A 144179-nucleotide genomic window follows, 5' to 3' on the forward strand; every position below is an offset into this window, starting at 1 on the left:
CCCTCAGATGATTCATAGCAGCAGCAATCCAAGATGACAATCCCGTAGCCAGTCTAGCATCTGCACATGTGGAGTTCACGGTCATGATGGCTACACGTAGCTGATCCATTAAGAAATCGAAGTCTCCAGTCCAATTACCTAAAAAATAACTTGACAACTGTTTAGACAAATTAGAGGAGTGGGCTTAAAGGTCATGACGCATCGGCATGGGTCTCCGGAACACCGAAAATTGGCAGCAGCCTGTTCATTGGCATATTCAATTAGAAAAGCTCTCCAATCTAGATACTGCCCTGGGCTGAGGCACGCTCACACCAGGTTGGTCCAATCATTAGGAGTCATGCAAAATATGTGCAGAGCCTCTATCTGAGCTATGGTAAATGAGGCCGTAATGCCATATGTCCTGACTGATTCTGCCAGGGACTTGATCACCTTAAAGTCTAAAGACTCATGATACCTTTGTTGATTAGCATCCACATAAACAGGATAGGCCAGATGTAGTTCTGTGCGGACTGCCATCCACACTTCCGGATAGAATGTACTACTGGAAACTCTACTTCCTCCCTCTACAACATTGCAGGGAGGAGGAGCCAAGGGGAACTGCCCAGGAGGTTCCTCCACCATTTTAGGTTTTTTCCTATTCTTCTTCTGTCTATTCCTTAGAGACTGTTTCCGCATTTGATCTATCAACTCTTGTAACTCTTCTTCTGAATCTGTTTCGTCTGTTTCCTCCTCTGTACCTGTCTTTTCTGAGTCTGTCTCCTTTGAGCTTCCCTGCTTTTCTGACCTCTCCTCTTGAAGCATTTCTAGGGCAGCTTGCCCCTTCTCTATAGCTGCCTGACAACATTTCTGATCCTCAAAGCAGCTATGCACTAAGCACCAAACTGTACGGACCCCAGGTCTTAGAGTCCCCTGTTCCTGGGCAAAATCAAGGTCTTTCCCTAACTTGTCCCAGCTCGCCACCATGAGATTACCAGAAGCTGCGAACCAGGGTGCAATGGCATCACATTCGCTCAAAAATCTCTCTATGGTGCTTCTTTTTATTTTTAGTTTCTTTCGCTCAAAGAGCTCTTGAAGAGCCAGAAAAATTGGACGAGACTGTGAAGTCCCCATGACAAAAACTTTCTATGCTGCTACAGCTAAATTCACCGCTCGTCTTGCTACTTTCCGTTCGCTGTTACCTCGAACTTTGCTTTCGGTTCGCTGCTCCTGAATAAATTTTTCAGGCGGTCTACCTCTATCAAATATGATCAGTCTGACTCTGTGAGGTTTCCAGAGCCTAATCACACCTTTTAAAAGCACAAAGACAAAATCATTCTCCCAAAATACTGTGTTCCTTAGTATGAAACCGGAAAATCTTTTATCTTGTACTCTCTCCTAGAGTAATAATATAACCATAAAACTCAAAGTCACACCCATCATAATATCTGCTTGTTCCTGGAGCAAATAGACCCATTGAAACAGCAGCAAAATTTCCGCTTTTAACTATTAATATTACCCTGAACATCTAAAACTTCTGCAACACCTGCGGATAGATTACTTACAGCTGCGGATGAATTACTTACAGCTGCTGCAGTCTGTACTACGGAGGTATGGGATATCGCCGCAGCAATGGCTGCGGCGGCAGAAACTGCTATTAACAATAACAATGGCTGTAGTAATGCAGAAAACTCTCCAGATTTCCGGGTGTAAGCTACGTCCCTCTTAACTTGTCCCAAAACCGGGAACCTTATAGTCTCAATCCGAGAACGTAACCCTCGTCCCAAAACCTGGGAACCTTATTGTCTCAATCCGAGAACTTAACCCTCGTCCCAAAACCTGGGAACTTTATTGTCTCCTTTTGGTTCACTGTTACCGCGAACTTTACTTTTGGTTTGCTATTACTGCAAACTTTACTTGCTCACTACCCTGAGACTTTATTGCCGCTTATTTCCCGCGGTACTTATTGTCCCACCTTACCTTGGGAACTTTTCAGCGCTGCCCTGACTGCAAGAAGTTCTGATCTCAGAGAGAGTTGAATCCCTTTAAGGTGGATTCGAGGATTCCCCGTTAGGGCCACCACTTGCTGTGCCCAACCTAGACCAGCAAGGAAGACACGACCACAGGAGATCTTCTTCAAGCAGTTTTACTCAGGAACCTTGGTACAATCTTCTGACTCTCTCTCTCTCTGACTCTCTCTCTTCTGACTCTCTCCCTTCTGACTCTCTCTCTCCTGACTCTCTCTCTGTTCTGACTCTCTCTGTCTTGGGAACGCCCTGCACCACACTTAAATAGCTAGCACTGGCCAGTCCTAGCAAGCCACATGGGTCATGTAGATAGGCTGTCACCATGCAGAAGCTAGCGGGCCAGGCAGACATATCCAAATAAGGACTTGTTTACTGCAAGGAGCACTCACCGTTGGGAGGGTGGAAGGCAGAAACCAGAGCCATCTTTGAGGCGTGGCAAGTCGCAGCTCTCTACAATGCTCCATGGTCTACATGATAATTAGTAAATCATGCCATATTATGCAAGTTTCTGGCCCCTCAAGGATAGATATAATCAGCATCTTGGTTGCTCAGCTTTTCAGTTTAGGCACATAATTAATTCAGATATCAACTCTGCCTTTGTTTTTTTCTTAGATATGCTCATTTATTCTTTGTGTCTATGCTCCATAATCTCTTAGAGTTGGAACCCTTGCGTCAAATTCTTCAAGACATTTCAGAAAGCAGAAATTGTGTAGCCAATTCATTTTGTTAAGAGACACTACTTCATTTGAGGTACTTAGAGGTTAAGAATAAGGCTGGTTTACAATAACCATGTGCTCGAAGTACAAGTACTGCTTCTAGGTAGCAAGGCACACATTTGAGTCACTAAACCTGCTGACTATTTCAGTTAAAATTACCATGTAAAAACACAGTAACTCAAAGTACATTCACATCTAAACCACATGTACACACACCCACATTTCCTGGATTAAAGGAAAGTTGGGGTTTAACTGATTTTCATCCCTGACAAATGAAGTAGATTAAAGTCCAAGCAGTTCAGATGAGTAACAGAGAATGCAAATGAAAAGAACAGCATGCCAATGACTCCATAAATCTCAGTTTGGAAGTATAGTTTGAATAAGAAAATATTTGAAATAACTATATCATTGTAAGCTGACTCTCCAAAATGAGTAATAAAGAAATTAATAAGGTACAAAATTCCCATTAATGTTATTTTTAATTTACTTTTATTTTTATAACCTTTTTATTGAAAATAATTATTTTCCTTATATAATATATCCTGATTAAGGTTGCCTTTCCTCTATTCTTCCCAGTTCATTCTCACCTTACTTCCGATCTAGAAACACATCCTTTCTGTCACAAATTATAAAACAAGCATTCTCCTATGGAATAATAATAGACAGATCAAATAGAGTAAGTTAAAACAGAAAGCAAATGTAAGACATCAGAATTAGACAAAATAAACAAAGGGAACATATAACAAGTAACAGATACCCACTCATTCACACACACAGGAGTGTCATAATGTCTTTCATTTTTAATGTGTGTTTCAATGTGTGATTTAAGTTTTAGTAATGTTTCTTTTATTAATGTAGGTGCCCTCGCATTTGGTACATAGATGTTAAGAGTTGAGAAGTCATTTTTTTTAAAGATTTATTTATTTATTATATATAAGTACACTGTAGCTGTCTTCAGATACACCAGAAGAGGGCATCAGATCTCTTTACAGATGGTTGTGAGCCACCATGTGGTTGCTGGGAATTGAACTCATGACCTCTGGAAGAGCAGTCGGGTGCTCTTAACCGCTGAGCCATCTCTCCAGCCCGAGAAGTCATTTTAGTAGACTTATTTGTGCTGTTGCTATTAGAATGGCTACACCAGCTTGTTTCCTGGATCCATTTGCTTAGTAAATATTTTTGCCTCTTTAATTTGAGATAGTACCTATCTTTGTTACTGAGATGTGTTTAAACATTGGACACAAATTTGTGCTGTCTACAAAAGATGCAAGGACAAGGATGGAAGAGAGACTTAGGAAATAACCAATTAATAACTCTCCTAATTTGAGACCCATCCCAAGGGCAAGAACCAATCCCTGAGAAGAGCCTAGCATTACTGTCCTCTGAGAGTCTCTACCCAATAGCTGACTGAAACAGATGCAGGGACCAACAGCCAAATATTGTACTGTGTTCAGGGAGCCTTATGGAAAAATTGTGAGAAGGATCAAGGGCCCCAGTGAGGATAGGAGCTCCATAGGCAGACCAACAGAGTCAGATAAGCTGGACCCTTGAGGACTCTCAGAGACTGAACCATCAACCAAGAAGCATACAGGGGCTGGACCTCAGCCATTACACATATGTAGTAGATGTGCATTTCTGTCTTCAAATGTGTCCCCCAATGACTGGAATAGGAGCTATCTCTAAAGCTTTTACCTGTCTGTTGATCCCATTCACCTAACTGGGCTGTTTTGTCTAGTCCTAATCTGAAAATATGTGTTTAGCTCTTCAGAGATTTTTATGCACCAGGGGTTGGGGGAAACAGAGGAGTAGGAGGGGACTTCACCCTCTCAGAGAAGAAAGGGTGAGAGTATAGGAAAGTATAGAGAGTAAATGGGGGGACTGGGAATATGGAAGGCAGTGATCAGGATGTAAATTGAATAAATACATTAATGGGAAAAATATAAAGAGTTCATTTTACATTGGCCATCTACTGCTTAACATGCATCCTATCATTAAGAACAACTTGTTTCCATAGTGAGATCCCCTTGGAGGAAACTAAATTTTCATTTGCAAAATAACCTTGTTCTAATGTTGCTCAAAATGGCCCGTTTCCAATATTTGGTCTATTTTAATGAGCAACATCTTATTTTACTTCAAGTATTTTAAAATTCCTATGTTTTGCCCTTATTTGTATGAGAATTTGGTACAATAGTGTACAACTTCTTTGTTATCCACAAGTTAAAACCAAGAATATTTTTTTAATTTCTTCTTTTATAAGTTTTAGAGGAAGCAGTCCAACCTCATGTGAAAATCTATATATAAGTGCTGATGATTACTACCACAAATATCCAAGCTTCATTGTTAAACCTCCATTTTAATTTTAAATTAATTTTGCACTTAACATATAATTGAGAATACTTTCTAGAAACATCAATGCTAAATAAAGTCTATTCTTTAATATGATAATTTTTCCAGCTCCTTACCAAATTTTAACTGCTCTGATATGTTTTATTTTATAAATTCTCATTTTGCAACAGAAATAAAACATTTGCTAACACACATAATTATTTCTACAATAACATAAAAAGCTGTGCCTTGTCAATATTTTATATTCTTCTCTTTTGACCTTGGTTGTTATAATACACACGACAAACCACTCAACATCTTTAAAGTCTTATTTTTAAAAGAGTTAATTGAAATAACACCACTTTGTAAATTTGTTGGCATATTGTTGAACTACTTTTATCTTCTGTCTAAGAAGAATATGCATACTATGGCTGATATTTATCTACAGATTTTGCCATCTTTATTAAATTGGGTATTTTTTATTTACATTTCAAATGTTATTCATTTTCCCGGTTTCCAGGTCAACATCCCCCTTACCCCTACACCTCCCCTTCTATATGGGTGTTCCCCTCCCAACCCTCCCCTCAAATGCTGTCCCAACCCATGAATCCCTTTCACAGGTACTTCTTAGAGAGTGGAATACAATACTGGGAGGAAAAAATACTGTAGGAATAAATGAATAAGTAAGTAAATAAATAAATTTTGATCAACTACATATGTAACATACCTGTGAAGTATACAAGTGTCAAAATAGTCTGATCTCCAACTCTTATGTGTGGTATGATTGTAAACAAATATTGGCATGAGCCAATGGTTTTAATTTATTTATATAAATGAAATAACATTCTTAGGAAATCTACCCATGTATAAATTTATAATATACAGTTCCTGATAGTTTATTTGTAAACACAAATGTGAATGCTGAAGATTTTGCATTTCAGATTTCTTAAGTGGCACCATTAATCATTATCATAAACTTGACATATTCAAGATAATTTTCAAGTCCATATTTCTTTTAATCATGAAAAGAAACAATTACTAGGAATGAAACTTAGGATTTTTCCATCTAGGACTACTCATTAGGTTTTGCTGAATAAATATATAACTTATTTGAAAATATTTGATGTAGAAGAAATTAAAAAATAATTAAATAATGTGTAAAATGAATCATTGTCAATCTGGACACTATAACAAAGACAAATCTCAAACATGCATGTGCACAAACACGTAGACACACAAACACACACACACACACACATGCACAAACACAATACTCACAACCTTAAGTTTACGAAGAAGTATGGTCTCCAAATTACCCAGTAAATTAGAAAAATATTTAGTCAGAAAAATCATAAGCTTGAATATTCATTTTCCTTATTTTTCACCTTCTTTCTAAAGGCATAGAAAAAATTTTCCATGTAAAGAGTTAAATATTTATAATCACAAAACTTAAAAATTATTTGATTAGACCCTGAATTCAATTAACAATGTTAATATTAAAAAATTTAAGTATGTGAGTTGTCAGGAGCTACATATTGTTTATATTATGAAAGCTCCTGTTCATCTGCTTTTAGTTTTGTGCAGCGATAGATTAGGATCTTTTTTTATTTCTCCATACATTGAAATATAGTTGTTTCAGCACCATTTTTCTTAAGATGCTGTCATTTTCCCAATGTGTATGCTTGGTATCTTTGACAAAAGGGACAGAACTGTAGGTATGTAGACTCATATCTCTGTGCACAATTTACTTCCATTAATCCATGTTTATGTGTGTTGTTTGCTTGTTTTTGACAGTACCAACCTGTTTTTATTACCAAGTTTCTTGTGCTTGTTTGAATGGGAATGGAAGCTATAGGCTCCTATGCTTGAATGCTTGGTCCCAGTTATTAGAGCTCTTTGGAAAAAATTAGTAGGTGTGGTCTTGCAGAAGTAGTTATGGCATTGTTGGAGGAAGTGAGGTCATTGAGGAAGGGGAGCAGACTTTGAGTTTTCAAAAAGCACATGATAAGCCCAGGCTCTCTTTCTCTGTCTGCTTTGTACTTAGAAGGATATAAAGCTCTCAGCTTCTTCTTTGTTGCCATGTCTATCTACACTATGTCCTAATGACCATGAACCAACCTTCTGAAACTGTAATCAAGCTTCTAATTAATGCCTGTTTTATATATTATCTTTGTTATGGTAAATGGCACTATATATATATATATATATATATATATATATATATATATACATATATATACACAGAAAAACACAAGAAGAAACTTTCAAATTATTCTTTAGAGTGTCTGTGAAATCCTTTGATTTAAATATGCCATTCTCCATCTAGTATTGCTTTGTTTACTTTTCATGATATATCTATTTGAGGCATTGAAGTCTTTGTCACTGAACTATTCATACAATTGTGTTAGATCCAAGTGGATTAAGGATCATCAAAATAAGACCTGATACTGTGAAACTGCTAGAAGAAAATAAATGAAGGAGCACATTTCATCCTATAAGCAAAAGCAAGGACTTTGTGAATAAAATTCAGGGAAAACAGGGAAGAACACCAACAACCAACAAATGGTGCTCATGAAACTAAAGGTTTCTAGAAACAACTCCCGTCACATAATTGTCAAAACACCAAACGCACAAAATAAAGAATATTAAAAGCAGTAAGGGAAAAAGGTCAAGTAACATATAAAGGGAGACCTATCAGAATCACACCAGACTTCTCGCCAGAAACTATGAAGGCCAGAAGATCCTGGACTGATGTCATACAGACCCTAAGAGAACACAAATGCCAGCCCAGGTTACTGTATCCAGCAAAACTCTCAATTAACATTGATGGAGAAACCAAGATATTCCATGACAAAACCAAATTTACACAATATCTTTCTACAAATCCAGCACTACAAAGGATAATAAATGGTAAAGCCCAACATAAGGAGGCAAGCTATACCCTAGAAGAAGCAAGAAACTAATCGTCTTGGCAACAAAACAAAGAGAATGAAAGCACACAAACATAACCTCACATCCAAATATGAATATAACGGGAAGCAATAATCACTATTCCTTAATATCTCTCAATATCAATGGCCTCAACTCCCCAATAAAAAGACATAGATTAACAAACTGGATACGCAACGAGGACCCTGCATTCTGCTGCCTACAGGAAACACACCTCAGAGACAAAGACAGACACTACCTCAGAGTGAAAGGCTGGAAAACAACTTTCCAAACAAATGGTCAGAAGAAGCAAGCTGGAGTAGCCATTCTAATATCAAATAAAATCAATTTCCAACTAAAAGTCATCAAAAAAGATAAGGAAGGACACTTCATATTCATCAAAGGAAAAATCCACCAAGATGAACTCTCAATCCTAAATATCTATGCCCCAAATACAAGGGCACCTACATACGTAAAAGAAACCTTACTAAAGCTCAAAACACACATTGCACCTCACACAATAATAGTGGGAGATTTCAACACCCCACTCTCATCAATGGACAGATCATGGAAACAGAAATTAAACAGTGATGTCGACAGACTAAGAAAAGTCATGAGCCAAATGGACTTAACGGATATTTATAGAACATTATATCCTAAAGCAAAAGGATATACCTTCTTCTCAGCTCCTCATGGTACTTTCTCCAAAATTGACCATATAATTGGTCAAAAAACGGGCCTCAACAGGTACAGAAAGATAGAAATAATCCCATGCGTGCTATCGGACCACCACGGTCTAAAACTGGTTTTCAATAACTATAAGGGAAGAATGCCCACATATACGTGGAAATTGAACAATGCTCTACTCAATGATAACCTGGTCAAGGAAGAAATAAAGAAAGAAATTAAAAACTTTTTAGAATTTAATGAAAATGAAGATACAACATACTCAAACTTATGGGACACAATGAAAGCTGTGCTAAGAGGAAAACTCATAGCGCTGAGTGCCTGCAGAAAGAAACAGGAAAGAGCATATGTCAGCAGCTTGACAGCACACCTAAAAGCTCTAGAACAAAAAGAAGCAAATACACCCAGGAGGAGTAGAAGGCAGGAAATAATCAAACTCAGAGCTGAAATCAACCAAGTAGAAACAAAAAGGACCATAGAAAGAATCAACAGAACCAAAAGTTGGTTCTTTGAGAAAATCAACAAGATAGATAAACCCTTAGCCAGACTAACGAGAGGACACAGAGAGTGCATCCAAATTAACAAAATCAGAAATGAAAAGGGAGACATAACTACAGATTCAGAGGAAATTCAAAAAATCATCAGATCTTACTATAAAAACCTATATTCAACAAAATTTGAAAATCTTCAGGAAATGGACAATTTCCTAGACAGATACCAGGTATCGAAGTTAAATCAGGAAAAGATAAACCTGTTAAACAACCCCATAACTCCTAAGGAAATAGAAGCAGTCATTAAAGGTCTCCCAACCAAAAAGAGCCCAGGTCCAGACGGGTTTAGTGCAGAATTCTATCAAACCTTCACAGAAGACCTCATACCAATATTATCCAAACTATTCCACAAAATTGAAACAGATGGAGCCCTACCGAATTCCTTCTACGAAGCCACAATTACTCTTATACCTAAACCACACAAAGACACAACAAAGAAAGAGAACTTCAGACCAATTTCCCTTATGAATATCGACGCAAAAATACTCAATAAAATTCTGGCAAACTGAATCCAAGAACACATCAAAACAATCATCCACCATGATCAAGTAGGCTTCATCCCAGGCATGCAGGGATGGTTTAATATATGGAAAACCATCAACGTGATCCATTATATAAACAAACTGAAAGAACAGAACCACATGATCATATCATTAGATGCTGAGAAAGCATTTGACAAAATTCAACACCCCTTCATGATAAAAGTCCTGGAAAGAATAGGAATTCAAGACCCATACATAAACATAGTAAAAGCCATATACAGCAAACCAGTTGCTAACATTAAACTAAATGGAGAGAAACTTGAAGCAATCCCACTAAAATCAGGGACTAGACAAGGCTGCCCACTCTCTCCCTACTTATTCAATATAGTTCTTGAAGTTCTAGCCAGAGCAATCAGACAACAAAAAAAGATCAAAGGGATACAGATCGGAAAAGAAGAGGTCAAAATATCACTATTTGCAGATGACATGATAGTATATTTAAGTGATCCCAAAAGTTCCACCAGAGAACTACTAAAGCTGATAAACAACTTCATCAAAGTGGCTGGGTATAAAATTAACTCAAATAAATCAGTTGCCTTCCTCTATACAAAAGAGAAACAAGCCGAGAAAGAAATTAGGGAAACGACACCCTTCATAATAGACCCAAATAATATAAAGTGCCTCGGTGTGACTTTAACCAAGCAAGTAAAAGATCTGTACAATAAGAACTTCAAGACACTGAGGAAAGAAATTGAAGAAGACCTCAGAAGATGGAAAGATCGCCCATGCTCATGGATTGGCAGGATTAATATAGTAAAAATGGCCATTTTACCAAAAGCAATCTACAGATTCAATGCAATCCCCGTCAAAATACCAATCCAATTCTTCAAAGAGTTAGAAAGAACAATTTGCAAATTCATCTGGAATAACAAAAAACCCAGGATAGCTAAAGCTATCCTCAACAATAAAAGGACTTCAGGGGGAATCACTATCCCTGAACTCAAGCAGTATTACAGAGCAATAGTGATAAAAACTGCATGGTATTGGTACAGAGACAGACAGATAGACCAATGGAATAGAATTGAAGATCCAGAAATGAACCCACACACCTATGGGCACTTGATTTTTGACAAAGGAGCCAAAACCATCCAATGGAAAAAAGATAGCATTTTCAGCAAATGGTGCTGGTTCATCTGGAGGGCAACATGTAGAAGAATGCAGATCGATCCATGCTTATCACCCTGTACAAAGCTTAAGTCCAAGTGGATCAAGGACCTCCACATCAAACCAGACACACTCAAACTAATAGAATAAAAACTAGGGAAGCATCTGGAACACATGGGCACTGAAAAAAATTTCCTGAACAAAACACCAATGGCTTATGCTCTAAGATCAAGAATCGACAAATGGGATCTCATAAAACTGCAAAGCTTCTGTAAGGCAAAGGACACTGTGGTTAGGACAAAACGGCAACCAACAGATTGGGAAAAGATCTTTACCAATCCTACAACAGATAGAGGCCTTATATCCAAAATATACAAAGAACTCAAGAAGTGAGACCGCAGGGAAACAAATAACCCTATTAAAAAATGGGGTTCAGAGCTAAACAAAGAATTCACAGCTGAGGAATGCCGAATGGCTGAGAAACACCTAAAGAAATGTTCAACATCTTTAGTCATAAGGGAAATGCAAATCAAAACAACCCTGAGATTTCACTTCACACCAGTGCGATTGGCTAAGATCAAAAACTCAGGTGACAGCAGATGCTGGCGAGGATGTGGAGAAAGAGGAACACTCCTCATTGTTGGTGGGATTGCAGACTGGTAAAACCATTCTGGAAATCAGTCTGGAGGTTCCTCAGAAAATTGGACATTGAACTGCCAGAGGATCCAGCTATACCTCTCTTGAGCATATACCCAAAAGATGCCTCAACATATAAAAGAGACACGTGCTCCACTATGTTCATCGCAGCCTTATTTATAATAGCCAGAAGCTGGAAAGAACCCAGATGCCCTTCAACAGAGGAATGGATACAGAAAATGTGGTACATCTACACAATGGAATATTACTCAGCTATCAAAAACAACGAGTTTATGAAATTCGTAGGCAAATGGTTGGAACTGGAAAATATCATCCTGAGTGAGCTAACCCAATCACAGAAAGACATACATGGTATGCACTCATTGATAAGTGGCTATTAACCCAAATGCTTGAATTACCCTAGATCCCTAGAACAAACGAATCTCAAGACGGATGATCAAAATGTGAATGCTTCACTCCTTCTTTAAATGAGGAAAAAGAATACCCTTGGCAGGGAAGGGAGAGGCAAAGATTAAAACAGAGACTGAAGGAACACCCATTCAGAGCCTGCCCCACATGTGGCCCATACATATACAGCCACCCAATTAGACAAGATGGATGAAGCAAAGAAGTGCAGACCGACAGGAGCCGGATGTAGATTGCTCCTGAGAGACACAGCCAGAATACAGCAAATACAGAGGCGAATGCCAGCAGCAAACCACTGAACTGAGAATAGGTCCCCTATTGAAGGAATCAGAGAAAGAACTGGAAGAGCTTGAAGGGGCTCGAGACCCCAAAAGTACAACAATGCCAAGCAACCAGAGCTTCCAGGGACTAAGCCACTACCTAAAGACTATACATGGACTGACCCTGGACTCTGACCCCATAGGTAGCAATGAATATCCTAGTAAGAGCACCAGTGGAAGGGGAAGCCCTGGGTCCTGCTAAGACTGAACCCCCAGTGAACTAGTCTATGGGGGAGGGCGGCAATGGGGGGAGGGTTGGGAGGGGAACACCCATAAGGAAGGGGAGGAGGGAGGGGGATATTTGCCCGGAAACCGGGAAAGGGAATAACACTCGAAATGTATATAAGAAATACTCAAGTTAATAAAAAAAAAAAAAAGAAACTAAAGGTTTCTGTCCAGAAAAGGAAACTGAAGTAAATGGGTGGGCTACATGCAGAATGGGAGAAAAAATGCCAGTTATTAATTTAACAACTCTTAGAATCTAGATCATAAAAAAATCTAAAACTCCCAAAGCATTAAGTAACTCAATTAAAATTGACCAAGAAAGGAAATCAGCTTAGATACTAATCTAGTGATAAATGAGGGAAAGTGTGGTACATGCTTACGATAAAATATTATCTACAAAGGAAAAGTGAAATTATGAAACATCTATAAACTGATTATACTGAAAAAATATTCTAAGTCATAAATTGTCTTTGTTTAACTTATAACACAGGTAGAAGCAAGAAAATTATCAACTCTCCATGGAATAGTATGTTAAGATAAAGAGCATAGTAAGGTAGAATGCAGGGAGTAAAATTTCTTAGGCAAGGAAGGGAGTTCAGATATGGTAGAGACTAGCAGGTGAAAGGGAAGCTAACTATATGGAAAGAATGGACTATGGGGACCATATGCATGCTATCTTGTAAACCAACTTAAATAGCAATAATTAAAAGAGTCCTAGAATACATGTGAAATAAAAAATAAATATTCAGGAATACTAAATTTAAATGACTAAGTGAATATGGATCAGGAAAATAGATAAAATTAGAAAATAGTGGGTATTAACCAATAGTTAAAATCCATGGGAAAGCCTTATGGAAACTAACTAGTTTGAAGCTAATTTCAAAATATTTTTAAAATGAGCTCAAATATAATTTCTCTACATGGGCAGATATTACTGTTCCAAGACAACATGGACTATTAAAGGGATTTGCGGTATAAGATAAAAACTGCATTTGTGTGACTTATGGGTCAGGTAGTTTCTTGAGTTATCCATAACAACACATGCTTTTGCAATTTCTTTGGTGACATACAATAATTACATGGTATAAAACTAATTTTGAAGGTACTACATACTTTGGATAAAGGGCATAGAAAAAATAAAAATGACACAAAATTGAATGGGTATGAGAGTTGGTGGATCAGAAACATAATTTTCCAAAGGATGTATTTACTTCAGATTTAGGGTCGTTTCTTTGTAACAGAATCAAATCTTATACCAATACAGATTTGAGTAATAAATCTGAAAGCACACACAAAAAGATGAATAAATATAATCAAAACACATTGTAAAAATTCTTTCAAAGAACTAATGACAAACTTAATTTTTAAAGGTAGAAATGAATCTTAAACTGACCAAAAATTCTCCCAGTTGGCTACTTTTTATACTGCTGGGTAGTGCTAAGTAGGCTGTGTGGTGAGAAATGATAGCAGCGCTCTACCCAGAGCTAGAAACTGCATGCTGAAAATCAAACATGACATGCAAAATCTGCTTTCTGATGCAATAGTGGTCCAATCATTATGGGACAGTAATCTTTTACCAACTGAATGTGAGGACTGATTTACAGGAGAAAGTTTCATGGTTTGTAGTATAACTGGTCAAAATTTCATGACTTTGGATGGTATAAATCCCAAGGAATAGCTTGTTATTTTTATCTTGCCACACAGTCTTACTGAAAAATTACCTTCTAGATATTTATACAGATATTCGTAGAACCAGGCATAGTAGGAGTAACTTCCTTCCGAAGAAGGCAGCAGTCAATGGAGAGATCCATAATTTGTCAGTGTGCTGAAGAAAATAAGGGAGTGAATGCTAATTCCTACGTGGACTGCTTATATTAACCAACCACCAAAAAGCTTAGAGGACATCAAGAATAAGACAGAATATAAGAGCAGGGATTTGGGGAGAAATAATAAAGATGTTCTTTTTTTGGACATGACATGCTTCTGCAAATAACCTCATAGCAGGAAGGGTTGCCTTCCCAAGACCTGTACAACATGAAGCCAGCCAAAATTCCAACATAGATGATATAAATGATCTCCAGGTCCTACTTTGTACTGTGAAGCTATTGGGAGTAGCTAACACTAGGGAAAGGAAGCATCATATTTTTTGAGGCCATTTATTGATTTCATATGCTCCAGTGAATTGACCCACATTTATGTACTTATAGGCAGCATTTCTGAACTTAGTAGTTGTCAACAGAGTAGGATAAAAAGAACATGATGCTCAAAGGAGAGTGTATTAGGAGAACTCAGTAAAGTTAATATCAAGAAATGGGAATAGTTGTGGTTATATTTCATTATATAGAAGTATAAAATTCTTATAAAAATTAATTACTATCTTGTTATAAGAAAGAATACTTGAAATTACTTGTCATATCTCCCACAAATCACCATTTTATAACTAGGCTTTCAAATCTTTCTTAAAGTTACCTTCATTGAAAATCCCGTTTCTTTACCATAAGCAGAGTACAGCTCATGTTTTTGTCCTTTTGGTTTTCATATAGCCCTGTAATTATTCATTCACTATAGATAATCCTCTTGGGTAAAATAATTATGAAAAATTATTAGCTTGTCAACACTGAAATATATTGCTAAAACACAGAACACATATTCCCCCAGTGAACACAGTTCTAATTAAAAAAAATAATCTTTGTTTCATAATGTATAAAGCATGAATATGTATATGCAAATAAAAACAATTTAAATATTTAAATTACTCAAAAAATAGAATCAGGAAATATATACTTGTGTTTTGGCTCCCCTCATCATCTCCACAACAATATGTGAAAACCCTGATAGGAGTGCATTGCCTACTAAGAGTGACTCCATGTTTGAAAATTTCAGAGTGCTTAGAGATAATCTCTTTCTCCAAATAAGAAGTCAATCAAAATTGAAATGACTGCAATGAAGTGTTCTTCTGCATTTATTAGTATGCATGGCACCCCATGTTTAATTCCTGGTTAGTGTGTGTGTGTGTGTGTGTGTGTGTGTGTGTGTGTGTGTGTATCTACCTGAAGAAAGCTGAATTTTTTGTCCTATCTCAGATTAATATTTACTTCTTTGTGTTACTAGTGTTTATTTGGAGTAATCATAGAAATTTATCATAGTTATAAGTTTAGATAACTCTTATAACAATTCTGTAGTTTGGATTCTAGAATACTTTTATACTAATTAATTTTCATGTACACTCACAGAGCTTCCAGTGAGGTTGTTAAATTTTTATAATTATGCTTAGTAGCTATAATTTAGAATATATACATCATTTATTATCCATAGTTATTTCACCTATTTTTTCATCAAAAAGGACTACGATGAAGTTGATGACAATATTATTTCATAGAAAGAGAATTAGTGTGTCAAAAGAAAGAGAAGTTTTACTTCTGTTAAAACCACAGATAAGGTACACTCTTTAAAATTTATATAGTCACAATGGTAAATATACTTTTCATTGCATAATTACCAATAACGTCTCTAATTCCATTATAATATTTTCTGTCTTTGTAGATTAAAAACAGCAATAGTTGCAGTTATGCCAAAATAATGGGAATTGAGTTATTATTCATGTATTCCAAACATAGGGACTGCACTTGTGTGACAGAAGAGATAACTTTACTCTTATGTCATCATGGCCAAGTAATATTGGTTTCAGAAGTAGGGGGAAGCACTTGAACAAAGAGAATTAAAGCACTTTGACAAATCATAGTAGTCTTAGTATAACAAATATACCTAAGTAAAATTCTTAATTCATAATATATGGTTATAGAGAAGTGGCATAGAAAAAAGAATGCTTGTTGTGGATGCATATAACCATTATGAACAGCCATTCATGGCCAAACCCACTTTCTACACTAAGAATGAAGTGGAAACTAACAATAAAATTAGTTTTATTGTTTAAATACTATTATTTTAATTTTTAATTAATTAATCATATATGTATATATATATATATATATATCTGGTTTGTAGTTTATGTATGTCTGCTTACATGCCTGTGTTCATGTATATGATTGTGTGTGTGTTTGTTTGTGTGTGTGTAAGGGAGACCAGTAAAATATGTCAAGTATCCTGATCTATCACTATTTTACATCCTTGAGACAGGATTTTTGGAGATAATCTGAAAGCCAGAAAATTCCAGTAACTTTCTGCTCTGATCAGATTTCTGTTTCCTTCAACTCACCACTAGGTAATAAGAATGACCTTACCACATCTTGTTTAGAATAAATACAAAATTTTCTATCAGTGGCCATCAAACATGGAAGTATATTAACATAATTTTCATGGCAGTGTAGGGCTGCTTACTATGTATGACATTCTGTCCTTTTGTATGAGCTTGTGAAGCCAGGGGCAGAGAGTGGAGGGAGCCCAACCTGCAGCCAGAGTGGGGAGTAGGCAAGTGCAAACCCTGGCAATCTTGACAGTAGTAGTATTGCTCCATCCAAACCCTAGGCCTGTGTGCCTAGCACATGTAGCCCCGCATCCCTACTTTGTCCCCTTAGAGTAGGTCATGTCCAGTAGCCATTCTAAACTTCCTCTTCCCTTTTAAGATCCTGCCAGGCAGCACCTGGAAGTCCTCCATATGTAAATGAGGTACCTTCTTTATGCAAATGAGGCAGCCCCAATGCCCGATTAGCCTGAAAACCTGTACCTCCTTCCCAATGGTTTAAGTAGCCTTTGTCATGTGCACTACCTCCTCCAATAAATAAGCTGACCCACTGAAGCTGTCGCCTGTCCATCCAACCAGGCACATGATTGTGGGTCCATCTCACTGTAACAATGGACACTGAAGCTAAACCTGAATGGCAATATAACAAAGAGTAAAATAATAATAATAATAATAATAATAATAATAATAATAATAATAATAATAATTAATGTTTCTACACGCAAGACTGGGATCAGAGTAACTGCAATTCACTTGGAATCTTAGCGAAAGCATATAGTGTTGGGTGTCATTTATTTTTAGAGATGATTTCCATTTGGCTATCTTATTTAAATCATCTTTAACTTTTTTGAGATACAGATCATTTAATTACTGCTGTTTGATACAAAACATGCAATCTTCCTATTGGTAAGAAGAAACGTGTTTCATCCCTCCTCAGACTTACTAATTTCTCTTATCACTGCAGCTTAAAGAGCAAAGAATGTTTTGTTTTTATTTTATCTCAGACAGGACTAATGGCTAGCTGAACAGAGTATTGCAAGGCTGGGATAGTTTGAATATTCTTCTTGACAGATGACCTGCTTTCTTGGAGAAATATTCTTGGGTTTTACCAATGGTCAAACATTATGTTGTCATCTAGAAACTAAGGTTTAGAAAAGTGAGTGACCATATACATGTTATGATATTTTGCAAACCCACTATCCTCCCAATATTAGATAACATTTCATCATGCTGCAAAAATAATGAAAAATATCAACCTGTATAATGATGTAAGAAAAAAAGAATAGATAGCATTGTTTTAAAGTCCACACATATGATTTTTTAAAAATATATTTTAGTTAATCTTTTTCTTAGGAAATTGAGAGTTGAACTACTATGTAAATAGCTATTGCTGTTGTGTATATTTTAAAAAGAAACACAGGCTTCAGATAATAAAGATAGCTTATAGCCAGGGGACAGTGTTTAAAATTTCTAAGGCATGGAGTTAGCTTACATGGCACTTAATGTTGGAAAGGTAACAGAAATGGTATAGTTCAGTCAGTAAGATGTTGCTTTCCAAGTCTTAAGACCCAAGTCTGATATTCTGGCACACACACACACACACACACACACACACACACACACACACAGAGGCACACAATGGTGCAGGGTAGGTAGAGGCTGACTGGCTATACTAGCCTAATTTGTGAGTGTCAGGTGCAGTGAGAGATTCCATCTAAAATCAATGTAGTGGGTATTGTTCTTCCTATGGGGTTGCAAACCCCTTGAGCTCCTTCAATCCTTCCCCTAAATCTTCTATTGTGATCCCTGTGCTCAGTCCTCCCAGAGTTCACAAGGACTAAACCATCAACCAAAGAGTACACATGAAGGGACCCATAGCTCCAGCTGCATATCTAGAATAGGATGGCCTTTTCTGGCATCAGTGAGATGGGTGGCCCTTGGTACTGTGGAGGCTTGATGCCCTTGCATAGGTGAATTCTATGGCAGTGAGGCAGGACTGGGAGTCTAGGTGGATGGGAAAGCACCCTATAGAAGCAAAGAGGATAGGGAATAGGATGGGGGTTTTGCAGAAGGAAAACTGAGAAGGTTTATTTACATTTGAAAAGTAAATAAATAAAATAACCAATAAAAATATTTTTTAAAAAATCAATATGGTAAACTCTTGAAGAATAAAAACTGAGTTTGACCACTTATGCGCACACACACACACACACACACACACGCGCGCGCGCGCGCGCACGCACGCACATATCCATACATTATGCATATACATGTAAAAGTTTGTTGGTCTACTCTTCTGATCCTTTTTCATTTCTTAAGGAGTTGCCCCTTTCAGAGTTGATGTGCAGGTTAGGGCCAGAGTCTTATTGTAACTTTTTTTGCCACATTCAGTTGATGTCCCTGGGAAGCCTTGTCGTTTCTGATGTGAAATAAGAAGTAGATTTGAAGAAGAGTGGAACTGTGGATGGGAATAGGAAAAGGCCGATGAAAGAGAAAGTGCAGTTAGGATGTAATTCATGCTAGGAGAGAATAAATTAAAAATAAACAGTTCTGTGTTGTTTTGAACAATTTATAGTATTTCCACCTACATACTACTTAATGTTTGGATCCCTAATTCATGTGCTAAGTAATAAATGTTTGATAATGAAACCACTGCAATGTTTTGAAATAAAATATTGGTTCCAATTCATTACAAACTGAGCTAACCAGACAACCAACAAAAGAAAATAGCAAAATATGTTTCTGTGCATCTTGATAGTGGCACCTGTCATACATACTGATAATGAGGCCCACATAATTGTTCCTTATATTATACTCAATATTTTTCACAGCTACATGAGAAAAAACATTGTTCGTGATTCTGTGTTTGAAAGAAATCATAATTTCTCCCATTCTATATTTTTTGCTTCTCATAATAGAACATTAATATTTCCTATTTCTGATCACTAATAAATTGTGTGCTTAAACCAGTTTTCTAGATCTATTTATGCACTGAGATGTGAAACTTTTTTGTTCTCCAGTGCTTAGTTTGATAATTTTATGTAATGATAACAAAGTCTTCTTTCTATATAGAGCGTCTCCTGTATTACCTCTTAATAGTGTGTATGGCACGTAAGTTGTTTTCCTAGAATCCTACTATATAATACAGAGAATTCTATTGAATACCATATTCCTGTTACATCTTCCACCACTCGATATCTTCCTTGTACTTTCGTCATCGTACTAAAATATTTTATCGTGTCATTTCTTTGTTTTGAAAAACTATGTCCATGACTATAATAATTTTATGAAAATAAGAAGTAATTATGGAACTAACTTTGACCATGGCCTAGGGACACACTTACATTATATGAAATTCCATGTACCAAAATAGTTTTATGAATCTTTATAGTTTTACAGAAGAAAGTCTTAAATCAAGTCAAGTATAAATGTACTGTAGGGTCATTCATGGTGGTGAAGCATTTTCGTAGTCTCAAGCTATTGTTAAATGACATTCTTAGGTTTTGATTTTGTGGAAGCAAATGGTTTGCTTGGTAGGTTCTAAAAGGTTTTAGTCTATTCATCAAAAGGTATTATTAGTTCAGGCATGGATGCTGGCAAGGAATGGCTGCTCTTGAGGGATAAAGCCATGTCAAAATAAGTTAATTAGATTCTGGACCTGATTCGTTCTAAGAGCACCAGAAGTACTGAAGTTCTAATTAGTCAATCAGTCTCTGTAAACAAAAAATCTTTCTAGGAATCATGCATTTTTTTGGCATGGGAGGCATATATTTTTTAATCAAGTTTTATAAGTTCACTTATAATTAAGTTATTCATTTCTATGATTTAATATTTATGAGGCTGAATACTGGGCAGGACAGTGGTCTTATTGTAGGAGTAATAGCTTAAAAGTCACTAAGGAAAATTACACTTGGAACATCTCAACACCTATTTTCCAATATCATACAGACCTGTATTTCTTTTTTCTTAAATTTTATTTAATCGGATTTTTGTTGTTTGTTTGTTTTTGTTTTTTTTTTTTTCACTTTAGATTTTATTCCCTTCCTGGTCCACCCGCTGACTGTTCCACATCTCATACCTCCTCCTTCCTGTCCATGAGGATGTCCCCACTCCCCTACCTCCACTCCCTGGGGCCTCCAGTCTCTTGAGAGTTAGGTGACATTCCTTACTGAGTTCAGACCCAGCAAGTCCTCTGCTGTATATGGTTTAGGTGCCTCATATCGACTGGTGTATACTACCCGGTTGGTGCCTCACAGTCTGAGAGATCTCAGGGGTCCAGGTTTGTTGAAACTGTTGGTCTTCTTACAGGGTCACCCCCTTCTCAGCTTCTTTCAGATTTTCCCTTATTCATACACAGAGCTCACCAGCTTCTGTAAATTGCTCCATTTTTCAAAACAAAATAATCTTACCATTATTATTGTCAATACAAAGTCAAAAAACAGTTTTCATGAGGTAATTTCAAATAAATCTTCATCTGGCTATAGCAAAAATATGATACCTTAGATATGTCACAGTTATAAATACCTGTAAAAGTACCTTTACATTTTTGTTTTCTAAATAAACTTTAAGTTAAATATTTGCTAAATAATAATAAATGCTTTAAAATGTCTTTTGTTTTAAAAAATATTCAGTTACTACTGTTTATGAGATGTTAAAAGTAGAATAAGAAGCGCGGAAAAGAATACACACGCAATTATAACTTAACCAAAAATGGATAAGACATTTAAAAATAAATTATTATGGTGTAAAAGATTATGACAATCCATTACTCAAAAATGTCTCTATAGGACTAGAAATATGTTTTAAAATTATAATTTAGTGTATCTCTTACATATGCCTGGCTAAAATAAATATCTTGAAAAATTCTGCCTCAAAATCTATCAATAACATACTTGAGCATTTACCCAAAGTGAGTGTACATTTCATTACAAAGGCAAGTAGTAATACATCTTCATTGTTCCTCTATTCAGCTAATTTTAAAGAATGCAAGTCATAACTGTTGAGACTTGACCCCAACCCCCAGCAAAACCATAGTTATTTTGTTCCAGGACTGTCAGCTATTTCATATTGTTGTTCTAACACGGCTGCCAGTCATTGGCACATAAAAATTACTTGGTTTGGAACTATGTCATGTTGATCACATATCCTGATATATTTTGCATTAGACTTGGTAATATTAATAAATTAACAAACCTTTATGTGGAACCTATTGAATTAATGGTCAATATGAACTGTTAGATATAAAACGGCTTGAGTCAGAGTCAACAACCAGGCAGCATTTCCAGCACCTGCAAATGAGCACACTGTGGTTTTTGTGGTTTTAGCTTTTTCAAACTGAAAGGAGAAGATGTTGGTTGTCTTAGTTCAGCCCTCTGTACCCTATGCTCCGAAATGACCTGGTCTCAGTGAGAGAATGTGCTCCTACTCCTGCAGTGGTTTGACTTGCAGGGTCATATGTAGTTGGGGGACTACACACACCCCATATGAAAGATAACACTTTGTAATGGTCAAGTGAAGGGTGGAATGGAAGGAGGCTATGTATAAGGATGTTAACATTAGAAGGGGATGTATAGGGATATAAAGTGAATAAATACAAAATTTAATAAAAAAGTCTGAAACTATGTTATATAAACAAAGTACCTATAAAGCCACAAATATAAAAATACAATAAAATGATAAAACAAAAATACTCTAAAAATAATATTAAGTTTGTTTTCTGTTGACCATTTACTGCTGGGCTTGGCCCTGTCCTTAAATGAAATAGGAATACCTAGTGAGACTACTTTAGAAAAAAAATAATTTGTCCTTTGTGACTGGTTTCCAGTTGGAAATAGATTCAGTGATAGCAATGGGTCTCCGGTCTACTTCCCTTCTCTTCTCTGGGTCCTTATTTGACTTGGAGCTATGCAGGACATGGACATTATTGGTTGCTTGTTGAGCAAATTCTTTTTAGCCTAATAGAACCACGTTGATCCCCCTTTTTAAAATTCATTTCTGTTAGTGCTAAAATTAGATTTGTCTTACTGAATTAAAATTCATATGCACTTTTACAAATTGAAATAGTGTGATTTTATATTAAGGTCAGATATATGCATATTACTTTATAAATTCGTGTGCTACGAACATCTTAAAACCTATTAAAATAAATTCTCTTGGAATAATAAATATTTCATAAACTTTAGTATTATAAACATAGATCATAATAAAAATTTCCTTTGAAACTACATTCTAAATATAGACTTATATAATGTTTTCATGATTTAATAGTTAACATAAAATTCAGTGTTTCTATCAGCACCCAGAGATAACGCTGTCCCGTAGCCCTAGAGATCCAAAGCTTGCCTGGAATGGACTGTTCTTCCAGGAGTGCTCTCACTCCTAAGATCACAGGCTTATAGGCCAACAGACGGACAGCAAGCCTAGCAAATATCAAAGGTAAAGAGATGGCAAGAGGTAAGCACAAGAATCTAAGCAACACAAGCCAAGGTTATTTGACATCATCAGAACACAGTTCTCCTACCACAGCAAGTTCTGGATAGCCCAACACACCTGAAAAGCAAGATTTGGATTTGAAATAATATCTCATGATGATGATAGAGGACTTAAAAAGGACATAAATAACTCTCTAAAAGAAATACAGGAAGACATAGGTAAACAAGGAGAAGCCCTGAAAGAAGAAACACAAAAATCCCTTAAAGAATTACAGGAAAACACAACCAGAAAGGAGAAGGGATTGAATAAAACCATACAGTTTCTAAACATGGAAATAGAAAAAAAAAAAAAAAAAACAAAGCCCAAAGAGAGACAGCCCTGGAGATAGAAAACCTAGGAAAGAGACCAGGAGTCATAGATGCAAGCATCACCAACAAAATACAAGAAATTGAAGAGAGAATCTCAGAGGCAGAAGATGCCATAGAAAACATTGATGCAATAGTCAAAAAATGCAAAATGCAAAAATCTCCTAACGCAAAATGTCCAGGAGGTATAGTACACAATGAGAAGACCAAAGTTAAGGATAATAGGTATAGAAGAGAGCAAAGATTCACAACTTGAAGGGGCAGTGAATATCTTCAACAAAACTATAGAAGAAAACTTTCCTAACCTAAAGAAAGAGATGCCCATGAACATACAAGAAGTCTACAGAACTCCAAACAGATGGGGCCAGAAAAATATTCTTCCTGTCACATAATAATCAAAACACCAAAGCACAAAACAAAGAAAGAATATTAAAAGCAATAAGGGGAAAATGTCAAGTAACATATAAAGACAGACCTTTCTGAATGATACAGACTTCTCAACAGAGACTATGAAACCTAGAAGATCCTGGGCAGAGTTCATACAGACCATAAGAGAACACAAATGACAGCCCAGGCAAATATATCCAGCAAAAGTCTCAATTAACATAGATGGAAAACCAAGATATTCCATGACAAAACCAAACTGGCACAATAACTTTAAACATATCCAGCCCTACAAAGAAAAATAGATGGAAAACACCAAAAACAGGAAAGAAACTACACACTAGAAAAGGCAAGAAAATAATCTTCTTTCAACAAACACAAACAAAGATAACCACACATAATTCTGCCTCTAACAAAAAAAGAAAGAACAATCACTTTCTTAATATCTTTTAACATAAATAGACTCGATTCCCTAATAAAAAGACACAGACTAACACTTGTAAACTTAAACAGAACCCAGAATATTGCTTCATACTTGAAACGTACCTCAGTGACAAATTCAGACAGTACCTTGGAATAAAGTCTGGAAAAAAATTTCCAAAATAATGCTCCCAAGAAACAAACTGGAGTAGCCATTCTAATATTCAATGAAAGCAACTTTCAACCAAAAGCTATCAAAAATATGAGAAAGAAGACTTCATACATGTCAAAGGAAAAATTTACCAAAATGAACTCTCAAGTCTGAACACCTATACTTCAAATGTAAGGGCATCCACATTCATAAAGAAACTTTCCTAAAACTCAAACTATATATTTTACTTTACTCAGTAATAGTGGGAGACTTCAACATTGCATTCTCATCAATGGACAGAATATGGAAACAGAAAATAAAAACATGATACAGTAAAACTAACACAAGTTATGAACCAAATGCATTTAACAGATATCTATAGAACATTTCATTCTAAAAAAATAAAATATACCTTCTTCTTAGTATCTCATGGAATCTCCCCGAAAATTGACTATATCACAAAACAGGCCTCAACAGAGAGAAGAAGAGAAGACTGAAATAATCTATAATCATATCAGATTACCACAGACTGAGGCTGGTCTTCAATAACAACAAAAAAACAATAAAAAGCCCACATACACATTCAAGCTGAACAAGGCTCCCCTCAATGATAACTTGGTCAAGGAAGAAGGAGTGAAAGAAATAAGATACTTTTTAAATTTTAATGAAAAGGAGGCACAACATACCCAAACATATGGGACACAATGAAAGCAGTGCTAAGATGAAAACTCATAGTTCTGAGTGCCTGTGAAAAGAAACAGGACAGAGCATACACTAACTGCTTGAGAGCACACCTAAAAGCTGTAGAACAAAAGGAAGCAAATACACCTAAAAGGAGTAGACTGCAGGAAACAATCAAACCTAGGGCTGAAATCAACCAAGTACAAACAAAAAGAACTATACAAAGAATCAATAAATTCAGGAGCTGGTTCTTTGAGAAAATCAACAAGATAGATAAACCCTTAGTCAGATTAACCAGAGAGCCCAGAGAGTGTATTCAAATTAACAACATCAGAAATGAAAAGAGAGACATAACAGAATCTGAGGAAATTCAAAAAATGAACAGATCCTACTACAAAAGCCTATATTCAACAAAACTGGAAAATCTGGATGAAATGAACAATTTTCTAGAGAGATACCAGTTATCAAATTTAAAGTAGGATCAATAAAACCATCCAAGCAATATCCCATAATCCCTAAAGAAATAGAAGTCATTAAAACTCTCCCAATCAGCAAAAGCACAGGACCAGATGTGCTTAGTGCAGAATTCTATCAGAACTTCAAAGATGACCTAATACCAATACTCTTCAAACATCTCCACAAAATGGAAACAGAAGGAACACAACCGAAATTGCTCTTTGAAGTCACAAATAAGCTTATACCTAAAACAAACATGGACCCTTAAAGAAAGAAATATTGAGACCAATTTCCCTTATGAATATTGGTCCAAAAATACTCAAGTTTTTGCAAACTGAATCTGAGAAAACATCAAAATGATCATTCTCCATGATCAAGTAGGCTTCATCCCAAGGATGCAGGGATGTTTCAATATCTGAAAATCTGTCAACATAATCCACTATACAAACAAACTCAAAGTAAAAAGAAAATGATTATCTCATCAGATGCTGAAAAAGCATTTGACAAAATTTAATGCCCCTTCATGATAAAACTCTCAGAAAGATCATGAATTCAAGGCACATTCCTTAACACAGTAAAAGCAATACACAGCAAACAAGTAGCCAACACCAATCTAAATGGAGAGTAACTTGAAGCAATCACACTAAAATCAAAGGCTACACAGGGCTGCCCACTCTCTCCGTACCTTTTCAAAATAGTCCTTGAAGTCTTAGTCATAACAAATAGACAACAAGGAGAGGTTAAAGGGATACAAACTGGAAATGAAAATGTCAAAATAGCACTATTTGCAGATGATATGATAGTATACTTAAGTGACCCCAAAAATTCCACCAAAGAACTCCTAATCCTAAAAACAACTTCAGCAAAGTGGATGGATATAAAATTAACTCAAACGCATTAGTAGCCTTCCTTTACTGAGAAAGAAATTGCAGAAACAACACCCTTCATAATAGTAATAAATAATTTAAAATACCTTGGTGTAACTCTATCCAAGCTTGTGAAAGATCTGTATGAGAAGTACTTCAAGTCTCTGAAGAAAGAAATCCAACAAGATCTCAGAAAAAGGAAAGTTTTCTCATGCTCATGGATTGGCAGAATTAATATAATAAAAATGGCCATCTTGCAAACAATACAAAGAACAAGATATCAACTATCCAGAATCTAACAGAACTCCCAGTTATAAGAATGGCCATCTTGACAAAAGCAATGTAAATATTCAAAGCAATCCCCATCAAAATTCCAACTCAGTTGTTCATGAATTAGAAAGAGAAATTTGCAAATTCATTTGGAACAACAAAATTCCTGGGTAGGGAAAACCATTCTCCACAATAAAACAACTTTTGGGAGAATCATCATCCCTAACCTTAATCTGTATTAGATAAAAATAGTGATAAAAGAACTGTAAGGTTTTGGTACAGAGACAGACAGGTAGGTAGAGAAATGGAATAAAATTGAAGTTCCAGAAATGAACCTAGGAACCAACAGTGACTTGATCATTGACAAAGTGTCCAGTGAAAAAAAGATAGCATTTTCAACAAATGATGGTAGTTGTAAACTGGAGGTCAGCACTTAGAAAAATGAGTATTGTTCCTTTTTATCATATATATATATATATATATATATATATATATATATATATATATATATATATTCTTTACTTATATTTCAAATAGTATTCCCTTTCCTGGTTTCCTGTTCATAAGCTCCCATGCCCGCCCCCTCCCCCATATGGGTGTTCCCTTCATCCACCCCCTTACTGCCCCAGACATTCCCCTGGACTGGGGGTCCAACCTTGGCAAGACCAAGGACTTCCCCTTCCATTGGTTCCCCAACAATGCTATTCTCTGCTACATATGCAGTTGGAGCCCTGGGTCAGTCCATGTTTAGTCTTTCAGTAGTTGTTTAGTCCCTGGAAGTTCTGGTTGGTTGGCATTGTTTTTCTTATGGGGTTGTAAGCTCCTTGAGCTCTTTCAATCCTTCCTCTAATTCCTCCAAAGGGGTTGCTGTTCTGAGTTCAGTGGTTTGCTGCTAGCATTGACCTCTGTACTGGACATGCTCTGGATGTGTCTCTTAGGAGAGATTAGTATCTGGTGCCTTTGAGCATGCACTTTTTAGCATCATCAATCTTATCTCGTTTTGGTGACTGTATACATATGGACCAGATGTGAGGCAGGCTCTGAGTGGACATTCCTTCAGTCACTTCTCTAAACTTTGCTTCCCTATCCCCTCCTATGGATATTTCCCCCTTTTAAGAAGGAGTGGAAACATCCACATTTTGGTCATCCTTCTTGTGCTTCCTGTGGTTTGTTGATTGCATCTTGGGTAATTCGATCTTTTGGGCTAATATCCACTTATCAATGAGTGCATACCAAGAATGTTTTTCTGTGTTTCGGTTACCTCACTCAGGATGATATTTTCTAGTTCATTCCATTTGCCTATGAATTTCATGAAGTGATTGTTTTTGATATCTGAGTAGTACTCCATTGTGTAGATGTACCACATTTTTTGAAATCATTCCTCTGTTGAAGGGCATCTGAGTTCTTTCCAGCTTCTGGCTATTATAAATACGGCTGCTATGAACATAGTGGAGCGTGCGTCTTTGTTATATGTATGAACATCTTTTGGTTGTATGCCCAGGAGCGTATAGCTAGGTCCTCGGATAGTAAATTGTTCAATTTTTATTTCCTTGGCCCCAGGTCACATCCAAGTGGATTAATGATCTCCATGTAAAACCAGATATACTGAACCTAAGAGAAGAGAAAGTGATGAAGAACCTGGAACACATGGGCATAAAGGGAAATTTCATGAGAGGAACACCAATTGCTTATGCTCTAAGATCAAGAATCGACAAATAGGAGCTTGTAAAATTGTAAAGCTTCTGTAAGGCAAAGGACACGTTCCATAGGACAAAACTGCAACCAAGAGATTGGGAAAAGATCTTCCTAATCCTATATCAGATAGAGGGCTAATTTCTAATATATACAGAATTTAGACTCCAGAGAACCAAATAACTTTATTAAAAATTGGGGTACAGAGCTAAAAAAAAGAAATCTCAACTAAGGAATAGAGAATGTTTTAGAAGCTCCTAAAGAAATATTCAATATCCATAGTCATCAGGGAAATGCAAATCAAAATAACCCTGAAATTCTACTTCATACCAGTCCTAATGGCTAAAATAAAAAACTCAGGTGACAGCAGATACTGGCAAGAATCTAGAGATAGAAGGACACTTCTCTATTTTTGGTGAGATTGCAAGCTGGTACAACCACTCTGGAAAACGATCTAAAAGTTCCTCAGAGAACTGGACATATTACTTACTACTTGAGGACCCAACTACACTACTCCTGGGTGTATAGCCAGAAGATGCTCCAACATAAACCAAAGACACATACTCCACTATGTTCATAACAGCCTTAACATAACACCAGAAGCTTGAAAGAACCCAGATGTCCTTCTATAGAGGAATGGTTTCCGAAAATGTGGTACATTTACGAAATGGAGTAGTAACCTCTCAGCTATTTTTTTTTTATTAACTTGAGTATTTCTTATATACATTTCGAGTGTTATTCCCTTTCCCGGTTTCCGGGCAAACATCCCCCTACCCTCTCCCCTTATTTATGGGTGTTCCCCTCCCCATCCTCCCCCTTGCCCCCTCCCCCCAACAATCTAGTTCACTGGGGGTTCAGTCTGAGCAGGACCCAGGGCTTCCCCTTCCACTGGTGCTCTTACTAGGATATTCATTGCTACCTATGAGGTCAGAGTCCAGGGTCAGTCCATGTATAGTCTTTAGGTAGTGGCTTAGTCCCTGGAAGCTCTGGTTGCTTGGCATTGTTGTACATATGGGGTCTCGAGCCCCTTCAAGCTCTTCCAGTTCTTTCTCTGATTCCTTCAACGGGGGTCCTATTCTCAATTCAGTGGTTTGCTGCTGGCATACGCCTCTGTGTTTGCTGTATTCTGGCTGTGTCTCTCGGGAGAGATCTACATCCGGCTCCTGTCGGCCTGCACTTCTTTGCTTCATCCATCTTGTCTAATTGGATGACTGTATATGCATGGGCCACATGTGGGGCAGGCTCTGAATGGGTGTTCCTTTTGTGTCTGTTTTAATCTTTGCCTCTCTATTCCCTGCCAAGGGTATTCTTGTTCCCCTTTTAAAGAAGGAGTGAAGCATTCACATTTTGATCATCCGTCTTGAGTCTCAGCTATTAAAAACAGTGACTACAAGACAATCTTAGGAAAATGGATAGATCTAGAAAATATTCTGAATGAGGAAACACAGCACAAAAGAACACACATGGTACACACTCACTGGTAAGTGTATATTAGCACAAAAGTTCACAATACCCAAGACAATTCACAGACCATATAAAGCTCAAGAAGAAGAAAGACCAAAATGTGACACTTCAGTCCTTTGAAGGGGGAACAAAACACTCATGGGAGGAAATACAGGAACAAAAAAATTCAGGGACTTATGGAAATGTCATCTAGAGACTGCCTTACTTTGTGATCCATCCCATATACAGGCTCCAAACACAGTCATATTGCTGACATAAAGAAGTGCTTGCTGACAGGAGCCTGATATGGATGTCCCCTGAGAGGCTCTGCCAGGCCTTACTGACATAGATGAGTATGCTTTCAGCCAACCATTGCACTGAGCACAGAGACTCCAATGGAGAATCTAGAAAAAGGAGTGAAGGAGGTGAAGTGGTTTACAACCCCATAGGAAGAACAAAAAAAAAAAATCAACCAACCAGCCCCACTACCTGCCCGGGGCTACCAGGAACTAAACACCAACCACAAAATACTCATGGAGAGACCCATGGTTGTAGTTGCATATGTATCAGAGGATGGCATTGTCTGGCATCAATAGATTAGAAACCCTAGGTCTTGTGAAGGCTCATTTCCACAGAGTATTTGAATGCCAGTGTGTTGATTTGGGATTGTGTCAGTAGGAGTGGGAGTATCTTCAAAGAAGCAGCAGAATGGGAGGTGGGAAGACAATGGGAGAGGGGGAGAAAGGGGATAACATTTGAAATTTATATATATGAAATATCCAATAAAAATAATATGAGTTATTGAAAAGGAATGTAATATAAAATTGTTAAATCTAAGATATTTTTAAGTTTGGACTATATATAAATTATATATATGATATAATATATAGCATATATATATTTTATATATACTGTAATAGTATATAATTTAAATATATTACATATAAATTAATTTTTATATCTGTTTAGGGAGATTCTATATGTTTTCTCTTCATAATGAGGATTAGAGACAATATAATCCTCCAAAATAACAATGTTCAAAATTTCATTTTACTAAAATGCATCTTCTACAGATTTATTTATATATACACTATATGTGTACAATTATGTACAGTTGTGTCCTATTATGTCAAAACACAATTTTTACAAAATATATTTATTTTGGAATTAAGTTGGAAATAAATATTCATGTAAACAAAGGTTATCAACTTGGCCCAGGTACATTTATTCATAATAAACCTAAAATTATATGAAATAAAATAATTATAAGACACAAAGGTCTACATGTCCATCAATGGAAGAATGGACAAAAAAAATATGGTCCATTCACATAATGAACTATTACTCAGCTATTAATACAATAAAATCATGAAATTTGGAGGAAAATAGATGAAACTTGAAAACATCATTCTGAGAAATGTACCCTAGACACACATCCACCAACATGGTATCTACTCACTTATTTGTGAATATTAGCCATAAAGTAAAGACAGCCATGTTACATCCACAGACCCAAAGAAGTTCGGTAAAAAAGTATGAACCAAGGGAGTATGCCTGAATCTGTTTGAGAAGGAAAAATAACAGACATATGGAGTGGATAGAGGGAGTGAAATGGATGAGAGAGGGGCTGGGAGGGGAACAAGAGTGTTGAAGTGTGGAGAGGATAGGAAAGAGTACTAGAATCAGTAGTGGAGGTTTCTCTTGGACAAGCTAGAAATCTAGGACAATGGAGATTCCCAGGAATTTATGAGAGTCACCCTAGCTAAGATTCCTAGCAATAGAAGACTGGAACATGAAGCTGTCACCTCTTCTAACCAGTAAAGAACTCCAATGGAAGGATGCCAATACCAATTGTGCCACAACAATTTGTACCCACAATTTTTTCTGCTTATAAGATGTTTGGGTATAAAGAAGGAACAGAAAGTGAAGCAGTGGCCAGTGAATGAATGGCCCAAAATTGAGTGCATTGTCATCAATAGGAGCCCATCTCTGACACTATAAACAAATAATATTCCACTATACTTTCAGATGGGAGGCATAACACTCATCTAAGTGTATTCACTCAGATGCTGAAGAAAACAGATTCAGAGACCCTTAGCCAAACATTAAATGGAGCTTGGAAAATTTGTGGAAACGAGGGAGGAAAGATTGAAAAAGTCAGAGAAGTCAAGGACATTACAAGAAAACCTACAGAATCAAATAACCTAGATGCATAGGGGCTCAAAGACTGAAGCTCTGATCAGGATGAATAATTAAATTAATTAATCAAAAAAGTAAAACAGAGAGAGATGGTTAATGGCTCTAAATTTACCTTTATTAATATGAGCTTTTAAATATAAACTTTTAAAGTCTTGTCAAGATATTATCTCTTCGATCTTTAGCTCAATTTTGGTTCTACAACATGATACCTATTTGATGATATATATTCACTTCAAGAAATGATTGAGTAGGGGTTGGAGATTTAGCTCAGTGGTAGAGTGCTTGCCTAGCAAGCGCAAGGCCCTGGGTTTGGTCCCCAGCTCCAAAAAAAAGAAAAAAAAAGAAATGATTGAGTATATACAGAATATATTCTTCTGATTGGACAAAACTTCTCTGAATTCCATGACTGTCAGGTTACCTCCCCCAACATCTTCACTGCAAAGATCAGCTATATCACATCTTACTCCTTCACTGTCAAAAATCATGGGCATCTTTCCCCTTTGTATATACACTGATTCATAAGACAGAGATCAGCTTTATACCTCATCTCATCAATTGAAAATGATGTGAGAAGTTTGTATTTAACTCTTGTTCTTTGTATTATTTGTTAGGCAAGTATTATTTGGCAAGTAAAGTAATATCAGAAAAAAGAAAAGTGATTGTTTCTTAATCATGGAGAGAAGGAATAGGGGTTAGAATAATAACAGTAATTGCAATCACCAACATGTAACACAAGCAATAAAATATCTGAGTACTACGAGTCAATTCAAGCATCACTCATTGTAGATTGTTGTTCATTGAAGATATTGTAAACCACAAGGATTTTCTTTTCCACTTGTTCATATATTTGTGTGATATCCTGTACATTGTGCAAAATGGACCACAATTCTAATGAATAGAAACCATCAAAGGAAATAAAATACCACTCCCATGATTTCTGTCTTAATAGATGAGTAAAAAATTATTCCCTAACCAACTATAATAAAGGACTCTTGGAAGCTAATTTGTAGCTGATGCTTTCACAATTGAGTCTGTTCGGGAACACACATACCTTAACTATATAAATGTAAGATTCTGAGCATGTGCTCCAAATCTAGGCAGGTGTGGTGACACTTGCTTTTAATTCTAGCACTTGAGAGACAGAGGCAGAGACAGACTTCTGATTTCAGTCCTACACACTGAGTTCTATGACAACCATGGCTACACAGAGAAATCAAGTATTAACAAAAATAATGTGTGTGTGTGTGTGTGTGTGTGTGTGTGTGTGTGTATGAGAGAGAGAGAAAGAGAGAGAGACATTTTGTTTGCACCATTTTGTTTGTTTTTACAATAAACTTTAGTTTAAAAAAAAGAGCTAATAGCAGGATAAATAAGCTACCTAATAGGTAAAGAATATATATATATATATATATATATATATACTTATCAATGCATGGGATGGTCTTTAAAATAGACAATATTATAAATCTGGGTTTTTTTTTGTATTTTTTCATAACTTGTCTAAAACATGATGCCCACTCCTACCGGAAGGAATGAGAATACATACATACTTCTATATAACCCTAGGAAGGACCAACTTAAGCAGCATGACACTGCATTAATAGTTAAGGAGAAATCTTGTACACTGAGAGAGAGAGAGAGAGAGAGAGAGAGAGAGAGGGGGGGGGGGGAGTGCATGTCTTTCCTTTTTTGTTATATTTACATTAGATCAGAAACTTTATTGGAAGAAATGTGAAGTACACTTTCTTCAAGTATATTTAAGACTTGCTCAAAAGGACACTAGGGTTAAATGAGATAAATAGTAGGGATCTGTGACTTATAATCAATAGAACATTACTACATTCACTGACATGCTTAATAATGATGTACAGGTAGAATTTTCCTATAGTTTTCTAATATAAACATGGCAGAAACTTATTGGCTATTTGGAAAATGTTATATTTCCTAATAAATAAATGTCTAATCTAGTAATGAGTACAAAGAATGACTGATGGCCATTGGGTTTGGTTTATTTTTTCCATATAATCTCTATACTAGAAGCAAAAACTGCTATGAATAGCTATCAAAGTAATTATGATTGATGTCTGAGTTAAAGGCAGAAGTTACAAAAAATACATAATGCAATTTTCCTTAAAAGAAAAAACTGGATGGTCATGGAAAATGGAAATGCATAAGAATTTTAAGTATTTTTGTGTCAATATTCATAAGGGAAATTGGTCTGAAGTTCTTTTTCTTTATTGGGTCTTTGTGGGGTTTAGGCATAAGTGAAATAGTGGCTTCATAGCAGGAATTGGGAAAAATTTCTTCTGTTTCTATACTGTGGAATAGTTTCTATAATGCACACAACATTGGTATTAGGTCTTCCTTGAAGATCTATGGATTCTGCACTAAACCCATCTGGTCTTGGGCTTTCGTTGATTGAGATAATTTTAATGACTACTTCTATTTCTTTAGGAGTTAAGGGACTACTTAGATGGTTTATCTGACCCTGATTTAACTTTGATACCTGATATCTCTCTAGAAAATTTTCCATTTCCTACAGATTGTCCAGCTTTCTTGAGTACAGGATTTTGTAGTACGATCTGATCATTCTTTGAATTTCCTCAGTTTCTGCTATTATGTCTCCCTTTTAATTTCCAATTCTGTAAATTTGGATAATCACTCTGTGCCCTCTGGTTAGTCTGGCTAAGGGCTTATCTATATATCATTGATTTTCTCAAAGAACCAGCTCCTTGTTTTATTGACTTTTTTTGAATAGTTATTTTTGTTTGTACTTTGTTGATTTCAGCCCTGAGTTTGATTATTTTCTGTAGTCTACTCCTATTGGGTGTATTTACTTCTTTTTGTTCTAGATCTTTTAGGTGTCGTGTCAAGTTGATAGTGTATGCTATCTACGGTTTCTTTTTGGAGACACTCACAGCTATTAGATTCCCCATCAGCACTGATTTCATTGTGTCCTATAAGTTTGGGTATATTGTGCCTTCCTTTTCATTAAATACTAAAAAGTCTTTAATTTCTTTTATTATTTCTTCCTTGGCCATGTGATCATTGAGTAGATCCTTGTTCAGCTTCCATGTATATGTGGTCTTTCTGTCTTTTTTGCTTGTTTGTTTTGTTTTGTTTTTGTTTTTGTTTTTCCTTTTTTATTGAAGAACAGTCTTAGTCCGTGGTTATCTGACAGAATGCATGGGACTATTTCAATATTCCTGTATCTGTTGACTCTTTTTCTGTGACCAATTATATGGTTAATGTTGGAGAAGATACCCTGAGGTACTGAGAAGAAGGTCTATTCTTTTTATTTTAGGATGAAATTCTCACAAACAGAATCTAAGAACACATCAAAATGTTCATCCAACATGATCAAATGTGCTTCATCCCAGAGATTCAAGGATGGTCCATTATATGGAGATTTATCAATGTAATACACTATATAAACAAAGGAAAAGAAACGCATGATCATCTCATTAGATGCTGAAAAAGCATTGACAAAATCCAACATCCCTTGATTTTAAAAGTGTTGGAAAGATCAGGAATTCAAGGTACATACCTAAACTTAGTAAAAGCACTATACAGCAAACAGGTAGCCAACATCAATCTAAATGTAGAGAAACTGGAAGCATTCCCACTAAAGTCAGGGACAAGAAAAGGCTGCTCAATCTTTCCCAACATATTCAGTATAGTACTAGAAGTCCTAGCCAGAGCAATCAAACAACAAAAGGTCTAATTTGAAAGGAAGAAGTCAAAATATCACTGTACAAATGACATGATAGTATACTTAAGTGACCCCAAACTATTCACAAATGGAATCCTAAGCCTGATTAACAGCATTAGCAAAGGGTCTGGATATAAAATTATCTCAAACAAATCAGTAGCCTTTCTTTACACAAGAATAAACAGAATGAGAACGAAATTAGGGAAATGACACCATTTACACTAGTGACTACAAATAATATAAAATACCTCAGTGCGACTCTAACCAAGCAAGTGAAAGATTTGTATAAAAACTTCAAGTCTCTGAAGAAAAAAAATTAAGAAGATATCATAAAACTGAAAGATTCCCCATGCTCAAGGATTGGCAGGATTAATATTGCAAAAATAAGCATATTGCCCAAAGTAATCTACAGATTCAATGCAATCCCCATCAAAATTCCAACTCAATTCTTCACAGAGTTAGAAAGAGCAATTTGCAAATTCATTTGTAATAATACAAATCCCAGGATACCCAAAACTATCCTCAACAATTAGAGAACTGGGAAAAGCTCCTTCCCTGAACTCAAGCTGCATTATAAAACAATAATGAAAAAAAAAACTGTATGGTATTGGTATAGAGACAGGCAGGTAGATCAATAAAATAGAATCAAAGGCCCAGAAATGAAACTCCATACCTATGGTCACTAGATCTTTGACAGAGGAGCTAAAACCATCCAATGGAATAAAAATAGCATTTTCAACATTGGTGCTTGTTCAACAGGCAGTCAGCACATAGCAGAATACAAATTGATCATTCTTATCTCCCTGTACAAAGCTCAAGTACAAGTGGATCAAGGACCTCCACATAAAACAAGATACATTCAAAATAATAGAAGAAAAAGTGGGGAAGAGACTCAAACACATGGGTACTGGGGAAAATTTCCAGAACAGAATACCAATGGCCTATGCTCTATGATCAAGAATCAACAAATGGGAGTTCATAAAATTGCAAAGCTATTTTTACAATTGCAAAAATTGTAAAGTACACTGTCATGAGGACAAATGGAAACAACATATTGAGAAAAGATCTTTACCAATCCTATATCCAATAGAGGGCTAATATTCAATATATACAAAGAAGTAAAAAAGCTAGACTCCAGTGAACCAAATAACCCTATTAAAAATGGGATACAGAGCTAAACAAAACACTGTCAGCTGAGGAATACTGAATGGCTAAAAAGCACCTAAAGAAATGTTCAACATCCTTGGTCATCAGGGAAATGCAAATTAAAACAACCCTGAGATTCCACTTCACACCAGTCAGAATGGCCAAGATAAAAACTCAGGTGACAACAGATGCTGGCAAGGATGTGGAGAAAGAGGAGCACTCCTCCATTGTTGGTGGTATAGCAAACTGGTAAAACCACTCTGGAAATCAGTCTGGAGGTTCCTCAGAAAATTGGACATTCCACTCCCTGAGGACCGAGCATACACCCAAAAGATGCTCCAACATACAACAAAGACACATGCCCCATTATGTTCATAGCATCCTTTTTTATAATAGTCAGAAGCTGGAAAGAACCCAGATGCCCTTCAATAGAGGAATGGATGAAAAAATATGATACATCTACATAATGGAGTACTACTCAGCCATCAAAAACAATGACTCTATGAAATTCATAGGCAAAAGGAATGAACTAGAAAATATCGTCCTGAGTGAGGTAACCCAATCACAGAAAAACACACTTGGTATATATACATTGATAAGTGGATATTAGCCCAAAATCTCAAATTACCCAAGATGCAATCTACAGACCACAGGAAGCACAAGAAGAAGGATGACCAAAATGAGGATGCTCCCACTCCTTCTTGAAATGGAAAAAAAATCCATACGAAGAGTTATGGAAGCAAAGTTTAGAGCAGCGACTGAAGGAATGGACATTCAGAGACTGCCCGACATGTGGCCCATATATATACAGCCACCAAAACTAGATAAGATTGATGAAGCTAAAAAGTCCATGCTGAAAGGGACCAGATATAGATCTCTCCTGAGAGACACATCCAGAGCATGTCCAATACAGAGGTCAATGCTAGCAGCAAATCACTGAACTGAGAAGAGTATCCCATTTAGATGAATTAGAGGAAGGATTGAAAGAGCTGAAGGGGCTTTCAACCCCATTAGAACAACAATTCTAACCAACCAAAGCTTCCAGGGACTAAACAATTACCGAAAAACTATGCATGGAATGACTCAGTGCTCCAATTTTATATGTAGCAGAGATTAGCCTTGTTGCGGCACTAGTGGAAGGGGAAGCCCTTGGTCCTGCCAAGTTTGGATACACAGTGCAGTTCAGGGGAATGTTGGTGGGGAAGGTAAGGGAGGTGGATGGGGGGAACACCTGTATGGGGGAGAGGGTGGGGGTGCAGGCTTATGGACAGGAAACCAGGAAAGAGAATACCATTTGAAATGCAAGTAAAAATATATATCTAATAAAAAAAGTGGAGTACAGAGTTAAACCAAGAATTCTCAACTGAGGAATATCAAATGGCTGAGAAGTACAAAAAGAAATGTTCAACATTTTTAGTCATCATGGAACTACAAATCAAAACACCACTGTGATTCCACCTCACACCAGACAGAATGGCTAAGATCAAAACTCAGGTGACAACAGAAGGTGGTGAGGATGTGGAGAAAGAGGAACACTCCTCCATTTTTGGTGGGATTGAAAGTTGGTATAACCTTTCTTGAGATCAGTCTAGCAGTTCCTTAGAAATGTGAACATAGTCCTACCTGAGAAACCAGCTGTATCACTCCTGGGAATATACTCAAAAGATGCTCCAACATATAACAAGAATACACGCTCCACTATGTTCATAAGCCTTATTTATAATAAAAAGAAGCTAGAAAGTGCCCAGATGTTCTTCAACAGAGAAATGGATACAAAGAATGAGGTACATTTACACTTTGGAATCCTATTTAGCTATTAAAAACAATGACTACATGTCATTCTTAGGCAAATGGATGGAACTAGAAAATATCATCCTTCGTTAGTAACTTAATCACAAATAAACATGCATGGTAGGCACTCACTGATTAGTGAATATTACCTCAAAGGTTTGGATTACCCAGTGATACGATCCACAGACCACATTACACTCAAGAAGGAGGATGACTAAATTGAGGATGCTTCAGTCCTTCTTAGAAGTGGGAACAAAAATATTAATATGAGGAAATATAGAGACAAAGTTTAGAACAGAGACTGAACGAAAGGACATCCAGAGACTGCCCCACCTGGGGATCGACCCCATACACATACAGCCACCAAACCCAGGCAACATTGCTAATGCAAATAAGTACTTGCTGTCAGCAGCCAGATATAAGTGTCTCCTGAGAGGATCTGCCTTATCATGACAAATACAGAGGCAGATGCTTGCAGCCAACCATTGAACTTAGAATAGGGTCCCCATTGGAGGAGTTAGAAAAAGGATTGAAGGAGCTGAATGGTTTAAAACCCCATAAGAAATACAGAACTAGGGTTGGGGATTTAGCTCGGTGATAGTGCGCTTGCCTAGCAAGCGCAAGGCCCTGGGTTCGGTCCCCAGCTCCGAAAAAAAGAAAAAAAAAAAAAAAGAAATACAGAACTAAACAACCCAGTCTTCCAGGGAGGATTGCAAGATGTTATCATTTATGTATAATACATATAAATATTTGTATTTATGGTATATTTTAATATTATGCTAATTGAAACAATTTATTGCATTTTAAAAGGCCTTTAGTGTTAATTATTCCTCCCTATTTTCTTGCCTATACACTGTCCTTCCATTTACTACTCCACTTAACCTTCCTGACAGATTAGTCTCCTTTTCCTATCCATAATATATGTGTTTTACATTTTATAATAGGATATAGTAACAAACTAAGAAAAAATGGCCTGAACAATAAAGGTTAGAACTAATTTATAATGATCACAAAATAAAATTGCAAAGAAACACTACAAAATCCCAAATATGATTATACTTTTTATGATTATAATACTTAATATTTCATGTTATACTCTTAAGAACAACACTTTGAAGGTAATTTATCTTCATTGCAAAGTTATTCCACTTCCATTGTTACTAAATAGAGAACTGAAGTGAATTTTACAAAGCTGAGTAGAAAACATTTTGCTTGTATCGGAAGATTTAAGGTCTCAAAAGAGTCTACCACTTTTTAAAAACTTTGGAAAGCTCCTTAATATTATGAAAGCTAAAAATTAAATAACTATAATAAAAATATTTAACACTAAATATTTGTATTCATTATTTTTGTTCTTGTATGATTTTTGTTTCTTTTTGCTTGAGACATATTTTTACTTGTAGTCCCAAGTAGTCTAGAACTTTCTTCACACTCTCAGCTGACCTTGAATTTGAGACAATTTTTTGGTGACAGCTGTTTTCACATACATTTTATTTTCTCCCATATATTTTCATTTTATTCACAAAATATTTAGAACTAATAAAGAAGAAAACCTTACTTTTTTATTTATCAAATGAATTCTATATCCAAATATCTTGATATAGGTTTGTTATCCTATCACTTGTAATGTGTTGACAGTAAAAGAAGATTGAAATTCAAGGCTATCCTTGGCAACATGAAACCTTGACTCAAATCAATGATGAGATATATGGAATCAGTTTCCATTTACAGTAATAATTAAAATGCATTATATATTCACAAGTATATGCATTTTTGAACCAAATATTTTCAAAATATTTTAAGTTTTTGTTTAAGAGTAAACAAAAATGTATAGTACTCTATGCTACAAATATATACCAGAGTAGAACTTTTGCTATGATTCATTACCATTTTAATAGTTATAGGTAGTCTAATTCTGTTTGAGGCTGTTTGGGTTAGCCAATGCACCACCTCTGAGTTTGAGAGATTCTGATCCATTGAACCATCTCTGCATCCCACTACAACCCCATAGGAAGAACAATATCAACCAATTAGACTACCCAGAGCTCTCAGGGACTAATCCATCAACCAAAGAGTACACATGGAGCAACCCATGGCTCCAGCAACATATGTAATAGAAAATGGCCTTGTTGGGTATCAGTGGGAGGAAAGGCCCTTGGTTCTGTGAAGGCCAGATCCCCCATGGTAGGGGCATGCCAGGATACAGAATGGGGAGTAGGTGGGGTTTTAGGGGATCACCCTCATAGAAGTAGGGGGATGGAGGATGGGACAGTGGGTTTACAGAGGAGGAAGTGGAAAATGGCTCCAGCCACATATGTAATAGAAACATTTGAAATGTAAATAAAATATCCAATAAATACATTATGAATAAAAGCTCAATAAGTAACAACATGCAAAATTTCTGTTTGCAGAAATGTTTCCAGCCAGAAAATTGCTGGGTTGGGTAAAGTTTTTTAGTACTTAGGATGTTATGGAAGGAAGTTATCATTGAATATGAGTCCACCTTAAGTTGTATAGTGAGTTCCAGATTGGCTTTAGCAACAGACTGAAGCACTGTCTAAAAATACATAATAGCTTTTAACATAGATTAGTACGCACCAGCAGTAATAATTTCTGAAAAGTAAATGCTATTTTAGAAGGTAGAAATGATGCAATTTAATGTATTATGCATTTTCAGGATATAATTTATGGATTTGTAAACTTGCAATTGGTATTAATTTACTTTTATTGATTCTTGAAAAATGTTTAATATATAAAAATTATCTTTATCATATCCATCCCTTAGTTTCCTCCTCCAATACTCTTTAAGCTCCTAACTTCATATCCTTTTGTTCATTCTTTCTTAACCATATCCTACTGTGTACTGTTTGTACTACCCACATGTACATGTTCATGATATATACCACACGGAAAACACTCAAAATAAAAAGTGTCTTTCCCTATCCAAAAAGTCTTCATTTACCAAGGATTCTCCAGCAAGGGATGAGGACTTGGGGAACTCAGCCATATTCATACTGTAATTTTAATCTGCTTGATCTTATGCAAGTAACTCCAGCTGCTATGAGTTCTTGTGTACAGCAAACATGACATATTTAAAAAATAGCATTTCAAAGTACTCCTTCACACCTTCCATCTCTTAGATATATTTTGTTCTCTTTTATTTTCTGAGCCACGGCATGGAGGAATTTGTCACAGATGTGCCAGCCAAGAATTAGTACTCATAGTCATTGAGTATCAGCACTTTGACCAGAAAAGACTTTCTGCATGTATAATTACCCAATGGAAAAAGAACCTCCTCTGACTAAGTTTGAAAGCAGTATAAATATACGACTATGAAAATAAATGTTTAGAAAGCATAAAATGGTATTTATAACACATAGGCAAAGTAGTAAATACTGATAATAGAAACATGAAGAGGCACATATTAATAGTTTCTGATCCAATTGCAAGAGTTCTATATATGTTTTCTCAAAATAGAGATAGGTAATATTTCTCATCAAAGCTCAGAAGAAAAGAAATCCAAAAGTATACTAGAGGCTTTCACAGAAAGTCAAAACATCCATGAGAATAAAGGAAATAAACTATATTTTGATAAATAAAATTAACCAATACAAATGCAGTAGAGAAACCTAATACCAAAGGATTAACAAGGAAACGAATTGTGAAAGAATAGCCTACAGTTAGTGATAGGATAATCATGCTCCGTAGCTGATAATAAAGTGAGCACAAAGATGCGAATTTAAAAGGGCTAGAAAGTCAAGAAAATTTCTATGATGAGTATGTTTCACAATGTTTACACCAACTAAACCATTAAGTATATGTTAATCCAGACTCTATTATCTTGTTGGCATGCTCAGAGTATTGCGTGTAATCCTCCAGACAAAAATAAAATCGCATCGAATCTTGAAATTTACCAAGCAAGTAAGAGATTTGTAGGACAAGATCTTCAAACTTCCAGTCTTCTTCCCCACCAAGATCAGAACAATAGCCTGATACTCTTCTATACCCTATAGCCTGTCTCTCTCCTAAGAGGTCTGCAATAACCAGGGACACAGGATGCCTACTCTACAATAGAAACAGGAGGCATGCCCTAATAAGAGATACAGGAGGCACACACTAACCAGAGATAGCACTGCTTGCCTTCGAGAAGACTGTCTCTAACACAGGTCACAGAGTTCTACCTACCGCCAAGGAGGCCAGTTCAAGTCAGAGAATCCCAGACCAGTTAAAACCAGAGATAACCACATGGCAAGAGGCAAGCTCAAGACCATAAGCAACAGAACCCAATGCAGTTCAGCACCACCAGAACCCAATTCTCCCACCAGGGTACCTCACAGTCCATGGATGCCCTAACAAGCCTTACTTGTAAATAAAGTAAAAAAATGCAATCAATCAGGTGAAGGAAATTAGCAAAACTGTCCAAGAACTAAAAATGGAAATATAAGCAATAAAGAAAACACAAATGGAGGCAACCCTGGAAATTGACTATTTAGGAAAGAGATCAGAATCTACAAATACAAGCATCAAAAGCAGAATGCAAGAGATAGAAAACTTACTACAATTGCCTATATTCAACAGAAGTGGAAAATCTAGATGAAATGCTTGGTTTTCTAGACAGATATCACTTATCAAATTTAAATCAAAAGCATGTAAACTATATAAATAGGTCCACTTCCCATAAGGAAATAGAAGAAGCCATTAAGAACCTCTGAACAAACAAACACCAAAAAAGAAACTGTCTGGGGCCAAACAAAGTGCTGAATTCTACTAGACCTTCAGAAAAAGAACTACTACCAATATTTCTCAAACTATTCCATAAAATAGGAACAGAAGGATTGTTTGAAATACTATTTCATTCTATAAAGCCACAATTACTATAGTACCTAAACCGTACAAGAACCCAACCAAAAAAGAGAACTTGTGATTAATATCACTTGTGAATATTGAAGCAACAATACTCAATAAAATTATTGGAAATCGAATCCAAGATCACATCACAGTAGCCTTCATCACAGGGATGCAAGTTTGGTTCAATATATGAAAACCCATTAACTTAATCTACTCTATAAACAAACTCAAAGAAAAAGTTACATGAGCATCTCCTGAGATGAAGAAAACACATTTGACAAAATACAAAACCCCTTCATGTTAAAAGGATTGGAGAGATCAGGAATTCAAGACCCATACCTAAACAAAATAAAAATCATTTTACTGCAAACCAACAGCCAATATCAAATTAAATGGAGAGATAGCAAACTAATCTCATGAAAATCTCATGAGACTAGACAAGAATGTATACTTTCCCCATATTTAATACAGTACTCCCAGTGTTAGCAAGAACAATAAGACAACCAAAAGAGATCAAGGGGATACAAATTGGCAAAGAAGAAATAAAGGTATCCCTATTTGGAGATGATATGATAGTATACATAAGCAACTTCAAAAATTCTGCCAAAGAACTTCTCCAGCTGATAAACAACATCAACAAAGTGGCTGGATATACTGTTAACTCAAATACATCAGTAGTTTTCCTTTATACAAAAAAAAAAAAAAACAGGCTGAGAAGGAAATTAGGGAAACAACTTCACAATGCCATAGATAATACAAAATATTTTGGGGTAACTCTGAAAACAATGGAAAGCTCTGTATGACAATAAATTCAAGTCTCTCAAGAAAGAAATCAAAGATCTTAGAAAGTGGGGAGATCTCATAGATTGGCAGAATTAACATAGTAAAAATAGCCATTCAATCAAAAACTATCTACAGATTGAATGTAATCCCCATCAAAAACCCAGTAGAATTCTTCAAAAACCTGGAGAGAATAATTCTCAAATATATCTAGAAGGCCAAAAAAGCAAAGAAAGAAACAAACAAACAAAAACAAAAACAAAAAACCCAGAATAGTGATAATAATTTGTAACAGTAAAAGAACTGCTGGGGGAAAACACCATCCCTGACCTCAAACTATACTATAGAGCAATAGCGATGAAAACTGCATGGTATTGGTACAGAGACAGGAATGTTGATCAATGCAATAGAATTGAAGACCCAGAAATAAAGATATATACTTACACACACTTGACCTTTGACAAAGAAGCCCCAAAATATAGAATGCAAAAAAAAAAACTCCAATAAATGGTGCTTCCAATAGAGGGTTAATATCCAAACTATAGAAGCTAACCACCAAAAGAAAGAAAGAAAGAAAGAAAGAGAGAGAGAGAGAGAGAGAGAGAAAGAAAGAAAGAAAGAAAGAGAAAGAAAGAAAGAAAAAGAAAGAAAGAAAGAGAGAAATCAAATTTGGAGTATAGAAATAAACAGGGAGACTTCACAACAGATGAATCTCAGATGGCTGCGAAGCACCTAAAGAAAGGTTCATTGTAATCAGAGAAATGCAAATCAAAACGACCCAGAGATTATATCTTACACAATCAGAATAGCTAGGATCAAAACTTCTGGTGAGAACTGGAGAAAGAGGACCACTCTTCCATTACTGGTAAGATGGCAAACGGGTACAACCATTCTGGAAATCATTCTGGAGTTGCCTCCGAAAATTGAAAATAGATCTACCTGAAGACCCAACAATACCACTCTTGGGCATATTCCCAAAAGATGCCCCACTGTCCCACAGGACCATGTGTTCCACTATGTCCATAATGGTCTTGTTTCTGATAGCCAGAGGTAGAAAAAAACCCAGGTGGCCCATGACAGAATAATGGTTAAACAAACTATAGTTCAGTTACACAATGGAATACTACTCAGATATTAAGAATGAGGACATCCTGAGTTTTGCAGACAAATTGATGGAAATAAAAAAAAAATCCCGAGTAAGGTAACTCATACCCAAAATGACATGCATGGTACGTACTCTCTAATAATTAGCACCTCTACGCCCTAACAGAATACCCAAAATACAGTCCACAGAACACTAAAAGTTCAACAAGCTGATGGGTCCAAATAAGGAAGCCTCAATCCTACTTGGGGTAAGAAGAAAGTAATCTCAAAGGGGAGGTAGGGAGGGTTTTGGGTAGGAAAAAGAAAGGGGAGAAAGAGCAGATCAGGACCTGGTATTGGGTGGCAGGGGAAGGACTGAAGCCCAAAAGCCAGCAGAAGAAATGGAAACTGGCAACCTCTGTATGTAGGACATAGGAGGACCCTCCACAATGCACCAGAGAAATTGGAGATAAGAAGACTTTCAGTATTCAAAGGGAGGGACCACAGATGAAATGCCCTACAATGGGGACAGGGGAATTGAAGTGCCCACCTCCAGCAGAAAGCGAGGGAACCAAGTGAGGGATGGGATTGCCGTACCACAAACTCTGAGCAATAATTGCTCCCGTCTGAAAGAACTGCAGAGACAGAAATGAAGAGAAGCCTGAGGAAAAGAAAGATCAGCAATAGGCCCAAAGTGGGATCCAACTCAAGGGGAGGCCCGAAGGTCTGAACCCATTACTGAGGCTCAGTCAGGGGTGCTCACAAAAAGAGACCTATCATGACTGTCTGCCAAAAGACCCAACAAGCAGATGAGTCTGATGCAGATATTTGCACCCAAACAGGGGACAGCAGTTGCTGACCCCTGTGGTTGACTTAGGGAAAAGCTGGAAGAGGTTGAATAGGAGGATGACCCTGTATTAATACCAGAAATCTCAATTAACCTGGACCTCTAAGACCTCTCAGACACTAGACCACCAACCCGGAAGTCTATACCAACTGATATGAAGCTCCCAACACATATAAAGCAGAGTACAATAGTATCTGGTGTCACGCAGAGAAGATGAACCTAACCCTCAAGAGACTGGAGGTCTCAGTGAGTTTAAAGGTCCCTGACGGTTTGCGGGAGGGGAACAACCTTGTGCTGACAGGTCGTTGGAGAGGAGGTATGGGATGGGGAACAGCCAGAGGGTGTACCAGGATGGGAATAAAATCTGGAGTGAAAATAAAAGATGAAAGAAAGAAAGAAAGAAGAAAGAAAGAAAGAAAGAAAGAAAGAAAGAAAGAAAGAAAGACAGAGAGAGAGAGAGAGAGAGGCAGGCAGAGGGAGGGAGGGAGGAAGGGAGGGAGGGGGGGAAGGAGGGAGGGAGGGGGAGGGAGGGAGAGGGAGGGAGGAAGAAAGAAAGAAAGGAAGGAAGGAAGGAAGGAAGGAAGGAAGGAAGGAAAGAATAGAGAATCTCAGGCATAGTAAATACCGTAGAAGATATTGACACATTAGTCTAAATAAATAGAGTGTGAATGCTCCTAACCCAAAATAACCACAAAATTTAGGACACAATGAAAATAGCAAACCTGTAAACATAGTAGAATATGAAGAATCCCAGCTCAAGGACTATAAAACATCTTCAAAAAAAAATCACAGAATGCTTCCCTAACCTTAATAGTTAGCCATAAATGTAGAAGAAGCCTAAAGAATAGCAAATAGATTGAACCAAAAAAGAAAATCCTCTTGTCATGTAACAGTCAAAATAATAAATGCACAGTACAAACAAATAATATTAAAAGCTGAAGGGAAAAGGCCAAGTAGCATATGAAGGCGGACCTTTCAGAATTATACCAGACTTCTCAAAAGAGACTCTAAAACCCAGAAGATCCTGAACAGATGTCACTCAGACCATAAGAAAATAAAACTGCAGTTCAGGATACTATACTCAACAAAACATTCAATCACCAGAGATAGACAAATCAAGATATTACATGAAAAACTAATTTACATGATATCTTTCTACTAATAAATCCCTCTATAGGATGCCAGAAGAAAATCTCCCATAGAAGGATGATATCTACATCCAAGAAAATACAAGAAATTAAACATTTCATTAAAAATACCCAAGAGTAGAATCAAACACACAAACACAAATTATCTCTTTCAGCAATAAAAATAACAGGAACGAACAATCATCTGTCTTTAATATCTCTCAACATCAATGTATTCAATTTCTCAATTTAAAAACAAACAAATAAAAACACAGGCTAACATTCTGGATGCATAAGCAGGATCCAAAATTTTTCTGCACACAAGAAATATGCCATTGTGGAAATCAGTCTGGTGGTACCTCAGAATACTAGACAGAGTGCTACCTGAGGACTGAGCTATGCCACTTCTAGGCATATAGCCAAAAGATGCTCCAACATGTAACAAGGACACATGTTCCACAATGTTCATAGCAGTCTAATTTATAATAGGCAGATGCTAGAAAGAACCCAGATGTCCTTCAACAGAGGAAAGGATACAAAAAATATCATACATTTACTCCATGGAGTACTACATAGTTATTATAAACATTACCTTCATAAAATTCTTAGACAAATGGATGGAATTAGAAAATATCATTTTGAGTGAGGAAACACAGTCACAAAGAACATACATGCTATATACTTGCTGATAAGTAGATATTAGCCTAAAAGCTTGAATTACCCAAGATACAATCCACAGACCACATGAAGACCAAGAAGAAGGAAGAGAAAGTGTGGATGCTTCAGTCCTTCTTAGAAGAGGGAAGAAAATACTCACAGGAGAAAATATACAGACAAAATATGTAGCAGAGACTGAAGAAAAGGGCATCATAAGACTGTAACACCAGGGGATCCTTCCCATATACAGAAAACAAACCCAGACACTATTGTGGATGCCAAGAAGTCCACTTGCTGACAGGAGCCTGATGATATAGCTATCTCATGAGAGTCTCTGCCAGTGCCTGACAAATACAGAGGAGAAAGCTCTTAGCCAAACATCAGATTGAGCATGTGGTCCCCATTGGAGGACTTAGAGAAAGGATTGAAGGAGCTGGTGGGGTTTGCAACCCCACAGGAAGAAGAACAGTATCAACCAACCAGATCACCCAGAGATCTCAGAAACTAAACCACTAACCAAAGAGTACACATGGAGGGACCCATGATTCCAACTGCATATGTATCAAAGGATGTTCTTGTTGGACCTCAATGGGAGGGGAAACCCTTGGTCTTAGGAGGGCTAGATGCCCCAGTTCAGGAAAATTCCAGGATGGGGAGGCAGGAGTGGTTTAGTGGGTAGGGTAGTACCCTCATAGAAGCAGAGGGAAGAAGGATGGGATAGGGGATTTCCAGAGGGGAAACCAGGAAAAAGGATAACTTCTTTGAAATGTAAATAAATAAAATATCCAGTTTCAAAAATAAGAAAGAAAGAAAGGAAGGAAAGAAGGAAGGAAGAAAGAAAGAAAGGAAGGAAGAAAGAAGGAAGGAAGGAAGGAAAGAAAGAAAGAAAGAAAGAAAGAAAGAAAGAAAGAAAGAAAGACACCTCAAAATCAAAGACAGCCACTACCTCAGTATAAAAGGCTAGAAAACTTTTCCAAGCAAATGGCCCCAAGAAACAAGCTGGACTGGTCATTTCAATAACTGCTAAAATGGCCTTTAAACTGAAAAGTTATCAAACAAGATAAGGAAGGTTATTTCACAGTCATCAAAGGAAAAATCTACCAAAAGAACATCTCAATTCTGAATACTTTGCCCCAAATGCAAGGGAACCCATATTTGTAAAGGAAACTTCACTAAAGCTAAAACACACAGTGAATTTTATATGTTAATAGTGGGAGATGTAAATAGCCCACTCTTACTATTGAAACAGAAACTAAACAGAGACACAGTGAAACAAATAGTGTTTATGAACCAAATGGATTTAACAGCAATCTACAAAACATTTTACCCCCAAACAAGAAAATATACCTTCTTCTCAGCACCACAAACAACATTCTTCAATACTAACCATATAATTCGGTGCAAAACAGAACTCAATAGATACAAGAAGATTGAAATAATCCCAAGGAATCCTATTAGATTACTACAAACTAAAGCTAGACTTAAATAACAATAAAAATAACAGAAAACCCACATACCCATGGCAACTGAACAACTTTCTATTCAATGTAATTTGGTCAGGAAAGAAAATAATTAAAGAATTCCTGGAATTCAATGAATGATACACAGCATATCCAAATTTATGAAACACGATTAAAACAGTGCTAAGAGGAAAATTCATAGCACTAAATGACCTCATAAAGAAATTAGAGAAATCCTACACTAGCAACTTAACAGCACACCTCAAAGCCCTATTCCTCTAAATACACCACAGTCTGAAGGTGCCCCAGTAAGTCTGCTACAACCAGGGCCACAGGTAAGTACCCCTAACAAATAACTGCAATATCTGGGAACCCTGAGGAGCGCAGTGTACTCCAGACCCATCTCCATCCCAATCCCTGCCCCTATGTTAACCTCATTCACTTTCCATCTGTGCCTCCTGCCTAGGCAGACCATCAGTATGTCTGCCTCTCTGAAAATCCCACATTCTGAAGGCCCCCAGGAGGTCTGCTACAGCCTGGACCACAGACCCTACAGCCTGAAGGCATCCCAGAAGGTCTACTATAGCCAGGACCACAGGCCTCCCAGGAGATGTGCAGTAGCCAAAGGCAATGGGAGGCAGGCTTCAGACAGAGATACCCAGACTACTTAAAACCAGAGATAACCAGTATCAAGAGGCAAGCATCAGACCATAAACAATAGAAGCCAATATATTCTGTCACCTTCAGAACCCAGTTCTCTCACTATAGCAAGTCCTAAATACCGCAACACATGTGAAAATCAGGATGCTGGCCTAGTGTCTTATGTCCTGAAGATAATAGAATCCTTTAAGGAGAATATAAATAACTCTCTAAAAGAGATACGGGAAAACACCAGTAAACAAATAGAAGCCCTTAGAGAATAAACAAATAAATCCCTTAAAGAAATACAGGAAAAGACAATCAAACAGAATACCCAGGCTATGATCCACAGAACTCAGAAAAGTTAATAAATCATAGGACCCAAGTGAGAGCGCATCAATCCACTAGAGAGGGAGAAGAAACCAGAGGGCAGAGAAAGGAAGGGAACTGGATGGAAAAAGGTAGAGGAAGGAGCAAGAGAAAAGAGGGAACATGATCAGATATTGGGGGACCAGAGTCAAAGCCCCAAAGGCCAGCAGAATGAATGGAAATATACAACCTTGGAAGGTGGAAGATGATGAACCTCTAGAATGTACCAAAACCCAGGAGGTGAGAGAATCTCAAGACTGAAAAGTAGAGATAACAGTGGGAAGAGAGATCTTGTAGAATCCACCTCCAGTAGAAAGATAGGACATCAAGTGGAAGGATGTGGTTGCCATCCCACAGTCAAAAACTCTAATGTAGAACTTTCCCTGACTAAAAGAACTGCAGGGACAAAAATGTAGAAAAGTCCGAGGAAAACAATGTTGAGTGACAGGCCTAAATTGTCATCCAGCTTAATGGGAAGCTCTAAGGCCTCACACTATTACTGATGCTATGGTGTCCTTACAGACAGAATCCTAACATGGCTGCCCTCCAAGAGGTGCAAAAAGCAGCTGACTGAGACGGAAGCTAATATTTACACGCAACCAATGGATAGAAGCTGGGGACCCCTGTGGTTGAATTAAGGAAAGACTGGAAGAAGGGAAGGAGGAAGGCAACCCCATAGGAAGACCCACAGTCTCAACTAATGCAGAACCCTGTGATCACTCAGACATTGAACCACCAACTAGGCAGCATACACTGGCTGGTTCAAGGTCCCTGACACATACACAGCAGAGGACTGCCTCATCCAGTCTCAATGAGAGATGAACATAACATTTGAGAGAATTGAGACCCCAGGGAATGGAGAGGCCTGAGAGGATATGTGGGTGTTGCGGTGGTGTGGGGACATCCTCTTGGAGACATGGATGGAGGAATGGGGTGAGATACTGTCGGAGGGCACAACAGGAGGGGAATAATAATTGGACGGTAGAAAAAGAGATTAAGCATAAGAAAAAATAACAAAAATAAAACTTAAATTAAAAGAACTGCAGAGACAAAAGTGGCAAAGAGACTAAAGGAAAGCCTCTCCAGTGACTGACCCAACTTGTCATCCATCTCATGTGGCAAACACCAAGGTCTGTCCTTATTACTGATAATATGATATGCTTACAGAAAGAAGCCTATCATGGCTGTCTTCTGAGTGTCCCTACCAGCAGCTGATTGAGATAGATGCAAATACTTAGACCCATCTTTTGGACTGAAGTCAGGGACCTTGATGGAGAAATTAAGGGAAGGACTGATGGAGTTGAAGGGGATGTCAACCTGGTAGGAAGACCAACAATCTAAATTAATCCAGACCCCTGAGAGCCCCTAGAGCCTGAGCCACGTACCAGCGAGCACACATGTGCTAGTCTGAGGTCTTTGGCACATACATAACAGAGCACTGCCTGGCCGGCCTCAGTGCCTAATCTTGGAAAGACCCCAGGGAACAGGCATGCCCAGGTTAGGGAGGAGCACCCTCTTGGTGGCAATGGGAAGGAGAAATTGGATGAAGAACTGTGTGAGGAGGTACTGGGAAGGAGAAAAGTCTGGAATGTAAATAAATAAAAATATTTAAATGACCAAAAAGAAATCTACAAACATCCTTAAGAGTGTGGGAGTGTAGAGCTGACAGGTAGGATGGAAGAAACCTATAAGCCCAAGAGTTCTTTCTATAAGCAAGAGTCAGAAAACTGAAGCAGGGACATGGTGATTAGTTCAAGGACTATACAGAGCACATACTAAGATCAAGACTAGCCTGAAGTTTAGAGCTACAATCTGTCATAGAAAACCGAAATATATAATGAATCCTGAAATAAGTAGGATCGTATCAGGAATGCTCCATTACCTCTAGATGAATCTCACCTCTCCTCTAATTAGTGACTGTCATAGTTAATCTCCACTGTCAATTTGACAGAACATACAGTCTGGATTTCAATTATGGCAATTTCAGAGAGAATTAACTGAAGAGGGATGACCCTTTCTCAATGTGAATGACACCACCTATGTGATGGGTTTAAGACTGAATAGGAAAGAGAAAAGAAGCTGGCAAGATGAGCAAAAATTCACCTCTCTGTGCTTTCCAGAATTATCACGATGTGAGGAGATCTACCCATGTGCTCCTGTTGTCATGCTTTTCCTGGCCTGGATTTTATTACTACACACCAGGAGCAGAAGCTAAAAAAGTAAAAAAAGAAAAGCATTTCCTGTTTTATTTTCCTCCTTCTATATATTTGCTCTTCATACCATGTCTCAGATATGAGATGAGAAAAGTGCTACACAGTAAAGAATATGAATATTAGGAAAAAGAAAAGATTGAACTCATGGATAGATAGACATTGTACAAGTTTGTCTGTTGATTATTTGATTAGCTTATTGATAATTGTTTTCATAGCCTATGCTTGCCTAGAATTCATAGAATAGTTGATATGATGTCTACCTCTCCGTGTACTACCTGCCTTAGCTTCTTGTTTGTTGCAAGTACAAACAAAAGCCTTCACATTAAGTTGCTGAAATTTGAATTTTACAACATAGTTACCTAGATACAATGAGTTTCCTTTTGCTTAATAATCAATAAATATCAACTCATATGGTTGGTGGTTATTATTTCATCATATCCACCCCTCCAAGTACTACCAATACATCCATTCACATCCAGTACTGTTTTCTCTATCTAATTTATATTAACCATATAGTTTTAGATATGTAACATTCCCACTGGACTATATTCATCCTATGAGAGGCCACTCCCTTTGAAAGAACTGATAATATTGTTCCCGGAAACTATTACTGCTCTGTGAGATTCTGCGGCCACATCATTTCTCCATACATAAAAATCTGTACGTTGCTCAATTCGAATCTGAAAACAAGTTGTGTGGTACACTTGAGCTGCTTCTTCCTCAGCACAGTGATTTATCAAAGCAGAGTGGCTTCCTGTCAATGAAGAAGCACGAGAAAATGGAAAATATGTTAGACAAACAAGACCAAAATATTAAAATTGATAGTATCTGGTATAGTAAGAAGCATAATTATGTTTCTCACTAAATTGTACAACCATTAAAAATATATAATCTATTTCTCAATAGTACCTATATTATTGCACTTAATTTACTACTATTAAAAATTAGAAATTATGGAGTCTTTCTAATTTGATATTATTTTTAATTAAAAAGTAAAATAATTACTGCTAATACTAAACATTTACATATGCAAACACACCTAATTATATATTGAATAAATATTGTACAACTAGTACATGACATACTGTTATATCTGTCAAATTTATTAAATTCTTGTACAATCTTTATGATTTTTGGCTAGGAAGACAATAGTTATATAAAGAACCTAATATAATTATTTTTCTAAATGGTCATAATATCAAACCCTCAAACTTCCTTGTCAATTCTTACCATTATATTCAACACAGTGCCTATTTTGTTGGCTTTTTTTAATTACTGGATTTTTTACTTACATTTTAAGTGTTACTCCATTTCCTGGTTTTCAGTCCATTAGCCCTCTTTCCCATGCCCCTCCACTTCTTCTCAAAGGGTGTTTCCCACTCCCCAATCACTCCCTTCCCACCTCCCTACCCTGACATTCAACTACACTGGGAGTGGGTCCAGTCTTGGCAGGACTAAGGGCTTCTCCTCCATTGGTGTCCAACAAGGCCATTCTCTGCTATTTATGCAGCTGGAGCCATGAATCTGTCTAAGTGTAGTCTTTTGGGAGTGGTTTAGTCACTGGGAGCTCTGGTTGGTTGGCATTCTTGTTCTTATGGGGTTGCAAGCCCCATCAGACTGATTTCCAGAGTGGTTGTACCAGCCAGAAATTTCACCAACAGTGGAGGAGTGTTCTCTTTCTCCACATCCTTGCCATCATCTGCTGTCATCTGAGTTTTTTATCTTAGCCATTCTGACGGGTATAAGGTGGAATCTCAGGGATGTTTTGATTTGAATTTCTCTGATGACTAAGGATGTTGGACAGTTCTTTAGGTGCTTCTCAGCCATTCGATATTCCTCAGTTGAGAATTTTTTGTTTAGCTCTGTACCCCATTTTTAATAGGGTTATTTGATTCTCTGGAGTCTAACTTCTTGATGTTTTTGTACATATTAGATATGAGCACTCTATCTGATGTAGGATTGGTAAAGATCTTTTCCCAATATGTTGATTGCCATTTTGTCCAACTGCCAATGTTCTTTGCCTTACAGAAGCTTTGAAATTGTATAAATTTCAATTTTTCAATTGTCGATCTTAGAGTATAAGCCACTGGTATTTTGTTCAGAAAATTTTCCCCGTGTGACCAAATGTTCAAAGCTCTTCCCCACTTTTGCTTCTATTAGTTTGAGTGTATCTGGTTTTATGTGGAGGTCCTTGATCCACTTGGACTTAAGCTTTGTACAGGGTGATAAGAATGAATCGATTCGTATTCTTCTACATGCTGACCTCCAATTGAACCAGCACCACTTGTGGGAAGAGCTCTCTTTTTTTTCATTGGAAGCTCTTGGCTTCTTTGTCAAAAAATCAAGTGACCGGAGGTATGTGGATTCCTTTGTGGGTCTTTAATTCTATTCCACTGATCTACCAGCCTGTCTCTGTACCAGTACCATACAGGTTTTATAACTATTATTCTGTAATACAACTTGAGGTCAGGGATGGTGATTCCCCCAGCTCTTTTATTGTTGAGGATATTTTTGCTATCCTGAGTTTTTTGTTTTTCCAAATGAATTTGCAAATTACTCTTTCTATCTCTATGAAGAATTGAGGTGAAATTTTGATGGGGATTGCACAGAATCTGTAGATTGCTTTGGGCAAGATGACCATTTTTACAATATTAATCCTGCCAATCCATGAGCATAGGAGATCTTTCCATCTTCTGAGGTCTTCAATTTCTTTCTTCGGAGACTTGAAGTTCTTGTCATACAGATCTTTCATTTGCTTCGTTAGCATCACACCCAGTTATTTTATGTTAATTGGGACTGTTGTGAAGGGTGTCATTTCCCTAATTTCTTTCTCAGCCTGTTTATCCTTTGAGTAGTAGAAGGCTACTGATTTGCTTTAGTTAATTTTATACACATACACTTTGCTAAAATTGTTTATCAGACTTAGTAGTTCTTTAGTGGAACTTTTGGGGTCACTTAAGTATACTACCATATCATCTGCAAATAGTGATAATTTTACTTATGATCTTGGTGAGCCTCAAAATGAGACTTGTCTGACAGCTACATCAACTACAGATCCCAACACTCCTCTATTTAGAATGCAAACAAGTTCAATGTTGAATCCAGGGTAGACTGTCATTCTAGTCTGACTAGTATGTATGTGAGTTTATGTATATATGTATGTATGTATGTGTATGTATATGTGTATGTATGTATGTATGTATGTATGTATGCATGTAGTATTCTGGGATTCTGGAAATTGAACCTTTGTCCCCTGGAATAGCAGCCATATCTTAATCATTGGGTCACGTATCTCTTCAGTCCCATTCTCTTTTGATATCTATGCTTCTTGTCTACTCAATACATAAACCAAACAAAATGTCAAAGTGTTCTTTCTGTCTGCCTGTCTGTCTATCAATCAATCTATCTATCTGCCTGTCTATCTATTTGTCCATCTACCTATCTATCTATCTATCTATCTATCTATCTATCTATCTATCTATCTATCTATCTATCTACTGACTCTCCTCAATTTATCGAGTACTGCAACTACTTGAAGATTATCCTATCTTAAGCCAGTTTCTACAGATAGATACACTCCCTATAGGAAGCATCTAGAATAGATTGGAATATCATTATGTTCTGTTTTCTAATGTTAAACTATTGGATTTTACACAATTACTTGCCTTCTATATGGAGTGTTTTTTATATAGAAGTGTTGCCAAATGTTTGACCACATTGTGAACCCTGAGATTGTGAACTGTCAGTGTTTAGTTTCTAATTGTGACTCAGCTGCCTTTGATTCTATAGGTTTTTATTTACTGTAAATAAGTACTTGTGGGATAGCTTACCCCTAACACTCACCTTTAATCCAGGAACTAAATGAAGTCAATCATAGGTCAAGAGTCTGAGCAAGCAACCAGCTCTTAGGGCACAAAGTAAACAGAAAGGAGGGTCTCTGAGTCAGAGGTGTTTTTAAGACAGCCTGGAGAAGGAGGGATTTGTTTCCTTCTCAGACATCTTTGGAGTGGGAAGGTCTGCTGGACGCTTTCTCTGACTCTCTTAGCTATCAGGATTTCACCACAGTGTTAGTTAACTGAGTCTACCAATTGGTAAAATTGAAAGACGGTAATTTTAGTTTTTTTTTTTTTTTAGGTACAAGCTATTTTACATCCACAGAGGTATGATACAGTACTGTCCTACATCTATAATACTAGAGGATACAATTTAAAAGGCATTATTTGAGACTTGATTCTACTTTTCCAGCAGAGGGCCCAAAGGATGGTGTGACACAGCTTTGTAAAGAAACATACTCTAGACAGGATTTCCTTTCACTAGTGGCACAGTTCTAAGGATTCATTCTCTCCATGAATGTCAGCTAAAACCGTTATTAAAAAATGAAATATCCCTAGAACAAAACCGTATAACCACTGGATTCACATGAAGATGACCTAGTGGAGACAAGCTGGACCTCACCTTACCAACAAGCTATCAAATCTGTTATGTTTAAACAGTGAGACCTCCAAGGAAGGAGATGCCAAGTAGTGCTTCAAAGCTTCGGACCACAATCAAACACAGCATCCTTTTCAACAGAAGCAGAAGCTCATCTGAATATGCTCAAGGATGCTGACATCAACATTTAATCATCTCCTCACTCATCCAGGAAGAAGGGGAGATCAGTTACTACTGTACTTTATTGTGTTCAACCAAATCACCATGTTACAAAAATAGCAAGCTGCCATAATAAAAAATAAGGCTCCTCTATCCAGCTCCAGATAGCATCATTTTACTTTCAAGCCTAGAAGTTGCACACTTGTATATGAACCAACCGAGGATGAGGATTGAGAGTTCATCTTGGTGGATTTTTCCTTTGATGAATATGAAGTGTCCTTCCTTATCTTTTTTGATGACTTTTAGTTGAAAATTGATTTTATTTGATATTAGAATGGCTACTCCAGCTTGCTTCTTCTGACCATTTGCTTGGAAAGTTGTTTTCCAGCCTTTCACCCTGAGGTAGTGTCTGTCTTTGTCTCTGAGGTGTGTTTCCTGTAGGCAGCAGAATGCAGGGTCCTCATTGCGTATCCAGTTTGTTAATCTATGTCTTTTTATTGGGGAGTTGAGGCCATTGATTTTGAGAGATATTAAGGAATAGTGATTATTGCTTCCTGTTATATTCATATTTGGATGTGAGGTTATGTTTGTGTGCTTTTCTTCTCTTTGTTTTGTTGCCAAGATGATTAGTTTCTTGCTTCTTCGAGGGTATAGCTTGCCTCCTTATGTTGGGCTTTACCCTTTATTATCCTTTGTAGTGCTGGATTTGTAGAAAGATATTGTGTAAATTTGGTTTTGTCATGGAATATCTTGGTTTCTCCATCTATGTTAATTGAGAGTTTTGCAGGATACAGTAACTTGGGCTGGCATTTGTGTTCTCTTAGGGTCTGTATGACATCTGTCCAGGATCTTCTGGCCTTCATAGTTTCTGGCGAGAAGTCTGGTGTGATTCTGATAGGTCTGCCTTTATATGTTACTTGACCTTTTTCCCTTACTGCTTTTAATATTCTTTCTTTATTTTGTGCGTTTGGTGTTTTGACAATTATGTGACGGGAGGTGTTTCTTTTCTGGTCCAATCTATTTGGAGTTCTGTAGGCTTCTTGTATGTCTATGGGTATATCTTTTTTTAGGTTAGGGAAGTTTTCTTCTATGATTTTGTTGAAGATATTTACTGGTCCTTTGAGCTGGGAGTCTTCACTCTCTTCTATACCTATTATCCTTAGGTTTGATCTTCTCATTGAGTCCTGGATTTCCTGTATGTTTTGGACCAGTAGCTTTTTCTGCTTTACATTATCTTTGACAGTTGAGTCAATGATTTCTATGGAATCTTCTGCTCCCGAGATTCTCTCTTCCATCTCTTGTATTCTGTTGGTGAAGCTTGTATCTACAGCTCCTTGTCTTTTCTTTTGTTTTTCTATGTCCAAGGTTGTTTCCATGTGTTCTTTCTTGATTGCTTCTATTTCCATTTTTAATTCCTTCAACTGTTTGATTGTGTTTTCCTGGAATTCTTTCAGGGATTTTTGCGATTCCTCTCTGTAGGCTTCTACTTGTTCTCTAAGGGAGTTCTTCCCATCTTTCTTGAAGTCCTCCAGCATCATGATCAAATGATTTTGAAACTAGATCTTGCTTTTCTGGTGTGTTTGGATATTCCGTGTTTGCTTTGGTGGGAGAATTGGGCTCCGATGATGCCATGTAGTCTTGGTTTCTGTTGCTTGGGTTCCTGCGCTTGCCTCTCGCCATCAGATTTCTCTAGTGTTACTTTGATCTGCTATTTCTGACCGTGGCTAGACTGTCCTATAAGCCTATGTGTCAGGAGTGCTGTAGACCTGTTTTCCTGTTTTCTTTCAGCCAGTTATGGGGACAGAGTGTTCTGCTTTCGGGCCTGTAGTTTTTCCTCTCTACAGGTCTTCAGCTGTTCCTGTGGGCCTGTGTCTTGAGTTCACCAGGCAGGTTTCTTGCAGGGGAAAAGTTGGTCCTACCTGTGGTTCCAAGGCTCAAATTTGCTCGTGGGGTACTGCCTAAGTCCTCTCCGTGACGGCAGCAACCAGGAAGATCTGCGCCGCTCTTTCCGGGAGCCTCCGTGCACCAGGGTTCCAGATAACGTTTGGTGTTTTCCTCTGGCGTCTGGATGTGCACAGAGTGCAGTCTCTTCTGGTTTCCCAGGCGTGTCTGCCTCTCTGAAGGTTCAGCTCTCCCTCCCACGGGATTTGGGTGCAGAGAACTGTTTATCCGGTCTGTTTCCTTCAGGTTCTGGCGGTGTCTCAGGCGCAGGGGTCCTGCCGCTCCCGGGCCCTCCCCTACGGGAACCCAGAGGCCTTATACAGTTGCCCCTTGGGCCAGGGATGTGGGCAAGGGTGGGCAGTGTTGGTGGTCTCCTCTGCTCTGCAGCCTCAGGAGTGCCCACCTGATCAGGCGGTCAATTTTAGTTTTTAAAACAACATAGAGTTTAGCCCCAAATTCTTATAATGTTTAAAGAGACAGTAGATAAAGGCACTTGGCAGCCAAGACTGACTACCTGCATTTTATTCACAGAGCCCCCAAGGTGGAAAAGGAGAATGATTTTCTAAATATTTTCTTTTACCTTTCACCTGCTGACTGTGGCACATGGACATGAATACACACACCACACACACACACACACACACACACACACACACACATACACACTGCTGTTAATAAAACAAAATTCAGAAATATTCCTTTAGACAAAAGTTAGAAAATGTCACTCCTACCAGACACTCCTGGAGAGGAGATACCACTACCTTCCTTTAATTTTCACACTAGTCTGGGCTTCGTGGAAAAAGGTAGTGCTGTAGCTAGGCTGTTTCCTTATAGATTTATGTGGTAAATCCCTCAATTAAAGAGATTATCAAGTCAAAATGAGGACATAAGGGGGGACTTTAATTTGTTTGGAGTTCTTATATAAGAAAGAAAATTGAGACATACACACGCAAAGATTGATGTTTGGAATAGAGAGAAGATAGACCTGGAGCAGATGTTTTGTGCACTGGCTTTAGAAAGAAGAAACCCTGCTGATGCATTGATTTTGAGACTCTAAAATGTAGGACAATAAATTTCTGTTGTCTAGGCAACCCAGCTTATGATATATGTTGTGGAAATAATAGCAAATTAATGCAAGAAATAAAAATAAAATTTCTCCTATATATAAAGATATATCTTGCTCTCAAGCAAAAACATCTCTCATTTTCAGTATAATTATTAAAATAATAAATATTTTTTCTTACCAATATGGAAATGAAATATCAATCATTTTGGACAGTGATAAAGATGATTATAATTATATTTTAGCTGGGGTTAATATTGCTGTGATAACACACCGTGACAAAAAATATTATGAGAAAGGATTATTTGTTTTTTATTTTCATATTGCTGTTCATCATAAAAGAAATCAGAACAGAAACTCAAACAGTACAGCAACCTAGAGACCTGATATAGAGGCCTTGAATCAATGCTCTTTACTGGCTTACTCTATATGACTTGCTCCTCCTGCTTCAGTAAAGAACTCAGAAGTGTTACCACCCACCATAGCCTGAGCTTTCTCCAATCAATTACTAATTTTAAAAGAATCAACGTCAGGTTTGCCTGCAGGATGATCTTTTATTTTTTTAATTGTATGTTTTATGTATTTAAAATTCAAATGATATCCTGTTTCCAGGTTTCCCCACTTGAAGCCTATATCCAATTCACCCCTTCCACCACTTCTGTGAGGGTGCTTCATGACCCACACACATACTTCTACTTCCTTAACCTGGCATTCCCCTACACTGGGGAATCTAGCCCTCACAGGAACAAGGACCACTCTTCCCATTGATATTCAACAAGGTCATTCTTTACATATATGGCTGGAGCCACAGGTTACTCTATGTATACTCTTTCATGGGTGGTTCAGTCCATGGCAGCTCTGGTGGGGTCTGGATGGTTGATATTGTTATTCTTCCTGTGGAGGTGTACAACCGATCAGCTCCTTCTGTCATTTCTCTAATTCCTACATTGGGGATCCCATGCTCAGTCCAATTATTGGTTACAAGCATTGGACTCTGTATTTGTCAGGCTCTAGAAGAACCTCTCAGGAGACAGTTATATATGGCACCTATCAGCAAGCAGTAGTGTCCAGTTTCTGTATATGGGATGGAACTCAATGGGGGCAGTCTCCGAATATCCTTTCCTTCAATCTCTGCTCCAAATTTTGCCTCCACATTTTCTCCTGTTAGTATTTTACTCCCCCATCCAAGAAGGACTGAAACATTCACACTTTGTCTTTCTTCTTACTGAGCTTCATGTGGTCTGTGAATGGTACCTTGGGTATTCTAAGTTTTTGAACTAATATCCATATATCAGTGAGTGCATACCATGTGTGTTCTTTGTGACTGAGTTACCACATTCAGGATGATATTTTCTAGTTCCATTCATTTGCCTAAGAATTTCATGTAGTCATTGTTTTTAATAGTTGAGTAGTACTCCATTGTGTAGATATACCATATTTTCTGTATATACTACTCTGTTGAAGGACATCTGGGTTCTTTCCAGCTTCTGCCTATGATAAATTCAGCTGCTATGAACATAATGGAACATGTGTCCTTGTTATGTCTTAGAGCACCTTTTTGGGATACACAGCCTGGAGTGATATAGCTGTTTTCCTCAGGTAGTAATATATACAGTTTTCCGAGGAACTAGCAGATTGATTCCCACAGTGGTTGTACCAGCTTGCAATCTAACCAGTAATGGAGGAGTATTCTCTCTCTCCACATCCTTGCCAGCATCTGCTGTCATCTGAGGTTTTGATCTTAGCCATTCTGACTGGTATGAAGTGGAAGCTCACGTTTCTTTCCATTTGCCTTTCCCTGATGACTAAGGATGTTGAACATTTCTTTAGGCACTTCTCAGCCATTCCATATTCCTCAGTTTAGAATTTTATCTTTAGGTCTGTACCCCATTTCTTAATAGTATTATTTGATTCTCTGGAGTCTAACTTTTTTTTGAGAAAGCAAATATTTTATTTATTTATTTATTTATTTATTTATTTACTTACTTACTTACTTACTTAATTGCTTACTGATTGGATATTTCTTTATTTATGTTTCAAATGATATTCCCTTTCCTGATTTCCTGTCCATGGGCCCCCTATCCCCACTCCCTCCCCTTATTCTTTACGGGTGTTATGAGTTACCCTTCCAATCCAACCCCACTCCCTCGCCTTCTTCTTTAAGGGTGTTATGAGTTACCCTCCCAATCCAAACCCATTCTAACCCCTCCCTAAAATTCCCTTACACTGGGGGTCCAACCTCGGCAGGACCAAGGGTTTCTCCATTCTTTGGTGCCCAACAAGGTCATCCTTTGCTACATATGCAGCTGGAGCTATGGGTCTGCCCATGTGTAGTCTTTGGGTAGTGGTTTAGTTCCTGGGAGTTCTGGTTTGTTAGCATTATTGTTCTTATGGGGTTGCAAGCCCCTTCAGATCTTTCAATCCCTTCTCTAATTACTCCAATGGGGATCCCAATCTCAGTTCAATGGTTTTCTGCTAGCATTCACCTCTGTATTTGACATGCTCTGAGTCTAACTTCTTGAGTAAGTATATATATGTATATATATACATATACGTATATATATATATATATATATATATATATATATATATATATATATATATATATGACATTAGCCTCTATTGGATGAAGTGTTAGAAAAGATATTTTCCAAGTCTGTTGAACAGTGTTCTTTGCCTTACAGAAGCTTTGAAATTTTATGGGTTACAATTTGTCATTTGTTGATCTTAGAGCATATGCTACGAAATAATCCTATTAAAAATGGGGTATGGGGCGAAACAAAGAATTCTCAACTGAGGAATACTAAATGGCTAAGACATATAAAGGAATGTTCAACATACTTAGTCATCTGGAGAATGCAAGTCAAAACAATCCTGAGATTCCACCTCACACCAGTCAGAATGGCAAATATAAAAAAACTCGGGTGAGAGTAGATGCTGGCAAGGATGAGGAGAAAAAGGAACATTCTTTAATTGTTGGTGGGATTGTAATCTGGTACAACCACCATGGAAATCAATCTGGCTGTTCTTCGGAGAATTGGACATATTGCTACCTGAGCACCCACTGTACCACTCCTGAGCATACAGCCAAAATATGCTGTAGCATATAACTCCACTATGTTCATAGCAGCCTTATTTATAATACCCAGAATCTGAAAATCACCCAGATGTCCTTCAACAGAGAAATGCATGCAGAAAATATGGTACATCTACATATGGAGTACTACTCAGCTATTAAAAAATGACTACAAGAAACTCTTAGGCAAATGGATGAAACTAGAAAATATCATCCTATGTGAGGCTAATTTGATATGTAAGTATGTAAAATATCTACGAACAATAAAATTATAAAAAAATAAGATGGCCATTTTTACAATAGTATTCCTGACAATCTGTGAGAATGGGAGATATTTCTGTCTTCTGATATCTTCTTTGATTTCTTTCTTGTGTCATAAAGATCTTTAACTTTCTTCATTAGAGTCACACCAAGGTATTTTATATTATCATCGGCGGCTATGGTGAAGGGTGTCATTTCTCTAATTTCTTTCTCAATCTGTTTATCCTTTGAGTAGAGGGAGGTTACTGATTTGTGTCAGTTAATTTTATATCCAGCAAATTTTCTGCAGTTATTCATCATGTTTAGGTGTTATTTGGTGAAATATTTATGGTCATTTAAGTACTATCATATCATCTACAAATAGTGATATTTTGACATATTCCTTTCCAGTGACAAAGACAGAGAGTACCTCAGAGGAAAAGGTTGGAAAAACACTTTCCAAGTCAATGGTCCCAGGAAATAAGCTGGAGTCATTGTTCTAATGCTGAATAAAGTCAACTTTTAACCAAAAGTTATCAAAAAGAAAAAAAAAGGACACTTCATACCTATCTAAAAAATCTATCAAGATGAAATCTCAATTCTGAACATCTATGTTCCAATTGCAAGGGCAACTACATTCACAGAAGCAACTTTACTAAAGCTCAAAGCACACATTGCATCTCACACAATAAATCTGGGAGACTTCAACACCCACTCTCAACAACAGACATATCATGGAAATAGAAACAAAACAGACACACAGTGAAAGTAACAGAATTTATTATCCAAATGGTTTTAATAGATATCTATAAAACATTTTACCCTAAAACAAAAGAATATACCCTCTTCTTAGCATGTCATGGTATCTTCTCCAAAATTGACCATTTAATTGGTCACAAAACAGGCCTCGACTGATACAATAAGATTGAAATAATCCCATGCATCCTGTCAGATCACCGAGGACTAAGGATGGTCTTCAATAACAACAAAAAGGACAGAAAGGCCACAAACACATGGAAGTTGAACAATGCTCTATTCAATGATAACTTGGTCAAGGAAGAAATAAAAAAAGAAATTAAAGACTTTTTAGAATTTAATGAAAATCAAGACACAACATACCCAAACTTGTTGGACACATTGAAAGCAGTGCTAAGAGGAATACTCATAGCTCTGAGGGCCTCCAAAAAGAAACAGGAGAGAACATACACTAACAGCTTGATGGCACACCTGAATCCTCTAGAACAAAAAGAAGCAAATACACCCAAGAGGAGTAGAAGACAGAAAATAATCACACTCGGTGCTGAAATCAACGAAGTTGTAACAAAAAGGACTATACAAAGAATCAAAAAAAAAAAAAAAAACCAGGAGATGATTCTTTGAGAAAATCAACAAGATAGATATAGCCATTAGCCAGACTAACCAGAGGGTGCAGAGAGTGTATCCAAATTAAAAAATAAATCAGAAATGAAAAGGGAAATATAACAACAGAAACCATGAAACTTCAAAAGAAAATCATCAGATCCTATTAAAAAGGCCTATATTCAAGAAAACTAGAAAATCTAGGTGACATCAACAATTCTAAACATATACTAGTTACCGAAGTTAAATCCGGATCAGATAAACCATCTAAACTTCCCATAACCCTTAATAAAATAGACGCAGTCACTAAAAGTCTTCTACTCTCCCTCCCCAAATGACCAAAAGCGTTTAGTATAGAATTATATTTCTATCAGACCATCAAAGAAGACCTAATAGCAATACTCCTCAAACTATCTCACAAAGTAAAAACAGAAGAGACACTACCCAATTTGTTCTACAAAGCCACAATTATGCTTATAACTAAACCACATAAAGACCCAACAAAGAAAGAGAACTTCAAACCCATTGCACTTTTGAATATCAATGCAAAAATATTCAATAAAATTCTCACAAACCAAATATAAGAACACATCAAAATGATCATCCATCATTATCAAGTAAGCTTTATCCCAGCAATATGGGGATTATTCAGTATACAGAAATCCATCAGTGTAATGCACTATATAATCAAACTAAAAAAAACCTTCATGTTCATTTCATTAGAAGCTGAGAAAGCATGTGACGACATTCTGCACCCTGATCTTATGGGGCATTTTTATGTCTAAGTTTCCTTTTCTCAGATGACTATAGATTCTGTCAAGTGGATAGAAAACTAACCAGAATGGTAGTCTATTTTGTGGTTGTGTTGTTGTATTCAGAATTGAAATCATGGTATTCTACTTTGTAAAATTATTTGAAGAGAGCTTTTATTTAATTTAGCAATTCTAATGAAAACATCTGACTTGTTTCAATAATTGTCCAAATATTCACAGCTTGGGACAATGGTGAATAAATCAATTCATATCTCAAGCCTGAAACAAAAGGTACTTTAGGAAAGCTGACAAGAAATTTCCTTTTGATTAGTGATTCTCCACCTATGGGTCATGACCCTTTTGGAGTCACAACATATATCCTATATATCAGATATTTACATAGTGTCTCATAAAAGTAGCAAATTTGCAGTTATGGGGTAGCAATAAATAATATTACAATGGAGTGCCACATCAGCTTGAAGAACTATATGAAAGAGTCAGAGCATTAGGAAATTTGAGAACCATTGCTCTTGAACATCTCAAGGAAATCAAAAAGAGCAAAGGAATGCACAACTTGGTAAGACTTTTTAAACCCACTATTACTGTACTTCACTTTCAATAACGCAGTTTCTTTAAACATACACTGTAATCCAAGAGGGCAGTTTTTTTTGTCTTGCCAAGAACACTGTGAAATGTGTGAGTACACAGTTGAGAATTTCACTTATCTATATCCACTGAGTTATTGTGGCTATTGGCTTAAATCCATTACAAAGCAAAACCACTACTGTCTTTAATGATAAATCACTGTATTATACCCATCAGAACATTTAATCTATATCTACAATCATTTGGGACTTGCTGATACCAAAAAATAATATCCCATATTTTTAAATGAAAGAAGAAAGAAAGAAAGATAGAAGAAAGAAAAACAACAACAAAAAAAAAAACCCCAAACCAACTTTGACAACTATTACTTAGTAAAAGAAGGACTGTCAGTCGCCTTGATGACAAAGCATCTATTTTGGATTGTAGAAATGAATCAGATGAATAGTATTGTAAAGTATTTTAATGGAGAAAAGAGTCAAAGATATTTGAGGAAAAACTGACAGATGCATGTGGGTGTTGAGGCTTTTCCAATAGGGCAATGTGTGGAAGGTGTTCAGTGGGAAGGATACTAAAAGTCTGAGGGCACCGTACCTTGACTAATGTTCTCAATTAACAAGTAGCAGTTTTACTAAATATTATAAAATCCCAGATTATTGTTCGAGCCATCAATACTCACTTCCATTGATGACACATCTAAACAATTAAATATAATGGTTTTTGACCATCTACATTTTATTGTGTTTCTTGTTGAAATGCATGTGCATTCTGGGTTACTTGTGTGGGAGTATATGTGAACATGGTACAAGAGAGTAGAGACACAAGAAAACAGTGTTCAGGATCATTACTCAGGGTCCATTCACCCTATATTATGAACTAACTAATGTCATTTTCCAAGAATTTGCCAGTGGTTAGGTGTAGAATCAGTGAGCTTCAGAGAACTTTTTGTCTGCCTCTCCAGCCCTGTAATTAGAAACATGACCACACCCAAGTTTGATTTTAATTGCTGAACCCTTTCGGTTGTATATTATAGTGTATGCCAGGATCTTTTCTTCTATCATTGGTAAGACAAAAGGTGATAGTATAGAAAGTAGGATTTATAGGAAGAATGATGAGGGACGGATAGGGTATGTTAAAGTACTATTGGAGTATTACTCCAGAAAATTGTGTACATTTCATTCTTTCCAGTTTTTAAGAGACACATTTTTTTCTGTAAATATGTTCATTGTACTCTTCGCCCTATATCTCTAGTAATTCCCATTAGGACAAATTATCATTTGTACAGGGTTAGATTTAAGTAATCTGCTTTAAGTTAGGTCGTTTCTTAGAGGGGAGGAAACTTTGGAGAGGTGCTCTATTCCTGCAGTCTATTTTACACTCTCAGATTTAGGGATAAGACAGAAGCAAGTAAGAATAATGTTGAACCCTGGCTGGGGGGGCGGGGTATCAACTCAACTCCTCTGGCTCAGAAAGAACAAGCAAGGGTGAAATTATTCAACAGGAAATCTCAGAGGCCAAAATCATTATAGGTCTAGGTAAGATTGTATGGAGGCTAGAAGCTTCCAGGACCAGATCTAGGTTAGCAGACCAAGGCAATCAGCCTCCCAGACAATTACTGGCACAAGTCACTTAGGAAAGGCTTTGGCAAGCTAATACGCTCTCTGGAGGTGGCCCACTGTTTTACATGGCTGTAATGGGTGCTCTCTGAGTGACAACGACCCCAGAGACTTCATCCCAGAATTGTTTCTCCCTTTTTTTATCTTTATTAACTTGAGTATTTCTTATTTACATTTGATTATTATTCCCCTTCTCGGTTTCTGAGCCAACATCCCCCTAGCCCCTCCCCCTCCCTTCTATATGGGCTTCCCCTCCCCATCCTCCCCCCATTACCACTCTCCCCCCCAAAAATTACGTTCACTGGGGGTTCAGTCTTGGCAGGACCAAGGGCTTCACCTTCCACTGGTGCTCTTTTTTTTTTTTTTTCCTTTTGGAGTTGGGGACCGTACCCGGGGCCTTGCGGTTGCTAGGCAAGCACTCTACCACTGAGCTAAATTGAGCTAAATCCCCAACCTCTTCCACTGGTCCTCTATTCATTGCTACCTATGTGGTTGGAGCCCAGGGTCAGTCCATGTATAGTCTTTGGGTAGTGGGTTAGTCCCTGGAAGCTCTGGTTGGTTGGCATTGCTGTTCATATGAGGTCTCCAGCCCCTTCAAGCTCTTCCAGACCTTTCTCTGAGTCCTTCAACGGGGGTCCTAATCTCAGTTCAGTGGTTTGCTGCTGGCATTCGCCTATGTATTTCCTGTATTCTGGGTGTGTCTCTCAGGAGAGATCTACATCCGGTGCCTGTCAGCCTGTACTTCTTTACTTCATCCATCTTATCTAATTCGATGGCTGTATATGTCTGGGCCACACGTGAGGCAGGCTCTGAATGGGTGTTCCTTCTGGCCCAGAATTGTTTCTTGCAGCTGATATGCCTATACTGCCACTATTAAAGAGCCTAATGATTCACAGGCATCAGCTCACCCTGTTATGCAAATTTTATGTCTGTCTGTCTGCATTTATGTACAATATTATATATCTGTCTGTTTATATGTATGTACATATATACATATGTAGGTGTAAGTGTATAAAATTAAAATAAAAGAAAAAGAGTAATATTGATTGTTACATGAGAGTCCTCAGTCAATGTCCTCTAGCCAATATTAATAAAACTACTGTTAGCAATAGAAACATTTTTCTAGGTAGATGTATTATCATCACAATTAGAAATATTTGCAGGTCAATATATTTAGAATTATAATTACTCCGAATATGATTTTGGAAAAGTTACTTCAGCCCTGAGAACCTTTAATAATTGGTTTATTTTGAAAAATAGTTTTCAGTAACTAAACACAATCACAAAAAATGCTATGGTAATTCGAACAAATATATTCTATCATCAGAAAAGCATGGAGAGAAGCAAAATGAAGATATACTATCATTTTTATAAAGTTCCACAATTATTAAATTTAAAAATACTTGGATAGATAATAAGTGTGTAGGAAGATAAATTTACATTTAAAATTGGGGTAAAGAATTTAATTAGTGGGACTAGTAAAAACATTGCATAACTGTGCAGTGTCTAGCCAGGATTAGTGTTCTCTGTGATTTTATTTAAAATTTAAGAAAACTATAAAGTCTTAAAGTGAAAATGGTCTTACCAAGTGTGAGAGAGCTTAAAAAAGCTAATGGTTTCACAATAAATTTCAAGTGAGATTAAATTATCATATTAGAGGCCAAGCAGTCCTGGGCTTTATGAAATTTATCAGTACAAATTATGAGATTTACTGTAAGTTCTAGGTCAAAGAATGAGAATGGCTTAACTTGGTAATGATGCCATTAATATGGTTAGTATATTTAGTCATTGTATGATAATGTGTACTTCAAAACACAAGTACAACAATGCCAAGCAACCAGAGCTTCCAGGGACTAAGCCACTACCTAAAGACTATACATGGACTGACCCTGGACTCTGACCCCATAGGTAGCAATGAATATCCTAGTAAGAGCACCAGTGGAAGGGGAAGCCCTGGGTCCTGCTAAGACTGAACCCACAGTGAACTAGTCTATGGGGGGAGGGCGGCAATGGGGGGAGGGTTGGGAGGGGAACACCCATAAGGAAGGGGAGGGGGGAGGGGGATGTTTGCCCGGAAACCGGGAAAGGGAATAACACTCGAAATGTATATAAGAAATACTCAAGTTAATAAAAAAAAAAAAAAAAAGAAATGTAAATAAGAAATACCCAAGTTAATAAAGATGAAAAAAAAAAAAAAAAAAAAAAAAAAAAAAAAAACACATGTTTATGTTGTATAGTACTTATATATGTTTGTATATACATATTATATATAAAATATATATAATACTATCCATGACTATAAAAGTAAAAATATGCCAGCTGAATAGTGCATGCTTGTAATCACAGCACTCATAAGTTTATAGAGAAGTATTGTGGTAAGTTCAAGGTTAGCTTAGTCTATCCAGATAGTTCCACACAATATGGACTACAGAGTAAGACTATTACATTTCAAAAATAAAAAAAAATAAAATAAAAAGTTATAGTATTTGAAACAAGGAAGAAAACACAGTTCCTAACTGATCTAGTATCAGTGAGAGACACTGATTCCTTGGTTTTATGAAGTCAACAGTGAAACTGGTGGCTATGGTGTGGAATATATTTAGGAAAAAATCAGTAAGAATTTTCTGATAAACTAAATGTGGGCTGTGATAAAATGTTAATTAAGTCTAATTTTTAGGATGAATTTAGACAAAAATTAACATATTTTTGAGTCATCAGCCAAAATAGTAAATACTAAAAAAGAGCAAAGTTTCTATAGACAAGAGTTTACTTATAATCATTTTTATATTTACCAAATTTATCATCAAAAACTCATTATACATTCAACTGAATATTGAATGTATGATTATAGGGTCATGAGAAAGGATACAGATATGAAATTAATAAATGTGAAAAACAATAATAATTAGCTTATTGAAACTGGGCAATATACCCATGGAAACAATTAAAATAGACAAAGAAGATATTTGAAAATCAGAATTCAGACAGAACAGGAAAACCCTCAAAATTAAGCAAGTTACAAGACCATAAATACATTAAGTCTAGAAAAATATTTGGTTAGTCTAGAGAGGCAAGATACAAATGATTGGAAGTATTACTGAGAATTAGACAAGATAGAGGCTGTGTCTTAAATATGTATTTACAGAGCTTTTTAGTGATATCAATTAATTGGGGTTAATAATAAAAATAAAAAATCTCATGTTCAAATTACAAGAATCGAAGTATAGGAAGTGGTTACACTGTTTAGTGAATGCTGTATTACATGTTACCACTGACAACAGAAGCATAAAGTATTTGTTCTGTGATGGAGTCTGGGTGCCATAAATTCAATCAAGGTCCATGAGAACAAGACATGCTTGGGCCTCTTTGTAGCTGTCATAGAGTACACTTGACCCATAATCTTCTGAAGACTGACAGAGCTGAGTGATTCTTCACTCCACAAAACCATGTCTCAATAATGGCTTTGCCAAGGTAGATTGCCTGTGGGACCACTGCTGGTCCATGTAAGGCTCTTTGAAAGACTATTTATGTAGCTCATGCCAAGACAGCTGTCTGTCCACTGATCTGGTGATTCAAGACACAACTTTTGATAAATTATACAACATGACTTCCTTTTGCCATCCTTTTTGGCCCAAAAGATCAGCCCTAATTCACAATGCATTATATGCTGGTACTAATTTTCATTAGTAGAGAATCAGAAGATATTATTGCTTGCTGATTATAACAAGAAATATTATTATTAATAAATGTATTCCTTGGGCGATGTAGTGAGTCTCAGGTAAATGATATTGACTCTAGTTGGCCAAATATAAGATTAAAAACATAATTTATATGGAGCCATATGTAGATAAGACATCAGATAAATTTACAGCTAATGAATCACCAATTTCATCCCTGTTATTGAATAGTTAACTGTGAGTGTGGACTTTCACATAAAAATCCTTCTCTTTGGGAGCCCACTAGAATAATTCAGAGCATTTAACAAAGTTTTATGCTTATGATTTCAGTATACACTTCAAATAGATGTCAATAAGTATTGATAGAAAAATAAATTCCTGGGTAGAATATAAGATTGGAAAAGGACTTTCATTATGAATTTCCTGTATCCTACATGGTTCTAAACTTCTAGACCTTAACATGTAGTGAAAAACAAACTAACACTGTCAATTTAGAAGGTAAAGTAACTTCAATGTACAGACTGTTAATGCTTGCACAGATATGATGATTCAATTTCAATTTAATTCAGTTTCTATCTCATCACAGAACCTGAAGTTAGTTTCATAAAACTCAGACCTCTATTCTTTTGTCATCTAGGAGATATTTCTGAGGGGCCCATACTTTACATATTCTCTATTGAAGAGTCCATCTTGAATAACCAAAATAATCCTTCTACTGAGGAAAATACAAGTTTCTAACACATTCCATTCCTGGAATGAGGTCAAAACAATCTAAGGATACTTTTCACAAAATACAGCCAGGTATTGTTAAGGGTATTATTATTAATTATTATTGTTAATTATTATATTTATTTTCTCTTAAGTAGAGTTCTTGAATGGATTTATTAAAGAAAAATGACATACCATTCCCAATGCAATGTATTAGGACTTAAAGAGGAATGGAAACAAAACTTCAATTCTTTCTAGTCGCATTACTAATACCTACATTTAAATATATCTAGTGCCATTTTATGTGTAATAATAGTTAAACACTTACTCTATAGATTTCTATAATTTGGAAATCAGAATAATTAATATATAGTGTGGTTTCTTTCCAGCTTCATGATGACTTCAATGATGATTGACTGAGTTTCATGAGAGTAAACACAAGAATTAGTCCCAAGGTATTTGTGGAGAAGAGAACCAGAATTTATAAAGCTTTCATTAGTCGATATATTTTCTACTTTCAGATTCCTGTCAGACTCAATCCCTTGTGATAGTGTCTCACTCATGTCTTTGCTGTGAAATAGTACTCCATTGCAAAATATTTATCTATATTATAATACCATTATTCTAATCAGGATATTATTTTTAACAAACTTTTACTTAGTTTTAACTCTAAAATTTTTTGTTGGCATGCTAAAATATGCTTACTTTATGGTGATGCTTGCATTCACCTTTCCTCTCTATTACACCTAGTATCCTTCCTATAATGAGATATCCAAATTTAGAAGGAGGAAAATATACATGTGAGGTTTACATATCTTGATCACAGAAATACATTTGAAGAAATTTTTGGTTATGTTCTTATGTAATAGATAACTTTATTTTCTTCAGTGTTTTAATAGTCATAGTTCAATAACTATGACTATTTTAAAAACTCATTCTACTATGTCTGTGATTGCACCTTTCTCCATATGAGCTTGTAAGCCTTTTTAGCAAATGATAAAATTCTGTGACATATTTTCAAAACTAACCTACTCATTTATGGTCAATAAAATTTGTGTTTTGCCAGTAATATTGTTATATCATGTTTCTGTTTAATATGTAAAATATACATTTCATTTTATGAGTAACGTGAACTTTAATGCACAAAAATAAAATACTACAAAGGCATGCATTTTCATGTTTTATGAGAATTTGTAGCTTCTACTTTGCCTAAATTCAAAATCTTCACATGGTTTTGTTTGGATTTCTGATTACAAAATGAGGACATCATCATAATACCGGAATTAAAATTTATACGCAATAATTTTAGAATAGTCTTTAGCACTTTGAAACATACAAAGGGGGCATAAAGCAGTAAATGATGCCTTCTTAGTAGCAGCTATGTGTGAGGAGAGTTGTTTTATTCATATTTTGTATCTGTGCATCAGTTATAACTCTTAAACAGACAAGAGATTTGACTGTAGAGTTTACTATTCTTCCATCTACAACATTTACACTCTAAATACTTATTTTTGTAATTTCTTTTGTGGTTCAAACAGCAATATATTCATAACTATTGAAATTTTTTTTTACTTCCCACCCCCTCTCCTTTATCAAGAAATATTGTTTATCCCACACAGACTTGTATAAAAGGATATATCTGTACTAAATTCATAGTTTCCACACTTCAAGCATTTTATTCCGATTTGCTTTATCCCGTGCTGACTGATCTAACTGCAACAGCATTGTGACAAAAAATAAGGAACTGAAATGGAAAAAGATATCTGGGCTCAGAGAAGCCACGCCAGACAATCCAGATGATTTCCTCTGTGAACTTGGGTGAAACTTTTGGCATAACTTTAGGCCAATTCTTACTATTAAAATGAGGCAAAAAGTCAAATTCTCAGGAATTCTATTTATGAATAATAAATCATATTTAAATATAATAAATAATTGTGATCATTTTAAAATAGCCATGAATATTTTGAAAAATCTGAAGAAAGTACAAAGCAGAAAAGATGTCTTATTAATTATGACTACATGGGAAGAGAGTAAAGCATCTACCTTCCCTTTTATTAAATATTTTTTCTGTTTTTAGTAGTCTAGGTATTTAAGTTTTAATATGAATTCAATTTCTTCAATTATTTAAAATATAGTACAACGGGTAGATAGGGGCACTGGAGCAGCAGGTCCCCTGATCCCGAGACACCCCCAGAACCTGAAGGGACCGGATCAAGAGTTCTCTGCACCCAAATCCCGTGGGAGGGAGAGCTAAACCTTCAGAGAGGCAGACACGCCTGGGAAGCCAGAAGAGACTGAACTCTGCCCACATTTCTGACTCCAGAGGAAAACACCAAAGGCCTTCGGGACCCTGGTGCACGGGGGCTCCCGGAAAGGGCAGCGCAGGTCCTCCTGTTTGCTGCCCTCCCGGAGAGCTCATAAGCAACACCCCACAAGCAAACTTGAGCCTCGGGACCACAGGTAAGACCATCTTTTCTGCTCCAAGTGACGTGCCTGGTGAACTCAGGACACAGGCCCACAGGGACAGCTGAAGACCTGTAGACAGGAAAGATTACACGCCCGAAAGCAGAACACTCTGTTCCCATAACTGGCTGAAAGAAAACAGGAAAACAGGTCTACAGCACTCCTGACATACAGGCTTATAGGACAGTCTAGCCACTGTCAGAAATAGAAGAACAAAGTAACACCAGAGATAATCTGATGGCGAGAGGCAAGCTCATGGCCCATGCATATACAGCCACCCAATTAGACAATACAGCAAATACATAGGCGAATGGCAGCAGCAAACCACTGAACTGAGAATGGGACCCCTGTAGAAGGAATCAGAGAAAGAACTGGAAGAGCTTGAAGGGGCTCGAGACCCCATATGTACAACAATGCCAAGCAACCAGAGCTTCCAGGGACTAAGCCACTACCCAAAGAATATACATGGACTGACCCTGGGCTCCAACCTCATAGGAAGCAATGAACAGCCTAGTAAGAGCACCAGTGGAAGGGGAAGCCCTTGGTCCTGCTATGACTGAACCCCCAGTGAACGTGATTGTTGCGGGGAGGGCGATAATGGGGGGAGGATGGGGAAGGGAACACCCATATAGAAGGGAAGGGGAGGAGAGGGGTTAGGGGGATGTTGGCCCAGAAACCAGAAAGGGAATAACATTCGAAATGTAAATAAGAAATACACAAGTTAATAAAGAAAAAATGGGAAAAAATAGAAATTCACATAGAATAAATATCAAAAGTTTTAAGTCATCCCTACTTCCCATTAGAACATTATCAATAAAATAAAATAATAAAAGTTAAAAAAATATAGTACAACAATGTCAAACAACCAGAGCTTCCAAGAACTAAACCACTACCCATAGACTATACATGGACTGACCCAAGGCTCCAACTGCATATGTAGCAGAGAATAGCCTTGTTGAGGCACCAAGGTAAGGGGAAGCCCTGGGTCCTGCCAAGGTTGGACCCCCCCCAGTACAGGGGAATATGGGGAGGCAGTAGGGGGATTGAGGGGGGACTACCTGTATGGGGTAGGTGGAGGGGATGGGGGCATATGGACAGGAAACCAGGAAAGCAAATAACATTTGAAATGTAAGTAAAGAAATATATAATAAAAAATTAAAAAACTACTGTGATTATATCTAGTGTTTTTAAGATGGTTTATTGCATTTTCTATTTCCTTACCACTTAACAAAAACATATAATATTGTTTCCATATATTTGTGGATAAGCATATCATATATTTGACATTAAAACTGCTTGTTATTCAATGTCAAAAAAGATAGTACAGCAAAACTATTCAATAAGCATGCTACTTTGAGCTGATTTATTGGTCTTAACTTTCAAGTAGATAAAGGTTCAATGTAAGGGCTTCTACAAAGAACCAGTCTTTCCCTTCTCTCCTACCATTAACTCATCTTCAAACCTCAGGCATTAGACCCAAGTGCAATTATCTGTCACATAAAGGCTATTCATATTACTCCTAGATGCAAGGTTAATAGTTGGCCCTATGATGATCTACTGTTACAATGATCATTATAGTCTTGTCTTCGTTTTTATGCATTAGAACTGTTCTTTATTATGGAGATTTCAGTTGGATTCCTGAACATGATTCACCTGAGGTGTCTGTTCTGTAAAGTTTTTTCTTTCTAGAGGAGTGGAAAATGACTCTAGTTATATAGATTTACTTTGTAGGAGAAGGAGTGAAGGATGAAAGACCCATGGGTGTTTGTGTGTGTAGAAATGTCCAACCCTAAGTGTTCTGTGTAATTAGAATAAACTTCGTTATTACTAAATTATATTTTGAGAAAGAATAATTCTTTAAAGCTAAGAACAAATGAGGCTTCACTTTACTAATGTTTAAAACTTGAATACGACTGAACAAAATGAAGACATAATCCTTTCTATAAGTGTAGAACAAAACATTGCTGAGGAGTTCTTATTTTAAGATACAATACATAAAACATTTTCACTGTTTTTTATATACGTATAAGCTATTTCTAACACTAATTGCATACTTGTCCTGGCATTAAATATAAATGACGAAGTAGATTCTTGATGCTTGTTAGCTTTCTGATAAGTCTCAAACTTTTACAGTAGTAAAGATTTCACTGAGATGAAAATCTCAGTGACAAATTTAATTTGAATTATGCAGACATTTATTAACAGTGAAAGAAAAAAAACTATGCTACATGACTTTCCTATTATACATAACACAAGATTTCAAGCTATATAAATTCTGTTTTATATTTTGTTAAGTATATGACATCTAGCCTTTTTACTTAATTTTCTTAACACTAATTGCAGTTTTAAGAATTCTATTACAGAAAAAATTAACACAATTACTCTCTAACTCACTCAATTTCTCTTTCCTCTGTCTCTCTGTCTCTGTCTTTCTGTCTTTCTGTCTCTGTCTCTGTCTCTCTCTCTCTCACACACACACACATACACACACACTTACACACAAACACACACACACAAATACATAAACACACTCAGACAATTCTGACATTTTGCGTATTACTTAAAGGCTTATGTGTTCTAAATATCTACAGTTACTGTATTTTCTAATTAGGTGAACTCTGAAACACTTAAGTCATTTATTCAAAGATATTTTTGTCTTAGGGTTTCATTGCTATGAAGAGACACCATGGCCACACAAACTCTTATAAAGGAAAACATTTAATCGGAGTTTGTTGCTGAATGTATGATGACTGTGATTGTGTTATTTACTGAAAAACCTAGTTGTGATGTGGCTAAGACATTAGCACACACATTTAATCTTTCTGGCTGGAATACAAATGTGCTCTTAGTACACAACTTTAATCTATTTTTAAATTTTCTTGAATATACTTTTATTTACCTTTCAAATGTTATTCCCTTTCCCGGGGTTTCCTGTCCATAAGCCCCCATCTCCTCCCACTCCCCTTCTTCTGTAAGGGTGTTCACCTCCCCATCCACCTCCCCCGCCCCCACATTCCTCTACACTGGGGTCCAACAATGAAGGTAAATACAGTTTGTAGAAGAATGCACCTATGTTTAAAAGTGATGTATTATTGAATGCCAAACAAAGAGATAAATAAGAGAATAATTTGACATTCTCACTTCTCATGAGAAAAGAGAGGAAGGGAAGCTACTTAAGAAAGAGCATTGCAAAGAGATAAGATGATTTTTTTGGGCAGTTGTGTAGAGACAGTATGCAAAGAAAGAACAAGTTAGAAACAGGTGAAGTCAGAACAAGCCAGAGAATGAAAAGTAGCCAGAAGATTACAATATACTGCTAAATATAGTATGAGGACAAGCAGAGCAATTGAGGATAAGCCTAGAGAAGCCAGATTGAATCAGTTAGCGTGGAGAGGAGTTTTGAGCCTGAACATCTGCGTTGATCAGCCAGACAGTGTTCAGAAAGAGCTAGAAAGGGTGAGTTTATTCAGCAGTTAAGTCTCAGACGCTAAGCATATTTTAGCCTATGATAAGATTTTACAAAGGCTAGAAGCTTCCAGGTCTAGGCATGGGTTAGGAGACAGGGGGTGTAAACATCAGGAACAATAATTACTTCATGCAAATAAAAAAAGGTTACATCTACAGAGTCTGGCCTAGTTTCATAGTTCTAATCTTTTTACCATATGGCAGGAAGCATGGAGGCATGCAGGCAGACATGGTACTGGAGAAGCTTCTGAAGATCTACATCTAGAGTGACAGGCCACAAGAAGAGAAAATGAACTACTAGCACTTGTTTGAGCTTCTGAAAGCAAAATTACACCCTACTGTAACACAATCCCTGTGTTACTCCAACTCCAACAAAGCCTCAACTCCTAATAGTGTCACTCCCTATGGACCTATAGGGGTCATCTTTAGTCAAACCACCACACTTAGGAATGTCATTGCTCCAGTTATCAATTAGATTGACAATGATATGGACATTTCAACATTATTTTTCCATGACAAAATTTAAAACTCTAGAAAATAATTAATACTACTTTGACATTCTTAATTTTCCCCTAAATATTACCTCATTCTTCATTCTCTCCTATTCTTTACTTCCAATCCTATAAAACTTCAGTATTTTCTTCTGTCATTCCTGAGGCTTTTATTTTGTAAAATCCATAAGTATTTGCTGACAACAAATACAACTATAAAGCAAAGACTTATTAAAATTATAATTTGAACATTATCTTGGAATAACTTACATAATGTAAATCAGTGAAATACTAAATAGTACATATTTTATTTTTAAGATAATTATTTTCAAATGCATGTTGATGGTGCATTAAGAAAAACTAACTTATAAATCTTACTACGTGGATATTGTGAAAAAAATTGCAGAAGCATGAGTTATATGGATTATACAAAGTAAAGTTTGGAAAGTAAGCAGAATGAGCCTCCATGCTTAATTTGTTGCAGTCTAGATCAGTAATTATAAAATGTATCATAGAAAAATAGTATGCTGGAAAAAGTGATAAAAAGCAGGTTCCGTACTCATGCCTTCATTATTAATTCCAAAAGGCATTGGTAAAAGCCGATAATTTGCATTCATAACAAGTCCCAGACAATGCTGGTTCTCATGATCTGGGAAACCACTTAAAACTTACTGACCTGGGGTTGGGGATTTGGCTCAGTGGTAGAGCGCTTACCTAGGAAGCGCAAGGTCCTGGGTTCAGTCCCCAGCCCCTGGGGGGGGGGGGGCGACAACTTACTGACCTGCAGATTCAAGTACAATTTCATTCCTCTGATTCACTCTGAGATTTAATTTCTTCAAAACTTGTTTGTTAAGAGCATCATAGGCAAAAAAAAAAAGAAAGAAAATAAAAGGAAGAAAGAACAAAGAAAGAAAGGAAGGAAGGAAGAAAGAAACAAAAAAAGAAACAAAGAAAGAAACAAAGGAAGAAGGAAGAAAAAGAGCATCATAGGCTTCATAAGTTCCCATTCATAGTTAATTTCCATTCAGTAAATATAAGATTATGTGTCATGTTCATTCTAATTGAACTTCGTAAATCTAAATAAACCTTAAAATCATGTTCTTTAGTTGATTTTTAGTTTATTTGACTCATTTTGTGACATTCAATGTCTCAATTATCTATATGGACTACTTTCTCAACAGAGTTCTAGCATCATCCTGCCATCTTTAAAAAATGCCTTCTAAATTAATTTTTAGGCAAATGGCTCAAAGGATTGAACTCTTTTTCATTTCTTTCACAAAAATTACATCTCTACAACTATAATATTAATGTCATTGAAGGAAAAATTCATGCCAAATGTAGATGTTGAAGGAAAGTAATTATAGCAATAATTTCAAATAGACATTGAAGTTTCCAATATTCTGGTTCATATTTGCTTTAGATGTACTCCTACAATGCAGACTGAAAGGGAGACTCTTGGATGAACATTTTAATTTCTTAAATTTCACAAGCTAGAATAAATACTAAAATTTTTAGGAAAATCAAGGGATATACACATGATAATTTTGTATATTCAGATCTATATTTAAAAAAGCCAACAAGTAATATATTTGTATTACAAGTAGTACAATGTATTATTTCTAAAAAAAATTTTTGGTCCTTTTTTTCGGAGCTGGGGACCGAACCCAGGGCCTTGTGCTTACTAGGCAAGCGCTAAATCCCCAACCCCTAAAAATTTTATTATAAAAAATCTTCAGTTCCTCAAGCTTCAATTTTATATCTTTCTTTTCTCCTTTTCCATTTCCAGTTTTCTTTTTTCTAATTGGTTACTTCGTTTAATTACATTTCAAGTGTTATACCACTTCCCAGTTTCCCCTCCAACTCCCCTCCCCTAACTCTGCAAGGGTGCTCACCCACCCACTCACCCACCCATTTCCACCCCACTGCTCTAGAATTCCCCTACCTAGGTCATCAAGCCTTCACAGGACCAAGGGCTTCCCCACTGATGCTGGCAAGGCTATCCTCTGCTACATATGCAGCCAGAGCCATGAGTCCCTCCATGTACATATTTTTAGTTGGTGGTTTAGTCCCCAGGACCTCTGGGGGCGTTGATTAGTTGACATTGTTGCTCTTCCTATGGGGTTACAAACCTGTCCAGTTCCTTCAGTCCTTCCACTAACTCCTCTATTGGGGTCCCCAATTTCACTCTGATGATTGGCTGCATGCATCTGCATCTGTATTGGTACACCTTAGTTTTCTAAACTTTAAAATATTTTCATATCTTAAAACCAAATTCACTCTTTTGTTGGAGATGTAAAATGCTTTAATGTAAAATTATTTTTGTAAGTTTTTAGGACAATCTTTTTATAGTACAAAACAAATCTCATTTATTAATTCACTTACTGCTAAATATATTCTGTCATTCACTTCTCTAAACCAGTGGCTGAACATATAAGAATATATACAACCTTTGGAGATGACCTGAGTTCAAAGCCAAGCACCCATGTTTGACTGTAATAATCAGGAATATGTCTAGCTTTAGAGAATCTGACACCTTCTTCTGACTTCTGAGTAACCTGTACAAACTACATAAACATATAGGTATATACACATATCTAAATACAATAGATATTTTAAGCATGAAGTTTGATTTTTAGCAGCTTACAGAGAATTTTGTTTAATTTTAAGAATTTTTTATTAATTTTTATCAGTTTAATGGTGAATGACTAGTATAACTGACTAATGACTTCACTTAAAAGAATTTTCAAATATAAACTTTCATAAATCCCAAGAGGAATAATATATACTTTTGCGTATATGAAGAATCTATCTTTAAGTAACAAAAGAAGGAGGCTTAGGAGAAACTACAAAATCTACATAGAGGAAAGATAATAGTGAGTGCGCAGAATATAATACATTAATTACAAACTCCAAGGTATCAGTATAACTTAATCGGTGTGGCATTAAGGAAATGAACTGCTTCCACTTTTGATCATTTAATGAAGAGTGAGTCCAGATTTGAATTTTCTTTTTCATGCTCCTGGTATCTTCAGTCTTCCTTCTCTCTGTTTGATGAGCCTGAATCTGTACCAGTCTGAAGACTGTTTTGTGATCTGTTTGTCCTTGCATCTGTCCCTGTGTCTGCATGTTTATCTGTTCCGTCTGTCCCTGTGCAATGTTCTTATGTGCTATATGTGAAGGTGAGTGCTGTCATTCCCTAATGAAGTCTGTATTGAACAGTACATAAAGCTTCATATGGGAATGAAGAGGATAATTTACAAAAAATTTTAGAGTTTTACAAAGGATTATGTTTTTGACTCTAATTGATCCCAAAGTGACCCAGATACAAAATATTTTTTATCATCCACAATTGATAAGTGGTTCTTTTCGAGGTGTATGGTAGATTTTAGACAGTTACTTTCAACTTTGATATTTGCTGCTTTCAGCAAGTGATATACATGCCTTACCTGAGTCAGAAGCATAGACAAGTACATAATTTAAGATTACAGCTATCTATACTTTATATTTTAAACAGTGATTACATGGGAAACTCAAGGCAAAGAAAGTTGGTGCTTGGATAGTTCTCTTAAAAGCTAGTTAAACAAAAATTTGGGTACACGAATACTGTATTGTAGAGTTGTGTGTTGTAACTTGACACAAGCTAGAATCATCAGAGGAGGAGTCTCAGTTGAAAAGTGCCTCCATGAGATCCAGATATAAGTCTTTTTATCAATTAGTGATGAATCAGGGAGGGCCCAGACATTTGGGATGGTGCTGTGCCTCGCTGATGATCCTAGGTCCTATAAAACATGTCCACTTTCTATAGTCAGGTGGGTTCTCCAGTAAAGAGAGTGGGACACCAATCCACTCACAAACCTTTGACTCAGAATTCTTCCTGCATACAATATGCACAGGGATAAAGATCGAACAGAGACCGAGAGAATGTCCTACTGAAGACTGGTCCAACTTGAGACTCCTCCCATAGAGACAGCCAACTTCTGACACTACTAATGATACTGTGCTATGATTGCAGACTGAAGTCTAGTATAACTTTCTACTGAAAAGCTTCATCCAGGAGCTGATGAAAACAATTGCAGAGCCACAGCCAAAAACCAGGCAGAGTTTTAGAGTCTTGTGAAGCGGGTAGAAAGGACAGTACTTAGGAACAGAGAGATCAATAGCATCACAAGAATACCTACAGAGTCAACTAAGCTTGGCTTACAGAGGCTCACAGGGACTGAACTACCAACCAAAGAGCATGTGGGGGCTGGATGTAGGTGCCTACACACTTGTAGAAGACATACAGCTTGTCTTCATTGTGGGTCCAACAAAATTGTACATTGGGATGTCTCTGACTGTTTCTTGCCTTTAGATACTCTTACCCTAGCTGAACTTCTTTGTAGAGCCTCACTGTGAGAGGAGACACTTAGGCTTGCTGCTACTTGATGTGCCAAGGCCAGTTGGTGGTCAATGAGGACTTCTCCTCTCAGAAGAGAAGGGGAGGAGGTAATGGGAAAAGGAGTTTGTGAGGGTAGGATTGGGAGGAGAGAAGTGTGCAGGAAGCATTTGGAATATAAAGTGAATAAGTACATTAAATATGAAGAAAAAATAAGAGCCTAAGTAAGCCATAAGGAACAAACTAGTAGCCGTCATCCTTCATGGCCTCTGCCTCCAGATTCCTTCCCTGTACTGACTTCCTTCAGTGATGAACAGCAATGCAGAAGTGAAGTGTAAGCTGAATAAACCCTTTCCTCCTGAACTTGCTTTTTCTGTCACGAGATTTTATCCCAAAACTACAAACTCTAGCTTAAAAAACTACATAGTAGGCTAGTGATCTTAAAACCAAATTGACCTCAAGATGTGCTGCTAACTATTACTTGAGGACCAGTCTCTGAAACTATAGAGGACATAATCAGAATACAGCTTTGTCAAAGGGTTGAAATAAGGACAAACCATCATGTGCTGTCTTTTACATTAAAAATCTAAGTTTTGTATTTAAAATCAGAATATACACACAAAAATGTGTGGCTATGCAAATGTGTGACATGAAAGCAGAGAGATTTTGTAGACACAGGAAGAGAATTAGTTGGTGAGGAGCAGGGACAGAAAGGAAATAGACACAGAGGGAGTTGTCACAGGGAAGGGTCCCTCAATAAGAGCAAAGTACAGTGATACACAGCTGCACATATATCATGAAACTCATTAGTTTGTGTTTTAACAAAAATATTGCTAGTAAACATAAGTAATCCTCAAAAGGAAAATCCTGGACCACCAGGAGACTGTGGCTTACTTTTCTCAGACACATGACTGGGCATACTGAAGAAGATTTCACTCTTAAAACGAATGAATGCGAGTGGTCTAGTGGAATCTGAAAAGTAGTATGTGCTTTCCATTCTACTATCACCATAAAACAGGGGTGAATGCTCATATGCAGGAATAAAAATTGGATTTTTATGATTTGTTTGTTTTTAATTTTTCTGATATGTGAGAGGTAGAGGTCATTTTTAGTCCTTCCTTACTAAGAAGAACTACATGCTGAATGCTTGGCTTTCCTCTATCTGTCTTAGTTTTCAATTAGCTTTGCAGAGTTACTTGGAAACTTCTGACTTCTAAAGTAAATGTTATACACACACACGCACACACACACGCACACACACACACACACGCACACACACACAAATTTTTTTCTCAGAAATGCCAGTGAAATTGAAGGTCTTCCAGTCTGAGACAGCATTTCTTATCAATTGAATTTCATCATAATTACATGAAGAAATGCAAAGTTTTATCATCTATTCATGAATTCTATAAAACTTCTTTTATTGATGTGTGCGTCTTCTCCCTGCTGCTTCTTTATTTTTTATGGTTTTATTGGCAGGAAATGTCTCCGGCTGATCAAATTAATCTGATCAGATTATTAATCTTATTGAGAATAACTTGTTTATTATTCTCATGTTATTGTTCCTGGCAAAATGCTGAGATATCACGCCAATACTCACCGTAAATAGTGCTTCTTTTGTCATGTCATACAAATTCAAACTATAAAAATCTCTTTCTCACAGTGATTTTAGAGATTTTCTTTCACAAATCTGAGAAAATTATATGTACAAAAAATAAATTGTTATATACTGAAAACATCAATACAATAACAATATTTATTAAATTTGTTGCATTATACTTTAAAAGTATCATGAAGTCCATAAAATTATTCTATATTGATTTTTTAATAAACTATTTAACTTGAAAGTTAAACAATAATTTAATATTAATACTTTAATAATTTAAGATTAATGACAACTTTAATCTTATCATATCTTGTTAGTAATGTCTGGTTGTTGTCTCTTAGAGGTCTGCACCTTTATTCAGGGAAACCTAGGATAGAGGAAAGGTGGGGAATCTTAAAAGAGGTTGAGGGACGAGAAATTGGGGTTAAAATAAATTGTATGAGGCTTTTTTCAATAAAAAATAATAAATTCACTTAAGAAAGACCAAAATAATATTTCATAGTTGTCTGCAAATTCTTAGTGATATACAAAAGATTATTCATTAATTATGAGTGAACTAGGTCACTCATATTAATGCTATTCACCTAAAATATTTAATAATTGAATTAAAATCTGTGTTTTTGCTCCAAAGTACTTATTTTATGCTTCTATTTAAATGAATCCCTGATCATCTATGTTCATGTAACTATTTGTTATAGGAAAGGATATCTATGATCCTGTGATCCTATGGTCCTAGGTGTTTCAGAGTGCCTGGGACTCAGGCTACCTAAATGACCCATACACCTGGATGGGTGGAGGTTTCTATGTCCTTGGATCCTGGGGGACACAGTTAATCCAGGTGTTGGGGTAAATAGAAAAGAGAATCTCTGGTACAGAAGATAGCATAAAAAAACATTGAAACAAAAGTCAAGGAAAATGCAAAATGCAAAAAGCCCATGACCCAAAACATGCATTCAATCAAGGACACAGTGATACTAGGTACAGAAGAGAACAAAGGTTCCCAACTTAAAAGGTCAGTACATATCTTAAACAGGAATTATAGAAGAAAACTTCCATAACCTAATAAAAGAGTGCCCATGAACTAAGAAGAAGTCCTTAGAGCGGAATATAAAAATCCCTGAAAAATTTACAGGAAAACACAATCAAACAGGTGAAGAAATTGAAAATGGAAATAGAAACAATAAAGAAAGCACAAAGGGAGACAACCCTGGATATAGAAAACCAAAGGAAGATACAAGGAGCCATAGATACAAGCATCACCAATAGAATACAAGAGATAGAAGAGAGAATCTCAGAAGCAGATGATTCCATAGAAATCATTGACTCAACTGTCAAAGACAATGTAAAGCAGAAAAAGCTACTGGCCCAAAACATACAGGAAATCCAGGACACAATGAGAAGATCAAACCTAAGGATAATAGGTATAGAAGAGAGTGAAGACTCCCAGCTCAAAGGACCAGTAAATATCTTCAACAAAATCATAGAAGAAAACTTCCCTAACCTAAAAGAAGAGATACCCATAGGCATACAAGAAGCCTACAGAACTCCAAATAGATTGGACCAGAAAAGAAACTCCTCCCACCACATAATAATCAAAAGACCAAATGCACAAAACAAAGGAAGAATATTGCATGCATTAAGGGGGAAAGGTCAGGTAAAACATAAAGGCAGACCTATCACAATTACACCAGACTTCTCACCAGAGACTATGAAAGCCAGAAGATCCTGGACAGATGTCATATAGACCCTAAGAGAACATAAATGACAACCCAGACTACTATACTCAGGCAAACTCAATTAACATAAATGGAGAAACCAAGATATTTCAGGGAAAAAAACTAATTTATACAGTATCTTTTCACAAGTCCAGGCCTACAAAAGATAACAAATGGAAAACTGGAACAGAACGGGAGAAATTACACCCTAGAAAAAGCAAGAAAGTAATTTTTTTTTCAACAAACCGCAAGGAAGATAGCCACACAAACAAATTTCCATCTCTAACAACAAAAGTAACAAGAAGGAATGATCACTTTTCTTTAATATCTCTTAACCAGAATGGACTTGATTTCTCAATAAAAAGACATAGTCCAACTGACTGGATATGTAAACAGGAACCAGCATTTTGCTACATACAAGGAACAACCCTCATTGACCAACACAGACAGTATCTCAGAGTAAGAAGCTGAAAAAAAATTCTGAGCAAATGGTCCTGAGAAAGAAGCTGGTATAACCATTCTAATACTAAATAAAACTGACTTTCGGCCAAAAGTTATCAAAAAAGATAAGGAAGGACACTTCACATACTCATCAAAGGAAAAAATCTACCAAGATGATCTATCAATTTTAAATATCTATGCTCCAAATACAAGGGCACCTACACTCATAAAAGAAACTTTACTAAAGCTCAAAGCACACATTGTACCTCACACAATAATATGAGAGATCTTAACATCCTACTCTCAGCAATGACCAGAGCATGGGAACAGAAACTAAACAGAGACACAGAAACTAATAGAAATTATGAACCAAATGGATTTAACAGATATCTGTAGAACATTTTATCCTAAAAAAATACCTCTTCTCAGCACCTTATGGTATCTTCTGCAAAATTGACCATGTAATTGGTCACAAAACAGGCTGCAGAGATACAAGTAGATAGAATAATCCAATGCAACATATTAAATCACCACAAAGGAAGAATGGTTTTCAATAACAATGAAAGTTTTTGGGACACAATGAAGGCAGTGCTAAGAGGAAAATTCATAGCTCTGAGTTCCGCCAAAAAGGAGCTGTATAGAGCATATTCTGGCAGTTTGACAGCACACCTGAAAAATCTAGAACAAAAAAGAAGCAAATACACCCAAGAGGAGTAGACTGTATATAGTATATAATTAGTATCCCTCAATACACATATATGGTATTTTTATCATTCATATTTTATTTTGTAACAATAAAATATCATTTTATGTTACTTATTCTAATTTTTAAAGTCTGTTGTTGTGGCAAATTTTACAAAAATGACTGAACCTTTTAGTCCATGCTAACTCCAACACACATGGACTCATGGTACTCATTGACTCCACGCTGCCCCCAAGTACTCTCTTGACCCAGGTGGTCCGCCAGCCATTCCAGAGTGTCACATTCTCACTCTGGTCCCTGGAGCTATATGGAATTAATCATAATTTATCTCTGCTTAGCATCTCTCACAATAGCTCTCTACTAGCTGTGAACTCTCTTCCAGCTACCTGGTAACATCAAGACTCAACAAACTGCAACCCAGCAATCAGATTTATATGTTAAATTCTCTATCCACAATACATACACAATAAAATCACAACCAATTGAAAAAATATAAACCGTCTACCTAGATAAGATAAATTGATATATAGAAATCTATCCATTAAGAAATAGTCATAACAACCTGTATCTATGCAGGGATGCATGGCAAGGATTGCTTATATTTGCTTCTATGTTGCTTTTCCTTTCCTTCTCAAACCTCTGTTCCCGCCCTTCCTTCTAGTCCAATGACAGGCCTTGCTTTATCTTGTGTCTACCTTCACATACATAATGACATCAACCTAGAGTCTATGTCATATAAAATTCTAATTTTTACATGAGGGTCCATAACTACAGGGATAGTTTATTTTCTAGGCTGCTATGTTGTTAATTTGGCATTTTGGAGCATTGAATCTATAGGCAAATGGACTCATTTAAGGGATACTAGATTGGAGTTAGGGAGAATTAGGTAAAAGAAAATAGAATTTAAAATTGGAAACTCTCTTAAATGCATCTTGATATTTTTATATTCTTTGCTACAAATGTATTTTAATTTTTAATAATTCAATAAAGATGAGATTACAATCAGTCTAGGATTTGTAAGAGTGATGTCACAATCAATCATTGTATTCAGTGTTCCTCTGAGGAACATTCTTGGGAGTACAGTTGCATAGACCGTGATGCTCAAAATATGGCTACTATAAAACACTGACCAAAACAAAGATACGGTGCAAGAGACTGATGCAATAAACTGGAGACAGGATCTGAACTAGAGATCATGGGAGAATTCGTCTTACTTGATTATTTTCAGGCTCACGCTCAGCCACTCTACTTCAAAGGACACCTCCATCAATTGTATGAATAAAAACTGCAAAGCATCTGAGGGACATAAGCTATCTTATCTGTATGAATTCTTATTATCCATTTTCTTTCCTATTTTATGTATACTTCCTCTTACCAACTGATACCACACTTGGCCATCAAAATCATGTTACAAAACGGAAACACTGTTGCAGAAAGCTGAATCTATGAGAAAGCTAAAGCTAAGAACCTTTGATTTGTACATATGCTATCAAATTCTCCACCTTTCAAAGTGGGTTATATTTAAAATTATTACAATCAAGGTGAAATTCCATGTACCTTTAATCAGATAATTAAGTCATCTGTAATCTGTTATTAAACTACAGATTCTAAGCATCATCTTACATTTATGAAATTAAATAATCATTGAGATGATAACCATTCTAATTATATGACCATCATTGTATTAATTTTGTGACAGGGCATTCTATTTTGTTCTTTTTTGTGGTAAACACTGTGAGCAAAAGCAACTTGGGGAGGGAAGAGTTTTTGTGCCTTACAGATTAGCATCCATCGTCAAGGGAAACCAGAGCAGAAGCTGAAGTAGATGCCACAGAGCAATGGGGTTTACTGGTTTCATTTTTATTTTTTGCTAGATTTGCTTTCATATTTTATTCTAGGACCAGCTGGCCAGAGCTGACATTATCCTAAAAGATAGGGCTTGCCACATAAATCATTAATGAAGATTACTGAAAGACATGGCCACAAACTAATCTGGTAATTACAAATGAAGTTCCTTCTTTCGGGGTTATTCTGGTTTATGTGCAGTTAACAAAAATAACTAGAGTGTGAAAAAAACCCACTAAGAAGCATTTTCTGGTATTATATAGAAGTCAAAAATGACTAAATTTTGAAATAACAGTAAAACTTCAAACATCTGGTATGTTTTAAAACATTCATAAAATTACCAATTGTATGTCTTTAAGCTATGTATGTGAGAATTTTGTGTTTCTTTCTTATTTATACTTAACTTTTTAATATGTCCCTATTACTTGGAAATATATAGCAATGTACTTTATTCTTTTAATAAAAGATTCTATGTAGGGGATTTTGTTATTTTTATTCTCTGTTATGAACCCAAACAGAAAAAACAAAAACAAAAAAACAAGAACAAAAAACAAAACAGGTTTTCTTTCCCTCATCTGTCTTCTCAGATGAGATTTTTTTCCTCCATATACTTTTTCTGTAGTTTAGCGGCTCATATGTGAAGATATCTGAAGAATCCTGTTTAATGTCATGTTCAGCCTCTGCAGGTGTAATGAAGCACACTGCCATAGACATTTTCCCTGTAAACGGACAGTCCTGCCCTCCTGACTTTTCTGCTCCTTTGATTTCTCAGGCAAATGCTTTCATTTCTCCTTTCGGTGTATTCCATAAATCTGACTTAGCCACCTTCTGGTTTCCCCCTGCTGCTTTCCATAAGGGTGATACAGAATACCCTTTACAACTATTCTAGGGATGTCAGAGCACCAACATGGTACAGGCAAAATCTTCGCAGTTCCAAAAATCACCATTCATTTTAGAAAAGCTCTGCAGTCAGAACTTCACAAAGGTTGTATGATGCAAAGTTACATTAGCTAATAAAAATAGGCAACTCTGAAATACTATGATTTCCTCAGTGATTTTAAATACATGTTATAAATAAATGGACAGGATATTGGAAAGAGTTATTAATGAGTATATTTAAATTTTATATGCAGGCAGAGATGAAATTGATTATAAACAATATTACATATATATACATATATACACATATATATTTACAGAGACAGAGAGAGAGAGAAAAAGAGAGAGACAGAGAGAGAGAGAGAGAGAGAGAGAGAGAGAAAGAGAGAGAGAGATCTTTTGAAATGAATGGGGGTCATTGGTTAATCCCACAGCAAAAGGACTGAATGACTGAAAATGTTAAAGAAGTTCTATATGTTTCTCTATTCATAATCCAATCTGCACTACATATTTAAATATTTATTTTTGATGTGCTAATCACGGATTTTGAAGTGACTTCTGCAGGCACTATGTGGAACACACTGAGGCTGAAGTGTGTGGGCTGTAATTTGGTAAGAAAATAAACAAGTATTCTATTTCCCATGAAGCAATAGTGGGTCATGTGTGACTTTTATTGCTGCCTTTGACTGGAGCCAGCAGGCAGCAGTAGTCACTGTACTTAATGATAGTTGTGGATCAGAACTGTGGATTTAATCTCTGTTTTTTCACTTGAAAGATAGAAATCCTGAATAAGTTAATGGCACGATATTTCATGCCAGTCAGCATTCTAACTTTCTGTATTTAAACAATGACATTCTTTCCTAAATTAGGGTATTAGAGTATAGGGAAAAGCACAGTCATATGTGCTTTTGGGGCATAATTTAAATGCACTTAAATGTTTCCTTATTTATTTGAATTTATGCATTAGAATTGAGTTTATGGAATAGAATTTATGCATTTTCCTGATGATAATTGGGTGTCAGAAGACAGTATATGAGGTAGTGGTTCCCTTCCATTACGTGGATCCCAGGGATCCAACTCATGCTCTAGGGTTTGTCAGTGGGAGACATTACCCACTGAGCCATCTTCCTAAGGTTTAAAATGTGTGTTGTGACAGGCATTTAACATGTCAGACACTATTGTGGCTTGTTATAATAATATGTCTTTTATTAAATTATCTTCTCCAGGCATCTCTTCCACCTTGAGGCCCTGTCTGCACTGTTCATATACATTCTCACTTCTTTATCACGTCACGTGAGGTTCATTGTCCTTCCCTCTCTATCTTTACTAAAACTTCATTTTACCCTCTCTTGCTTTTCTTTCTAGCTTTGCTTTACATCCATATTTTAAAATGCCTTTCTCTCCAATCATACATACATTCACACATGCATACCTGCATACATTACAAGTTACATAAACCAGGGATTTTTATCCTGTTACAAAGATACTGACACGTCAATTAAAACTGCTTTTCAATGCAAGACGACAGAAATGGAAATAGTTTAATGCCCATCAACAGAAAAATGGATAATGAAAGCATAGTACATACATGAAATGGAATTGTGGTCATTACAAACAAAACTGACATTCTGATATTTACAGAAAAAAAAAGACATTATCTGGAAAGCACATTAAACAATTTGTCTAATCATCAAAAAGAAAGACAAAATAGAATGTTTACTGTAATTTAATTTTCTTTAATGTGATGAAATCACAGAAGTACTTAATCAATTAAATTTAACTGACACACATACAGAAGTATTCACATTAATAATAGATAACTTTTAGTTTTTTTATGATTCATTTCTAACCAAGTATACATGTGCACACATAGTATTACAATTTGACTCAGTTTTCATTAATTTTTTCATTTATTTCTTGTGTTTGTGTGCGTGTGTGTGCATATGTCTTTGTGTGTGTGTGCATGTGTGTGTGTGCATGTGTGTGTGTGTGTGCGTGTGTGTGTGTTTGTGTGCGTGTGTGTGCATATGTTTTTGTGTGTGTGTGCATGTGTGTGTGCGTGTGTGTGTGTGCGTGTGTGTGTGTGTGTGTGTGTGTGTGTGTACATAGTATTATGTTCACATAATAGAAACAGTGGTTTCTCTCACTTCACCATGTGGACTCCTGTGACTGAGCTCATGTTCTCAACCTTAACAGAAAATGTTTTTAGCTATTCATCCATCTCACCAGCCCTTAATCAAGATTTGTTAAATTGACCTTTAAATTTCTTCACATATGTGTGTTGTATATATGTAGTAACATTTGTGTATATGTTCATGATTTAATTAAGAATCCTAGAATGAATTATCTTTATTTACAACAGGATTTTCCTTTCATAGCAATGTTAGTACAGAATGTATTTGAAAAACAAACAAATAAAAACAGAAGAAAGTTCTACTGTCTTCTGGATCTGGTGTTAACTTTAGTATCTTAATTTTTTTCTAAAATCACTTATAGGCAGCTCCATTAGTAAACAGGATGAAGTCAAATCATAGAAGTTTTAGTTTTCAAACACTCAGATAGATGATATAAAATTATTCTTGAGATTTCACCAATTTCTCTTTCTACTTTTTCATCAGAATGTTGTGTAGATGTGCAGAAATTCGTAGGCATAAACCTTATAGAGTTTTGTGTAATTCCATTGTATCATCCTCACAGACTTCTTTCTACATCAGATATATGCCATTCTTTTCCATGTAGAATAGCAAAAAGGAGAAACGTTCAGTGTATAATTTCAAAAATAGGCCTAATATAAGAAGCACTTAGAAATTTTAAGTAATAGCATTCTTTTAAATATTAAATAAATAGAATGAATATAGAACTATTCATGGAAACCTAAATATACTTCTATTAGACCTAATGGCATAAAATATAATTAAATCACTTCTTTTATTTTAAATAACTCAGTGTCTCTAAGCTTTTCTGCTTTACATTTGTGGGGTTGATGCTATCTTTTTGAGCACTGGTTTCTGACCCAAGACTATACCCTCAAAGAAAAGAAAATGTCCTTGACTCAAAAGCTATCAACTGTCAAAAATTCATCATCAATGAGGAAGACTCATGAAGTCTCTCTCCTGCAAATTAGAGTATTGATTGACTTGGTCTTATGCAGGTCACTATCTCGTGGAGGTCTTGTTGAGGCAACCACCGTGTCAGAATTATCTCTAGAAGAGACTTACTCTAGTTCAATCCAACCTCTGGATCTTAGAATCGTTCTATTCCCTCTTTTACAATGGTCTCTGAGCCTTGGGATTATTCAAAAAAGAAAAAAGAAGAAAGAAAAATAGAATATAGAAAACAGAATATAGAAATCGGGAAGAATTACAGCAGACAGGAGTGGATCTTCGAGTGTGTGTGTGTGTGTGTGTGTGTGTGTGTGTGTGTGTGTGTGTGATAGTGTATTTTCATTTATGTGTGTATATTATTCAGATATGTGTACAAATATACGTTGATATATGATAATGTTTAAATTCTATTTTTAATATATTTTCCTTTTTCAGAAAGAGAAAAAGTGAAATAAATATAATTTTACTGTATCTGAAACAAATAGTCAATAGGTACTTCTGTGTACACATGTGTATGAAATATGAGAAACTTGGATATAGGCTTGCCCCGTATGGTGGTAGCAAGGCACAGATGTCAGAGCATATATGTAAAGATAAGAGAACAAGTGTAGGTTTTGGTTCTCACCTTTTAACCTTGTTGAGACAAGGATCCCTTTGCACATGCATAATCCCACAAAGCTGGCCTATGTTCTTCTAGAAATGTACCTGTGTGTGTGTGTGTGTGTGTGTGTGTGTGTGTGTGTGTGTGTGTGTGTATGTCCTGACACTTATACTACTGCATCTGGCATTTACACAGGTTGCAGGAACCCAAAGAAAAACTGCAAACTATGCATGGCAGCTGCTTCTATCTTCTAGCCACTGAATTTTGTCCTCATCTGTGAAAAACCAACAACAACAAAAACAGTGTTTTATGCAACACCTGTCTCAGGTTCTTGTAACTAGAGAAGAGATTATTTTGTTAATAGAAAGCAGAAGAAAGGATGTTGACTATAGGAATTTCTATGAGGTTGATATATTTGTGTGATAACTAGCCAACCAGATAGAAAATAAAATGCAAACAGATGAGAGGAGGGAACGTAGGTGTGTTTTTGATGTTCTATAGAGCATGACATATCAGAGAAAGCACATTTGGATTTTATTTCTGTACTTTTCTGCACAATTTCCTCCAATCCCAGGAAAGTAATCTTCAGGGTGGAGAAGCAGATGGAAAGAGAAGAGTGTTCTGTGGAGCATGCTGGAGAGGTTGGCCCACACAGAGCAGTCTACTTCCCTTGGGTTTTTGGCTTCTAAACTTTGTTTTCACTTGAAAGACAGCAAATCCTAACTTACAGTCTTCTGAGACATGTTCACCCAAAGAGAGACAATTGTCATCATTGTTTTCAGCTGCTTCATAGAATTCTGCATGACTACCCATTTAAGGGATGTTGAAGTCAATTTTTCTTCCATGGAATAGGTGTAATAATTTGAATTAGTATCCAAATTCTTTAGCTTGGAACACTTGAGATTGTAGAAGGATGTCTTTTTACATCTAGTTGAGACTCTGAATCGCAAGATTATTTTTTGTTATTAGTTTGAAAGAAACTATTTTATTTGTTTTTTTTTGGGGGGGGGAAGTGTCTTGGGATTGATATTAAATTGGCTTTTAAAATACAATGAAATAAGAAAATTTAAAAAATATACCATGGCTGTATACATTTTGAGAATTTTTAGAACAAGAATCCTTATGTGGACATTTTTCTGTGAGTGTATGTGTGTCTGTCTGTCTGTCTGTCTGTCTCTCTGTGTGTGTGTGTGTGTGTATGTGTATGTGTGTGTGTGTGTAGATGTATGTGGGTGTGTCTGCCACATATATGTGTGTCCTTGTGGGGCAAGAAATATGGTCAAATTTTCTGGAGTTAAAGTAACAAGTTAACAGTGATAGATACAGATACTGAGAACAAAACTCAGATCCATGTAAGAGCAAGAAGCGACCCTAACTGATGAACTATTTATTTAACCTCTATCTCTTATGTTCTAAGTAAATATAAGTCTGGAACCTTAGAGGAAAAATTTGTTCAACAGATCTTGGTGTTTAAAGTAGAATTTTAAATGAAACCTCTTGTCAGTTTCCTCTTTGCCAGAATATACTCTGAATCAGTAACTCTGTATGCTTTTGACATATCTTCAACAAAATATTAAACAAAAACAATGATGTAGTAATATAGTTTTCTCCAAAACTGTGCCTGCAAACTAATAGAATGCTTATCAAACTAACCTGTCATTACTGACAAATATCCATGGAAGGTACGGTTTGGACTCCTGTTACTATGATCTCCACCCATCTCTTCATTGTGTCAGGCTACAGTCCTTGCACCATTTCACTCAATGCTGGCTGTCATATAAACATGATTCTGATCAGTTACAGCATCTGTAGTTAGTCGCACAGTATTTTATACAATCACTTCTGATTCAAATTATCTGTGTCTGATTGTAAATTTCTTTTTTATGTGCTGAGAGATAAAGGAACAGATAGTAGTTAATTTTCACCATATCTGCAAAACCTATCCAGTGAAATAAATAAAGATATTTAGATATAACTATTGAAAGAATAGCATAGCCTAATTAGAGGCTGTAATGTGCTCACAAAAAAGGATCTATCATGACTGCCCTCCAAAAGACCCAACAAACAGCTGAAAGAGTCAGATGCAGATACTTATACCCAACCAATGGACGGAAGTTGCTGACCGCTGTGGTTGAATTAGAGAAACTCTGAAAGAAGGTGAGGAGGAGGGCAACCCTGTAGAGGACCAACAGTTTCAACTAACCTGGACCTCTGAGATCTCTCAGACACTGGGCCACCAACCAGGCAGCATACACCAGCTGATATGAAGCCCCCAACACATATACAGCAAAGGACTGCCCGGCTTGGACTCAGTCAGAGAAGATGTGGCTAACCCTCAAGAGAGTGGAGGCCCCAGAGAGTGGGGAGGTCTGGTGAGGTGGGGGATGTGGTATGGGTACATCCTCGTGTAGATGAGGGGAGGAGTATGGATGTGGTACAGTCTGAGGGTGGACAGGGGAATGAAAAAATTGGACTGTAAAAAACTTAAATAAAGTATAAATAAAATAAAAAATTAAATGCTGTTAAACATTGTCTGTAAATCATCTTATCAATCAGCCACATTCATTGTAACTAAGGCTGTACCCAAGAGAAGCATATAATATTGTTTGCATGAGAGTTACTCGATGTTACACGTGCTTTTGAATTACATCAGCATTAGGATTGTGTCACAATATTTAGCTCACAATAAATGCCTTGAGAATTAACTAGGCAATTCTACATCTACTGTGTCTGAAAGCCATGCTGCCTTTCCATAATGGTCTCAGTTTGGATACTGGAAGCTGTGAGCATAGGAAATTGTTTTCCAATTTTGTGTTCAGATAGCTTATGTAGGTGTTGGTCTCTGATGAAAACTTGACTAACTATATAATTTCCTCTAAATCAAATTAAGTGTTATTAAGATATCTCAGTGGGTAAAAATGAACCCCATTCCAGCTCTATATCTGATTTCAGTTCCTAGAACCCACATTTAAAATGTCAGACTCAGTGTCTAACATCTGTAATCCAGACAATTATAAGAAGAAATGGGAAGTGAAGACATAATCATCACTGAGAGCAAGATAAGTCTTCAGAATGGTTGAGTAAAATGAGAGAGCAGGCCTCAGAATTATGGTGACAAAATAATTCCTGAAAGACATCCTCTGACCTCAACAGAGTCACATGCAAGTGCATCTGAACTCTCACATATATCCAAACACAGACAAGCACCCATAGAATTGTACCACATGCATACACACACACATTCACTAAAAATTGAAGATGTAAATGTTGATATTTAAGACAAAATAATGGTGCCTCAATCCCACTTGGGAGGGGGAAGAAGAAAGCAACCATAGGAGGTGGGAGGGGGACCTGGGTGTGAAAGGGGACAGGGAGGGAAAATGGGAACATGATCAGGTATTGGGTGGGGGGTTGCTGAAAGGACTGAAGCCCTGAGGGCCAGCAGAATAATGGAAACAAACAACCTCAGGAGGTAGAGGTGAGAGGACCCTTCAAAATGTACCAGAGACCTGGGAGGTGAAAGACTCTCAGGACTCAAAGGGAGGGACGTTAGATGAAATGCCCAACAGTGGTGAAAGAGGACTTGTAAAGCCTACCTCCGGCAAAAGGAGAGGGAACCAAGTGAGGGATGGAGTTGCCATCCCACAGTCAAAAACTCTGACCAAAAATTGATCCTGTCTGAAAGAACTACAGGGATCTAAGTAGAGAAGCCCTGAAGAAAAGATGTCCAACAACTGGCCCAAAGTGGGATCCAGGTCAAGGGAGGTTTCAAGGCCTGACACTATTACTGAGGCCCCAGAGTACTCAACAAAACGAAACTATCATGACTGCCCTCAGAAAGAAGCAACAACAGCTGAATAATCGGATACAGATATTTACACCTAACCAATGGACAGAAGCTGCTGACCCCTGTGGTTAAAATAGGAAAAAGCTGGAAGAAGCTGAGGAGAAGGGTGACCCTGTAGGAGACCCTGCAGTCCCAACTAACCTGTACCCCCAAGATTTCTCAGGCACTGGACCACCAAACAGGCAGCATCCACCAGCTGATATGAGACCCCCAACGCATAGACAGCAGAGGACTTCTGGGTCTGGATTCAGTCAGCGAAGATACACCTAACCCTCAAGAGACTGGGAGACTGCAGGAAGTGGAGAGGTCTGGTGGGATGGGGTGGGTACGTTCTTATGGAGATGCTGGAAGGAAGGAGGTATGGATTATGGAACAGTCAGAGGGTGGACCAGGAGGGGAATAAAACTGGAGTGTAAAAAAAAGATTAAATAAAATTAAAAGAAAAAAGAAAATATAAGAAAGATGTAAGATGCAGAATAGATAAGGACACATGCCACCAAGCCTGATGACCTGACTGTGGTGCCTAGATTCCAGTAATGGGAGGTGAAACATATGCTGCAAAGTTGTCTTCAGACTTTCACACACACAAGTAAACAACACCCTCCTAAATACCTCACATACACATACTAAATAAATAAATACAAAAATCAAAATTAAAACAGAAAATGAATATTAACAATTTTATGTCCATTTAAGTTCTCGCATATCTAAGATGTACTTAATAATTATTCTTTTTGTCATTCATATAAAATTTCTCTGAATAACATTTAATATATCAATTGTTGAAAAATCTCCACATTCTAGCAAATAGAGTAAATGAGGTTTCCCTTTATAGTGATGTTTTGTTTGTTCTGGAAAGTCATAAACATCTGGAACGTCATAACATGTTGTTATAAGCTAAATGGCAAAAAGTAGTATTCAATTATTGTTAGGCATCTCCAGAATGTGGACTACTGTGAGATGCACGTATTTATTTATGTACTCATACCACCAAGACCAAAACAATTATGTTTTTAATGTCACTAAATTTAAATGCTTTCATAAATTGTTTAGTTAACTATAAAATTTCATGATAAATGTGTTGCAATTAACTTGTTCTTATTGGGGTCATGATAACTGTTTTATGTCCCATCTAAAACAGAGAGAGAGAGAGAGAGAGAGAGAGAGAGAGAGAGAGAGAGAGAGAAATTCTTAAAGCAATAATAAATTATAATTAATCTCTACACATTTGAATAAAACATGGTAAACATAAGTAAATATTTTGACTTATCTGGATCGTGAATAACAGATAGAGACTACTTCTCCAAACAAGGTGACATGATCTTCCAAGATGCTTGTAACAAAATAATGTGATTTCTCTCTTCTCTTTGTAATGAGAAATTCACCAAAGTGTAGTGAGGCAGCCTCTCTTTCCTCAGGAACATCTGGGGTTTCCAGAGTACTGTTCCTAGACTATCTTCCACTGTCTCCTGGCTGTATTCCAGACAGTATGACCACAGAGATTCATACTTCAAAATTGCAAATGTAGAATAGCAATCTCACAGATTAGATTGCAATACTTTTGAAAAATAAGGGAGGAAGGTATTTTTTTATAGATTTTTAGGCTATTACATTAATTTACAATGGAATGAATAATAAATCCTTAGAGAACTACAATAGATTTACAAGTCATCTCTCTTTCACATAATTAAGGACATGTTGTTGAATACCATAGTACCTCAGGCAAGTAACTTCCCACTAGATAACTTTTTGTAAGACAACATAAATTAGGGTATGAGAACTAATTACAAACATAGTTTCCTTCTTCAACTTGGGCATGACTTTTCTTGTGTAGTGCAGGGGATATTAGAAGAAGATTTTTTTTCATTTATTTGTTTGATTTTTTAATTTTTTGTATTGTCTATAGGTATAGATGTACACTATATATGTTCCTGACATCCTCAGAGGCAAGAATAAGATATTTCATCCCCTGGAACTGGAGTTAGTAAAGGTTGTGAGTCTACAAGTAAGTTCTGAGCACTGAACTCAGAGTCTTTGGATGTGCGCACATTATGCTCAACTATCTAACATTCTCTCCATAGTAGTGAATAAAACTAAAGCCACAGATGGCACAGATATTACTTATGAAAAATGTAATGTTTGTGGATAATATAATTTGTAAAGAACTTAAGACATATTTTAAAAACCAAGTTAATAAAATATGATAGAATTTTCGTAGTGTACTTAGAAAAGTTAAAACCTAAACACAGAAATTCTATTTTTTAGGAAACAGAAAGGAAACTTACAAAATACTAGTTTTAAATTGTTATTATAATTAAAAATGTATGCTCTGTGGATGGCTACATAAGGAAATGAGAGAGATTCAGTTCCAAAATAGAAAGAAAAAAGTGTCTGCTTTCTGGACTTGGTGGCAGGAAAAGTAAGAGAAAGGAATCTTTTACTCTAAGTGTGAAACCTGACAACTTCTTACAGTTATTTACTAGGATCTGGAAATCAATCATAGGAAGCAACACTGAGAATCATGTTCAGAAAAGACTGGCAGGGATTTGAAAGTGAGCCATGGGAACCAGAAGTCTGCTGCCCAGATCTGCTTACATCCACAGGCATGCTCAAAGGTCAGTGCAGGTTGACTGGATTGGAGACTCCTTGCTATCAAACAGACATTCATGACTTCACAAGAAAAAAAGGAGGAAACATTTGAATGTGTGTTCTGATGTGTGGGCTCACACCTGTAACCTCCATAAGAACCAAAAGCGATCTACAGATTCAATGCAATCCCCATCAAAATACCAATCCAATTCTTCAAAGAGTTAGACAGAACAATTTGCAAATTCATCTGGAATAACAAAAAACCCAGGATAGCTAAAATTATCCTCAACAATAAAAGGACTTCAGGGGGAATCACTATCCCTGAACTCAAGCAGTATTACATAGCAATAGTGATAAAAACTGCATGGTATTGGTACAGAGACAGACAGATAGACCAATGGAACAGGTTTGAAGACCCAGAAATGAACCCACACACCTATGGGCACTTGATTTTTGACAAAGGAGCCAAAACCATCAAAAGGAAAAAAAGATAGCATTTTCAGCAAATGGTGATGGTTCAACTGGAGGTCAACATGTAGAAGAATGCAGATCAGTCCATGCTTATCACCCTGTACAAAGCTTAAGTCCAAGTGGATCAAGGACCTCCACATCGAACCAGATACACTCAACCTAATAGAAGAAAAACTAGGGAAACATCTGGAACACATGGGCACTGGAAAAAATTTCCTGAACAAAACACCAATGGCTTATGCTCTAAGATCAAGAATCAACAAATGGGATCTCATAAAACTGCAAAGCTTCTGTAAGGCAAAGGACACTGTGGTTAGGACAAAACGGCAACCAACAGATTGGGAAAAGATCTTTACCAATCCTACAACAGATAGAGGCCTTATATCCAAAATATACAAAGAACTCAAGAAGTTAGACTGCAGGGAGACAAATAACCCTATTAAAAAATGGGGTTCAGAGCTAAACAAACAATTCACAGCTGAGGAATGCTGAATGGCTGAGAAACACCTAAAGAAATGTTCAACATCTTTAGTCATAAGGGAAATGCAAATCAAAACAACCCTGAGATTTCACCTCACACCAGTGAGAATGGCTAAGATCAAAAACTCAGGTGACAGCAGATGCTGGCGAGGATGCGGAGAAAGAGGAACACTCCTCCATTGTTGGTGGGATTGCAGACTGGTAAAACCATTCTGGAAATCAGTCTGGAGGTTCCTCAGAAAATTGGACATTGAACTGCCTGAGGATCCAGCTATACCTCTCTTGGGCATATACCCAAAAGATGTCCCAACATATAAAAAAGACACGTGCTCCACTATGTTCATCGCAGCCTTATTTATAATAGCCAGAAGCTGAAAAGAACCCAGATGCCCTTCAACAGAGAAATGGATACAGAAAATGTGGTACATCTGAACAATGGAATATTACACAGCTATCAAAAACAATGACTTTATGAAATTCGTAGGCAAATGGTCGGAACTGGAAAATATCATCCTGACTGAGGTAACCCAATCACAGGAAAACACACATGGTATGCACTCATTGATAAGTGGCTATTATCCCAAATGCTCGAATTACCCTGGATGCCTAGAACAAATGAAACTCATGACGGATGATCAAAAGGTGAATGCTTCACTCCTTCTTTAAAAGGGGAACAAGGATACCCTTGGCAGGGAATAGAGAGGCAAAGATTAAAACAGACACAGAAGGAACACCCATTCAGAGCCTGCCCCACATGTGGCCCATACATATACAGCCACCCAATTAGACAAGATGGGTGAAGCAAAGAAGTGCAGGCCGACAGGAGCCGGATGTTGATCTCTCCTGAGAGACACAGCCAGAATACAGCAAACAGAGAGGCATATGCCAGCAGCAAACCACTGAATTGAGAATAGGACCCCCGTTGAAGGAAGCAGAGAAAGAACTGGAAGAGCTTGAAGGGGCTCGAGACCCCATATGTACAACAATGCCAAGCAACCAGAGCTTCCAGGGACTAAGCCACTACCTAAAGACTATACATGGACTGACCCTGGACTCTGACCTCATAGGTAGCAATGAATATCCTAGTAAGAGCACCAGTGGAAGGGGAAGCCCTGGGTCCTGATAAGACTGAACCCCCAGTGAACTAGATTGTTGGGGGGAGGGCGGCAATGGGGGGAGGATGGGGAGGGGAACACCCAGAAAGAAGGGAAGGGGGGAGTGGGATGTTTGCCCGGAAACCGGGAAAGGGAATAACACTCTAAATGTACATAAGAAATACTCAAGTTAATAAAAAAAAAAGAAAGAAAGAAAGAGAGAGAGAAAGAGAGAGAGAGAGAGAGAGAGAGAGAGAGAGAGAGAGAGAGAAAGAAAGAAAGAAGGAAAGAAAGAAAGAAAGAAAGAAAGAAAGAAAGAAAGAAAGAAAGAAAGAAAGAAAGAAAGAACAAGGTAGGAGGACAGTTATGAGCTTACGGCCAGTCTAAGCTCTACAGTGAGCCCAAGGCCCTCCTGAGATTTATATATAAATCTATCTTTAAAAAAATAGAAATACCAACTTGAAATTTTAAAGCAATAAGTGATGAAAATACTGATCAAATTTTAAAGGAACAAGAAACTCAAGGATGATATAAAAAATGAAGAATTATTCGTAGAACTATTAGTCATGGCCAATACCATGGGCAAAGAGGTAACTGGTCTAAAGATGGACAGGTGCTAGTGAGATGCCTCAGAGTTTGAGAATATGGACGTCTCTTGAAGAGGACCTATGTTTGCTTTGCACCCTTCAAATTAAGCAGCTCACACCCAGCTCAATCTTTAGCCACATAGGATCTAACACAAATACTATCATGGGCACATATTCCAATAGATAAGTAAAAGAAAAAAAAAAGAACTACAAAACAAAAATTAAAATTAAATTCTTTTCAAAAGTTACCTAATAAACAGTGTAATATATATTCAACTGAGCAGGAGATGAAAATTTTATAACAAAATATATTAATTAATTTATTTATTATTTTGGGGGAGTTAAATTGACTTATATATTCTGAATCACACACACACAGCAGATTTATATTACCGTCTTTGTTTTACCATCAAAGTTTTAAAGAACTTGACTTCTCTATACCTGTTTTAATTTTTACAACTTTATTATTTCATTATATTTACATTTAAAAACAGTAGAAAATGATTGACCATTTATTTTGTTCTCTCTTTTCTTAAAATCTTTAATCTATTTTTATACTCCAGGCTTTCTATCCCTCATGGCCTGACCTCAGATTGTCCTTCATACCATACCTTTTCCTCCATCTCCAAGAGGATGCTACTCCTCATCTCCACCCCACCAGACATCCCCACTCCCTAGGACCTCAAGAGAGACCCATCAGGAGTCCACAGGACATAGCAACTGCAGATCAGCCAGGAACAAGATCCTTCAGGTTTCCATCTGTGCTCCTAAGATAACCCTATGCCACAGCTCCCAGCACCAAAATCCTGTCCAGAGACAGCTGTTCTCTAAGGAGTGCTGACACATCTAAGGTCACAGATGAGACCACCACTATTACTCCAATAGCTGGATCAAGGGGGACCTTCCAGAAGCCCGCAGGGCACAGGAACCTCGAGCAGCCATTATGAAACAGAAGGAACACTAAATCATTCTATAAAGCTACAATTACTGATACCTAAACCACACAATGACCAACAAAGGAATAGAACTTCAGAACAATTTCGCTTATCAATATCAATGTAAATATACTTGATACATTTCTTGCAAACTGAATCCAAGAACTCATCAAAACCATCATTCACCAACAAGTAGGCTTTAGCCCAGTGATGCAATGTTAGTTCAATAGTTGTTTTTCATTTTTTGTATTCTGTTGGTGATGCTTGATTTTTTTTTCAGAAAGTCCTATCATGTGCCACTGACTTTTTGCCTATTTCCCATTTTCTCTTCTATCAGATTCAATATTTCTGGTCTTACACTGTGACCCTTGATCCATTGAGAGAAAAACTTATTTTTCAGAGTGATAAGTATATATCTACTCTCATATACATCAGTTTTGAGAAGCACTGTTGTTGAATGTACTGTCTTTTTCCAAAGGCATATTTTTGCCTTTTTTTGTAAAAAAAAAATAATAAGGTGTCTGTAGGTATGTCAACTTATGTTTGGGTCTTCAATTCTTTTTTTTTTTTTGATCAAGGTGTGTATTTTTATTTCAATGCTGTAATTTTATGACTATAATTTTATAATATAAATTGAAATATGATCTGATACCTCCAACACTTCATTTACTATTCATTAAGGAACAATTAGTTCAAGGAAAATTGAGTATGACATTTCAGAGTTTAGTTTGAGATAATGTGTGTTACAAATGACAATGGGGACATGAACTATGGAAAATCAATTATTTATAGTGGAGGAATTCCCCATTTATTACAAAATTTAACACATTGCTAACATGATTCATCTCAATGGTTAGTCACTATATATTTTCTAGTTACTAGAAAAGTTAGTAGAAAAGCAATTTTGAGTAAATAGTCTAAAACCTTGAAAGACAAAAAGAAAAATACCGCATATTGAAATTTAACTACAGGCATAGTTGTGTTAGGAAAAATTGGTCTGGACACTTTAACCAAAATGTAGAGAGTAGACAGGGCACGTAGAACATTAGTAGACATGCTTTGCATTAAAAAAAAATAGAAGGATAGAAAGTAAGAGCATGGATAGCTCTGTGAAGACGATATCTATAATACAGCCAGGAGATCAATGTTAACTCGAGCATGTTGGTAAGTCCTTTAGTTACCTATAGCTTCATTGCTTGCATAATCCAACGTAAGTTTACAATCTGATGCTTTTAATTAACTATCTGATACCTGTGCAAAGGGTTCAGAAGTTAGACGCAGTTGCTTCCTTATCATGAGGACCAGATATCTAAAGCTAGCAACCATAGAACGAGCCAGAGTCTTCCACACGTGTATGATTCCTGTTCTGTTGACAGCTGAGACAAGTTGACAGCTGGAGTTACCACCTTCCAGCCACACTAAGAAAAAACAAACTGGGAACCAGCTTCCAAGGACTAGGCAGCGAGGGAAACAAACATTCAACAAAACTTTCCCACACAAATCATCAAGAACTTCCTAAAATGCCTTATTCTGGCCTTCTGCTCATACAGATATATACACATGTGCATACATACATACATAAATTTAAATATATGAATAAATTAAAATTTAAGTGAATAATTATCCATTTATCGCTAGTAGATGATGAATCATATCACTTTAATTATTCAAGCAATCTATTTTAGATTTTGAACATATTTTAATAAATAATGTGAAAATTGCCTTATATTAAGTAATACCTAGAAACATGTTTTATGTGTGGAATTAGTAAGCCTCAGTTTCCTTTTATTCTTAAAATGGGAAGAGAAGTGAGCCTCTCTGACAGTGTTGGCCTACAAATGGTTTGAGTTAATAAATATAAAATATGTGGCATTTAATATTCTAAAGCAATATTAAACAGTAGCTGTTCTGTGTCTCTGATACCCTCATGCTATAATAGATGAATAGCAATAACATTTATGTCATTCCTTAATACTCAAGAAGCCAAGCTGTCAACTCAAATCTTAAGATGGATGAAGTAAGTATGGCCATGCTTCCCCAGACAGAACGTTCAGCATGTGTTTGCACCAGTGTACTTACTGAAAAAGAGGCATGCTGAAAAGGCATACTTTACTGCTCAAAGCCTTTCATATTAAGTATTCAGAAAAAGAAATTACTGAGTGGGAAGCCTGCTATTATCTCTACTAATAAAGCCACTTGAAATTCTCTTGCTAAAATTTTATTTCCCAATGTCAGCTTTAAATAAGGAGATGAAGAATTCTCAAATAATGGCAATATAATCCAATTAAGTTATAACACTAACAATTAAAAAAGATGATCATAATTTGAAAACTTTCCTGCACAAATCAATAACTTCCTAAAATGTGTGATTTTCTCTATATAATGGGATAAAATGTGAATGCTTTTAACTTTCTGTATTCTACATGAAATTATAATCATTTGACTAATGGGAAACATCGAGAAATTACCAATAACACCAAAAATAATTTTTGGCCCCACATTAGCAACTATTTCCATTCCTTTCAGTCTGGAGTGTAAGCCCAGCAAGTTATAAAGTAAAGAATACTGCAGAAGACCTAAATGTCTTTCCCCAAGGACCATTTAACTCTTGCCTGGGAAATATATAAGAAAAATCTTTCTCTTTCCACGAACTGTAGTGCAATGTAATACCACATGATGAAAACTGAAAGATTAATTGATATTATGATGATATGAGGCATTTTTTTTTGCCTTAGCATACCAGGTGCATTGCAGGCACGCAACACTGTGGTTCACCTCATGGTGGAGCTTCCTCTTCCTTTCCATTGAGTGTCGCAGTAACAGGAAAATTACCTTTGTATAGAGATAAGTATTGGTAATACAGACGTGAGGTTTGTGGTGTAATATCTAGCACATGAATGGAACACTAATCGGAAAGAGAAAACAGAAAGATAATGTGAATAATTTTGGCAATTAATTTATCTTGTATAGTACTGGTGTCTCTGAGTTGCCACATATTGCCTGAAGCACCACTTTCTGTTCCTCTAAGCAGTGCAAAAATCTTGGGAAGAGATGACACTTTTTGAAAGAAGTCAATGAATCTACATTCAAGTCTCAAACTAGAAAATCAAAACTAAGCCAAATACAGAAAAGCACAGTGCTGAGAAGGCAACAACACAAAGATAATATATTGAAAAAAAAAGACTTGACTTGGGGATATTAAATGTTCAAATTACAGGGAATAATACAAGTACAGAATATTTATAGCATCTATTTAGTTTATTCTTTTAGTTTTTAGCATTATAATTATGACAATTTTCTTTCATTTCCAACTATCTTCCTTCATTCCAATGGGATTGGATTTGTTTAAAGTGAATGTGGCTGGAGACTCGTTTGCTAAACAAATCTAAAACTAAAGAAAATATTTTATCAACTTCAATGTAAGCATCTCTATAACATTGATTAAATGTATGAAATCTTGACATCACTGAAGAAAAGCTTCAGAACAGAAACACATTTTTTGGTTTGTTTGCTGGTTTGTTTTGTTTTGTTTTATAAGATGCCCATGTGTAGTACATGAGAGTAAAAATAAGCAATGGGATTTTTTTCAAACACAAAAGTAGGTACACTACAAAGTAAAAATTCAAGAAATGAAGAAAAATCTTGCAAAATGTAACACTAAAATGTTTGAAAACTATACACCAGGCTGTTCAACTAGGGGAATGGAATTAAATGGCAGACAACAAACTCAGAGATAGCCACAGCTCCAATAGTTAGGGACACACATGAAGATCAAACTGCACATCTGTTACCAAGTGTGTCTGGGCTCTAGATCCAGCCCGTGTCCTCTATAATCGGAGGTTCAGTCTCCATAAGCCCTCATGGGCCCAAGATCATTTACTCTGTAGGTTTTCTTGTGGTGTCCTTGAACCCTTCTGTTCTCTCAATCCTATCTCCCCACTCTTCCACAAGAACCCCTGGCTCCTCTTGATTTTTGGCTGTGGCTCTCTGCCTCTGTTTCCGTCTGCTACTGGACAAAACATGCCAGGACAATTGCACTAGGCTTCTGTCTGAAAGTTTAGCAGAGTATCATAAGGAGTGGCAGGGTTAGCCTCTCTTACATGTGACGGGTTTCAAGTTGGGCCAGTCATTAGTTGATTCTTCCCTCAATGTCTGAGACATCTTTATCTCTATACATCTTGCAGGCAGGACAAGTTTTGAGTTGAAGAGTTTTGGAGTGGGTTAATAGCCCCCTTGTTCCACTGGAAGTCCTCCCTGGCTAAAAGATGTGGCCAACGTCAGTCTCCATTGCCCTAACTGCTAAGAGTCTCAGCTGGGATCACTGCCACAGACTCCCTGGAGCCTCTCCAGTCCCAGGTCTCCACCTAGGCCCAGAGATGCGTCCATCAATTTTCATACTCTCTTGTAAGCCTCTCCAGCCCACCCCCATTTCCAGACTTGATCCCTGTCCCTGTCCCGCTTCTTACACCCTCTCATAGAGTTCCCTTCCTTCATCCATCTCCACTGTGTATTTTGTTTCCCCTTTCTCCCTTGGGTACTCCTTTTGACTTAGTATCTTTGGGTCAGGGGATTGTAGTGTGTTTGCTGCACTTGATGTTATGGCTAATTTCCACTTATAAGTGAGTACATACAATGATTATGTTTCTAGGTCTTACCACACACAGGATGATATGTTCTAGTTCCATGCATTTGCCTGCAAATTCATGATTTCTTTGTTTTTAATAACTGAATAGTTTTCCATTGTACACACAATTTCTTTATCCATTCCTCAGTTGAAGGATATCTAGGTTATTTCCATTTTCAGGTATTTTAAATAAAGCTGCTATAACATAGTTAAGCAACTGTCTATTTGGTATGGTTGGGCATCATTTGGGTATATGCCCAGGAGTGTCCTTAAGGTAAAAATCTTGTCAGTTTTCTGACAAAGCATCAAATTGATTTCCAAACTGATTACACAAGTTTGTACTCCCAACAGCTGTAGATGGGTTGTTCTTTGTTCCACATCCTTGCATGTACTGTCACTTGAGTTTTTAATCTTATCCATTCTGACCAGTATATAAAGGAATTTCAGAGTCATTTAGATTTGCATTTTCCTGATGAATGAGGATGTTCAGCATTTCTTTAAGCTTTCTTTTCCATTAGCAATTCCTCTGTTGAGAATTCTCATTAGCTTTGTACCCCATTTTTCAATTGGACTATTTGGTTTGTTTGTGTCCACTTTCATGAGTTCTTTATATATTTTGGATAATAGTCCTCTGTCCAATGGACGGTTGGTAAAGATCTTTTATCATTTTGTAGGCTGCAGTTTTGTCCTATTGATGATATCATTAGCCTTGCAAAAGCTTTTCAATTTCATAAGGTCCCATTTATTAATTGTTGATCTTAGAGTGTGAGCTATTGGTATATTCAGGGATTTGTCCTCTTGCACCAATGTCTTCAAGGTAGTCCCCAACTTATTCTTCTATTAGTTTTAGGGTATCCAGTTTTATGTTGAGGTCTTTGACCCTTTTATAGGTTTGAATTATGAGCTGGCGATAAATATTTGTCTATTTGTATTCTTCTACATTGAGAGGTCCAGTTATCATTTAGTGAAGATGCATTCTTTTTTCTATTATATGGCTTTGGCTTTGGGCTTTGGCTTCTTTGTCAAAAAAAAATCAAGTGTTTACAGAAGTGTCGGCTTATTTCTGAGTCTTTGTTTTGGTTCTGTTGATCAACACGTCTGTATTAGGCGAGTACCATGCAGTTTTTATTTCTATCGCTCTGTAGTACAGCTTGAAAATCTGATAGCTCTAAATGTTGTTTTATTGTACAAGACTGTTTTGCTATCCTGTGTTTTTTATGTTTCCATATGAAGTTGAGAATTACTTTTTTCAAAGTTTATAAAAAATTCTGTTGGCATTTTGATGAAAAGTGCACTGATTATGTAGATTGCTCTTGGTAAGGTGGTCATTTTTTCTATGTTAATCCTACTAATCCATGAGAATAGGAGATCTTTCAATCTTTTGACATCTTCAATTTTTCTTTCTTCAGAGACTTAGGTTCTTGTCATACAGATCTTTCACTTGCTTGATTAGAGTTAAACCAAGATATTTTATTTTATTTGTGACTACTGTGAAGGGTGCTGTGTAGGGGGAGGAGCTGATACCCAAATCCAGTTCTCTAATTGCTTCTTGATTTGTTCAAAAAGAAGGCAGAATTCAATTGCTGGGTGAAGGGTAAAGGTGGGTCTTCTGGGTTCCAGGAGGAAGAGCAGAAGAGAGAAAAAGGAAAGGGTATTCTGGCCATGCTTAGGAACAAGGAGGATACAACAACCATGTAAGGTCTCGTGGCAGCCAGAACCAGGAGGCCTCAGCCATCAGTGGACTGCTGATAAAGTCTAGCTGATAGTTAGGACACGAGATTATTTGTCCACCAATTGTATTATCTGGCCAGTTGTAAGATAATAAAGCAGATAATATTTTTCTTCTACTGAGCAAAACTGGGCAGAGAAAGAGGGAAGCCGGAGCAGTAGTTGGCAGCTTGGCAAAGCTAAGCTAGGGAGGGGCTAGGAAAGTGATTGTAGCTCCCAGGAAAGGTACTAGATGGCCACTGCCAGAGCTAAGTCAGAAGTGAGACTGGTGGCAGCCAATCTTGGAGCTAAGCAGGGAGTATGCATGGGTTAAGCTTCTGGGAAGGCAGTAGCATGATTTTAAAAATCATTGTTTAAGAAATCATTGTTGTTTCCCTGATTTCCTTCTCAGCCCAATATCTTTGTATAAAGAGGGTTTCTTGATTTTTTTTAATGTTAATTTTATATCTAGCCACTTTGCTGGAGGTTTTTAATCAGCTGTACAAGTTCTCTGTTAGAATTTTGAAGTCACTTACATAATTGTCATACCACATATGATATATGATGATAATTTGATTTCTTACTTTCCAATTTGTATCCCTTGAGTTGCTTTAGTTGCTCTAGATAAAATTTCAAGTACCATGTCAAATAAACAGGTCGAGAATGGGCAGCTGTGTCTTGTTCCTGATTTTAGTGGAACAGATTTAATTTGATGTTGATTACTGGGTTACAATATATTTCTTATATTATGTTTGGGTATACACATTGTATCTCTTATCTGTCCAAGACTTTTAACAGGAAGGAGTTTTGAACTTTATTAAAAGATTCTTTAGCAGCTAATGAAATAATTATGTGATTTTATTATTTACTTGTTTATATGGTCAATTATGTTAATGTATTTTTGTATATTGAACCATCTCTGTATCCCTGGTATGAAGCTTACTTGATCATGGTGGATGATATTTTTTGATGTATTATTGGATTTGGCTTGCCAGTATTTTATAGAGTATTTGTATTTTTTGCATCAATGTTCATAAGAAAAATTCGTCTATAATTCCTATTTTTGTTGAGTCTTTGTATGACTTAGTTATCATGGTGACTGTTGCCTAATAAAAATGAGACTGACAATGCTCCCTCTGTTTCTGTTTTGTGGATAGTTTGAAGAGTATTTACATTAGCTTTTCTCTGAATGTTTAGTAGAATTCAATGTTAAAACCATCTGGCCTTGTGGGGGTTTGTTTGTTTGCTTGGTTGTTTTTGTTCTTCTTATTGTTTTGTTTATTTTTTTCTTGGGGTTTTGTTCATTTGTTCGTTGGTTGTGGTTTTGGACAGTGTAGCGAGACTTTAAATGGCTGTTTCTACTCCCTTGGGGGTTGTAGAACAACTTAAATACCTGATTTTGATTTAACTTTAGTTGTATCAGGAAAAGCATTTATTTTATTAAGATTTTCCCATTTTATGGAATATAGACTTTTTGGAGGGGACATGTTTTTTGTATTTTTTTTGTTTTGTTTTGTTTTGTTTTGGTTTTTTTTAGATTTATTTATTTTACATACTTGAGTACAGTGTTGCTGTCTTCAGCCTCACCAAAAGAGAGCATCAGATCCCATTACAACTGTGATTTTGAGCCACCTTGTGGTTGTTGGGAATGAAACTCTGGAGGTCAGAAAGAGCAACTATTGCTTTTAACCATCTCTCCAGCCCTGACTATGTGCTTTTGAAGACCTTTTGATTCTTTGGATTTCCCCAGTGTCTGTTTTTGTATCTCCCTTTTCATTTTGGATATTTTTGATTTGGATACTGTCTTTCTACCTTTTAGTGAGGTTTCCTAAGGGTTTGTCTATCTGGTTGATTTTCTCAGAGAACCAGTTCTTGATTACCTGGATTCCTTGTAGTGTTCTATCTGTTTCTAATATATTGATTTCAGACTTGAGATTGATTATTTCCTGCCATCTACCTCTCATGGTTGTGCTTGATTCTTTTTGTTTTATAGTTTTCAGGATTGTTTTATTTTTTTTTCCTCAGTGTTACAGCTTCTTTACTGAGGTAATAAGGCCTATATCAACCTTGGGGGTTGGGGATGAATATAAATTCTGTTTTAATTGAATATTTCTTTATTTACATTTCAAATGTATTCCTTTTCCCAGTTTCCTGTCCATATCCCCTCCCACTCCCCTTCTTCTATAAGGAGGACTGCTTTTCAGTTGCTGGTATAAGACCGTTCCAAACATTTCTGGTTCAATCTATTAGTACTTTATAACATTTATATTAAATTAGGTTGGTGAAATTTTCTCCTATCATTTTATTTAAAATATTTTTTGTACCTTGTAGCTGGGTATCATTTCCTTTTATTCCTATCATTCTTAGGTTTTGCATTTTCATAGTTGTTTACTGTATGATCCAGGGACAAGGGACAAGGGACAAGGCAGAAGGCTGGTCCCACTGCTGCTTCAACCCAAGGCAGCCCACCAAACTATGTCTTGCCTGCTGGCAGTCACACTAATGCAGAGATGCATTGGTCACAGAGCCCTAGCTTCACCAATGCAAGCACCTCAGACACTTTCAGCATTCGAGCTCATGGCCTATCAGAGGACTGATGGCTCTTACACTCTGTGACCTTCAACACCCTCACCAAGCCAAGTGTTATACCAGGTGTAAATCTAGCTCAGTGCTGATGGATCAACTACCTGTATGTCGTGGGGAATAACTGGATAGGAAATGGGTTAACATTTACATTTTATGTAAGGTCTGAGGCTATAAAAGCTTCAAAAAGGGTAGAGAGTCAGAGAAATTGTTTGAAGGTCTAGGAAAAACGATTGGGCTTTGTAATGGAAATTATAAGAATTAGGGAATGTAGAAAAAAACTTAGATGGTAGTAAGAAAGTGATTTATCTTTTTGTAAATGTAAAAGGATTCTTAGAAGCTTCAGGGAATACACCTCTTACAAATCAAATGCACTCCAGATAAGCAATAACAATTAGCAGTCTGTTTCTCTCTCTACTTGCATATTCCTGAAGGTGGGATCTGTTTTTTTGTTTTTTCCCCCTGATCCTGGGACCTCTGACCCTCCCCCCAACTACAAAGCCCATTGGCCTAAATTTTCAAATGTACACCCAAGTAAAAGTTCTTCTCCCTAAACTACTTAACTTTATTTTCTGCCCCTAACATATGTGTGTGTTTGTGAACGTGTATGTGTGTGTGTGTGTGTGTGTGTGTGTGTGTGTGTGTGCGCGTGCGTGCGTTCCAGCATCCTGCCAAATATAGAGGTTTCACTAGAACTGGCATCCAGTACAGTTCCGAAACAGTTACCCACAGGCGCTTCGGCCCAACCTCACAGATTACTTACCCTGGATCTGCACAGTCGGACCCTCCAGATGGTCCTGTGCTATGGAAGCAGTGAAACAACCAGCTCTGCCAGGATTTGGCCAACATTCTAGCTTTTTGGCCACACCCTGTCACAATGCCCCAATATCAGCAGGAAGTAGTTATAGGTGATTACATCACCCCTTAGACAAAAGGCTGAGAAGTTTGGTTTCAGATCCAGGGACCAGGGACTGAGGTGAGTATTTTACGTACCAAAGTAAACATGGCCTCCAGGTGATCCCAGCATCTTCACTTCGAACCAGGTAGACTGGTAGACCCTGCAACAACCCTAAACTTTCCAAACCAGAGACTGCACTGCCTTTCCCTTGGGAAGTTCTTCCCTATGTTATTCAGACATTTTGCTGTCGCCTATATCCTTGCCCCTCCTCCCCTTATCTCACTGCATGCCCTCTTTCTCTTTTCTCCTCTTTCTTCTCATGGTAACTTCTATGTCCTCCTTGCCTGTGGCCAGTTAACTCACCAGATAACAACTTTCCAATAAACCTGTGTTTAATATAATATAATATAATATAATATAATATAATATAATATAATCTGGCTTATTTCAGTGACGAAGAAATAACTTATCAAAAGTATACCAGATTTCTTGGATGTTTTGTGTCACAAACTTTTTAGATTTAGCATTTTCTTTGTCCGACGTATGGTTTTCTTCAACAGTGTTTCTATGCCTGAGATTATCTCTTCCATCTCTTGTATTCTTTTGGTGATACTTACGTCTGTAGTTCCTGTTCTTTTTCCTAGGTTCTCTGTCTCCAGAGTTCCCTCAGTTTGTGTTTTCTTTATTGCTTCTATTTCCATTTTCTGTTCTTGGACAATTTTATTCATATCTTTCACATGTTTATTTTATTTTCCTGTATTTCTTAAAGAGTTGTTTTTTTCATTCCTCTTTAAAGGTCTCTACCATCTTTATAAGATTAGATTTAAGATCCTTTTCTTATGCTTTAGCTGTGTTAGGATAGCCAGGGGTTGCTGTGGCAGGATAACTGGGTTCTGGTGATACCATTAGCTGTGGCTCTTGGTGATTATGTTCTTATGCTTTCTTAACTATCTGGTTATTTTTTGCATTGGGTGGATGTGCCTGGTGCGAGTAAGACTTCTAGGGGAGGCATACAGAGCCTTACAATGGATCTCATTGGTATGAGCAGGCATTCAAGGAATCCTAGGAACTTGATAGGCCTGTTCTTATTGGGAAATAAGAGGGTGAACTTACCTTACCTAGATAGAGAGCATGGCGTGGTCAGGCTCATCAAACAAGATCAAAAAAGGGAATGCCAGCTGGTAAAGTGAGTCCTTTACTTTGCACCCAGCTTGGAGTAGCTATCCAGATGTGGTAGTCTGCAACCTGATTAGCAGTGTCTCCACAGTGTGCAGCTGACCTCTCTTGGCTAAGACCCGGGTGGACCTGGCTCTGCTGTCTGTGCTCCAGGTAGATCCAATTGTCAGGGGATTCCCAGAGGTAGGTGAGGGATCTTAATATAGGAATTTTGAGAGCATACAACCACTTAAACTTCACTTCTGAGATGATTTCATTGAAATTATGTGTGGGTATACAATTATATTTGAGCATGAGTGAATTTGCGATATATTTAACATATATAATTTTACAAGGATCAGTATGGAAACATATCTTTCTGATATTTAAGGTGCTTAGTCAAAAATGTGAAATTAAAAGCAAAGAAATTGTCTAATTTTATTAAATTAAAATGAATGGAGCTAAAAATTCAGAGTAATTTTAAATATAGCATTTATATGGTAAAGGACTTTCTAGAATACACATACCTCTTTGTGAATAAGCTCTGTGGATGTAGATAGCATCATAGATTTTATTGTAGCTAAATTTCATATTAATTTTAATACTAAAATATAATACTAAATCTTAATACTAAATTCTAATGTAGTATTATATGATGAAAGAGTTTCTAAAACACATACCCCTTTTTAAATAAGTTTAGTGAATGTAGAAAGCACTATAGTTGGCTGCAGAATAGACAAGATTACAGAGAAACCGTAAAGAAAGAAAATTAGTGCTTAAAGAATTTAATAATAAATCTAAATCTGTAGGACAACAAGATGGCAGAATTGTATTTAAGAAGCTCTTCATTACTAAACTATAGGTTTAGCATTATGTATTTGGATTATTACATATTACTTTGGATATCATACAAACCATGTTTGTCTTGGCTCATTGGAGGCCAACTCTGAATGTGTTAAAACAGTTGTGAGCTCCCAGACGAAGGCTTTGGTCACTTCTCCTAGCCAATATTCTCTTGTGTGTGCAGATCTCAGATTCTTTACTGCCTATTCTGTCTGACAAGCCTGATTAACTCTGAACGCTGAAAAGACATTGATTAACTTACAAATAATTTGAAAAAAAAATACCTTTATTTCATTCAGTAGAAAAGCACATTACAAGTCATCTAGAAAAATATTGTCAGTCCATTATCTTGGATCTAATTCTTTTCTTTTGAAACCATAAAAGAATATTTGACTCATTTTTTATTGCCAGGAGCTTTATTTTCACCCTCACTTTTGGAACAGGGAAAATAGCATCTTCTATCCCTTGAGGGAGAAATAGGATGCTCTAAGATACAAACAAATGTGACAAGGACACGGAGCCTCATTTATAATACCACACAACAACAACAACTGATCGGGTACATTGTGGTTGGAATATAAAATTTCATATTTAAATGTTTATTGTGTAGTCTTTCTTCGCCCGCAATAGCGTGGAACCTGATGTAGAAATTTAAAATTATCTTCAAACTTCTGAATAATTCAGGGTACTAGTTTCTTCAAACTAGAAAATTCTTTTAGAGTTACATTACATAATGCAGCATCCTGATGATGATACACTCTGAAATTTTTCAGCATCAACAAGGTAAACAGGATTGGCAGGGATTTTCCTGGAGCTCAGAGATGTGTGTTTCTGGTGTTCTGTTTTGTTAGTGTTCTCAATGTTGCTTCTATTCCCTCTCTTGATTTTAGGAAGAACAGATACTATCTCCATGTGTCCACGTGTTTTGTCCATAACCAGTGCAGAGTTAGTTACTTTACATCACACTAAAATCCCACACAGTGCTCTTCTCTAGTTGCTTGTCAATTCCTACACGAAAGTGTGGTGTTGTTGACTGTAATCAGAAACATAGTCCTAAATGTCGTTCCAAGTACAGTTCAAACTGTTATAGCTTCATCTTCAGAGACTTTACCACACGTTTTATTTTTTAACTTAAGTCAAATAGCTAACTATACATGTAGAAAGCCACAACACAGAGTGCAGTGAATCTGGGCATATACTACAATTAGAGTGATTCTAACAACAGTATATGTTCTCTTCCCTAAAATCTCTGTAACAATGGCAATCTAGAAACTTATGTGTACAAAGTACCTACCTTTGATAGCTTCCTTACTGCCATTACACCAAGTGTTCTTGCAATTGTTTAAAAATGACTGTACTGTATGTTTAATAATTGTTTTAATGATGCTATATGTCGAGGGAAACATTGGAAAGTATGAATGCTGATCAGTTGCTGGTGGCTAGATAAAAATTATGGTTTGCCATTATCTTATTTAAGGACCCTGAGAAGAGATGTACATATAAAGAATTTTCAATATTGGAGATAATCAGATTATCAATTAAGCAGACGTGATCATCAACATAATTTAAAGTAATGGTAAATTTAATTTCATAAATATTATGAGAAATTTTCTTCACTAGTACTAGTGGATCATTAGTCCTCCACATTATTTCTTGAATTAATTAAAAAGAATGTATTGTGAGGCTAAAATTTTTATGTATTATCCTAAAGATTAAACCCGTGAAGAAAACATTATGTACAAAAGATTTTTTTCCTTTGCTCAGTAACTCTAATATATGAGAAAAATAAAGCTCTGAGGTATTTCCAGTAAGGTAAACAGAGTGGAGCATTGTTACACTTGATAAAATTTCTCTTATATATCTAAAATGATTGTGAAAGATTTCTTCATTATCATAAAAAGTGAGTTATTTTAATTTTCTTTTTTTCCCAATTCTAAGAAGAAGGCTGGACATATGCTGAGTAAGTGCTCTGTCAGTGAGCAGTATCCCTATCCCTATTTTGAATTTTTGAAGAGATGCTAAATGTAATTATAAATAAATATAAATATAAATAAACTAAAACAAAAACATCTGTGCTTGAGCACAGAATGAATAAGTGATAATAATAAAACTTAAACAAGTATTTCATTTATCCCTAAAATCTAAAAGTTTAGAAACTCTTGAGACAACAAGCAGGCACAATAAAGACATGGTCTTGGTCACAGGGTTATATTCCTGTGTGAAGATTTGAATTGTTATACATGATTTTATGGTGATACACAGCAGCAAAGAATTTAGTTTCTGATGCCATCCAAAGGTAGCATTACAATTAATGACATAATTCATAACATTTTCTACTACTTCATCTTTTATTGACATTTGACATTTCATAAAATGAGCATTATGATATCACACACTGGTCATATGCACTCATAGGGATCTTATGCTCTGTGTGGAAAACTCTACTATCCAGAACAAGGTGGCATGGGGCAGGGAACAAAACAGGTGAGCAACACTAGAAACAGAAAATGGCAAACAAGTACATTTAAGTGAGTGTTCTGGGTAATTTTTTAAAAATTCCCATTAAGACAAAATTTATTTGCAGTCATCATGATAAAAAGTAGGTTATTTGCATAGACAAATAGAAATAAAGCTTATTCAACATTTATATCTTTCTTCATTCTTATAATACCAAAGAAATATAAAACTGTTTAACTACAGATATCTGTTTTTCTATATCCTCTGCAGATCTGTGTATTTGTCCCTACATAACCATCCTTAATGGGTTACACTTGTTCCTACATTCATATATGTGAATCACAATTTATGTTTAACAAGAAAAGCTGAGTTTATAAAAACCCACAAAATAAAAATTCTAATAAATAAGCATGATGATAAATGTCAGAAAATTCTAATACTCATTTCATAGATCATCTAGATGCAACTTAATCATCAAAATTACAGAATAAAGGCAGATCAAGAATGGGAAGACCAGCATTCTCAACTAACTTCGACCCCTGAGATCTCTCAGACACTGAGCTACCAACCAGGCAGCTTGCACTAGCTGATATCAGGCCCCCAAACACATATACAGCAGAGGACTACTGGGTTTGTGGTCAGTCGGAGAAGATGCACCTAGCCCTAGGGAGTGAGTGGGTTTGGGGGTATGGGGGTGGGGGTGGGGAAAACCTCAAAGAGATAAAGAGAGGAGGTATGGGATTTGCAATAGTCAGAGGGTGAACTGGAGGTGGGGATGAAGAAAAAGATTATATATATATATATATATATATATATATATATATATATATATTCTTCTGCATCTAATGAGATGATCATGTGCTTTGCTTTGTGTTTTTCTGTTTGTTTATACACTGTGGATTGCCTTTATCCATTTGCATATGTTCAAATGTCCTGACATTATTGAGATGAAGCCTACTTATTCAAGTTGAAAAATATTGTGAATGTTTTCCTGGATTCGTTTTGAAACTATTTTTATTGAATATGTTTAATCTATATCATAAGAAATATTGGTCTGTAACTCTTTGTTGGATCATTTTCTTAGTTAGGGTCTCTTGCTGAAATAAAGCACCATGATGAAAAAGCAAAAAAGAAAGAAAGGAAGAAAGAAAGAAAGAAGGAAAGAAGGAAAGAAAGGAAGGAAGAAACAAACAAACAAACAAAGAAACAAAGAAGGAAAGAAAGAAAGAAAAACAAAGAAAGGGTTTAGAAGGGTTTATATATATTTTAATTCTGCTTTTAATTTTGTTTCTGTTTTTAAAAATACTTTTGTGATAGTTTTTGGGGTGCATTGCAAATCCACAGGCAGTTCATCATGCTGGACACTGCCTCTTTCAGATTGCCATCGTTACCCCAGGTTCTGTTAGGCAGTTTGACAGGCTTTAGCTTTTTCTACATGCCTAGTTTCATCTGAGACTCTTTTAGGAAGCTCAGCTTGTCTAAAGTCCTTAGCACTTATATGTGCTTGAAGAGGGAAGAACCTAGTAAATATGATCAGTTTCAGGGACTTCCTAAACCTGTATTGTATTGTTTACTTCCTAAGCTTAAGGAGTTTCTTTACATGATGGAATGTTTCACCTCCTTTTAGAACTTCCTAGTGTTTTTATTTCTCTTAGAACATCCTGTTTATACCTCACTGTACAAATCTTGTTCCTTAATAAGCTTTTCTCCAAGAGAGATGGTTTTATTTCAGAAGACATTGCTCATAGCAAACCTCATATATTTTACATGAATAGGATTTAATATCAATGTAGTGATCTAATTTAGGTTTCTCTACCTCATTGTAAACCAAAGTCATTGATTGGCTGTTTGTATGATATAAATTCCAAAATCAGATAAACAAAAAATTATGGAACAAATTATAAACAAAGATAAAATTTGAAAAGTGTTATTTAACTTAAAGACTGAATTTACAGTATGATTACTAAATGTTAGGAAACACAAAGGAAAGGAATTAATTCTTTTCAGTATGATTTAGAAACATGAAAGTTAGTTAAAAGAAAATCTATATGCTCTCTAATAAATAAGAGAATCCCTACACAGGAGTAAATAGGCTTGCATTTTATAAGAATTTCTACTACTTCATATTTGCTATGCATAGAATTAAGTCAAGAGCAATACAGATGTTTACAGTTAGATTTGACAGACATTAACAAAGGATTGTTTTCCTTTTCTCATTCTTTAAAGTGTGTATTAATTATTTATATATTTATCAAAATTTGTCTTCAAAGTGAAAATCAGGTCTTATATATATATATATATATATAATTTGTTTCCTCCTGGCACCACTCTTAAACATAGTTTAAGTTTATTTTGAACGTGATCTTCATTACAATTGTATATTCTCCATGACCTGATAAGTCTTTCACTTGTGATGTCGGGTCAACACTGACAGTACTTCAAAGTTTAGAACAATTTAGATTCTAATTTTGAAGTTTTAAGTGATCAGTTATGTTATAATAAAATACCTTATTTGGCTGGACTGATGAAATATATTTCTTGCTGCACTATTCATAATAACTGAGATGTTCAGCAAAACTCGATGTCTATTAATAAATGAACACAAGAACAAAATGTGCTACAAAGGCACACGGACTCTATAAAGCTAAATGAAACTATATCACCCAGAAAGAAATGAATAGAATGAGAAACGATCATGTTAAATGACATAAGACAAAGATTATAAAGATCATTACTGTTGGCTTTCCTTATGTAGAACCTTGATTGAAATATGAATATATATACACACATATATATATTATATGCACATACAAAGTGAAAGTTGGATACCATGAACTTAGAGAAAATGTTCTACAGGAGGAAGAAGAAGGGGAAGATCAGAAAGTAACAAGAGCAGCAGATAAATTAAATATCATATATCTTCTCTCCTATGAATAATATATATACACATATGCATCCATATGTTCATATATACATATATGTTAAGTATACTACACTGTGTATATACATTTATATGCATATGTGTACATATATAAATACTATATATTTATCACACAATACATATATGTGTGTGTATGAGAGAGAGACAAGAAAGCAAAGGTAAATATTGTTGCTAAGGAAGTTTTGCAGCTAGAAGTAGAAAGGAAGAGTGATAAGGATAGTATTCAGTTACCATAACAACTATGAAGGACAATGTCATAAAGAAAATCTTTGTTTTTCCTGATATATAAAAAGTTAAAGAAAAGTTTTCAAACACAGAAAATTAATGTATTGACAGAATTAATAAATAAACCCTCACAAACTAGAGTTTACATGTTTAAAATACTATATTTTTCCAAATTCATATTATATTTAAAATTTTGAAATTAAATAACTTTCTAAACCCAAATTGCATAGCTTATTCATTATTTCATAAAAGAAATGAAAACCAGAACATTGATTTTTATTTAAAATAGTTACTTTCATGTTAATTAATGATAGCTTTCAGAAATAGATTACTTATGAAAGCCCTTTTGTTGTTTTTTTTTTTCAAAGCTAGCACATACACACTATTAGTACAGGGCCTTTGTTCATATAGAATAAAACCAGGTGTTATCTTGCAAAATTTTTTTGTCAGGAGCAGAGATATTGCAATCAATAAAATGCTTCGAACTTGCAAATGGAGCAGTATCTAATTCTAACCCATCGTTTGTACAGCTAAACATGACCCCACTGTTAGTCAGAGCCCTCAAAATTGCGGGTATGCTGGTCACCACTCTTAGTGTAATAGTGGCTTCTGTATCCCACTGAGAGCCCTGTATCCCATTGTTGCTACATTAGGAACAGCACCAGGGGATGTTTTCTTAATGACACATGTGTCCACACATAGGCACGCATGCCTTTACATACATATTCAAGATGCAAACACACACACATGCATGTACACACACACACACACACACACACACACACACACACAAATAAACTAGCAAGAAATCTATAATAAGCTAGCTTAACTTTTCTCAAACAACTTTAAAAGAAAGAATTAAATCACTTCTTTCTTTAAAACACTAATTCTCAAAGGTCTCAATTAATATCTATCCTTAAAACATAAATGACAAAAATCATATTTTAATACTTCCTCTCTGATTGGTCTCATTTTGGATCTCTAGATAACCTTCATAGAAATAATAAAGTGGTACAGGTGAAATATTTCCAGAAATTTCACAGTGATGACTTAATGACCTACCTGTTGACAAGGACAGAGACAATTTTCAGGGTACTCTAAGCAGTGAGCAGAGTAATTATGTATGAATTCATATTCATGATATTTAAAGTCATTGAGAATTGAAAGGCATAGGATCTCTGTATGTCATTTCCTCTGCATGGCTTTTCTCTAACGACAGCTCTATTTTTCTTTAAACCTCATCTCATTTTCTCCACATGGATTTCTTACCTTCTCAAATTCATCTGCATAATTCCATATATCTTAAGTGCTAATTGACTTCTTTTCATGATGTTTAAGCTTCAATGTCTATTATTGTGTCAAGCTGCACATTCATGGGCATTAGATTGTAACTATAACTAGACAAAATTTTCTTTCTAGAAAGATCTCATGCAAATGGTTTCTCTACGTGGGGGCTTTCATTCTCTGGCCTCATTTCCAGTGACCAATCAAAGTAAAACCAATTCTAGGCAATAGGATGAGTGGTATAAACCTGCTCCTATAGACAGTTTGTCACATCAGAAAAGTGACTACCCAGAGAATGGGATGAAGAGTTATTTCTTGAACACAGCAATAGATTCAATTTGTTAGCAAAAGAACCACTATATTAGTTCATGTTGATCTGTTTAGAAAAGGGATTTATTGGAGGAACTTGTGAAGTTTTTAAACAGTTATAGCACATGTCTTAAAGGTAACAAAGTGCCTTTGTCCTGTTTATCTAAAACTAACAATAATATTTGAGGAAAACTAGGGGATATTAACAACTGAAAGATATATATAAACTGTGTTTTCAGATAGTAGAATTGGGGAAAATTTTCTATGAAAATTTCAGACCTTTATTTAGATAGTTTTAATCAACACTCTTAAGCATCTGTCCTGCACAGTACTCATGAAATACTTCGGTTGAGGTATGCTATGTGTTTCCATAGCTTTATAGGTAAATGTGTTCATTAATAAAAGTGTCAAATTCTCTCTTATATAAATTACCAAGAAAGAAAGTTATGAAATGTAAGAAATGTATAGAATTGTTAGAAAGGCTGAAATTACCCATGTCTGCAGCACTCTTTCTCTGTTTCTCTCCATACAATGAATGAGCTTTCCATTGCAACCAACCAGATGATTTGCTATACATAAATAATTATACTTATCAATAGACAGTGCATGATATTAAGGATGGTGAATGATATTTCTGTTTCTTTAATACCAATTTATTATTTCACCTTATAATGGCATTAGTCACAAAGTGAAGAAGATAGATTTTGCAATATTGTAAAAAGATCATTATTGTAGACAATAATCATAGATATATACATTAGTAGATACTGCAAACTAAAATTACATAATAAAAATTGACAAACTATTATTTACACTAATAAAATAATCACTGACAACATTCTTGATTAGTCATATCATTGGCCATCTTCAAAGGCCCACTAATAAATCTCTCTTGATAAATTCATCCTGCAAGATACACTGGAGCATTGATGGTTCAGAACTTCAGGAAGTGACCAACCCATGTCTAATTTAATTTGATGCTTACATTTTGAAACAAGCCCATGCCATATACTGCTTGAATGGCCAGGTACTAAAGACCAGATAGCTGAGATACCTAGGTTAGAACTAAACTGTAAACAACAATAGCAACAGCAATAAATCAATGAAATGATTACTAAAAATATTTGCTATACTCATAGATTGGCGTCTTGTCTAGTTGTCATCAGTTAAGTTTTCTCCAGGAGCAAATAGAAGTATACAGTAGAGAAACACGATCAAGGGAGAATGACCAATTGGAGGTCTCCATTGGGCCACTCCCTTAGGAGTTCTAGGATCTGCACAGAAGAGGAGGGGAAATATTTTTAAAGTCAGAGGGTTTGGAGGACTCCAGGAGAATATAACTAACTAAATCAAATGAATAGGACTCATATAGGCTCACAGAGGCAGAAGCCATTCAGAGGGTCTGAATGGATCTTCATTATGTCCTGTGCACCTTATAATGTGGTTCTTGACTTGTTATTTTGGAACATGTAACAGTGGGAGCGGGTGTGTTCGGGGCTTTTTCTATGCACCAAAGACTCCTTTTCCTCCTCTTTGGTTTCCATATCCAGTTTCAGTGTAAGGAATTTTGCCTTTTCTTATTATATTTTGTTTTGTTGTGTTTGGTTGTTGTCTATTGAAAGGAGACAGAGCAGGAGAGGATACAGGGATCAGGGAAAATGGGGAGAAGCTAAGAGGAGTGGAGGAGTGAAAACTGTGGTAAGATGAGAAAAGAATCTATTTCCAATAAAAATGATAAAATTATGAATTCAAATATTATACTTTTCTTTCTTAAGTATTGATTCTCATTTTAGGAATACAAATAAGAATATAGATGATGTACAATATATAAAGTCATATGTGGAGAAAAATATTGAAAAAGAAAATTCACTAATAATTTGTAATTGAACTGCTTAATTTCAATCCTTTCTTCAACTGTTTGATGTAAATAGAAAAGTAATCAGTTGTTCTTTCCAATAGAGAACAAATATTTTTATATGGCAATTTATTAAATGTGAATGTATCATAATTATTTTGACTTCTAATTAAGTTTTAAATAAATCATATGTTGTAGATAAAGTGTCAAAAACTATGGTAACTGAGTAAGATTCAAAGTACAGCATAGTGTCCTTATCTTTCAAATAATGTAAAAGCATCAATAAAACCTGCAAGTAATTGAAAGCCTTTTGTTTTCACTTTTTCCTCTACATTAACATTTTTTTTTGGTTCTAAATGTCTAAGTGACCTGTCATTGTGTTTTTCTTATCCATGGTTGAATTAGACATGTTGACAATCGTTCTACCTCTACTTCCCATGTTCTGAGAGTGTAGTTATGGTAATCATCCCCCACCCACTTAAGTTTCCTACCTTTTCAAGGTTCATTTCAAAGTGCTATTCTCTCAGATAAGCCAATTTGCCTTTAATATTCAAATATATTTCTCTCTAACTTAAAATGGCCATGTATTTTATGGATACACTTATTGAAGCATTCGATTTTGCTCTACAAATATTTAATTACTTATATGTAAGCCAGTAATAGAAGTAATAGTCTTGTCCTTACTTGTAGCATAAAGTCCAAACTATATGTGCTGAATAAATATTTTTGAAAGGTACATGAACTAGAGACTAACCCAAGTTAATTTCTTAATCGTCTCAAATTATAACTCAAGCTTCACTTTTTATGGCAATAATAATAATAATAATAATAATAATAATAATAATAATAATAAATAATCCACTACAGTGTGAGGAAATGCTTATGGTCTTTCTACTCTTGTCACATGGATCTATTTAAACAATAATTCTCATCTCGAAGAATTCTGAGAAGTCGATGAAAATATATATATTAAAATGGTGACTATAATTATAAAGTGTCTTGCAAACATTCATGTTTATAGAGAAATCAAACACATTTAAGATTCTAAATGTTGCAAATATATTTTCTATTCACCTGATGTAGTTGCTGTCCTGAAGGCTTACTTCTGAATCAGCTCACCCTTTCTAGTTCCTTCTGAACTCTGGCTAACTGGTTCAACTCAGCTGTTCTGGCACAAACTCCTTTCCACAATGACTATTCAAACTGGCTTCTCTCACCTTCTGACTGAATTGCTCTTCTTGGCTTCAAACTAAATCAAGAAACTTGTTCTAATCTCTGTCTCCTCATTTGCTGGCTCATCCTTTCTTCACTTGTGTCTAGCCTGTTCTCTGCACAACCTATTTATAAAACCTTATGTAAAAATTGACTGTGCACTCCATCAACTGAACTGCCATGAACTACACTCCACTAAACTGCCTCTCAACTCACTGACTCAATCAAACTGACTGACTAGAACTCAGCGATCTGAATGCCTATGTCTTCTGAGTGCTGGGATTAAAGATATGCATCTCCATGCCTGCTCCTAAGACTTTCTCTCCCTGAAACTTGCTCTAAATCAGACTGGTCTTGAAGTCAAAGACTTGCTTATCTCTGTCTCCTGTGATTAAAGACATGTTTATATTACAGTGCAATCACACAGACCTAGAAGGCCTTTGGATATGATCCCTTGCAAGGGAAGCCATGTTGCCAGATTAAAATTCTTCAACAAAATGTGTTGCTGATAAGCTCATATATTGATAGCATATTCATTTTATATACCTTTTCTGATATCTAAACAAAGTAACTTTAAAATGTGTTTGAATTAAAAGCAAAATGAAAATGCTCAGGACCTCTAGCCACGCTCAATTCAGATAAAGAGTAAAAAAACCACCATGGGGTCCAGGTAGGCAGACATTATTGTGAAAACCCCTAACAGGGCATCATATGGTACCAACACAGCATAGTTCTCCTTAGAGGACCATGGGAGCATAGAGGCTCTGGACACCACAAAGATGAGCAAATAAATAGTAGGGAAAGAGAAGTGGAAACATGTATGTACAATGAAGAGGCAAAACTAGAGACTAGAGGGTAATGAAAAACAGCCTACTGGAGTAGTGAGTGATGCTAACTAAGGCCATCCTAATATCCTGACCTGTACTCCCACTGAGGGTCATGTCTGGGTCTATGGAACTGCAGCAGTGAGGATTTGTTATCACCAAAGGCTAGACAGTTATCCCTCTCTGGTCTGCTGTGGAGAACCGGCCGCACCCATTACCAGGGCAACCTATAACATCTGGCCCTGAAGACATGAGTTCAGGAGATCTGTTCCATGCCCCTTTCCAGTTGCAGTATTCTGACGATGAGGCCTGCACCTTGTCCAACAAGCAAAGTGGGGCTGGCCCTGGTTGCCAGGATTGAGGGTATAAATTTGGGAGAAGAGGCCCTGCATTTTAACTGGAAAGGACAGTAGAGGAAGCTCTCATAGCAGAGGTTGCAGTAGGGAGCTGACTTTAAGGGTCTGAGTATAAAAAAACTAGACCTACCACTCCCCTGCTATGATGTGGCATAGACAGGAACAGATGCTCTTCCCCACCTTCAAATTATCCTTCAAATTATATGGCAGGTGGAGTGCTAGGCCCAAAGTTATGAGAGCTGAGAACTGGCCCTACCATTCACCAGTTGCAACACTTGGAAGAGCCTGCATCTTGCTTGGGCAATATAGTAGAAAGGGCTTTAGTTGGAAGCAACTCTTCCTTGAGAGGTTATGAATGGTAGAGATGGTCCAGACACTTTCTAGAGCAGCACTCAGGAAACAGGGCCTTATATCTTACTGAGACAACACAATAAATCTTGCTGGTATGCACTGGTGGGCAGTCCTTGAGGGCATGAGATTGGGAGATCGGGCTCTTTCTCTTGCCAGTGGCAGCATTGGTTGAGCTTGTCTGTTCTGGAGAGCTTGCCCTGGTTGTGTGACTGAGAGAGCTGATGGGTTGGACAGCTCAGCTACCACATAGGCCCAGATCCAGAGCTTTAATTTGGCCTACCTCAAAATCTGCCCCATCAATGAACTACTGGACTATGTGAAAGATCAAGTCCTACCAATCCAAAGCTGCAGGATCTCAATGACACATGTCATCAACAGAAAATCCGAGCAGTCCTGGTCAGTATGCAGTATCGATAATGTAGCAGAGTTAGTGCTTTGAATCAGAAGTCATTACCATAAACATTTGCAAATAAAAAATGTTGGAGAAAAGGTTATATCACGGGACACACTGTGACATATTATAGATTTCACAATAAGATTTTCTTTTTTCTTTCTTCTTTTATAAATGGGGGAGATTGCATGGCAGAGGTTGTCTATTAAGAGATAGGGAGATGGGTGGGATTGGGGTGAAACTGATATAAAATTCATAAAGAATAAAAAAAGTTAAATAAAAATTACTCAGTACTGAGGATAAAGAAAATTTATCAGATTTTTGATAGTGAATACTTATCAAATTGACAAACATATTTCCACTCCTTCCATTTAGAATTTAATGTTATAGACGTTCAGTAGAATATGGAATCCAATAAGACCATGGTCAGCCTTATATCAGCAACTTTTCACTACTGTGGTGAAGCAGTTACAAGAATTGTTTCTTTGTGTTTATGACTTGAGTGTCTTCAGTCTATCATTGCAGAGAAGGTAGGGCAGAATTGTTTGATCTGTTTGTCATAGTTCCTAGTGAACATGTGAACGAGTGATGTGTATATATGGCCGTAAACGAGCAAACCAGAGGGGTCTAACCTGAAAACTGATATTGGTATTACTTTTAAAAGAAAGGTCCTGGATTTTTTTCTATTTCAAGAATCAATGATAAAAGAGGCCTTGTTATTACTTTGATATGTAGAATAAAATTCAAACTGACTTGATGAATCACTTTATTATTTGTACTCAACAAAATGAATAAAGTCCCTCCCCACATCCTTCACAAGACTTATTCTCACACAATTTAATGATAGCCATTTTGACTATGTGAAATGACATTTCAATGTAGAATTTAATTTGCATTTCTCCAATGACTAAGGGTGCGGAACACTTTTAAAGTAGCTAATGGCAATTTGTATTTCTGTTTTGAAAACTATCTCAAGTTCTTAGTTCATCTATTTCACTTGTACGTATACTCAGAGAACTTCATATCCTTCCAAAGAAATATTTGCATGTCTTATTAAACCAGGAAAGGGAACCAACCCGAATACCCATCAGGAGATGAATAGATAATTAAAATCAGACAAGGATATGCATCAATTCATCTTTATTTTTAAAAGAAAAAATGAAGTCATCAACTTGGCAAGTACTGAATAGATTTAGAATGTTGAATTTTTAAGGAAAGTCACCAAATCTCAAAAAGGAAAAAAAAGTCACATTCCTTCCTCATATGCAAATCCTAACCTATAGTGTATATAGATATAAACATAAGAAACTGTATGTGTGGGTACAGTATAATGTTGGTAAAGATTTTTAAAGGATAGGAATCAGGTGTATGGGAGGGCTGTATTAGGACCAACAGGTACATGACTTCTCCAATGAGACATAGAGCTGATTATTTTTTTATTATTTTTACTCTCTCTCTCTCTCTCTCTCTCTCTCTCTCTCTCTGTGTGTGTGTGTGTGTGTGTGTGTGTGTGTGTGTGTGTGTGTGTGTCTTCATAGGTACATAAGAATGTAATTGATTTTGAAACTGTACAACAAGGAGTGGCACTCCCTGGCTTCCTGTTGGTCATTAAAAGTGTTTAGAAGTTTGTTGAGATGTATAGAGTTTGGGACTGGACATGTGTTTCTTTAAGTGGCTGCTTTAATCTAGATGTATGATGATTTTACTTGTGAATTTGTTGCCACCGCATGATATTAATACGTTGAGAAAAGTTCACCCAAGGGACTATTTCCATTTCCTAAAGCACATAAAGACCCAGAGCCTTCAAAAGAGCATCATATCTGAGGACCAAATCCAAAAGCATGAAAGTAGAAGACCTTACACATTGAAGCAATGACAAACCTCATTGCCATGACTCACAATAAAATTTTCCTGCCTGGAGTAGCATTACAGCCAGAAATGATGTGCCTTAATTATGGTTTTAAGTGATATTCAGGAGTGGTTCAACAAATGATTCTTGATACAAATAAATAAATAAATAAATAAATAAATAAATAAATAAATAAATGATATATACATATGTACATACATACATGTCATTTGGATGAGATATTTTTCAAAGCAAGTAAAGAAATTAAAGAAGATAGAGTATATTCCACACTAGATATAAATAAAATTTACAAGCTGCAAATGCTTTCCTCATACTGTGCAACACATGTTTGTGCTTCCTTCTGTATGCATCTCTCTGAAGGCTCTGCTTTTAGTGATGTAAATTAACATCTCTTTCCAGTATACAAATTATTGAATGGACTGTTCCTTATTACTAGAGGGAAGATCCTTTAATTTAAATGGAGATATTTTTAAAGTCATGAGTCCAAATAGATCTATTTCTCTTTTGTTTTTATTTCACTCATGCTGTTTGTCTTTGCAAGTTGCTTAAAATGCATTCCAAAATATAGGTGGTATCTTACATTTCCTCATAATTGTTCAACAAATGTGCCCATAATTTCATTTTCTTTTCCTTTAAATGTACCTACTACTGTGAGAGGGAAATCAAAGGATAGAAAATTATGGGCTTATGAAAAGTTTTCTTCTGTCTCCTGATTATCTTAGATTATGTTATATTGTCTTGAGTTTGAATATTGACTTTGAGTTAAAAGTGTTAAGTCTAGTTACATATGACGTGTGTGTGAGTGTGTGTGTGTGTGTGTGTATGTGTGTTTGTGTGTGTGACTGTTTCTTGGATAATCAAGAGCAAGCTCTTATTTTTGCTTCCAAATACAAAAAGACACAATACGTAGAATATTTTCAAAAATTCTTTAATGCTTAGCAGCAGTTTGTTTAGACAAATCATAAAGAAAAGGTGTAGAAAACTCAATTGTTTCATATATTCATCACTAATGTCTCAAAAAACAGTTTCCATATTTCCCATATTCCCTAATATGATATGCTCCCCCACCTTAAAAAGTTAGAGGAAACATTAATTCACTAGATATTACAATTTTTCCACTTATATAAGATGTAACTAAATTCTATCTTCAATTAATAATTCAACATTTACAGCTAAATAGGTTTTTTGGGTTTATGAAATTCCCACATCAATAATGAAAACAAATGTGTTTTTTCTAACCTTTGTAGTCAATGATGTGTCTCCTTATCACATATCAAACAGAGAACACTAGACACCTTCAGGGGTGGAAAATACTATAATCATGTCTGCATAGAATGGAAATGGGTGTCTTAAAGAGCTAACTGCTGGAATTCAAAGGTAATATTAGCTGAAGGAGCATCATAGAATGCTTTGTACAGTATGTCTGTAAATGGGAATCACTGGTGTTAAACATTAATTCATAGATGGGTGATTTGCAAAAAATAATTAATGTATTTTAAATGTGTAGTTGAATATCTCAAATGACATATAATTGTAACATTTAACATTAATGCATATTTTCTCTAAATCAATAATACACTCATTGTGGGTACTGAAGAGACTATGAATGAAAAGAGCAAAGATAGATGGGAAGAAAGAATGAGGAAAGAGAAAGAGGGGATCTGAAGGTGAGACTCGTAAGTGAGAGTTCAAGCAAACATGACATTTTTGTTTTCCTAAGAAAAATCTAGGGGTTGGGGATTTAGCTCAGTGATAGAGCACTTGCCTAGCAACTGCAAGGCCCTGGGTTTGGTCCCCAGCTCGGGGGGAGGGGGATAAATAAAAAAATTTAAAAAAATCTACCAGTTTGTAAAACTCACTCTCAACAAAACTACTTAGAAGACTTTACTTTTTCAGTTTTTAATATGTTGATGAAGGAAATGCTCCAAAGTAAAGCCTGTTATTTCAGGAGAAAATCCCCTGCCCTAATGTGCTCCACTATTCTGGTAGAAACTGATGAGAACTGAGCAAGATTTTGTCTCTTAAACTCTTGTTCCTTATGCAACTAACTTCAGTGTCCATCCATATTTTCTAACCACACTGACACAAATACCGCCATTCATTGCCATTTCCTGAACTTCTCTTTCCAGGTATTGCTTGACCACTGTGGTTTGGTATAAACACAAAGCGTAGTTATCTTGTATCTATACAACTATCATTTCATTTACAAAACAATATATTTCCTTTACAAAATCCTCATTTATTAAATAATTAATATTTGTTACCATTTCTATTTCTTATGTAATGAAGTTATAATATCATGGAATTAGGAGCCAAACTATGACTAAGTCTCATCTAATTTTACCTTATTTTATCAATTAAAAAAATGGAATGTTGAGTTGGGGATTTAGCTCTGTGGTAGACCACTTGCCTAGCAAGCACGAAGCCCTAGGTTCAGTTCTCAGCTATGGGAAAAAATAATGTTGTTGACTGACAAGCATCATCTTGCTGATTAATATAAATTCATCATTTTTATTTTCAATTCAAAGTGAGCAAGAGATTCTTAGTGTATTTTTGAATTTCAACGCTTTTTTGTTAATTTTCTCTGTGTTAAGTCTTCACTTGTTTTAATATGCTTATCAAATGATAGAGTTTAGTGATCGTCTAGCATAAATTTGTTGAGATTAAATATGTTGTCAGAATATAAGTTAATCAAAATGTTTCATTTTAATTGGCTCTAATTCTGACTACAACCTGAAATTGCAAAACAGTCAAGCAGCTCTTTGCCATACACATGTGAGATCCAAATGGCCCTGCAGATGTGAAATCGTCTGTTACCATGGAAGAACAGCTGGAATCAGTTAATGAGTCAAGTCAGCATGAGCTGAAGTGTAAGGGACTAGAGAGCTTCAACTTTGCGGTGGAAAGCTGAAAAAAAAAAGGTCCTGTAAAAGCCAAATCATAGCAAGAATGACCCCAGGAGTAACACAGCTGTGAGCATCATTAGGCTTATCTCCTACTGGCAATTGGAAATACTGCTCATCCTTTTACACGTGGATTTTAGTTACTAGCAGACCTGCATCTAGTCTGTGAATAAACTCTGCAGACCAGACACCCTGTAGAGACTAGAGAAAATGCCCTTTGCTTAGAGATTGCATGAAAAAAGTATAACCCACACTTAAACAGAGAAAAATATTACCACTTTATCAATATTTTATGATAATCAGTCAATTCATTTAGCAGTTTTTTTCTACCTAGAGATGTATTCTGACCAGGCAATCATTTTTACGTAATTAAATGCAAATGAGGTTCTTAAACAGATAATTTGCATATGCACATTGTAAATGCATAAAAATGTTAAATATGATGTCTGTCATGTCTTATACATTTCTTGAAAAGGATTACATATTTTTTGTAATAAAATGCCTTGCAATGCCCACTGTCACAATCATTGTCTTAGTTAGGATTTCCACTGTTATAAAAGACACCATCAACAAAGCAACTCTTATAAAGGCAAACATTCAGTTGGTGCTGGCTTACAGTCGCAGAAATTTAGTTCATTATCATCACAGCAGGAATCATGGCAGCATGCAGGCTGACATAGTCCTTGAGAAATTGAGAGTTCTACATCTTGATTTCAAGGCAACTAGGAGAAACTGTCTTCAAATCAGCTAAGAGGAATATCTCAAATCCACCTCCAGGGTAACACGCTTCTTCCAATAAGGCCACACCTACTCCAACAAGGCCACATCTCCTAAACAGTGCCATTCCTTGGGCCAAGCATATTCAAACCACCACAATAATCAATGCTTTTGATGTCATTATTGGTAAGTTTTGTTTTATGTACTAGCTATTACATCACAAAATTATTATGTCCCTGCTCAAAATTTTATTTGTTTAATCTGTTCTGGCAAGTAGAAATATTATGGTTATGAAGTAATAGCAAAGCTTAGGTTATAAAAAGCAGCAAGGGGTGTCACTCCTCTTACACTTCTGCTGTTATCAAGATAGTGTAAACTGACTCAGAATGTCACATAACAGAATGTAGTACCACTTTCACAGCTTCATGGAGCTCAGATGTTCTAAGGGACTGTGAACTATTTAAAAACACATACATTCTAGATATCCAGTCAATATTATTTAAGCAATCCAGGCAAGGAATGCTATACCAAGAAATGTTAATTGCAGTTCATGATTTAAATGATATGGCTGTTACATAGGATGTATATAACGCTGTCATGTCATTGACATGTTATAAATGATCAATAACACACTAATATGTTACTAGTATTATTAAATTAAGAAAGCCTACAACAAATTTATTTACATTTTCTTAAGTTATACCCTGTTATGAATTCAGAATAATTATTATGGCAAATAAAAAATTTGCAAATGAGTTCTGGACTTCATAGAAGTCAAAATACACCAGGCAGACCTTCATACATATATACATAAATGTAAATAAAGACTAACATAGAAAAATAGTCTTGTTCCTTTAGGTTTTCTGTCTAACACTAAAGGCTTTTTTGACATTGAGCCATCAGCTACTGGCAATACTCAATTCAACTTGGAAGAAGATGATGAACATTGAAGGGCCTACATTTGGAGATGGCTTCATTTGTGGCAACCAAGTCACTAGGCCAAAAACAAAAACAAAACAAAACAAAGCAAAACAAAAAACAAAAAAACAAAAAAAGAGCCCTAACTTTATCTGAAGACCAAATGCTGTCCAGAAAAAGATAAACAGATGCATGGAAATCAATAACTAAGTTCTGCCAAGATAGGATAAGCACGTTTTTCATAATTGCTGCTTATGAAAGATCTGTCACGTATTCTTGGAAAGAAGTCTGAAAATAATGTTTCATGTTTTAGAACACTGGGTAGCTCTCCAGGTAGCCAACTATCTGTTATTTCTGTAATTTTGGGAGTGCTTCTCTGCACATCCTACTTACTTAGGTACTATTCATTCCTTCTCAGGTCTTTTATGGGGTTCAAGACTAGATATTCATAGTATAACCATAAGTTTAAGTTGTTTGGGGTCGAAAAGGATGTTTTTAGATTGAAAATGAAAGTTAGGATAGAAATTGATTTAGATATAGAACTCTGAACTCACGGGATATGATAGGAAATATAATTTTTTTCCTAAGTTGACAGACTGGACACTTGAATGAAACTCTTTCCTATTTTTTTTATAATTGTTTCATAATTGTTCCTATTGTTTCTTGTTTTTTATTATAAGAGAAAGAGACTTTTTATTTAGACAAAAAGGGGGAATTGTTGAAGTTTGGTCTGTTGCTACATATTCTAATGCTAAATTTTACACCAGAAGACTAAATTCATCTATGAGTGAATTCTCATGTTTACCCTCTTTTGTTGTTTCTTAATTTAAAAATATTGGTTAAATAAAAATGACTATAGCCAATTATTGGAGGGATTAGATGTAGGCAGGTTTTGAGTTTCTTGAAGAGCAGCAGCAAGGAAGGAAATGGGGCAAGAGGAGGAAGTGCCTTGAGAGGGAAATTACCATGAACCCATGGGTTTCTGGAAGGCAGCAAGTACACTAAACCTCTGAGATTTCTCTCTGGCATGAGGTATACATTTTAAAGAAAATTTTAAATCATCAAATCAAATCAAGGACAGAGCAGTTTAAGGCTCTTAAGAAGTTCTAGATGTGTGCTTCAAGAAATTTAGTTAATTTTCTGGGTCTGTTCTTTCATCATTGCAATAAAATATTACTGTAGTCTTATTAATTCTTATGAATATTCAATGAAATAGTACATAGTAATGGTTAACAAAGTTGCCAAAACCAGTTAATTAACACCAAGACAACAAATAGATGGCATTCAGAGGTCATCAGCTTAACACACAGGTACTCATTTGCTGATGATTGTGTATGATTCTATATGACTTTTATCACCTATAAATTTGTGTGAACACAATCACAATTTTTAATTACCTGGTTAATTTTGAATTGTGAATTCAGTGTTCATAAAGCTTAACAGATGTTATAGCATATACTCAGAAGAGAATAAGAAAGAAGGCAGAGTGATAATTTGTGGACTAGGTTCCCTCCCTACTTCTACCTCTGTTAGCTCTTTGGTTCTGGTTTGGCTCAGATGCTATTTGATACATAACCAAACTAATTTCAGCACCATAGGGAAGAAAGGGCAGATTTTCTGAAGATTTTTTTTTCTGAGTGTCCCAATTACTTCCAAATCTATTATAAGAAAAGCACTAAGGCAGACAAATTCTCCAAGAGTTCACACAGAGGAAAAGTATGTTGCGGGGCACTTTAAAAAGGCCTGGGGCTTTTCTGCTTCATAGATTAATTTGTGCAAATAAATGTCATGTTAACACAATGAAGAGGTGGTGGAAGCACAAAGGCTTAGGGCTCTACTGTCGGTGTCCCTATGATCTACTGCCAAAAATTTATATCAAGGCACCCTAGCCCTGGGCAATATATGAACTGAAATTCTCCCTAACTAACAGTGGAGACTCTGATAGATATGGATAGAGGAAGCTACGCATTTCAGAAGTGTCTATGGCCTTTTCTGCAATAACAAGCAGTAAGCATCTATTTTAATGTCATCCTTGGAACACAAACTGTTCAACTCAGTATTTTTTTTATTTTATCAAAGTTTATGTGTGTTTATATGTGTATGCATGTGCTTATGGGTGTGTGTGTCAGTGTATCTAAGCTAACCAATAACAAGGCTACTTGTTATTCTATACAAACTGATGGCAAGGTCCTACTGATAAAGATCACACACACACACACACACACACACACACACACACACACATTATTGGGCATGGAGAAGTTGAGCATGTTCCTAACTAAAAGCTTAACCTCCAGAGACTAGCAAACATGATAGTGGAAGTTTTTCTGTGTACAGCCAGAAGAGAGAGTAGATCATCATCCTGACTATGAATCCCTACAGTGGTGACCTGTTAGAAAGATGTAGTGGTGCAACAGTGGCTCAGATGTTATAGCAATAATCAACCCTTTTATATCTGGAGTTATGGCCCATTTTTTTCAAACAAAACCCATACCTGGCATTGCTGAAGTCACTAAGAACCTGACTTTACATAGACCACAGGCCAAGTGGAAAGCCAAATACTATTATTTTGCTAAGTGAATATAACAATTTAATTACATTCTACTAAATCCATAGAATCCATAGATCTGTGTCTCACTCAGCTACCATTAGTAAAGCTGCTTCTTAGAGAAATCAGAATTAACACAGAGACTCACAACTGGATAATGTACAGAGAACAAGAAAATTCAATTACTTCATTCTCAAATGGAATACCTTCATTAAAGTACTCCCCACAAAGCTCAGGGTTCTGTGTAGTAGGGGAATCAGATGATTATAAAAGCCACAGGTGATGGATGACTTCAAGGAAACGATGTCTTCCATATACACTGTTGAGGCACATATGAACTCACAGAGGCTATAGCAGCACATACAACCTGCTTGTGCTCAAGTAAGATGGATTCCAACATTGACAGGAGGAAATATGCATGAGTTCACATCCCTAATAAAAATAAACGATTTCCAATTGATAATCATTGACACATAAAATTCTTAACATTCCCATAAATATTTCAACTTTAAATGAGATAAATTAAGCATGAAAATGAGATGAACTACCAGACTGACTAAGAAGGGAAAGGTGTAGAAACCAACATTTATGAGAGTGCATGGTGTTTCAGAATCTTGCTTATGATTATCTTTAAATTATTTAGCAGCACATGCACATTAGTAATTGGTTTCAAAAAGTTCAGAGACATTAATATACTTACTTTCCCAGTTCGTTAGATGCTAGATGCTTAGATTTGAACCTTTATTCACAAAAGACATTTCTCCAGTGCCAGTATCAGTACCTACAACAAAGATATTTGCTTTTCATTGAGATGTGTGATAATGGATTAGATCAATGTTAAACCAAAACAAGTTCATATCAATTCAATAATTGATATTATATTCTGATTGATAAAGGTTTAACATCAGTTTTATAACATAATGATATGTGGAGAAAGTTTAAAATGTGAGTATAATAAACAAAAGATAAAGCTATTTATTACTCTATAAATATCAGGTCTGTTGGTCTTGTTATAAAGAGTATATTGAATAGGTCTCTCCTTTGGTTTCTTCAAAGCAGAGTCCAATGTGTACCCAGCTGGCCTCAAATTTTCTCTGTATCCAAAGATGACTTGGAATTCTTAGAGTGCTTGCTTGAATTTCCCTGGCTAGGACTATAGGAATGTACCTTAATAACCAATATATATGTTGCTGGGGATCAAACAGAGATTTGTAGATACAAGAAAGACAATGAGTCAACTGGGTTACATCCTCAGCACTTCCTTTTTTATTTTGTCTGAGAAAACAAAGTTTAAGCTTTATTTGTAATTATAAACTAGTAGATGTGTGGGTCTGCATCTGCCCCACAGCTGGGAAAAAGCTCTTGGGGAAGTGGAAAGCAGGCAGTTACACTGCACTTATCCCTCAGGACCTCTAGGAACCTCATTAGCATGAAGAACTCTGTTCTGGGCCTATGTGACCACAAGCAAGATTTCTTTATGTGAGGAACGTGGCGTGTATTGTACGCTAGGAGTCTGGCAGGAAGTTGAAGTCTCCTAAATCTCAGGTGTGTGTCCACCATGTCTCTAGGTCTCAACTTGCTCTACCTTACCAAGTTCCCTGACATGGAGTTCAGGATGTTCTTTCTTATCTCTGGAAACATTTTTGCTGTTTTGTTACTCTTACATTATTATGAGGCAGATGAAGCACAATTTAATTACACTGTAATATTTATTTCTATGGAAATTATTTCTTTACTTATTGCCATTGCTTATGCTCTTGTGTGATAATATTTCCAGGGGCAATCTCCTTCATTATCAAGAAAGTGTTATTAGTAAATATAGCACATTTCTACATGTCCAATGCACATTAGTAAAAACCTGGGACATACAGCTTAACATAGATCTATTGGAAAGTTCAGTGTCACATATTCTCATAGACTTTAATTTTATGCTTGTCACAATCTTTTAGTTTTAGTCAATACACTGTGTCATTCAACAGAAGTAGCAAAGTGGTTTTTTAAAAATGTTCTTTCCTCAAAAATATTTTTTGATAAGTGAATTCTTCAGATTATAAAAAGGATCAGGGTTTACTAGTGGTATATAAAATAGACTGCAATGCTTCTCATCAATTTCAAGAAAGAGCATAAAATAGCATGTAAATTGGAAAGGACTGTATTTCCTATATGATATTAACATTTATTATAAAAACAACTCTTAATAATTAGTTAAATTTATCAATTAAAGAAATATCCTGATTTATCTTTACGGTTTCTATAAAAGAAAGAACTTAGTGACTCTCAGTCCACATTACCCAGATTGTAAGTCTTTATATTTAGAATACAAGAAATGAGGGTGTGGGTATAAAGACGAGATAGATAGATAGATAGATAGATAGATAGATAGATAGATAGATAGATAGAGACAGACAGACAGACAGACAGCTAAGATGAGATAGGTAAATAGATAGGATAAAGAAAGAAATTGAGAGAGAGAAGAGAACAACAGAACAGAAAAGAAAAGAAGAGGAAAAGAAAAGCAAACCCTCAAACAGAAACCATACAATGCTTATTACCTGGAATCTATGCATTTTCTATGCACTGCACCCTACAGCAGACTTTCTCAATATCTGTCACATTTTCATCAATCTTAAGAAGTCTAATTTATAAATGAAGGACTATTTTCCATAGCCATTATAAGAAGTGAATTTCTGGTATTGTTCATAGCTTTAAGAAGACAGTGGCTGCATACTTCATTTTACTTTCGTTTTTCTTAACTTTTTAATTTGTTTATTCTTTCTCATTTCAATACATTGATATGTTCTCTCTGAAAGTGTGTCAGATCTCAAGATGCAGATTTTTTTTATCCACTTGTAAGTAGGTAGGGCCAATTTTACTAATTTTAAATGTAGAATTAAGTCAGTCATAAAAATAATCTTCTAGCACAAAATTACCATGATAAATGATTGATCTATTTAGTGCTACTAAAATGTGTTACCAGTGGAATTTCTAACTATAGAGGTATGAAATAACTAGCGGCCTCTGGTACTGGTAATACTAGTCTGCTAACTTTTAAAGTTAAACTTAGAAGTGAAAGGAAGGGATTCTTCTCAAGTGAAGAGAATAGCAATTTCACAAAAATGTTTTCCTTCAGTACTTTGGACTATTTATTTAGCAGAAACTGACAATAATCTACTATAAATGACACCTACATAATAAAAGATGCTTGCCAGGTAGTAGGTATAATGCTATTATATTAATATTGAGACAGAAAAAGGGTAACTTAAGTAGCTCATATCATTGCTATTGATTCAAAAAAGTATCATAAACAAAAATCACTTAAAGCATTTTCTTATGCATCCATCGAGAGCTGTACCTGATGATGTGAGTACCAACTTTTTTTTTAAAGTTTTAAAACTTTTGTTACTCTGAATGGTTGATTAGAAACTTCAATAAAACTAGCAGAGCATCATGCATGAGTTTTAATTTTTTTAATTTTTTTCTAATGGTTTTATTTTACAATGTTCTGTGATAGTAACAAAAGAGAGGATGAATTCAATCTTCAAGAAGTAGCATGACTTTGCTTCAGTAGAAACAATGCTTTTATTGTATTTCTCAACGCACTTTCCTTACTGTTTACTTAAAAGTCATGTATTGTTTCAAATGATTTTTATATCAATGCAATTTAAGATTTCTGTTATATCAATGAAGTATCAGATAATGCTGTCTAGTTAGTTCAAATACTTCCTGCTTAATCTTTTTTAAAAACAAAATACTTTTATAATGATTCATAACAATGAAGTGTCCTAGGTTTAACTGTAGCTATAGCAAGATTTGATTTTTTTCTCTAGATTCTCTACATTTCTGAAGTGTAGTGAAAAGTATGACTAAAACCTAAAGATGAATTGCAAATCTATTAGGAAGAAATTAGAAATTATTTTTTTATATCTCCTATTAGATACACAAGAGAATACTTTTGAGAGATATACATTTATTCCACGCAATTTTTGAAGAAATCTGAAAGTAGCTTGTGATGGTGAGTGCTAATTAACTTGGCTGGATTTAGACTCATCCAGGAGTCACAAATCCAGGAACACCTGTGAGGGAGGTTTTGAATAAATTTGTCTCCAAGCATGCCTGTGGGGATTATCTTGATTATATTAGTTGAGGTAAAAAGACATCTCCACACACACTGACTGTCAGTGGTAACATATTCTAGGTCTGGAAACTAGACAGTGAAAGAAATCAATATAGCAAGCTGAATACAAGTAGTCATTGTTATCCACTTCCAGAATATGGATGCAATATGGTCATCAATCTCAAGCTCGTGTGATGACCTCCCCCAAATGAGCGATGAGCCGAAAGGATCTATATTCTTTTTCAAGTTTGTTTAGGCTTACATTTTTCATAATCTACTTTAATAAAGATTCTTAAATGTATCAACCTTCCTTCTAGTTCACCAACCAAAGCCAGGGGAGAAAGATGGTTAATAAGACAAGGGGTGAATAGACCTATTTAGAAGTAGTTCTTTGGGGGCAATTCCAATCTTTGTTGTCAGGCTATAAGCATCCATCAGACATGAATCAATTGGAGCAGTCCTATCCAATCAACAAATACAAAGCATGAGTCAGTAGCAATAACCTGTTGCAGTAGAAACCAACCGTGAGGCTCGGCCAGAATGCCCTGAGAAGTTCTTCGGAGCTTTTCTGACTACAAAGTCATGACAAAGATCAGTGAAGGCCTGAGAAGTGTTGCAAGGCAAACCAATAGAGCATCATCAACAAAGAACAGCAAAACATTGCCACGTGAACCAATGTAAGAGTGTAGTTCACTATCTGTTGGGTCTACTTAAACTCGTTAAAAACATCATGTATCCTCTTAAGTGTCTGCGTTAGCAAAACATCCTCTCATGTATCTGCTTCGGCGAAATCATGCTCCATAAGACAGCTTCCAGAAAAGCCTCACATGAATCAACTGAGCCTTCAAAGAAACCAGAAATTTCCACTTCAGGTTTGTTTTTCTTTTCATATCTTTTGTTCATATATCCCTAAAAATCAAAACAAACAAACAAACAAACAAACAAACCGAAGGAAACTAAGATACAAATTGGCCATATGCAATGAAGAAATGATCTGCATATGAGCTGTGTTCCATTAATATAGAGACATAATGAAGTGCTAGCCCTACACCTACATATTTTCCTTACAATGTTTATCACATGTGTCCAAGGGCTTCCATCAAACTACTTCTTAAAATGCACTTTCAAAATTATTTTTAAGTTTCTTGCATTTCAATGCTTTTAAAATCGAGTTATATGTAGAATTGGAAAGGATTTTATTGTTTTTGGAAATCATTTCCTGAGATCCCTATAAATTACAGCATGTCAAAATAAAATATATAAATTTTAAATTTGACTGTTAACATCAAATAACATAAGTAATGTGCATAAAAATAGAAATAGAGACACAGGCAAAGCAAAGGCTACCTTTATATGACATAGTATATGCATATATAACTGTAATATGTTTTTATGAAAAGACAGAAATTATATGATAATCTATTTGTTGATTTGCAGTCTATGCATAAATCAGAAAATTTGAAAAGAGCCCATGCACTTTGTTTAAGTTTTAAACATATTTATCAGTGTGCTTGTACACATCCTATATCAGTGTGTTTGAATATGTGCATTTATAATATGAATAAAATTATATGTATTATTATGAAAATGCCCATTATTGCATTTTCATTGTGTATTGAAGACATAACTACTGCTGTGTACAGATGTCTGTATTATCAAAGAACCAATAGTGATTTCACTACGTAAAAGAAGGAAAGATGGAGAGCACTATGTGACTTTATTTCTTCTTTAGCTGTCAACATGTGTATCTCATTAATGATGTTCTATTATTGGAGTTTTTTAGTGGAAGATGAGATCTGTTTTGGAAACAGACATCTCAAGTGTTGTTTATGAGAAGTAATTTTCATCATATAGCAAAGAACTCAGAATGTTTTGAAATATACCAAACGGAAATTCCTCTTTCTTTGCCATTTCCTCCATGGAGTTTATATTGGAACACATTTTGAAGTTTTCAAGTGATACTATTCCTCACAAGAAAGCTGTTGTTCACACCTATGGGCACTTGATTTTTGACAAAGGAGCCAAAACCATCAAATGGAAAAAAGATAGCATTTTCAGCAAATGGTGCTGGTTCAACTGGAGGCCAACATGTAGAAGAATGCAGATTGATCCATGCTTACCACCCTGTACAAAGCTTAAGTCCAAGTGGATCAAGGACCTCCACATCAAACCAGATACACTCAAACTAATAGAAGAAAAACTAGGGAAGCATCTGGAACACATGGACACTTGAAAAAATTTCCTGAACAAAACACCAATGGCTTATGCTCTAAGATCAAGAATCGACAAATGGGATCTCATAAAACTGCAAAACTTCTGTAAGGCAAAGAACACTGTGGTTAGGACAAAACAGCAACCAACAGATTGGGAAAAGATCTTTACCATTCCTACAACAGATAGAGGCCTTATATGCAAAATATACAAAGAACTCAAGAAGTTAGACCGCAGGGAGACAAATAAACCTACTAAAAATAGGGTTCAGAGCTAAACAAAGAATTCACAGCTGAGGAATGCCAAATGGCTGAGAAACACCTAAAGAAATGTTCAACATCTTTAGTCATAAGGGAAATGCAAATCAAAACAACCCTGAGATTTCACCTCACACCAGTGAGAATGGCTAAGATCAAAAACTCAGGTGACAGTAGATGCTGGCGAGGATGCGGAGAAAGAGGAACACTCCTCCATTGTTGGTGGGATTGCAGACTGGTACAACCATTCTGGAAATCAGTCTGGAGGTTCCTCAGAAAATTGGACATTGAACTGCCTGAGGATCCAGCTATACCTCTCTTGGGCATATACCCAAAAGATGCCCCAACATATTAAAAAGACATGTGCTCCACTATGTTCATCGCAGCCTTATTTATAATAGCCAGAAGCTGGAAAGAACCCAGATGCCCTTCAACAGAGGAATGGATACAGAAAATGTGGTACATCTACACAATGGAATATTACTCAGCTATCAAAAACAATGACTTTATGAAATTCGTAGGCAAATGGAACTGGAACTGGAAAATATCATCCTGAGTGAGGTAACCCAATCACAGAAAAACACACATGGTATGCACTCATTGATAAGTGGCTAT

The 144179-nt window shown here is 36.2% G+C and overlaps 1 long non-coding RNA gene across 1 annotated transcript; it reads right to left on the minus strand.

The window, feature by feature from the left end:
* Nucleotides 1-53101: 53101 nt before the first annotated feature.
* LOC134486412 (uncharacterized) lies at nt 53102-113786 on the minus strand. The gene is made up of 2 exons (XR_010065273.1): nt 113689-113786; nt 53102-53449 (listed from the first exon to the last, which is right to left on the minus strand). It is a non-coding gene; the product is annotated as an uncharacterized LOC134486412 (long non-coding RNA).
* Between the last annotated feature and the right edge of the window lie 30393 nt (nt 113787-144179).

The sequence above is a fragment of the Rattus norvegicus genome, chromosome 3 (assembly GCF_036323735.1).
Source record: "Rattus norvegicus strain BN/NHsdMcwi chromosome 3, GRCr8, whole genome shotgun sequence".
NCBI lineage: Eukaryota > Metazoa > Chordata > Mammalia > Rodentia > Muridae > Rattus > Rattus norvegicus.